General features: G+C 39.2%; 22 protein-coding genes, 2 long non-coding RNA genes, 3 other non-coding genes and 1 pseudogene across 41 annotated transcripts in view; 13 read left to right on the top strand and 15 right to left on the bottom strand.

The window, feature by feature from the left end:
• The window catches only part of LOC133730021 (microtubule-associated protein 70-5), a 3,498-nt gene extending 2,855 nt beyond the window's left edge, over positions 1-643 (bottom strand). Inside the window, exon 1 of the mRNA XM_062157668.1 lies at positions 246-643. Within this exon, the coding sequence (XP_062013652.1) occupies positions 246-369 (124 nt within the window). The 5' untranslated portion in view covers positions 370-643. The remainder of the gene's footprint in view (positions 1-245) is intronic.
• A 4,076-nt stretch (positions 644-4,719) lies between these two features.
• Positions 4,720-7,435, bottom strand: LOC133730018 (two-pore potassium channel 1-like). 2 transcript variants are annotated; one of them, XM_062157664.1, is made up of 4 exons: positions 7,161-7,435; positions 5,874-6,854; positions 5,572-5,754; positions 4,720-5,131 (listed from the first exon to the last, which is right to left on the bottom strand). In XM_062157664.1, the coding sequence occupies exons 2-3, from the start codon at positions 6,764-6,766 to the stop codon at positions 5,598-5,600; spliced, it is 1,050 nt and encodes a 349-aa protein (XP_062013648.1). In that variant the 5' UTR covers positions 6,767-6,854; positions 7,161-7,435; the 3' UTR covers positions 4,720-5,131; positions 5,572-5,597. The 2 variants fall into 2 exon arrangements, with proteins under 2 accessions (XP_062013648.1, XP_062013647.1); XM_062157663.1 differs by having other exon boundaries at positions 5,874-6,859; positions 7,161-7,434.
• Positions 7,436-8,027: 592 nt separating this feature from the next.
• Positions 8,028-11,168, top strand: LOC133730020 (putative protein FAR1-RELATED SEQUENCE 10). Of its 2 annotated transcripts, none has more exons than XM_062157666.1 (4): positions 8,028-8,172; positions 8,347-9,435; positions 9,530-9,973; positions 10,055-11,168. In XM_062157666.1, exons 2-4 carry the CDS (start codon positions 8,416-8,418, stop codon positions 10,664-10,666), a joined length of 2,076 nt encoding a protein of 691 aa, XP_062013650.1. In that variant the 5' UTR covers positions 8,028-8,172; positions 8,347-8,415; the 3' UTR covers positions 10,667-11,168. The 2 variants fall into 2 exon arrangements, with proteins under 2 accessions (XP_062013650.1, XP_062013651.1); XM_062157667.1 differs by having other exon boundaries at positions 8,046-8,172; positions 8,395-9,435.
• Positions 11,169-11,698: 530 nt separating this feature from the next.
• On the bottom strand, positions 11,699-12,433 carry LOC133733662 (uncharacterized). Its single transcript, XM_062161310.1, has one exon. It carries the CDS (start codon positions 12,347-12,349, stop codon positions 12,032-12,034), a length of 318 nt encoding a protein of 105 aa, XP_062017294.1. The 5' UTR covers positions 12,350-12,433; the 3' UTR covers positions 11,699-12,031.
• Positions 12,434-16,640: 4,207 nt separating this feature from the next.
• On the top strand, positions 16,641-22,755 carry LOC133733660 (TPD1 protein homolog 1A-like). The gene is made up of 4 exons (XM_062161308.1): positions 16,641-16,782; positions 16,940-17,078; positions 17,458-17,613; positions 22,132-22,755. The coding sequence occupies exons 2-4, from the start codon at positions 16,958-16,960 to the stop codon at positions 22,569-22,571; spliced, it is 717 nt and encodes a 238-aa protein (XP_062017292.1). The 5' UTR covers positions 16,641-16,782; positions 16,940-16,957; the 3' UTR covers positions 22,572-22,755.
• Positions 22,756-22,885: 130 nt separating this feature from the next.
• On the bottom strand, positions 22,886-23,793 carry LOC133733661 (uncharacterized). The gene has a single exon (XM_062161309.1). The coding sequence runs from the start codon at positions 23,667-23,669 to the stop codon at positions 23,073-23,075; it is 597 nt and encodes a 198-aa protein (XP_062017293.1). The 5' UTR covers positions 23,670-23,793; the 3' UTR covers positions 22,886-23,072.
• A 2,566-nt stretch (positions 23,794-26,359) lies between these two features.
• LOC133730016 (uncharacterized) lies at positions 26,360-32,236 on the top strand. 2 transcript variants are annotated; one of them, XM_062157661.1, is made up of 7 exons: positions 26,360-26,835; positions 26,996-27,341; positions 29,493-29,539; positions 29,621-29,737; positions 29,905-30,726; positions 31,078-31,291; positions 31,438-32,236. In XM_062157661.1, the coding sequence occupies exons 2-7, from the start codon at positions 27,047-27,049 to the stop codon at positions 31,878-31,880; spliced, it is 1,938 nt and encodes a 645-aa protein (XP_062013645.1). In that variant the 5' UTR covers positions 26,360-26,835; positions 26,996-27,046; the 3' UTR covers positions 31,881-32,236. The 2 variants fall into 2 exon arrangements, with proteins under 2 accessions (XP_062013645.1, XP_062013644.1); XM_062157660.1 differs by having other exon boundaries at positions 26,361-26,835; positions 29,469-29,539.
• Positions 32,237-32,419: 183 nt separating this feature from the next.
• Positions 32,420-37,620, bottom strand: LOC133730017 (transcriptional adapter ADA2b). The gene is made up of 13 exons (XM_062157662.1): positions 37,185-37,620; positions 36,815-36,870; positions 36,547-36,722; positions 36,018-36,083; positions 35,752-35,877; positions 35,591-35,666; positions 35,170-35,233; positions 35,020-35,078; positions 34,807-34,920; positions 34,284-34,500; positions 33,636-33,846; positions 33,006-33,209; positions 32,420-32,751 (listed from the first exon to the last, which is right to left on the bottom strand). The coding sequence occupies exons 1-13, from the start codon at positions 37,232-37,234 to the stop codon at positions 32,560-32,562; spliced, it is 1,611 nt and encodes a 536-aa protein (XP_062013646.1). The 5' UTR covers positions 37,235-37,620; the 3' UTR covers positions 32,420-32,559.
• Positions 37,621-39,177: 1,557 nt separating this feature from the next.
• LOC133733658 (uncharacterized) lies at positions 39,178-41,260 on the top strand. Its single transcript, XM_062161306.1, has 5 exons — positions 39,178-39,739; positions 39,930-40,148; positions 40,373-40,471; positions 40,621-40,725; positions 40,877-41,260. The coding sequence occupies exons 1-5, from the start codon at positions 39,236-39,238 to the stop codon at positions 41,093-41,095; spliced, it is 1,146 nt and encodes a 381-aa protein (XP_062017290.1). The 5' UTR covers positions 39,178-39,235; the 3' UTR covers positions 41,096-41,260.
• Positions 41,261-41,411: 151 nt separating this feature from the next.
• LOC133733659 (uncharacterized) lies at positions 41,412-42,255 on the bottom strand. Its single transcript, XM_062161307.1, has one exon. The coding sequence runs from the start codon at positions 42,039-42,041 to the stop codon at positions 41,508-41,510; it is 534 nt and encodes a 177-aa protein (XP_062017291.1). The 5' UTR covers positions 42,042-42,255; the 3' UTR covers positions 41,412-41,507.
• Positions 42,256-42,692: 437 nt separating this feature from the next.
• Positions 42,693-43,832, top strand: LOC133734315 (PLASMODESMATA CALLOSE-BINDING PROTEIN 5-like). The gene is made up of 3 exons (XM_062161945.1): positions 42,693-42,836; positions 42,931-43,182; positions 43,272-43,832. Exons 1-3 carry the CDS (start codon positions 42,770-42,772, stop codon positions 43,304-43,306), a joined length of 354 nt encoding a protein of 117 aa, XP_062017929.1. The 5' UTR covers positions 42,693-42,769; the 3' UTR covers positions 43,307-43,832.
• Positions 43,517-43,588, bottom strand: TRNAM-CAU (transfer RNA methionine (anticodon CAU)). Its single transcript has one exon. It is a non-coding gene; the product is annotated as a tRNA-Met (tRNA).
• Positions 43,833-44,697: 865 nt separating the features above from the next.
• Positions 44,698-46,290, top strand: LOC133733655 (CASP-like protein 2B1). The gene is made up of 3 exons (XM_062161303.1): positions 44,698-45,333; positions 45,414-45,546; positions 45,750-46,290. Exons 1-3 carry the CDS (start codon positions 45,101-45,103, stop codon positions 45,999-46,001), a joined length of 618 nt encoding a protein of 205 aa, XP_062017287.1. The 5' UTR covers positions 44,698-45,100; the 3' UTR covers positions 46,002-46,290.
• Positions 46,291-52,197: 5,907 nt separating this feature from the next.
• On the top strand, positions 52,198-57,047 carry LOC133730014 (protein NAR1). Of its 3 annotated transcripts, none has more exons than XM_062157658.1 (11): positions 52,198-52,504; positions 52,614-52,684; positions 52,972-53,125; positions 53,418-53,598; positions 53,790-53,916; positions 54,482-54,656; positions 54,757-54,806; positions 54,878-55,046; positions 55,507-55,633; positions 55,755-55,846; positions 55,943-56,505. In XM_062157658.1, exons 1-11 carry the CDS (start codon positions 52,385-52,387, stop codon positions 56,003-56,005), a joined length of 1,329 nt encoding a protein of 442 aa, XP_062013642.1. In that variant the 5' UTR covers positions 52,198-52,384; the 3' UTR covers positions 56,006-56,505. The 3 variants fall into 3 exon arrangements, with proteins under 3 accessions (XP_062013642.1, XP_062013641.1, XP_062013643.1); XM_062157657.1 differs by lacking the exon at positions 55,943-56,505 and adding an exon at positions 56,541-57,047 and having other exon boundaries at positions 52,202-52,504; XM_062157659.1 differs by lacking the exons at positions 52,614-52,684; positions 55,943-56,505 and adding an exon at positions 56,541-57,047 and having other exon boundaries at positions 52,368-52,504.
• A 5,931-nt stretch (positions 57,048-62,978) lies between these two features.
• On the top strand, positions 62,979-67,694 carry LOC133731481 (probable pectate lyase 8; annotated as a pseudogene).
• A 381-nt stretch (positions 67,695-68,075) lies between these two features.
• On the top strand, positions 68,076-75,451 carry LOC133730013 (uncharacterized). 4 transcript variants are annotated; one of them, XR_009856574.1, is made up of 4 exons: positions 68,076-68,215; positions 68,655-68,816; positions 71,969-72,077; positions 72,195-72,330. It is a non-coding gene; the product is annotated as an uncharacterized LOC133730013 (long non-coding RNA). The 4 variants fall into 4 exon arrangements; XR_009856575.1 differs by lacking the exons at positions 71,969-72,077; positions 72,195-72,330 and adding an exon at positions 75,316-75,451; XR_009856573.1 differs by lacking the exons at positions 71,969-72,077; positions 72,195-72,330 and adding an exon at positions 71,100-71,609.
• On the bottom strand, positions 69,046-75,975 carry LOC133730012 (putative calcium-transporting ATPase 13, plasma membrane-type). Of its 2 annotated transcripts, XM_062157656.1 has the most exons (3): positions 75,732-75,975; positions 75,422-75,653; positions 69,046-73,173 (listed from the first exon to the last, which is right to left on the bottom strand). In XM_062157656.1, the coding sequence occupies exons 2-3, from the start codon at positions 75,617-75,619 to the stop codon at positions 71,770-71,772; spliced, it is 1,602 nt and encodes a 533-aa protein (XP_062013640.1). In that variant the 5' UTR covers positions 75,620-75,653; positions 75,732-75,975; the 3' UTR covers positions 69,046-71,769. The 2 variants fall into 2 exon arrangements, with proteins under 2 accessions (XP_062013640.1, XP_062013639.1); XM_062157655.1 differs by having other exon boundaries at positions 75,422-75,975.
• A 2,773-nt stretch (positions 75,976-78,748) lies between these two features.
• Positions 78,749-81,730, bottom strand: LOC133733653 (uncharacterized). Of its 3 annotated transcripts, XR_009857819.1 has the most exons (5): positions 81,015-81,730; positions 80,820-80,867; positions 80,392-80,426; positions 79,215-79,427; positions 78,749-79,122 (listed from the first exon to the last, which is right to left on the bottom strand). It is a non-coding gene; the product is annotated as an uncharacterized LOC133733653 (long non-coding RNA). The 3 variants fall into 3 exon arrangements; XR_009857818.1 differs by lacking the exon at positions 79,215-79,427 and having other exon boundaries at positions 81,015-81,693; XR_009857820.1 differs by lacking the exon at positions 79,215-79,427 and having other exon boundaries at positions 78,749-79,112; positions 81,015-81,691.
• A 3,688-nt stretch (positions 81,731-85,418) lies between these two features.
• On the bottom strand, positions 85,419-89,408 carry LOC133733652 (calcium-transporting ATPase 12, plasma membrane-type-like). Its single transcript, XM_062161300.1, has 3 exons — positions 89,279-89,408; positions 88,852-89,169; positions 85,419-88,410 (listed from the first exon to the last, which is right to left on the bottom strand). The coding sequence occupies exons 2-3, from the start codon at positions 89,098-89,100 to the stop codon at positions 85,447-85,449; spliced, it is 3,213 nt and encodes a 1,070-aa protein (XP_062017284.1). The 5' UTR covers positions 89,101-89,169; positions 89,279-89,408; the 3' UTR covers positions 85,419-85,446.
• Positions 89,409-90,569: 1,161 nt separating this feature from the next.
• Positions 90,570-91,232, top strand: LOC133733651 (NADH-ubiquinone oxidoreductase 20.9 kDa subunit). The gene is made up of 2 exons (XM_062161299.1): positions 90,570-90,796; positions 90,886-91,232. Exons 1-2 carry the CDS (start codon positions 90,643-90,645, stop codon positions 91,032-91,034), a joined length of 303 nt encoding a protein of 100 aa, XP_062017283.1. The 5' UTR covers positions 90,570-90,642; the 3' UTR covers positions 91,035-91,232.
• Positions 91,233-110,713: 19,481 nt separating this feature from the next.
• Positions 110,714-114,377, top strand: LOC133730009 (scarecrow-like protein 13). Of its 2 annotated transcripts, none has more exons than XM_062157650.1 (2): positions 110,714-110,871; positions 112,304-114,377. In XM_062157650.1, exon 2 carries the CDS (start codon positions 112,522-112,524, stop codon positions 114,151-114,153), a length of 1,632 nt encoding a protein of 543 aa, XP_062013634.1. In that variant the 5' UTR covers positions 110,714-110,871; positions 112,304-112,521; the 3' UTR covers positions 114,154-114,377. The 2 variants fall into 2 exon arrangements, with proteins under 2 accessions (XP_062013634.1, XP_062013635.1); XM_062157651.1 differs by having other exon boundaries at positions 110,739-110,944.
• Positions 114,378-115,223: 846 nt separating this feature from the next.
• On the top strand, positions 115,224-118,001 carry LOC133734248 (uncharacterized). The gene is made up of 7 exons (XM_062161886.1): positions 115,224-115,378; positions 115,552-115,919; positions 116,005-116,172; positions 116,258-116,395; positions 116,498-116,604; positions 116,725-116,825; positions 117,669-118,001. The coding sequence occupies exons 2-6, from the start codon at positions 115,613-115,615 to the stop codon at positions 116,758-116,760; spliced, it is 756 nt and encodes a 251-aa protein (XP_062017870.1). The 5' UTR covers positions 115,224-115,378; positions 115,552-115,612; the 3' UTR covers positions 116,761-116,825; positions 117,669-118,001.
• Positions 118,002-118,288: 287 nt separating this feature from the next.
• LOC133734270 (pumilio homolog 12-like) lies at positions 118,289-120,613 on the top strand. The gene is made up of 5 exons (XM_062161896.1): positions 118,289-118,755; positions 118,878-119,343; positions 119,436-119,598; positions 119,693-119,856; positions 119,953-120,613. Exons 1-5 carry the CDS (start codon positions 118,449-118,451, stop codon positions 120,329-120,331), a joined length of 1,479 nt encoding a protein of 492 aa, XP_062017880.1. The 5' UTR covers positions 118,289-118,448; the 3' UTR covers positions 120,332-120,613.
• Positions 120,614-121,438: 825 nt separating this feature from the next.
• On the bottom strand, positions 121,439-121,529 carry LOC133734999 (small nucleolar RNA SNORD96 family). The gene has a single exon (XR_009858739.1). It is a non-coding gene; the product is annotated as a small nucleolar RNA SNORD96 family (small nucleolar RNA).
• A 26-nt stretch (positions 121,530-121,555) lies between these two features.
• LOC133735000 (small nucleolar RNA SNORD96 family) lies at positions 121,556-121,645 on the bottom strand. The gene has a single exon (XR_009858740.1). It is a non-coding gene; the product is annotated as a small nucleolar RNA SNORD96 family (small nucleolar RNA).
• Positions 121,646-122,875: 1,230 nt separating this feature from the next.
• LOC133730008 (thymidine kinase a-like) lies at positions 122,876-127,145 on the bottom strand. Of its 2 annotated transcripts, XM_062157649.1 has the most exons (4): positions 126,692-127,124; positions 123,904-124,048; positions 123,512-123,633; positions 122,876-123,399 (listed from the first exon to the last, which is right to left on the bottom strand). In XM_062157649.1, exons 1-4 carry the CDS (start codon positions 127,018-127,020, stop codon positions 123,147-123,149), a joined length of 849 nt encoding a protein of 282 aa, XP_062013633.1. In that variant the 5' UTR covers positions 127,021-127,124; the 3' UTR covers positions 122,876-123,146. The 2 variants fall into 2 exon arrangements, 1 of the variants encoding a protein (XP_062013633.1); XR_009856570.1 differs by lacking the exons at positions 122,876-123,399; positions 123,512-123,633 and adding an exon at positions 124,297-126,127 and having other exon boundaries at positions 123,911-124,048; positions 126,692-127,145.
• Positions 127,146-127,763: 618 nt separating this feature from the next.
• Positions 127,764-129,582, bottom strand: LOC133733648 (putative yippee-like protein Os10g0369500). The gene is made up of 3 exons (XM_062161295.1): positions 129,279-129,582; positions 128,986-129,094; positions 127,764-128,167 (listed from the first exon to the last, which is right to left on the bottom strand). Exons 1-3 carry the CDS (start codon positions 129,419-129,421, stop codon positions 128,084-128,086), a joined length of 336 nt encoding a protein of 111 aa, XP_062017279.1. The 5' UTR covers positions 129,422-129,582; the 3' UTR covers positions 127,764-128,083.
• A 690-nt stretch (positions 129,583-130,272) lies between these two features.
• On the bottom strand, positions 130,273-132,812 carry LOC133730007 (ras-related protein RABA5a). Of its 2 annotated transcripts, none has more exons than XM_062157647.1 (5): positions 132,714-132,812; positions 132,461-132,506; positions 132,241-132,320; positions 131,464-132,137; positions 130,273-130,895 (listed from the first exon to the last, which is right to left on the bottom strand). In XM_062157647.1, the coding sequence occupies exons 4-5, from the start codon at positions 131,801-131,803 to the stop codon at positions 130,555-130,557; spliced, it is 681 nt and encodes a 226-aa protein (XP_062013631.1). In that variant the 5' UTR covers positions 131,804-132,137; positions 132,241-132,320; positions 132,461-132,506; positions 132,714-132,812; the 3' UTR covers positions 130,273-130,554. The 2 variants fall into 2 exon arrangements, with proteins under 2 accessions (XP_062013631.1, XP_062013632.1); XM_062157648.1 differs by lacking the exon at positions 132,714-132,812 and having other exon boundaries at positions 131,464-131,935; positions 132,052-132,137; positions 132,461-132,632.
• Positions 132,813-136,124: the final 3,312 nt, after the last annotated feature.

The raw sequence follows: 136,124 nt of genomic DNA, 5'->3' as shown, positions 1-136,124 counted from the left end.
GACATGCATTCTATTCGTTAGTGTATAGGAGAAAGAAACAATCATATCACCTGCTTCACCATCACCTTCTTTTTAATGACTATATACGTAAAACCCTTTTAGGTAACTGCGGAATTCTATTTATGAGGTGTTCATGTTCATAGTCCTAGATATTCTATTGAACAAAAAAAAAACCATTTCATGACAGAGACAACTATGCATGCTTCAAAGTTCAAACTAACAGAGAGAGAGAAAGAGAGAGAGACCTTTGAGTAGGTTCTGCATACGATTGAGCTCTAAGACAACAGGGTCTGCGGAGACAAGAGAGAGGTCCTCTCCTCCTCCTCCTCCTGCTGCATGTTGTAGGTGTTGTTCATGACCCGCCACCATATCTCCCTAATTTGGTTTTACTTTAGAATGCAGAGAATATTAACAAGTATAAACTCTCTATCTAGGATTTAAGTGAGTATGTAATGCCAATTCGCAAGGGTTTTAATGAGGATTTCGATGATGGTATTGGTATGAGTGTGAGTTTTAAGGAATTGACCGTAAAGAGAGGGATATGGACTGTGCCTTATTTTGCTGTGAAGCAAAATTTGACAAGCACAAGTTTCTTATCATATCATAGAGACGCCGGCCATTCCGGCTTCTTTGTAGCTCTGTGTATCTTTTCTCTCTTCCCTCCTTTATTGACAGTAACGGTTACTTTCAAAAATTTCAACCATATCTTTTTATATTTATGGCACTTTAATTATCGATTTTAAACCTTATTATTTGGTAAAGATTACGATAATAACAAACAATATTATCTTTAAAAATCCCTAACAAAAATTTAAAGTGTCATGTTCTGGTTTCTCTGATTGATGATGGTGACTCTTTCCAGTGCTGCAGTGAAGGAGAAAGTTATATAGTATTATTTCTAATTGTTTTCTAATCCGACTGTTGCATTTAATTGTTTCTACTACCTAATCTATGATTATTTCGTTTGGACCATTCTAGGATTGACAATTTGACTCGCATATTATTGGGCAGAATGGTTTATTTGTTGGTGCCATTTGTTGAAACCTTATTATCTGCAGATTATATATACCGAAAAAGCGCCAAATGTTGCTTTTCCGTTGTTATAATTCCTTTGAAAGATGGAAGTCACTGACCAATAGAGACAGAGTATTCTATTATATCCAACAAATTTATTGGAATTGTTGTCATGCTCCTGGTGACAGATGGGCATCAGGTTCTATGAGATTCTTCTACCTTAAACTTGAATAATGATAACTATGTATGCAAAGGAAAATAGTTTCTCCTTAATTATAATCAAAAGAAGAAATTAAAGAAAAGAGGCACTTGGGTTTTCTTACTTCAAAATGATCAGTAATAAGAAGGATAAGGTTAGGGCTTGTCATGATCTGTATATGTTGAGGAAAGCTCTTGTTTTGGAGTAATTTGTTTGCTTAAGCGCTAAACCTTGCTTAAATCTTGCCAATTCTGTTTACTTAGGGGTAATCAATTACTCAAAGAAAAACGTTGAACTTAGGGCAAGAAAATGAGGTTGTCATGACTCATGACATTGTGCTGAAAGGGACTAATTAATCAAACCAAACTAGCTTGGAAAAACAAAATAACAAATGCACATTCTGGCTTGTACGTACTTATGTACAAAGAACAGATCGAGCGAGTATGATCCTCATAATCACATCTTTGCTTTGAAGTATGATCGTATTTCAGATTTTATATCAGAAAACATGTATACGAATTAAGCTCCAGCTATAGCTGTTTGCCTTCTTTAGACACTCAGCCATTTGGCAACACTTGGAAATGTACCAAAGCTTGGCGCTAGAATAATAGTAAGTATTTTTTGGGTGAGGCGACAAAGGGAAGACTCTACGTACCTATCCTCCTCAACAACCGAAAGAAACCCCTTTCAAAAAATACAGAAGCACCATGAGTCATGACCAAACCCTGATGTATACTGCTGAAACAGTCAACTGGCCGGGTGATCAGTATAACCTTAATTCTATTGGGGGGTTTAACTTTTAATTATGTCAAATCATTTTTCAATTGAATTCTAACCGATCGTATATTTTTTGTTTTTTGAAAGTGATATCATGAAGTGGGATCAAGCTAAGCATTGGGGTCTTCTGTTTGTCCTGTGCTCCTTATTGGTTGGATGGAAGAGTTGGTAGATTAATATATCTATGATCTATCTATGAACTACTGCTGCTAATTATTTTCACACACTAAAAAGCATTCGTTCTGATTAATGATGTCCAGCATTAGGAACAGAAAAGAGGGCAGTACCTGATCAATATAGAATAGAATTGGTCATATCCGGGATATGATATCTCAAACAATAAGAAAACTATGATTGCAGTTTTAGCCTTATTAGCCTGGTCACTTCCTGCCTGCCTTCAAAAATTCAAATACCGAGTCCTGCAGGCAGCAGCAACTTATTCTTTTCTGATCATCCCGGCCTTGTTCATTTGCTTGCAACTTGGAACAAAAGTTTAAAATCCAAGGTTGTTCCAGCTTTAGTGTTATTTGTGTTCAGTGACAAAATTATCCATAAAAATAGTGAAATCTATGTGTTTTTAATTTTCAAACACCGTAAACTTATATTTACAACTTTGTAGTAATAGGTTGTGTCATTTCGTGTTTTGTGTCAAACGCAAATAAACTGTGATTCCTTTGACTCGATAATCTTCAAAAACTCCTCTACATTCATAAGCATGTCATATTTAGATTTAGGGTTTTTGTCCATTTACCCCATTTTTAGAGATTTTTTTCCCACTTACCCCATTAAGTTTTTTTAATTTCCTCTTACCCAAAACACTCTAAGGAGGTTTTCCCTAATATCCCATTAAGATTTTTTTTTTGTTTTTTAATTTTTTTTAATACCATTTTACCCCCACCCCTTTGTTACTTAGAGAGAGAGAGAGAGAGAAAATGGAAGAGAGAGAAACCATAGGAGACTTTACCGGAGCCCGGTCACCGGCCAACTTTCGTCTGATTCCTGTCATCGGTCACCGCCCATCGGAATTTGCTAAAAATCTCACCGGAAATGTTTTTTTTGCTCCCAATAGACCTTTATTGCCTCCTATTGCCCCCCAATAGACATCTATTGCCCCCTAATAGAGGGGCAATAGACCTTTATTGCCCCCTATTTCCCCCCAATAGACATCTATTGCCTAAACCCTAATCTCACCGGAAATGTTTTTTTGCTCCCAATAGACATCTATTGCCCCCTAATAGAGGGGCAATAGAGGGGCAATAGACCTTTATTGCCCCCCAATAGACGTCTATTGCCCTCAAATAGAACTTTTGGTAGCCAGAATGGGAATTAATCTTCCTAAAATTAGACAAATAAAACTTTGATTAAAGAAAAAAACGAAGAGATTATATCAGTTTGAAAACGTCTATTGCCCTCCAATAGACGTCTATCACCCCCCAATAGACATTCAAAACTTTTTTTCCTTTCCTTCTGTCCCGTTACTTAAAAAAAAAATATAAAAAAAATAAATCTGATATGGGCACCCAATCTTCTTCTTCCCCTATTGACCAAAACCCTCTCTTCCTGCTGCACCAAATCCCCTAGCCTATCAGAAACCATACTCTTCATTTCGACCTCACCTTCTAAAGCACCGGACGGCGTCGTTTCGTGAATCGAATTCGACTCTGGCCAGTCACTGAAACAAATCCAAACTCGCCGGAGCCCAAGGCTGAAATGACGGCGGCTGGTGGTTCTGCAAAACGGAGTTGAGGCCCTCGCCGGATCGGGTCTTCGGGTCGAGCGGTGGAGATCGATCTCATCGAAGCCGGTGATGACCTCCTCGACAACGTCGCGAGTCTGGCAGATCCCTGCCGCCGTTCTGCAAATCGTCCGATTTGGATCGGACGACGTCGAAATAGTGTAGAGCCATGGGTCTTCTATGTCGCCTCAGCGGTTAAATAAGTCGTCGTCCGGGAAGAATACTCCATGTCGCTGTGAAAATTTCTCCGGTGAAGGTGGCCGGTGATCTGTACCGGATTATGGAGAGAGAGAGGATATTCTCTTATCGTGTTGTGCTGGAGAGAGAGAGATATGAGAGAATGACATAAAATGAAGTTGTTTAATTAGATTGAGGGTATATTTGTCATTGTACTCTGAATTGGGTTAGTGAGAATAAAAATCTGTTGTTGGGGTAAGTGAGAAAAGTTTGGCTCATTTTGGTGCTTTTGGGCAAGGACCCGAGGATTTATTGTGCAACCCTAGAGGCCCCAATACAGATTTCATCCTAATTTTGTTTATATATCAAGTAATTTCAAAATGCTGTCCAAACCAAGAAATATTTTTCTTTTCTTTTCATTTCATCAATTTTTGTATAATGCAAAAGATGGAGGAATCAACTTAGCCAACACAAACCATCTTTGTTTATTTATTACCTCACCATCTCTTTCCTGAAACCTATAACCACGAAGGAGAACAACTAGAGATGCCATTCTTTTCCTAAGCACTAATCTTCATCCCATTTGAAAAGTGGCAAAAGTAACCGACCAATCAAAGAAATGGACAAAGGCATCTCTCTCAATCTATCCATGTCAAAAATAATGCTTCTGCCTAATGACAAATGGACCCTTCCACCAGGTTTTCATTTCCCAGTTTTCCTTATGCAGATAATCTCCAAAATTTGGTTGAACAAGGATATTTTGGGGAAAGAATGCCATACTAAGAAAATAAGTGACAGAAGGACCAAGCAAACAAACTCCATGAAAGAGAGATATAACCATATTCTGCAAATCACAAGCGCCTAAAGAAATTAAACAGATATAACCACAATCTCTCTCTATTTCTGTCTCTCTTTCTCTAGAGAGACTACAGTTTGATTCTATATATTTCATGAGGCAGGGAAAGGCCATGGATATCCCACCACAGCTTTTGCAGTACAGATATCACTTTGGCATTGCAATCTTCGTTTCATTAGTCTTTTCCTTGCTGTTATATGCAGCCCCTCGGATTCTAACCATTCTGAGTTACTTTTGGCCTCTCCTGGCCTCCACAACTCTGTTTTTGGTGGCGATAATCGCCCTTGGTGGTGTTTCGAAGCTGTCAACCGAAGTTCATGGTGAAACGCAAGGTCAAGGAATCATTGATTATGTTGCTGGCCGCCCAGACTACCTAGATGATTAGTTAATTTCAACTCAGTACAAGACTCTTCCAGTATCGTACCAATGCATAGAATGTGAATGCCAAATGCAATTAGAAATGTAAATTCAGAAAATAATAATTGCAAGGCAGTATGGTTCACTAGTATGACTTTTATTTCTTCTGTACTTTGTGCAAGTATATATGTGATAGGATTCATCTTATCTTTCCAGCTATATTCTGGCAATGAGACCTATAATGAAATAAATTTAAATAAAAATGGAAAGGCCATTGTTTTGATTACCATATTGAGCATGCAGGAATAAGAATGGAACGACTGTGCAACCTTGCTCTATTGATCGAATCAATGGAAACTACATGCACTAGCTAAAATTGTGTTTCATCCCTAAGTGTGTTAATAAATTCATATAGCAATTGTCAAGAGCAGTAAGTAATGGTGCTAAGTTGTGTACCACTCATCGGTTTGATGCTGTCAAAGCTAAGCTTGACGGGGTGTTGGCGGTAATAGATCAGATGCTGTCAAAGTTCCTGAGTGATCAATGTCAAGCTTCTTGAAAGTTTCCATGACAAGTGTAACATCCTCCTGGCTGATCTTCCCCATTTCCTTCAACTTATATATCACAAACTCGGAAGCACTGATATAAAATTACATGATATTAAAAAAAAGAATGCAATTAGAGGACATGATAATGCTCATGCATATTATTATAGAAAAAAGAGGGACTATGTTTATATGAGAATAACTAGTCTATACCTGACGACTTTATCATGATCAAGATCTGCGTCTTCAAGATCGGAGGGCGTCAATCTTCGAGTAAGCACCCACCTGACGAGTGATCTCTGCCTTCTTTCAGTGTAGAGTTCAGCAAGGTAGAGATAGAATTGTGCTAAGCAAACTGTACTTGAAATTATCCACAACACAGCAAAACTTCGACCAGCTGCAGTTGAGAAGCTCTTATCCCCGTAACCGAGAGTAGTAATGGTGGAACAAACGCAATAGATAGCATCCAAAACTTCCAGTTCCTCAACCACACACAAGAACACAGTTCCAATTACAAAAAGTAACACAAGAAGGATTCCTGCAGTAATACATTTGAACTTGACTTTGTCTAATTCAACCTCCTTAAGAAGCTCGGCAGGGCCAACTTTTTCGTGGAAGTGTATGGCCCTAACCAAAAGCACCTCCTGCTTCTCTACAATGTAATCTGCTGCCTTGCCAAGAATCAAACCAACAAGAGCCATTCCAGAGAACACAAAAATACACGCAAGTAGCTTTGCCATTGGGCTATTGGGAACAAGGTCTCCATATCCTACAGTGCTCATTGTGACTACACACAAGTACATGGAATCAAGAATTGGATTTGTTTTTTCGCCTTTAATCTGATTCCTGACCAGGAAAAAACAGAAGGTGCCTCCACCTATGTATGAAATCAACATCAAGACCACTTGCTTTAAACTAAACTGTGGTTTCACATACATTGGCTCACAATCTGCAGGAGTCTGTATTACTACTTCATTTTGGTTGAGGTGGTTTTTATCTTGGCGGTTTTTTCTTCTCTTGACGACTACATTCTTTTCGTTACTAAGTTGAGAACGATCGTTCTTCTCAGAAAGCAAGGCTTGTTTAACATCATGATCACTAGCCATCAGGGCATTCAATAAAGGTTCATCTGCTCACCAAGTCAGCAACAGTTTCCAATTCTCAGCATTTGAAATTGACGTCAAAGCCATTGAGCTGCCCTGCATATTTATGTATGAACATCAAAATGACAATGCATCCTAGACTAGAAATGCCATGATTTCTCCAGAGCTTTTAACAAATCAAAGTCAGTTGAAATAGACATCAATGTTGCCTAAACATCCATCTTAATTGAATTCTGATATATATGGTATGAACTCTAATTCGTAAAATCATAACCTCCTACTGTACATGCTTTGATCAAATGAATGACGATGGAAAACTTTTGTATTCAGAAGTGTAAATTTAAATAATCATGTGATGGCAAACAAAATAAAACAGAACATAAAAGATTAGATTTGCCTTAGGCCAGTGAGGAAGCTGTTTCTCTCAGTCCAGAGCTTCATAGATCAAATGAGTGACATTGATGGCATAAATTCCCTGCAGGCAAAGACAGAAAGAGGAGCAGGAATAAATATTAAATGCATGTTGTGCGTATCTTGTTCTGCATTATTGAGTCATTCATACGATTAGGAAAAGCACTGGTTTAACTACAAAGAAAGGCATGAACAGGTAAAAAAAAAGAAAGAAAGAAAGGGCAAGCAAGAATCGCTCTTGTAGTTCCAACTGGACAGGTTTTCACCGCTAGCTTTTCAAATCAAACGCACTTGGACGCGTCGCATGCTTAATGCTTGACCTTCTCTTTCTTTTTTTGATGACAGCTTGACCCTCTCTTTCTCATATGTCAAAATATGCCATTTCTTTCATATGTGCTTGTCATAAAAACAAGGTTAGATAGAAATCTTGGACATCTTTGTTTTATATTAATCGTTGCTAATCCCAATTATGATGCAGTTGAACCCTACATTTATCATATATCCTCCAATCCCACCACACTATTCGTTAATAGTGATAAAGTAATCTGGTGTTCACATTCAAAACTAATTGGCAATGGATGAAGTGGCTCAAACAGTTATAAACCTATAGACAAAGTCTCAGTTTTCTTATGTGGGATCTATAATCTCAACAAATAGCAGGTTAGAGTAAACCCTTGTATTTTTGGTAGCGGGGAATCGCATGCATGTGTCACTGTGTTGTTACCAAAACAAAAACAAACTTGAGTGAAAATTTGAGAAGGGCTCAGCTAGAGTAAAGCCCATAAGATATAATGGACTATGACTAATGCCACTGGTCTTGGTTGTCAAAAGGCCCAAAAGATAAACATGCCCGACCATGCAATCTTTCTGCTTCACCATTTGTGAAACTTGGACAGTAGAGGGAAAAGAACAAAGAACAAAACCGGGGCACTCACTCAGAGTCAGCTGTGGAGGAAGACGAACAAGGAACAAGGGTTTAAGCTCACTTGCTTCCACTGGTACGTATTTCCCATACAATATCGATTCCACTGACCATGATTTCATAAAAAAAGCTGTCTTTTTAGTTTCTGGTACCTGATTTTCAGCTTTGTGAAATCCATTAGAAACCTAGAACCACACTGTGTTTCATATAGTTCTAGTTTACCCATGTATTATTTTCCTTTTAATTGAAGGGTTTATGCTGCCAGTGGTGGGGAACTGAAAAGGTTGAAACTTTATAGGTAAAAATCAAAGTGTAATAGATGAATTGTATGCCATCGAAAAACATATGGATTCGGCGGCAACAATGCCCATGTGGGGATTGGAAATGTTATGTTACATATGAGGGAGACTCTGAAGAGACCTCCCTTGCAGCCCAATTGGTAAAGAATGATACTTCAACCTCAGAAGCTATGGTTTCACCTTATGTTGGAATGGTGTTTAAGAGTGATGATGATGCATTTGAGTATTATGGCAATTTCGCTAGAAAAAATGGGTTTTCTATTAGGAAAGAGAGGTCCAGACTTAGCCCACAGTTGGGTATTTATAAGCGTGACTTTGTTTGCTATCGGTCTGGGTTTGCTCCGGCCAAGAAGAAGCCAACAGGGGAACACCATAGGGATAGGAAGTCGGTTCGGTGTGGATGTGATGCAAAAATGTACTTGTCAAAGGAGGTTGTTGATGGGGTTTCTCAATGGTTTGTTGTCCAATTTAGTAATGTGCATAATCATGAGCTTTTGGAAGATGATCAAGTACGCCTCCTTCCTGCTTATCGTAAAATTCAAGAGGCGGATCAACAGCGGATACTGTTACTTTCTAAAGCTGGGTTCCCTATACATCGGATAGTGAAGGTGTTGGAGTTGGAAAAGGGGATTCAAGGCGGACAGTTGCCCTTTTTAGAGAGGGATGTCAGAAACTTTGTCCAAAATCGTAAGAAGGTTGTTCAAGAAAATGATGCCTTGATCACTGAAAAAAGGGAAAATGATACACTAGAACTTCTTGAGGCATGCAAGGTAACAAAGGAGGCTGATGAAGACTTTGTTTATGATTTTACAGTTGATGAGAATGACAAGGTTGAACACATTGCATGGTCTTATGGTGATTCAGTCCATGCGTATACTATGTTTGGTGATGCAGTTTATTTTGACACTATGTATCAATCAATCACATATGGCATGCTTTTTGGAGCATGGCTTGGCATCGACAACCATGGAAGAACCATTTTCTTTGGTTGTGTTCTACTGCAAGATGAAACACCTCGTTCCTTCTCATGGGCTTTACAGGTTACCATCCAACATTATCTGGACTGATTTTGGGTTAGTTGTGTCTTGATATCTAATTCTTAAATTGCAATGATTTTTTTTCTTTTGCATACAGACTTTTGTTCGTTTCATGAGAGGAAGATGGCCACAAACAATTATAACTGATCTTGATACCGGGCTTAGAGATGCAATAACAAGTGAACTGCCTAACACTAAGCATGTCATTTCTCTGTGGAATATTCTTCCAAAGGTATCCAGCTGGTTCTCTGTATCACTTGGATCTCGATATGCAGAGTTGAAATCTGAGCTTGATGTTTTATATCGGGTGGAGAGTACAGAGGATTTTGAACTCCAATGGAATCAAATGAATTTAATATATGGCTTATCTACAGATAAGCACATTGCTTTACTTCATTCATTTCGGGCATCTTGGGCTCTGTGCTATATGACGGGTTGCTTTGTCGCTAGAATGGCAACAACAGATTATTCAAAGTCTATAGAAGCATTCTTAAAAGGTGTTTTCAGCACACAAACATGTCTGCGCAGCTTTTTCGAGCAGGTACGTTGGGTAAAAACTTATCACATTTGATACATGCCAGTAGTTCAGTTGGTATTGGCTCTTATGCTCAAACACTTGCAGGTTGGTATTTCTGCCAATTTTCAAAATCAGGCACGTCGAGAGATGCAGTATATGCATACAAAAACATGCATTCCCATTGAAGAGCACGCGAGGAGTATTTTGACGCCTTTTGCCTTCAATGCTTTGCAGCATGAGCTTGTGCTTGCCATGCAGTATGCAGTATCTGAAATGCCCAATGGATCATGTATTGTTCGCCATTTCAAGGAGATAGATGGAGAACGTCTCGTGATTTGGATACCAGAAGATGAACAGATTCACTGTTCCTGTAAAGAGTTTGAATCTTCAGGACTACTGTGCAGACATTTGTTGCGGGTATTTATAGTAAAGAACTACTTTCAGCTTCCTGACAAGTACTATTTGAACAGATGGCGGAGAGAAAGCTCTCTTGATTTTTATGATCCCCACATTACTCAAAATAGTGATGATCAATGGTATCAAGATTATCAGTGTCTGGCTGAAACGCTGTTTACAGAATCTTCAGTCACAAAGGAGCGTTCTGAGTATGTTCAAAGGGAAGTGACAACACATCTCACAAGGATTCTTAATGAGGTTAGAAACATGCCAGAATCTGAAGGAGTCGCTATGGATCTGACATTTTCCCCTGCTGGTTAATTTCAAGCACTTGGTGCTGTGTACAGTGTTTGTAGCGAATGCAACTACAACAAGCTGTGCATTCTTATATGATCAAATGGCGATGAGAGGACAATAGGACGTCTTTGTGTTGTTATTCTCCAATATTTTAGGGAAGAAGTTCACAAAAACAGGTGGAAGATGGAGAACCGTTCTTTTTTAGTTGCAAATCGCCATGGTAGCTTGCGGATGTATAATAGCACAAGGCAGCAGAGGATGCGGAGATAGCAACTTAGGTGATCGATGACCCTGTATTTCATTGGTAAAATTGAATAAACTGTGGAGTAACTTTTAACATTTAGTAACAACTTTAGTTTGTGTTTTTCAACTGATAGCAATTTGATTAAAGCATGGTGAAATCCCCACCAATATTTTGTTTAGTTGTAAAACCAGGCTGAAAATGGGGGGAAATTGTACCAAATTACAGTGCTAGATCTACTTACAATTCGATATGCAACATATAACCTCATAAGGCATTTGACCATTTTCCGGAAAAATCTATCAATTAACTAGGGTCGTGATCGACCATGTTTTCTGGAGAAATCTATCCATCTAATTGGTATGAAAATGATGCATCTTACAAGTTGCGACACTTGGCAAGCCAATAGATCAATAAATTAATTTGCTGATGGGGAAGGCGAACTAATTTTTGAAGAGGGATAGCTCACTTTCTCAAGTTTTTTTTTTTTTTTTTCAAGTGTTACGAAGATCAGTGGTTCTCATTTATTTGATCGTGTACAAAGGTATGATCAAAGCTTCTGGCATTTTTGATCTCCTTCGTTACCAAAAATTAGAAGAAAACTGCAATCTAGAAGGATCAGCACCTGGAACTAACACAAGCAAAGTTCATAGAACAGCAGATTAATTATGGTTTCGAATGTTTCGATAATACCGTGATACGTACGTCAGTACGTGGATTTGTCCAGACAAAGTAATTAACGAAAAGAATTCCCCAAGAAGAAAAGAAAAAAATTAATCAAGGAAATAAACAGTAAGATAGTGAATACATGTAACTACTACTAAATAATTAATTGACATTCATTGAGATTTATCAAGTCAGGTACAGGAAGCCATGCCCATATATTTTACATCCGCAACTTACTATCAATAACCATTATTCTGGATTTCTGGCTTTAACTTTCTCCTTGTTTGCAAACGACATGCAGCTGCATCGATCAGGTACTAGCTAGCTAGCTGGAATGCAACTACGTACGCATACGACACAAATTACAGACCAAAATCGAATAATCAGACATTACAAACCAGGCTAGCTCTATACACACACATATGAGATATGTATGCGATTTATATAGCTAGAGGAATTATTTATATAGGGTAGTACGTCTCTTAATACTGATCAGGCCACAAGAAAGCTCCGATTGCATAAGCCCTCTTCTCCTCGAGAGTTCCATTGCTGACAGCAGTTAGGCCATATTGCTTGAGAAGCAGATCCAACCTCCACTCCTCCATCTTCTCGTAGTCGGCCTTCGTGTACCGAGGATAGTGAAGAGGCATTTGGAATCCTGCAGCAGTTGAACTATAGGCCGAGGACAATCCCCCAACCCCAATCTTGGAGACCTTGACATGCTCACCATCTTGAGTTTTAGGGTTTGAGTCCTTTTTCGGGTATAGAAAGACAGTAAGCCAACTCAAGGCGGCCGCCATATCTCTCTCAAGCCAAAGAAGGGGGAGAGCTCGAGAGAGAGAAGTCAAGGAAGAGCTAGGTTTTTTCTGCAGAAGGTTTATATCGTCCCGCCCATATATATAGGGATTCATATAGCAGTATGTGTGAATGCGGACAAAACTTCCTTACGTCGCATTCACGTTACTTGGGCTTGAAGTAGTCCATACGATATTTTCAATTTAATAAATGCGTGAAAAATAGCTGGAGATGGATCGATTGGAATTTAATTACTTTGGTGGATCCTTAATAATTCGGGTGTTGAGAGGGATCGAGTGCTCATCTTGTATTTGCATTATATGGTTATTTAGTGTGCCAACGTTGGCAACTCCACCAATCCTGAGTGGTTATTAGTCGCTTTTCTTAATGAATATACCAAACACAATCATTGAGTTCCGTATTGAGATTTGACACACACCATGCCCTCTAGCTTAATTCACACCAAGTTTCCAATAATTTCAAGTGCCTTCGTACCTAAGATTATGAATTTCAGGGCCCCTATATATATGGCAAAATGGATTTATAAGATAATTGGCTGAACAAAACTAGAAAGACTCATGAATAATTAAAATACGTGCATATATGTAATGATTGAGAAAATTTTCCCAGGTTTGGTTATGTCGTATACTAATCAAATACCACTTACTGCATTGCTACTCTATTTCAAGACCCCACACATGCATACACGTTTCCACAGCGCGCCCCAGTAATACGAATCCGAGGATGTTAATTAAGCAACGCACAAAATAGATTCATAATGAGATCGAATATGCGAACCCTCGTGATTAAAATTGTTAACACATAGATGCTGATATGAAGAAACGTGATTTTAATTAATTCATATGCATTGAATAGGGTTGAGGTTATTTCAAAGACGAACGTGAGCTTGAGTTTACTTCGGTACACCAGATTGCTTGTGTCTGAATCCGCCAAGTATGTATTGCAATGACTTTTAGTCAGTTTAGACAAGTTTCTTCCTTAAAATCGGGATGGCGTGACACGCCACTACATATAACTTGAGATGGAAATCATCATTGTTCCACGGTACCTCCAATATATAGTTAACATAATTAGTGATTTAGGGAACATATGATGCCTATACCAATGATTAACATTATAAAAATTAGAGCTGGATTACTAAAAAGATTCGACAAAGAACCATCTAGAATCAATGACGAACCTGCAGAGCAATCGGTGAGGGGAAGAACGGCTACATGTCGAAGTCAATACCAATTTCAAAGTCAGATCCATCACTAGTTCCAGATCAAGATCGATCAAATTTATAATACAATCACCGTATGGTCAAGATCACATTCTCAACATGCCTTATTCGCGAATTCTCAAAACATACACATGGACAAATTCAATTTAGTGAAGTAGAGCACTTAGTGATCACTTAGGTATCAAAGTAGGTTAGCTCACGTATATGATTTGAGAAATCATGATTTCTCAAATCATATACGTGAACTAACCTACTTTGATACCTAAGTGATCACTTACTTTGATACCATAATAAAAAATGATACGCTTTTCACACATTAAAACTAATTGACTATATAGTTGGAGATTGCCAAATCCGGCTTAACAATATTTAAAATGTTAACCTCAGAGATATCTCTGAACCACATGTCTACATAATAATGACAGATTAGATAACTTTTATCTTTTCTTGCTACTTAATGTGACAAGTAAACGCGCCCCAAGTAAGTGCAGTAGTTGCACGGTATTACGTGATCGGTTAATGGCCGTTCGAGTAACTTGGAATGGATCAATATATGGCTTCATTAATAAAGCCATACATGCTCCTTTTGGCGGCTGTATCATCCTTCGTTTCTTGTATCTTCATTTTTACCATCTCATCAATCTCATATCTCAAATCCTGGCCTAGCCTAGCTAGCTAATTAGCCTTTTCAAGAAAACATTTTTGAATCTCTTAATTTCTGTACCTTAGACATACTCTGACGCAGTCGAAAGATCACCTAGGTTTACAAGCAATAAACCTAAAACAAAATTTCTGGAGTCCACCAGAGATAAAAGAGAATAATCTCAATTGTGATTGAAAATATGATAAAAGATAGTTCTGCAGCCGTTTAAGGTTGCTTATATATGGGAAAGTGATGCAGAACGGATGGCAGCCCAATTCGAAGAACAGTTGGATCGTGCTAAAGGAGGAAAACGAAAATTGACTAGTAGACACGAAACAGCTCGGTGTCCGATTGAGACATGCCTTAGCTTTCCGGAAAGGGAATCGCGCCAGAAACAAGACTCATTGTTATGCTATGAGCTGTGGCATTTTTCGGCCTTTCAGGCTCGTTTAGGGCCTCAAAACTGCATTTTTCTATTTTTCGGACTTGGTTTTCCTAGTTATTTTTGGGTTGTTTTCGTTTTACCCATGGGCTTTAGGGTTTCATTGTTAGTCGCCCTAGGGTTACTTTTCTCTTATTTATGCAGCCGCAAGCGGCTGCAGAACCTATCTTTCATCTTTTATCAATAAAAATAGAGAATTTTTTCTTTTATCTCTGGTGGACTCCAGAACCCTTTTGTAGGTTTATTGCTGGTATACCTAGTTATCAATCCGACTGCGTCAGAAAGAAACCCTAGGGCGACTAACAATGAAACCCTATAGCCCATGGGTAAAAACGAAAACAATCCAAAATAAACTAGAAAACCCAAATTATGGAAAAATAGAAAAACTGCGTTTTGAGGCCCTAAACGACCCCGAAACCCCGAAAAAGGCCACACGTCGTGGCCGCCAGGTTTCATTCTTTGGTGGGATCCACAAATGTAGTGGCTGGTGAACCGCTTCTTCTTCTTCCACGAAGATTCAGAAAAAGGCGATCTTGGATGGAACTGAACAAGATTTGGCGAAGGAATAGAAAGGTAAAGGGCTTTATTCTTCAGAGAAGTCAAAGGAGGTTTTTTAGTCCACGAGTTTGATTCCTGAGGCAATTCCCTTTCCGGAAAGCTATGGCACGCCCCAATCGGACTCCGAGCTATTTCGTGACTACTAGTACCTTTTCGTTTACTTCCTTTTGCACCATCAAGTTGCTCTTCGAACTGGACTGCCATCCGTTCTGCATCATACTCGATCGTATTAAATCTAGATTTTTTCTTTTTCTTTTGCTAAGGGTTGTCATTGGCTTTGCACATGCATGTTCCCTTTCTGCATGTAATATACACAAAATAAAAGCTTAATTAGTGCAGCAAACTGTAACTAGTAGCTAGGTTGCAGGGGCTGGGCTTTTAGTTTTCTTAACTATATAGCTAGTGAGTTCCCTCTCTTAATTAAAATCTTAATTACCATACATGCAAATTAATGATCGACGAATTAAACTTGCTTGCTCAGTTGCTCAGCTGCTGGCCTGCTGGGTGCTGCCTTATCCATCAGCTGCAAACTTTCTTGGGAAAACGTACAACTACTAAAGCTGACTGATGCAAGTGTGAGAACTGAGAAGCATTCAATTAATGTTGCTGCATTTTCGCTCACACATACAGTAAATGCCCAACTACTGCTTTGCTTGCTTAAAGTTTCCAGGATCAGTTAGTACTTAGTAGTAGTAGTAGACTACTAGTAGTAATTACTAAGGAGGGACCTGGACTGCCAGGAGGTCAAGATTAATTAGGAACTTTGGTGCGACTCGATCGGAATATAGTGCGTAAAAAAGGGACGAAGAGAAAAGAAAAGTTGGATGAAATGTTTATACATAGCCGCATGCACGTACGATTCTGCGCGCAGGCAAAGCACCATGATCCGGTCAGCTGCATTTGTTGGCTAGACACTTAGACCTAATTAGCTAGGAAACTTTCCTAAAGCTATCTTTATTGGACTTCATTGCAACTTTGTCATCAATTTCATGTAGCTCTACATCAATCTCAATAATGAGTACCCTAAGCCTATACTTGTTATATATATATATATATATATAGCTTCTCTTAATTACGTATACAGATTTACTCCTAAAAATAAGAGGTAACGAAAGAAAACAATATAATATCATAATTTGATGTTGTTCATAATTGATACACATGTAATCATAATAAGCTTAAGCTTAATTTTGTATTCTAATCACCTTTTCTTACTTTTATTTTCAAATCCAGCCGCGTGTGGACAATTGGAAAGGGGCAGTCAACTAGTCAAAAACTTTGCATGCAGACTCTCAAAAGCTTGCAGTGGTAACTTTCGTAATAAATCGCATATAAATGGCTCATTGGGAATGAATCTAACATCGAGCACTCCAATTCCCATTATAAAGACTTGATCATTCACTTTAGCAGTTCAGCTTCAGCTTGCTCGATCTCCCTTTAGCCGCGATCAGAGTCAGATCGTCTGTTAGATTCACGTCCATTTAGCAATTTTCCTACACAGTGGCTCTAGCTAGTTAGTAAGATACTGTTTTTTTGTTTGAAGTACCATAAGGTTAATTTATCTAACTCGATCTGTTTCTTCTTTATTTTCCTTCATGCGCGCATAGCTCTTTATGCATATCAGTTGGCTGGGTTTTTGTTTAGCTTAATTTCTGACGATAGATACTTAAATATTTGCTGATGTGCGTGTATGTATATGTTTGAAGCAGATCGATCGGATAGAGGAGATGGCATCTGGGATCATCATGAGTTCAGGAGGAGTACTGAGAAGTGTGAATGGCAGATGGAGATCAGTTTGCATAGCTTCTTTGGCTCTCTGTTTCGTTTTTATGCTTCCTTTGCTCTTCGGTACACACATACATTCCTTCAGCAATTCCTCGATAGATCTGCTTTCTTTAATTCTCCGCTTGCTTTGCTAGTACATATATATGGGAAGAAATCTGCTGTCCCTAATACCCTGTGCCAAACCTGTCCCCATGCATTCATTGGTCCATAAAGATTAAGAAAATATTTTCTTAATCTTTTGTTCCATATTTTATTGTACGCATGTAATATTTTCTTAATCTTTCGCATGTAATAAGTACTAAAGTAGTTAAAATAAGGTCTTTAATTAGAATTTAAGCTCCTCCACGATCATGATTGACAAATTGATATTCTGTTGGCTTTATCTATTGTACGTACATTTTTCTGTGTTAATCAAAGGAAGATTTTAAAATTTATATGGCAGTAGTGGAGGACTTGTCTCACATGGGAGGAACTCAGGGTACTGAAGCAGCTGGGGAAATAGATGACATTAAGAGACTAGTGGTCTTTACCAAGAAAAACACCAACACTGCCGCCCTATTTGGACCTCGACCTGGTCGGAAGCTGTTGCAGTCATCTGGTAATGTAATAAATTAACTGATTTGAATTTGGTTTATCGATCGCATTCCTCCTCGATCCCTTCCCTAGCCTAGTCAGTCATAATTCTAAGTCATTATTTCACGTACCCCTCACCGGCCTCTATCTTACTGACTAAGCTAGACAGCTAGCTAACTACTGCACGGTAGTCTGGCCTCAATATATGTTGCTTTAATAAATTTTCCCCCCTGGATCAGTCTTTTATCTATTTCCAGCTGCATGCAAATTAAATATATGTACGTGGTTCATTAATCATGCATTAGTACTCAAGCTATAGCTGCATGCCTGCATATATAGTACATATATAGGAGTACATAGTGGAAGACTGGAGGTTCAGACAAGATTGGGCCTTGTGTCCCGAGATTAATTTGTCAACTAGTTATTGACCTTCGATCTGGGCTAGCTTTGATGCAATGCAATCCAATATTGATCATTTGGTTGGACCTTCCAGTAACCAACATATGATAAGATGTGGTTGACTTGATACAAATTTATGCAAGCGCATGTATCATTGTCAAGATAGGGAAATATTATGCCCAAAGTTATCGTACCACGGGGATTAGTGGCTAACCCACAATTCTTGGGTAATCAGAAATAAAGACACTTAGCAAACAAAGAAAAAGAAAAAGAAAATAAATAAAAATGTTACTCTAAGACACCAAGCCTTAGAGCAACTCCAACAGCTTCCCCATATTTTAGTTTTTCTCTATTTTAGGGAAAAATGAGCCTCTTTTGCTCCAACAGTTTCCCTATAACTTTCTCCATTTTAGGGAAAGTGAGGAGAGAGAAAACAAAATTCCCTAAACTTACAGCAATCTCTAAAATTTTAAGGAAGAATTTGGAGATTTTAGAGATTGCTGTAAACTAGGGAATCTGTTAGAGTTGAAGAAGAAAAATTGCTTAAAGCTTTGACTTTTGCTTCCCTATAATACAAAAATTATAGAGAAGCTGTTGGAGTTGCTCTTAGCAATGCTCGGCTTTGGTCTGCACCAAAGCCTAATCAAAACTAAGACCTAGTGATGACTATTTACAATGAGATAGAAATTGTCTTTCAAAAGTGTGATTTTAATTTTCTAAATGACTAAGTCAAAAACTACATGAACAACAACAATTAAAAATGAAGAAAAATAAAAGAGAGATAGATTTTGGGTGCTAGGAATCACTCTCTAGCAATTTCAATGCAACGAACACATTTCAAGCAAACAAACATGTTTTCATGAGAACCAAATCCCGTACTTAATGCCGGTCAAGGCCACTAAGCCGAATTTCTTTAACGGTATTCACATTTTCGGTTAGGACAAATATGAACTCTCTAACTCATGAAATATTAGTACCTTACCAAGGCTACCAAAATATGAGCTAAAGGCGTAGAGCTCTAGAAATTAGGGATTAAGCATGCAATAGTTACAACCTAAAATGTTATGATTACGTAGTTCTCTACCTAATGCCGGTTAAGGCCACTAAGTCAATTTCTCTTATTTGGTATCCATTCTTCCGGTTAAGGCAAGAATGAACTCTCTAACCCTAATCATTATGCCTTGCTAGGGCCACAACATCTAGGATTAAAGGTGAAGGGCACAAGAAAATAGGAACGTAGGCAATCCTTAATTCTTGATTAAGCAACTACTTGACACACCACAATAATTACATGAAGTTAGTGAACAAAAGAACCACCAATTGTATCACACAACGCAAATCTCAACACATAACAAAGAGAATGGTCAATTCCCTAAAGAGTTTTTTGCACCAACAGTGTCTGGAGACTTGGGTGACTGACAATATGATACCCGAACTTTAAAAGTTATCAAAGTGATACCCAGACTCAATTTTTCGTATCAACGTCGTACCTGCGGTCATTTTCCGTCACGTTCCCGTCAATTTGACCACGTGCGTCGCACGTGGCTCAGTAAGTGAGGTGAAAAAGACTTATTTGCCCTCAATTCTGCTCTTTCCTTTTTCTTTTTTTTTTTGAGAATACTCAATGCGTTAACCATCAATTTTCCCTCTCTTATTCATCATCCTCTTCCTTGAAACATATTAAATCCAAAACCAGTTACCGATCAATGTTCTTCGCTGAGCACATTTTGATTTCATGTTCCATCAAATTCAACCTCCTACAATTTCCTTTCCCATTCAAATCCACCATCAGTCCCACCCAGCAATTCTTCATGTTCATCTTCTTAAACCCAGCAAAGTGCAAAAGAGAAGGGAAAAAAAAAAAAAGCTGAGAAATCCCAGCAATGTTCTTGAACCCATTCATATTCATGTTCATCATCTTAAACCCAGCAAACCGATTTGAGCTTTCGAGAGAATAGAGATTGGTGATGGGATTGAGCTTCAATTTGGAAGAAACCCATTCCAGCCATGACAATATGATACCCGGTGGCCACACACGGTGGCCGAACCTGCAAAAAATCCCAATTTCTCCAAATCTCAACCAAATTGAAATTCAAGTGCAGAAGCATGTAGAGCTCAACAAGTAGACCAATTTTGATATCTGAGTTGAAATCGAAGGTCGCCGGAAAAGGAAGAAAACCCACCGTGAAATCCCTACACCATCTCTCCTTCGATTCTCACTCATGCTTCGTTGTTGGGACAATCCGACACCACAAGGACGTCCACAACGTCAAGAGGAAGCTACGGCCACCAGTTGAAGGTCTCAAAACGGCCGGAATCTGGAAAGCTCGCCGAAAATCCATGAACCTTCTCCCCTTCAATTCTCCTTCCTCACTTCTCGACTTGACAAACGAAGAACACCAGGTCAGTAGCCGCCTCACCATTCCCTAAAAGACCCGAAGCTGGCATCATGGGTTCAAAAAAGATAACCTCTTTCCCCTCCTCGCCACAGTTCAACTTCGACTGGCTGGAAATCAGGTTCGTCCCTGGCCCAGTTCCCGTCTTCTCAGCCCCAGTTTTGGGCGTCTGAGACCAGCCCGACCACCGCTGCAGCTCTCTCCCCAAATTCAGAGATCCCAATTTCTGAATTTCATAACGATCCACACTCGCAGTCAGCGAGTCGACAAAGAAAACGCAAAAAAGTGAAAAACCTCCCCCCCCCCCTCATTGGGATCTTTGGTTAATAAACAAGGAAAAAAAATTTCAGTTTTTATTTTTAATTTTAAATTTATTCATTTAGGATTTAATAGAGGGGAAAAGACTTGTTTGCCCTCATTATGCGACTCACGTGTCTCGCATGTGGTCAAAATTAACGGTGACGTGACCGAAAATGACCGCAGGTACGACGTTGATACGAAAAATTGAGTCTGGGTATCACTTTGATAACTTTTAAAGTTCGGGTATCATATTGTCAGTCACCCAAGTCTTCAGACACTGTTGGTGCAAAAAACCCTTCCCTAAAATTCATGCATCAAGAATCAATTGACATAGTAATTAGCTAGAGTGCACCCATATGAAAATACATTATTTATCACTTGAAAATATGTCAATTACATCAAAATTGAGCTAGAGTTAGAAACCCTAACTCCCAAAAATAACTATTCACAACCCCTATTCATGAACATCAAAATTACAAAATTCAAATAGTAAAGAGTAGAGAAGTGTAGGAGAAAACAAGGATAGTCACAAATAGCTATGAAGCTAGCATGACTAGCCTTGAATTACAACCCCATAAAATATCCAAATCTTGAATCTTATAGAGATTGAGCTCTTTGATAGATCCTTGAAGCTTTGTGTGAGTAGTTATTCAAATCTCAAAAGAAATTATAAAAAAAAAAAAAGGAAAAATGGAGGGGAAGGAGGGAGAGGGCTGCTCCCTCCCCTTTGGAAATTTGGAGAGCGGCGCTGTTCTCTAGGGTGAGGTGAAAGGAGAATGGGTCGTGGCCTGTATATATCCCAAGAGAGGAGAGAATGGGTTGATTAGAAATCGACGGTCTTGATTGCAAGAGAGGACAACAATGAGTGGGAAGGGTGACACGTGGTTGGCTTGAGAGAGAATATAAGTCTGATGCCATGCACAACCCACGTGCTTGCCTGGGCATAGAGAAAAAGACAAAAAAAAAGTTTGAGATTAATTATAGCTTTATAATTAAAGCTACAGCCATGCCGTTGTAATCAACCCAATCTGATTTAATTAATATGTAATCAAACTATTCTTCAATTAAGCCCATGCTTAATTAATTTAATTAAATCTGCTCTCATTTCTTAGAGGGAACTTGCATTGATCATAGTTAACCTGCAGCCAATTTCATCTCTTTGTCGATAATTCCAATTAGCTTCATTTTTTGCACAACTTTTTCTGAAATTCACAGCTCCGCTAATTTACTACAAAATAAATAAAAAATATATTAATTACATATTTATTGACTTGAAGGTTAGTCTAATTCTCGTGTTTTAGATACAATTACATGCATCAAAATGCGTATAATCAGTGGTCCAAAACGTACTGCACATGGACTTGTCTCCAATCTAAATTGCTCTCTAGTCTCTAGGCCTTTTGAGTGTATAAGTGTTCAATTCTGTTGTGCTTTTTCATTAATTGCAGATGGAGATGGAGATGGAGATGGATCAGATGAAAATGGGGATGGAGAAGGATCAGATGGAGATGGAGATGGTGATGGATCAGATGGAAATGGAAATGGAGATGGATCAGATGGGGGTGACATGAATCGAGTTGGGAAAGCATGCTCAAAGGACGACATAACAATCTTCCAAGGGGAAACGGCTCCACTCCCAAGTGGAATTCCGGCTTACACAGTTCAGATCCTCAACACGTGCGTCTCAGGTTGCAGCATCTCTGACATTCACATCAACTGTGGATGGTTTAGCTCCGCCCGCCTTGTCAATCCTAGAGTCTTCAGGCGCATGGACTACAACGACTGCCTAGTCAATGATGGTCAGCCTCTTGGCCCTGGACAAACCCTCTCTTTCCAATATGCCAATAGCTTTCGTTACCCTCTTTCTGTTTCATCTGTAGCTTGTTAGCCACTGAATTAACTAGTGCTTGCTACCGGATATATAATACCAGCTGTTAAGTAATGGTTATTGGTTCCTAGTTCCTACTAGTTCCTTATTATGAGCATATGTAATGCTAGTTAAGCAGTCGAGTACGTACCTATGCACAAATGAAGAACATGCTTTGTGATTTGTCAAAGCAGAGAATTTGTTAATCCCTAGCTAGCTACCTTTAATTTGTTTTCAAATCTTACATATATCTCTAGTACTGATACATGCCAATTGTCATGTGCTACAATATAAATCATGTATGCAGAAAACCATATCGAAACTTGGATAAGATATGAGAGATAAGCTCTGATTCCTCTGAATTATTAAATAAGATAAGCAAGAAACTTGTACTCCTCTTAATTTTGCTTCTATACAACTTCAATTGTAATATATAGAAGTAAACTTCATATCTATCTATAACTAGATGGATTCAAAAAGTACCTATTCTTCATCATCAGATTAAACTCATGGACATCAATATTAATATTGGTATTGATAATCAAAGTCTGTGGCACCAATCATGGCTGAAACGACTTGGGTAAGAATGAAGAAACTTCCCCCTAAAATGACCAAAACGAGAACTGCAGAGATGGGATTCTTCAACAACTCGTATATAGGGAGGAAGACAGTGTAGAGAGCACCTGTACTCACTGTGAGAGCATACAGTGCATATCTCCTTACATTGTCCCAAAACTCTTCCATCAGTGGACCTTCTGGTCCCAAAGCCATTGCCTTTTGCTGATCATCAATCCCCATCAGCAGCATCGCAACTCCCACAGAAACAGCTCCCATTATCAAAAACCTTGATGATTGTAAGTTCCCATTATCAACTCCTGTAGAAATTTTGGATGACTTTTCAAGGCATTTGGGACTACTGGCTTTTCCAATGTTGCATTTTCTAGCAGGTAAAGATGCCGATGATATAGTTGGATATGAAGGAGGGTGTTTTTGTTGTGATGATGAGATGGGATTGAGAAACCGATATGAAGGATTTGATGAGGAGGTTGATTTTGCTAGAGTGGTAGCGGTGCATTTCAAGAGGTGTAATTGGGAGCTGCTCAGTGTGGACATTTTCATATTGTTCGTTCCAATATGATCCCCCAATTCCAGAGCTCAAAGCCTCGGAATGGTTTAGCAGGAGTGCTAGCTACTATTTCTGTGTGTTCATTATTATCCTCTTGGGTTACAAATATGTGGACATGGTTGCATACTTGCATATCCATATCTTTTCTGTAGTCTATATATACAAGATAAGATGAGTTCTGATTCAGTGTGAATGTTGTGTACCATCTATAATGCAACTGCAACCAATCTTTTGGCACTTTTTTAGTGTGATAATTTTGGCACTCTATTTCACCAATTCTTCTTTGTACTCAATTCCTTATATACAGTTAAAAATTGAGTGCGCGCAAGTGGTAAAATAGAGTGCTAACATAATTTTTTGAGAAAAATTCAGCCACCGTCCCCAAACTATTTTGCCAAGGCCAATTTGATACCTGAACTCTCAAAAGTATCAATGTGATACCCATAGACCTAAATTGGTATCAACGTGATACTTCCGTCAAAATTTTCTGACGGTGCCGTCTGTTTGCTGACGTGGCAAGAACGTGGGTCCAAAAAAAAGTGAAATGACCAATTTACCTTTTTTTTTTATTTAGAAAAATTCATCTATCGTCCCCAAACTATTTTGCCAAGACCAATTTGATGCTCAAACTCTCAAAGTATCAATGTGATACCCAAAGACCTAAATTGGTATCAACGTGATACCTCCGTCCAAAATTTCTGACAGCGCCGTATGTTTGCTGACGTGGCAAGCACGTAGGTCCCAAAAAAAGTGAAATGACCAATTTACCTTTTTTTTTTTGTTAATTCATTTTTTTCCTTTTCTTTTTCTTCCTTCTTCATCTAGGATTTTCTTCTTCTTCTTCTTCTTCTTCTTAGTGTTTCGCGGCGCCAAGCAGCTTGGGGCTGAAGCTTCCAATCGAACCCGATACCGGTCGAAGAACCTGCTGGTGCTGAGATGATCAACGACCCGTCGGCGTAAATTGGGGCCGCCGAGTTGTTGAGCGAGACGAGGCGTTCAGCCTGAAGGTACCGTGAGAGAGTGGCCGTCGAGGCTGAGTATGTACGGTCTCCGAATGGAAGGCGGTCCAGTTCTAGGGATGCCATTTTAGCTATTCTTCTTCTTCTTCTCTCTCCTCTCCTTCTCCTCCGCCCAAACCATCACTAACGCCGCTGAGATCCTCTCCAATTCCTGCTACAAATCCATCTCAGTGGCGTTAGTGATGGTTTGGGCGAAGGAGAAGGAGAGGAGAGAGAGAGAGAGAGAGAGAGAGGAGGAGGAGAGAAAATAAGAAGAAGAATAGCTAAAATGGCATCCCTAGAACTGGACCGCCTTCCATTCGGAGACCGTACATACTCCGCCTCGACAGTCACTCTCTCATGGTACCTTCCGGCTGAACGCCTCGTCTCGCTCAATAGCTCGACGACCCCAATTTACGCCGACGGGTCGTTGATCATCTCAGCACCAGCAGGTTCTTCGACCGGTATCAGGTTCGATTGGAAGCTTCAGCCCCAAGCTGCTTGGCGCCGCGAAACCCTAAGAAGAAGAAGAAGATCCCAGAAGAAGAAGAAGGAATCACGTTGATACCAATTTAGGTCTTTGGGTATCACATTGATACTTTTGAGAGTTCGGGTATCAAATTGGCCTTGGCAAAATAGTTTGGGGACGTTAGATGAATTTTTCTATAAAAAAAAAGGGTAAATTTGTCATTTCACTTTTTTTTGGGGACCCACGTGCTTGCCACGTCAGCAAACAGACGGCGCAGTTAGAAAATTTTGACGGAAGTATCACGTTGATACCAATTTAGGTCTTTGGGTATCACATTGATACTTTTGAGAGTTCGGGTATCAAATTGGCCTTGGCAGCATAGTTTAGGGACGGTACCTGAATTTTTCTCTAATTTTTTTGGTGTGTGTGAAATTTACTTGTTTTTCAATTTTGAAAATTTATAAGAAAAAACCGAATTGAGATTTTTTGAGTTCCGTCAATTTAAAGAGTGTTTAAATATTATAATTCAAGAGTGAGAAGATCTCAAATATTAAGCATACGTGATTTTTTCTATAATTCACAATTTTGAGTGAGAAATCAAATATTTGAATAATCTTTTTAAAAAAAATGATACGAGTTGATTTCTGCAAAGTTAGACATATTAAGGGTGATACAACCGTCCTTAAAAAAAAAAAGGGTGATACGACCGCATGGTTGGACCTTTGTAGCCTTGCTCGCTTATGTTTGGGCTAATCTTTTGCCACATTTTTTGTTTTTAATGAATTTTCTTATTTCAGACTTTGAAAAATTGTAAAAAAAAAAACATTAAGTTATATTTTTTTAGTTCTGTCAGTTTGAGAAAGTGCTCAAATATCATGATTTGAAAGTATAAATAAGAAAATATGATTTTCACCAAAAATCCGTGTGCTATAATCCATGATTTTGGTAAAAAAATTTAAAACTCTGAACAATTTTTTTTTTTTTTTTTTGTTTTGAAAAAAAAAAAATGTAGAGGTAAGTTCGTATAGAATTAGCAATTAGGACATCGTTTGGGAGTGTGGCTCCGCGTGTCCGCCTCGCTCTCTAGTTCACAAATGATAAACGACGACGTAGAGTGTAATAAGTAGTGAGCACACGTGTCCAAAGAATCCCACTTAGTCAATGGGTCAAAGGAGTAGTACCTGACCTGACTCAAATCTACCATATTCCCTATTCTACCCTCGCCCTCCTTCTTCTTCTTCTTCCTCTCTTTCACCGAATGTCATTGGCCGCTGCTCTGCCTTGGTCCCCAAGCTCTGTACTCCCGCCGCCTTCTCTCTTCCTCTCATTAGCTCATTCTTCTCCCTCCTAACTTTCATAAACCCCAAAACCCACTTCCCTCTCTTAAACCCAAAACCTCACTCTTTGTTTCCACCGCTAGCTGAAACACCATCTCTGCTTTTCGTTTTCGCTTTCTGGGTTTTGTTTGCTTTACCTTCCTCAGTGAAATAACCGCGTTCTTGCCTTGTCAATCACGCCGTCACCGTGAATGCCGTTTCAGCCTTCCGTTTGTTGAACCCAGCTGGGTGATAGACCCGGTTCGTTTCTGCGAATTGGGTCTAGAGCTCACTACTCTAGCTCTCTCTTCGCTTTCACCTTTTCACTGTTTATTTTTACTCAGTAGTCAGTACCCACTTTTTGCTTCGCCTCAAGGTTGGTTTTTTTTCATTTGAATGAGTATTATTAGATTGGTTTATGCTTTATTTTTACTTGAATTGGATTGATCTCTTGTTAGAAGCCAAAGTTGTAACAATGGTGTTATAATCAGTTGTGTTGTTAGTTTCGGAAAGCTTTAACATTTGTGAATTTGCAGGTAATGTGATAAAGGGAGCTTCTTGTGTGGTCTTAGGGATCTTCAAGTAATATGATGCTGGCGAAAACACAAAGGTTTGTGGCGTGGGAGGAGCACATTTTGTGTCATGAGCGTGGTAACCGTGTGGTGCACTATTACTTGAAGAAGGCATCAGGGGAATCAGTCCTTGCTGTTATAGGGACTGAGAAGAGTATAAGGCACATGTTGTATGTTGTTTCAGACGAGTTCCTCGACACTTGCGGCTCCGAGGGATTCATCAATGCGTGTACCAGATGGCGAGCAAGAAGAGAAGTTGTACACTGGCTTGGATCCTTGCTCTCCAAGCGTCGCTGGTCGGAGGTTTCAAGTATGTTTAAGCTATATATGACCAATTTTTTATTGGCTTCATATCATGGTATATATATATATATTTAAATGAGTATGATGGAATAGTATATTCTTTGTTGTGATTTGTGGTTGAATTTAAACTCACCAATAAAGCTTATGATAAGCATTGTTTAGATGTACTGTTTAGCTTTAAATAGCAACATGGCAGAAGAGTAGCACTTGATCTACCAAGTTTAGGATACAAATTGCTTGCACAGTTGTACATTGCTAAGGGAAGCAATTTCCTGTGCATAGTGAATAATGGAGGCATTTTGACATTGCGTTAGTGATTTTTGTTGCATTGGTGTTATTTCCTCTGTTTAGGACAAGCATTAGTGGGTCCTGGAACACTGCAGGTTTTATGTGATTGAATTCAATATTTTGTAAATCGAGTAGCAGAGTCCTTTAGCTAAAAGGGGATTGCAACTTGTTCTAAAAAGTTTTAAATTTACATAAAGTGTTTTTTTTTTTTCAAATAATATACAATTGTTTGTATTATAACATGTCACCTGGTTTACCTTTCCAAATTGAAGTACTGGTTTGGCCTTAATTTTTTTCTTTTTGGATTCAGAATCAGTAAAAAGGCAATAACTTAATTCTATATCTTTGTGATGTATCATTAAAGGAGAATGGTTTTATTATGTAGATGTTCTTTGATGAGCAGAAAAACAACCTTTTTTGAAGATATGTATAAACCCAATTATATTGCAGCATCTTTTCAAAATAGAGAGGCTGGCTATTACGTGTCTCTACTCTCTATATTGTCATTCTTTTACGAGCACTTTCTTGGACAGCTTGCTCTCCTCTCACATTAAACATCCTTGCCTTTACTTCTTCTTGTATCACAAATACACTGCACCCACTAAAGGGAAGTGGAGAGAGAGGGGGAGGGAGAGAGGGAGGGAGGGAGGGAGGGAGGGAGGGAGGGAGGGAGAGGGCTAGTATGAGTTTGTTGACAGAATTTTCAAGCTCAAATGAAAGAATTGGTACCATGTCATACCTTAAATCTCACACATATCGATCACTTTTGCTGCTTCTTCACACTATTATTTGTGTATATTGCGTGCATTGTTTTCTATTTGAAATTGAACTTGTTGTAAACCCTAATCTGTGACCTTTGGCAAACCCATCGAGTCATTGAAATTTAAGATTTTAGTACATGTCAATTGTGTATTTGTTTGCACCCCCTACCAGTTCAAAATCTGGCTATGGATTCCTTGCTTTTGTTTTGTTGGACGTATCTACATCATGTCAGTATGCAGGGTAGCTGTAGTTAGTTAAGTTGAAAATTATTTGTCTATTGACTGACATGAAATTGCTGATTTGGAGGAATATCTTTTTCTTCATTGATTCTGTAGCTTCCCTATTTGGTTTCAGAAATTAATTTGTCGACCTCTGGGCATTCACCAGAGTTTCCATATGAGGTTGTAACCTTAATTGGAAGCATTAACTTATTTGGTCATTACTTGGGCTGAATAAAACGTGTCACCTATAGAATTGATACATCTGTTTTCTAAGTTTAATCTATTAGAGAAACAATGTTGTGAAAAACTGGTGCTTGAGTATGAGTACCTTTCATTGGCATGTATCCTATATCAGGAAGTCATGTTTATCTTTGGTTCTAGCAAAACACATTGTCTGAAGTTTCTTATCACATTGATCATGAAGACTTTAAACCTCTTTGTAGTTCAGTTTACTGTTTGGCAATCGTATATGAGCCAAATGTTACCATAAACAATAATGAGTCTCCTATGTCTGCCTTCTTGCCCATACAGTTGCAAAAAGATAGGGGGGAAATGGGATTTTGGATAGCTGTTTGACAATCAGAGTGAATTGTTGGTTTGGATGATTATGTCCATTGTCGTCTAGAAAGTACACTAAGATTGGCATGTTGTTCAGCAAACTCCTCATTGATTGAAACTTATTGCTACCTTGTTACTTGTTGATGTGCTTGCTCTTTCAGTTTTGAAGTTTCAAGGCCTTAGAACAGTCATTATTTTAAATTCTGTTTTTTGTCTGATTTAATTCATTTGTGATCTTTTTATCATATTCTTTGCTATTTGAGCTTGAAGTTTAATTTAAGATGAGCTTACTCATCCTCTAACAGATTCACCGTCAAATGAAACAACAGAAGCTTTATCTCTTCATGGAGTCAGTGCTCGTCAAACTGATCAGATGGTATCCACTAATTGTCTTTTGCTAAGTCTGGGTTTTGGTTTTTCAAATTCTTTTAGCAAGTAATTTCCATTTCTGATTCAGGTTCCAAGGAAACTGAAAGGTCAAAATTCACATATTGAATGGTCTGGTGTTGCCTGGATTTGCGGCAAGCAGCTGAAGCACTACCCAGCATTTTGCAGGAATGGAACTACCGTTTCTGTAAGCAAACAACTGATTTTCTATTGCTTTTGCTTTACAAATTTTTTTTTTTTAATTAAAGAATTTTTATTGTATACTTTACCAATTCAACATGTAGTTGTGCTCTTTTTATTATTATTTTTTTCCAGTCTGTAATTTTTTTTTTTTTTACTGGCCTTGATTTTCAGGTCCATTCCTTTGTCTTCATTATGGCTTTAGAAAAACATTACTACCTTGGTTATGTGGAAGACATGTATGAAGACAGGAAAGGGAAGAAAAAAGTTAAAGTGCGATGGTTTCACCACAGTAAGGAAGTGGAGGATGTAATCCCTGATCTGAACCCACACCCGAGAGAAGTTTTTATCACACCTCATGTACAGGTGATTAGTGCTGAGTGTATTGACGGTCCTGCAACAGTTTTAACTCCTAAGCATTATGAGAAATGTTTGGCTAGTGTTGCTCACAGTTCTTCATCTGGAGTCCATATGTGCTTTAGACAGCTTAAGAACCATGAGGTTAGGCCCTTCAGTCTTGCTAAGTTGCGGGGGTATTCTAATCAAGCAATCCTTTCTTCCTTACATTTTCCCCAAGTCTCCAAGAAAATAGTCAAGTGCGATATGTTATATGATAAAGATGAGGAAGAGCCAATACCTGGTGATCCCCTGAGGGTGAATTGTAAGAGAAATAGAAGCTATGAGGAGCATCAGGGACTTGCACCCGGTTATTCTAGTATCAGAAACTTGCATACCCAGAGTCAGCTAAAAAACTGCGTTCCAACATACCCAAAGTTGAAAATAAAATTATCAAGGAAAGCAATTGGAGTTGAGACTGTTGAATCTGCTCCCCAATGTCCAGTGTCTTTTAAGGTTGATGAGAAGATAGAACTGCTCTGTCAAGATAGTGGCATTCGAGGATGCTGGTTTAGGTGTAAGGTTTTGCAGACATCTCAGAAGCTTCTCAAAGTTCAATATGATGATGTGCAAGATGTAGATGGATCTGGTAATTTGGAGGTATGTCTATCTTTATTTTGAATTCTCTTCTGGCTTCACGATGGAAGAGGGGAGCTTGGGCAGACATTGGGTGTATATACCTTTGTAATGGCATTGCTTCATATATAGATCTGAAAGCGATCGTTTCTCCAAGTACATAAAAATTACATAGCTTCATTGCTTGTCTCATATGATGAGTTTTTGAGTGCATGGTGTGCATATAGATTCACTATAATTCTATCAATATTGTGTTGTAGTATGTGTACATCCCAAGAAACAATATTGTGTTCTAGCATGCGTAATTCTCAAGAAATGTGTATCTATACTAATCACAGAAGAAATTTAGATCTTCACATTTTTGTTAATCTGTAGGAATGGGTCCCTGCTTTTAGAGTTGCTGCTCCTGATAAACTGGGCATGAGATGCTCAGGCCGCCTGACAATTCGGCCCTGCCACCCCAGTGATTCTGCCATGTCTTCTTTTGAGGTTGGAGTACCAGTTGATGCATGGTGGAGTGATGGCTGGTGGGAAGGTGTTGTTGCTGGAGTTGACGTCTCTGGAACTGCTATACAAGTCTACTTCCCTGGTATGCTCTGAGATGGAAACCATTTTTTACCGTGTTTCTCACCTTTCACAATAGTGCACGACTAAGTTGACTTGAACTTGTTAGTAAAGTATGTTATCTTGTTTGCCAGACAGTTATCATTATTAGTTCTTTGAATGTGATCCTAGGTGAGGAGAAGCTTCTGACTTTCCAGAGACAGGATATTAGGGCTTCGAGAGAGTGGGTTGACAACAAATGGGTTCATGTAAAGGCAAAGCCTGATATACTGTTACATATATCTGAAAATGTCAGTTGTAGCATTAAAATCACGACTCCCTGTGCTAGTGCTATGGCAGAGTGGTGTTGCTCCAAAGTTCATACATCTTCTAAACTTGAAGTTTTTGAAGAAAAACCAGAATTACGAAATTTAGTTCCAATGGGTGATGAGTTGGAAAATGAGAAGAGAGTCAATTTGAGGAAGCAGCCATGTACCAGTAATGAAGATGAAAATGACAGTTCTAGTGATGGCGGTACTTGCAACAAGGATGATTCTATTTGGGAGGAAGAAGTTGATCCTGCCTATGAGAAATGTGAAACACCAGAAGCCATGGAAGTGGCTGCTCAGGACTGATATGGAGTTTCTTACCTTGATGACCGTGTCCTGGTTCTTGTAGATAAAAGGAAGTATCGAGATAGGAATATGAAAAGAATGATAAACTAGTTTCTAGCACCATGAAAATTGGCAGGTGTACAGCTATATATATCTGATAGATTTAAGTTTCTTTGGGATCAAGCGCAGAAGTGCATGTAAGCTGATGGCAGTAGTGCAATTCAGTCTTAAGAGTTCATTAGTTTATGCTCTTGCAGCCATACCTGGTGTGTAGCGACTTCTAAACATTGCGCTCTGTATCCTTCGTATGTTTTAACCTATAGTTTCAAGATTTCAGATCTAATGGTAAAGCTTATAAGATTAGTTTCAGTCTTCAATGCTTTAAAAGCGTATTTGGGGTCTTCATGGAAGTTTGCTGTTAACTTTGGATTTAGTAAAAGGGCACTCAAGAGAGGCATGCCAATGCCTAGCATGGGACATGTGATTTTAAATCACCTAGGGGATACTTTAATGTCGTTGTTAATGAATGTTCATATGGTCTTAACGTGGTGATTAAGCAATGCAAGCACAAAATACTGATTTACTTTTGAATTGAAAAGGATAAATACAGCATTTGCATTTTGGTTATTTCTTTGGAAAAAAAAAATTGATACAAAATGAAATAATTTACAACATAAAGAACAAGAAGCCAGGCATCACATCAAGACTGTGCAATCCCCTTTTTCACAAGCATGTCGTAGACCCTGTCGATTTTACTAGGTTCAATCTTGAACAGGTGATGGGCATCTGATCTTTTGGTGACATTGCCGCTGAAGATTTCAATTGAGATGACTTCTTCCATCTTAAGGTAAAAGGGTGGGGGTAACCCCATTTCGCTGCAGAGACGTTTCTCCTGCCATAGGACAAAAGTAGACTGTTTCAGTGAAGTCTTGGTACAACAACAATAGACACTTCGAGTTAATATTAGGTACATGAAAAAGCATGATCAATCTTCTCCAATCCTACAACAGAATTTCTGATAGTATGATGAGTTAAAAGAAATAACCTATTAACATGAAGGACCACCGGCGAACCTTAAATAACAAAGAAAACAACCAGAATTGTGTCATTGTGACAAAAACTAAGAAGTTGGTAATGTATACTTACAGCTTCAGACAGTAAATCTGATCCATAAACACCCAATATATCCATTTCACTGGCGGAGCTTAAATTTGGATTTCCCTGACAACTTGGGCCAACCTCGCCACTTTCCTTTGCTCTGCGAGCATTTTCTTCAGCTTCTCTTTTCCTTTTCTGTTCAAGGTATCTATCTGCCTCGGACGATGTACGGCAACCAGCATTTCGGGCTTCCTGTATGAATATATTACATGAATTAGGAGAGAATCAATAAAGCATACTCATGTCTGTGTGGGTTCTTATGTCTGAGATTATATGATGACTGCTTACAAAAGAAAGAGCACAATGTGCTAAGGATGAATGGCAACCAATTATAGGACAAATTATTGATCTTATGCATTCCAATTTTAACACTAGACATACATGTTAGAGTTTGGAAGGTAAGCCATAATTAAATTACTTTGGTTAGGAGTGATTTGACATTTGACACAACCAAAATCAGCTGTAGTAGCATACAAAGTTCAGCCAGATCACGCAACATGCTTGCGTACAATATATTCCCATTAGTAACTGAAAGTGGATTCCAAAAGCATTTTGTTCTCAAATAAGGTAAATTGAATCAAATACATATAGAAGTCCAAAGTCAGCCAAGAGTCATACCTTAAGTTCTTGGATCCTTTTCAGAGTTCGATGCTCTCCAATAACAGTTTGAAGTAATTCTGTATGCTCTTCCTTGGAGTGGAAGCACATGAAGACGTCATAACGTCGACATATCGCCTTTTCTTCCGGAGATAAGTCCTTTTCAAAAGGATTTGGATATAATAAATTTCTTTCTAGTATGAAATCCTTTCTACGCTTCCTCTCATCAAGTCTGCCAACAAGTTTATTTTAAAGAGCAATAAAGGGAGTATAGGAACTTTATATATGCTCAAAAAGGTACTCAATAGGTTTAACTGTTCAAGGCAACAAGTGTCCATAGCTTGGAGTTTTTCAAGTTATTGTGTTTTTTTTTTTTTTTTAGAGAAGATTTTTCCATGTCATAACTATAATATGTGAAGAAAAAACTTCTATGTATATCCAAAGCATCAAAATAATTTTCTTAACCGCAGAGAGAGAGAGAAAGAAATGTAAAAGGGAAAGGAAAAATATATCTCAGACAAACCCTCCTCATTGCACCAGTAACTTAAAACCTTATTTAGCTACACCATTCACTTGTCACCATGCATGTTAAGCTAACACTTGGCTACATCACAAGTTAGAAGGTCTAGATGGATTTAACATACTATTCAACTTATAGTGACCAAGTACCTCTTTGCATAGATTCGCAGCACTCTTAACTTCAGCTCACGTTCATCCTCAGTGTCATTATCCTTAAATTCCATATCAGCCAATAACTGTTCAGAATCGTTATCGTATTCAGGATCAAACTCCTGCCTTTTGGGGTTATAACCACTCATCTCAACTAAAGAAGGACCCTCATTCACCAAAGAACTTGGTTTCTTGCCTTTCCTGCCAACTTGAGGTTCTGCTAAGAACAATAAAGAAAGAAGAGTTAATAACTTTATCTCGACCATATTAAGACATTAAGTTATGGATCTCGGACCAATTCATTTAACTTGTTAATAACTATAAAGTGAATGAATAAGAGTAGGATGAAAACAGACACAAACACTCGCCCAGTCCGGCACACATGCACAAACAAGACAACAACCATAGCTAAGCTCTAGTGTTTAAACTTGTGTCAATTTTGTTAGAGCTTAAAACCAATAAAAGTGAAATTTTATAAAGCAGAGGTGTCATTTGCAATCTGTAGGTGAAGATTATGTACAACCTTCCACTTTAAAGACACCAGGACCATCTTTAACCTGTATCATGTTGGATGGCTTCTTGTGACCAGCTGTTGCTGCCACACTTGCACCACTAGAGCGAACTCCGGATTCTGCATCTGAAGTGTGAGAAAAGGAAGAAGTCTGAGAACCAAATCTGAAAGGCAGATCCAATTGATAAATCATAAAGAGGTACTCAAGAATAGATCTTATCTGACCAGTGTTGATGCTAGACAGTAAACGGCTAGAGGGGCCACCTTTGTGTGAATCTTCCAATCTGAGTAAATCAAGAAAATTTCAATGAAATGGTACATCATATGTGTACTGAAAGTGTAACATAAACGTGCACATTGGAATAATGAACATACTTGATTCTTGAAGGAGAAAATGGAGATTCCTCCTTCACATTGTGATCCCCGAGCATAGGAAATCCTATAGCAGACAGAAAAAAATTGTTATTAAGAAAAAGTAACACCAAGAAGAATAAAAGGAGAAAGAATAGGACCCTTTAAAGTATATAACTCCTAATATGCCATACTTTACTGTTCTCATTCTAGTAGAAGAGGAACCTACAGAAGCTCAATGCACGAAACTCATCTAGTCTGTGTGAGAACTATCATTATATTATGAGCCTATGAGGAGATATTTTATATAGCGTGGGTGACAAGGACTTGGGCAGAGCAGTAGCCCATCCTACTTGTCTGTCTAGAAGTCAAGTGATATGTACGACTATGCAAGGAAACTAAAAACATAAAAACAAAACTTGGAGAGGAAGTAGTTGTTGCTGACCTTTTTTGTCCTCACCATGCCCTTTAGCCATAGCAAGAAGCTCCTTTCTATTTTTTCCAACAACGTGAGACATGTCCTTGAACAGATACATGCCAAAACTTGATTATTGATGTGAAAGATTAAGATAGAAAGAAAATCAACTTGTTCAAAATGCATCATACCGGAAGAGGAAAGTATGGTGAGTTCAAATAGACATTCGTATAGTGTTCTATACATTGTTCTTTACTCTTTGTCCCAACATGCTCAGCAACTTCAGCCCAGTTCCCCAGTCCATACATTTCAGTTGCCTACACGAAGGAATTTTTAGAACAAAGACTGATATTAGATATAAGTCAAATATTACCCCCAGAGTCCAAATACTTTGATGAACAGATCAACAACAACCCAGTAGCAAATCATTTGACGGATGAAATATGAAATAAAATACCTCCAGAAGCAGTATTTCATCATCTGCATTCCAGTCTGGGCAGATAAGTGGGAAAGACAAATTGTCCTGTTGAAATGAAGATATAAAAAAAGCCAAGAAAACGCAATGAGGGATACTTTCATTTGTCCAGAATCACTCATATCAAGCGTTGCATCATATCTGGATGAAAACTAGACTGAGCACCTTGTTGAATGAAAACGGAAAGTAAAATATAAAATCAGGTTGTCTTATGTCTGCATATACGTTTTACACTTAGAAAGTTTTTATTTATTTATTTTTCTTTTTACTGGACCAGGTTTCTGTATATATATGATGAATATTGTTGAGAGGGTAAGTCCAAACAGTATTAAATGATAGTATGAGGAGGTCTGATTATCCAATTGTTAGAGAACCGCTTAAACAGGAATAAAGTCACTTCTATACAACAAGACACTTGATGCACAACTTGTGTTAAGCAAATAACCTAGAACCATAGCCAAATCTGAATAACATGATTATAAGAAAAAGAGACTGATTTCTTAATACTAACCAAAACTTGGTACGGGTGATAGCTTTTATGAGATGTCAGCTCTGCTCCTACAGAGAAACACTCTATACATAGGTCAAAATCAGGGCAAGAATTGCACTTGATTCGGATCTTCCCCGTAATGTCTTTGTTGCAATAATTGCAGTGATAAGCCCTTTTTCCTTCACTCTTCCCCTGACCTGCGTCCAAAAGTACAGAGAATTAGAAAGAAAACAACAAACGGGGTCGCATTATCTCACAGCTATACAATTACATAACAGTGGTAAAGTACCTGCAGCTGAAGATTCTAAATTCTCTCCACTGGATGCATTCTTCTTTCTCCTTGATCTGCACGATCAAAAAGTCGAAATTCAGAGTAAACCCAATTCTGTCATGAATGATCAAGAGCCACAATATGAAGGACTACCTCTTCCATTTCACTACACACACACACACTTCTACTACTGTATAACACTAAAAATCTATCCATGCTTTCAAACTGCAAGAAACTCAAAGCAATCATTACACAATAACAGCTCCACTAAATGCCCCAATTTTGCAACAAAAGCAATCAAAATCCCTAACCACAGCAGCTCAATTGCAACTTGGACCAATAATCTAATCGAAAAAGCACGAAACTTTAATCGAAAACGAACTGAAACCTCTGAGTGGGGTCCTCATCGGAGTGAAAGTTTCCACGAGAACGACCCATTGTTGAATTTGTGAGCTCACGAGCACGGGCAGCAGCACCACTCTGTGTCTCTTCAAACAACGACTTGGTATCTAATCTATATACCACAGGGACTTGAAACCCAGAAAGGATTTCAACCAGTGAAAATTGGGTGTCAAATTTCTCTGCTGCTGCTGCTGCTGAATTGGTGAGGATTTAGGAATTGGGATTTTTCAGACCAAACTAGGTATTGGGATTTAGTGTCGTAAATGCTCAAGGTCTCTGGGGTGTAATGCAATGTGACTTGAATTTTGGTGTAAGCTAAAATTGACTATCACTGTGTATCTATGTACTGCACTAATTTACAGGCACTGAAATTCTTTGTTTGGGAGCTTAAAAAAAGTAATGGTTTTTGTTGGTCTGAAAGAAGAAATTTGATTCAACAATAAAAACTACTTCTTGGAGAATGGAGATGACTTGATTTGGGCCGAGCTGTGTTATGACTTAACTGGGTTGATGTTTTTGGCTAATTGGGTTCGTGAGCCACATTTTTTTTTTTCTTTGTCAACATTCTGATTTAAAACCTCTTTTTGAACGATAAAGCAACACCATAATTCTCAAGCGATTAAAAATAACATACTAAATCAACAATTGCGCCATAAGGTTTCCAATGTCAATAACCATAACACTTTAAGCTGAAAAACATGAAGGCATCTTAATTGCGTATAAGCAATTTGACAATTTGGTACGAAGAGCTATTCAAAATAAACTATGACTCCGTTGTTAAAATGAAAAGCTCAATTGCTAAAACAAAAATATCACAAGCATGCATATATATAATGCTGCTTAGATTCTCATGTATTCTTGTTGTCTTACTCTACATTTAGATTAATTTAATGCTTGTTACAATCAAGATAGAAAAAAAACAATGTCACAATATGTAAGTTATGTTGAAATATTGAATACTTGTTATATGTTGCATATGAGGATCAAGTTTGCAAACCATATTTTTTCAATATGAAATTAGACTAAAGAAGATTGTGGTTGGAGTCCTATCCATTAAAATTGGTAATATTACCATTTTTGTTTTTTTGTTACAATAAAAAATCTTGGGGTGTGCAGGAGAGGCAAGGACAACAAGTAACTGCACACACCTGTATCATATGGGCAGCACCACCTTCAACAGGATATTGATGTTTCTTTGATTAACCACACGAGAGAAACATCAAGAAAAGACCCCCATTGTCTTTTTTCTAGACCAAAAGAGAAGGGTTTAGGGTTCTACATACGCACGTCATTTCCCTGCCCCACACCTCAGGGTGGTAATGTTACAATTGAGAATGTACAACAATTAATTTATGAGTTGAACTTAAGTTCTAATATCATTATACCAAATAGTAATACGACTAGACTAGAACATGTAAGTTGATTGGGGAGAAAAACAAGAAAAAGATACGAAGACCTTTCGAGACTAAAAACAAGATTTTGAGAAATGTTGTGATCTGTCATAATATGAAGAGGTGAAAGAACAAATTGGCTATCGAGGTGCCTACAACCTCTTCCACTTGAGGAAAATGCAAGACTACATCCGAGTTTTACATTTTGATTCACCTAAAAAAGTTTCTCTATATTTTCTGTTTCGGGGGTAAATTAGCTTTATTCAAATTTGTTTTAAAAAAAAAAACATGTGTACTTTTTTTTAGAAGAAAAAAAAAAATAAAAAAGTGTAGTCTACTAGGCTGAGTCGTTACGTGGACTTCTTATTAAAAAAGTATGCCAATCACGTGGACGGAATGGCATCCTATGAATGTTTCAGTGTGGTATTTCCGTAATATAGAAGATAACCGAGGGCGACAAAAATCGAAGCCGATAGGCGCGGAGGGCGCAAAAATTTGAATTCAGACAGCGCCACAATACACACGAGACAGAGCTGATCTCTATGCCACGTGTCCTTCACCTCCTTCCCATTTATTCAAACTTGAAATCCACCTCACTCACTTCATCCTCAGAAACCCTAGCATAGCAGAGCAGAGCTCTCTTCCGATGAAGCCCTCGTCGCGCTACAGCTCCTACGATGCACGCTCCTCCACCGCCTCCCACCACTCCTACCCGTCCTCCTCCGCCGAATTCAAGCCCAAGCACCCCGCCACGTCCTCCTCACGCGCCGTCGTCAAATCCAAGCCCTCCCCGGATCCCAACCTCACCACCATGGTGAAAAAGTTCATGGAAAAGCGCTCCTCCTCCTCGTCCAAGCCCAAGCCGATTAGCGGCACCGCCTTGGTGATTCCGCCCGATGTGATCGCCGACGGCCTGAAAAAGACGGCAAAAAATGGCTCCAACTTCGCGGCGCTGCACAGGAAGCTCTTTGGGAAAGCCACGGGATCGGCGGACAAGAAGAAGGAGGTCAAGGCGTTGACCGAGGTCAAAGGGAACACCAGGACGTTGGCCATGGTGTTGAGAAGTGAGAGAGAGCTTCTCAGTCTGAATAAGGACCAAGAATCGGAGATCGCCGAGCTCAAGTTGATGCTCCAAGAGAAGAACAAAGAAGTGAGCATTTGAATTTTGAATTTTTCCAACTTCTTTATGTTACATTTATGTAGTTGATAATTAATGTCCAAATGTTCGAAAAGATTTCGCAGTAAATTCCATATCTTGATACATTTAACTTGAACTGGAGACTAGAGTAGTGTAATTTGAATGCAATTTTTGTAATGTGGGGCTTGTTTGGAAATTTCAGGTGGACAAATTGAAGGACTTGTGTCTGAAGCAAAGGGAGGAAATCAAATCGTTGAAGAGCACGATTTTGTTCCCGGATGTTATGAATTCTCAGCTTCAAGAGTTGCTAGAGAAGCAAGGGTCAGAGCTGAAGCAAGCCAAACAAGTAATCCCAAATCTTCAGAGGCAGGTCACTTCTCTCACTGGCCAGCTCCAATGCCTTGCAGTGGATCTTGCTGAGGTATTGATTGCTACTCAACTTTCTGTACTTATTTTCGGAAAGTTTAATTCCGACTAAATTACATAGATACGGTCATGTCCTCTGTTAAGTTTGGACTATAATGTTTATGTGTGGATTGTGGTGAACTGAATGTGAAGGGAGCCAATTGCTGGTGTGTAGATTTTGTTTAATATGTGTATCTTTTGCTTTAGGTTGTACTGACAAATGTTATATTGGTTGAGTAGGTGAAAGCAGACAAACATTCGGTTAGGGCATGTTTTCAAAGTGATGACAGTATTCCCAGAACTCCAACGTATCATCAGAAAGAATCGTTGAATTCTCTGGTAAGCAAACCGCTATTAGCAACTTTTTTTACTTTGGTTGGCGAGTTTGAGTGTTAAGTCTATAGAAATCGGCAGCAGATATGTGGCTTTCAAGTCAATTTACAAAGAACTTCTTTCTTTTTTACTGATTATCTCTTGCATTCAAACAGGAGTTCAGCTCTTGTGATCCAACCAGCCCTGGTAGTCCAGATGACATGTTCCTAAAGGATTTAAATCCATGCTTAACACCTTTCTGTGCTAAATCAAAGTCCAAGGTCAAATTTTATTTTGTTTTATGTACTATGTATTGATTGTATTCCTTGAGGGTTCTGATATCATCTTAGATGACTCCCAAATCTCTCATCCCGTTGCAAATTGATTGCATTCATAAATGTTTAAACTGGAGGTTGATTTTTTTCATTGCAGGAATTTGATGAGATGGGTTACTACTCTCCACATGGCTATGATGAAAGCTTATCTAAAAACAACGTGGAGTTTGGATTTAACTCTTGTGTGAGGAAGTTGACCCGAAGTTCTGACTGTTGCCAAAATTCCGAAACAGAAAGTAGAACAGCTCATGCAAATCGGAGATCTGGTGATGCCCAACGAACATATGGCAATCGAACTCACCGTAATTATTTTTAGATCAGTTGTCATATGCTGCTTCATATTAGTCACCGTCTTTTCTTTTCACCGTAAGCACAAGCACAACATTTACTGATAAAATGCTGAAAGTCCATCATTTACAGTGGAAGAGTTTGTACGTTTAGGGAGTCGAAGTTACTGCTAAGTGCTTGTACATGGTGCACTTGAAGAACATGAATAATGAAAGTTATTTTGTTACTTAATGTTTTACTTCTAGTAAAAGACTACCTATTCAATTTGAGTACATGTTTCATTGAGTTAAAGGAATCATCTTAACTTACTTTTAGCTGTTTTCGTGAACAAATACAACATACTAATTGGAATACATTCATTTGGGAGGAGATATAACAGTGGACAAAGTAAGTCTTCTATAAGCAGTTACACCAGCAGGATATTAGGTCCATATCAATCTTTATGTAGCTGTAACATTGCCAAACTGAATCACTGCATCAATTCCATGGCACCTGAAGGAAGTGCCATTGCAAATGTTTGGTGTGACAATGTGTGCATTGCTAACATAGAAACTAGTTCTTCCCCGGTTGTTGATTCTGATCATCTTGTTATCAACACCAGTTGGGACAAGGCTCCCAGTTGGAAAATGTAAAAGGTCATTGAACGAGAGAGGCATTGGGATTGCATGGCTTGTCATGAACTCTTCAAGGTGTTGTACCGAGATTGGGGATTCAGATAATTGTGAGTCAGCTGGCATGAAGAAGGTCAAGGGCCGGTTTTGTTGTGCCGATCCATTCACCATCTGCAAAAGGATTGCAAATCCATAGTAAGACTTTGCTCTCATATCATTTACTGCATCCTGCAAATCACTGGAGATGAAACCGCGAGCGATGAGCTCTGGTTCTCCATCTAGTTGTGATTCTGATATTGGGAAGAGAGCAACAAGAAGGACGAACAAAAACAATAGAGGATCCATTTTAGGGTGGAGAAACATCGAAATTGCTTTGAGATCTGAGAATGGAGGGTAGTGTTGGAGCTGAAGGCACTTATATGTGTTAAATCCACACAGAAACAAATAGGAAAGGGCCTTTTAACTTGCAAGCAGGAATACTACACATGCATGTGTGCTTCATGAAATTGTACTTTATTAGAGGCAAGTTTTAGGTAGGTAATGCACGAGGAAGCAATTCTCATGGAAATTTGACCAGCAAAACATGAATTGCAGGCAAAAGCTTGGTAGAAACATTCTTCTTGTTGTTGCAAAAATAGGTTTATTAGTTTGGTGAACTTAAACTTTTTAATTTTCAATTATTTTCAGTTTGCTTAAGCTGGATCATGTAATAGGATGCTTCGGTAGAGAACCAAAAATGACCATATAATCTTTATCGACCACTAAACAAACTTTCATAAAGATGTTGCAATCATGTTTCAACTTACTGGTAAATGACGGGGGGTTCTACTTCACTTTGGTGCTAAAGAATGAGGGTGTTTTAGGCAAAACTTAGAAAAAGGTACTCTAAACTGATTCTCTTATTTCGTAGCATTGAAGGAACGCATATAGAGCATGTGAATTGTTTCAACTTTGTTTAAAGCTGAGAATATTTCATGAAAAAGTTTGTCCATAAATATACTGCTTATCGTCGGTCGAGATCTTTGAATTCCCAGTTCCAAGTGTATATTATAGTACTCAACTAAAGCTCTTGCAACAAGTTCTTCTAAACAATGCCATCAAGATTTCTATGGCTTCTGCTAGCTCTGCTGTGTTTAGCCCTTACACCACGAAGATCTGGTAAAACTAACTCGTCGCGTACAATTCATTAAGCTGATCTCTTTCTTAGTTGCCAAGAACTTAACTGTATATTTTGTTTGTGTAATAAAATTAGGTGGACAGTTAGAGGAATGGTGCATAGCTGATGAGCAGACGCCGGCGGACGAGCTAAAGATGGCACTTGATTGGGCTTGTGAGAAGGGAGGTGCAGACTGCAGTAAGATACAAGAGAACCAAGCTTGCTACTTGCCTAATACACTGGAGCACCATGCCTCTTATGCTTTCAACAATTACTATCAAAAGTTCAAGCAGGAAGGTGCAACATGTTACTTCAATGCTGCTGCAATTGTCACTGCCCTTGATCCAAGTAACATAATTCTGAAGATACTCTACTGAATTAGTCATTTGAGTTTGTGTGTTATTGAATTGACCTCCCTATTTTGGCTTTGGTGACAGGTCATAACTCTTGCAAGTTTGAGTATCTTCCTTGATGAAAGGCCTAGAGGATTTGCAGTGAGCCAGTGAGGTTTGAAGGTGGGAAGCACATCTAAGATTTCAGTTTTGTGAAAGCATTCTTGTATCACTTTAAAATCAAATGAAGTTACTTTTTTTTTTTTTTTTAATGAAGTTATCAATGAGATGCACTAGGAAGCCTCGAAAATCAAAAGAATTGAGGAAAAAAAAAATTCGGAAGCCACTCTTATCAGAGCCAGGTTTCGATCCTGGGACCTGTGGGTTATGGGCCCACCACGCTTCCGCTGCGCCACTCTGATTGTTGAATGCTATGTCGTTGAGTTCCATATATAAACCAATGGTTTTGTTGTTCGTTGCTATATTCTAGTTTTCTTGGGCCATGTAGCTAGTTGATTAGGCCGAACCAATGCATACCGATCTGCAGAGTTCTTTACTGCTTCTGTGCTAGGTGTGGTGGCCAAGTCTGAACATCTATCTATGGATGACCATAATTAATGTAGCTCAGAATTGTAAGGAGTGGGATTCCTTGATCTCCGGGCCTGCAATGGATAGTTATGAAGATTGCAAAGCCACATCTCCATCATATATGATTGTATTTGAACATTTAAACCAGATGTACCATATCATCTTCCCCTCGATCTCTAGGCCTTGAAAAGAAGAAAGAAGAAGAAGAAAAAGCACTAATAAGAAGGTCGATAAGGTAGGACACTAGGACGTTCTGCGCCTGCGCGCGTATATGTAGTATCACTTTCAATTATGGCTAGCTACAGCCGTGACGAGGATCGATACTTAGCTCCATCTCTTTTTATATCTCCAGGCTAGCTAGTGATCTCGATCAAGCCTTAAAGTCATTAACTAACATGATCATGATCATGATCATTCCTACAAATTAATAAGCTATATGCATGTTAGGGTTACATTAATTAGGTGTTCTTACCAAAGAAAGCCGCGTAGTTTTGCTTCCAAGTTGGTCTAGCTAGCTAATTGCTTGATCCCATTTTCACTTTTCTATCATATACAGTAGTCATAGGTGATGAAGGGAATACAGAGTCAAAAGACAAAACCTAACCTACCATCGATGACATATATATATATATATATATATACAGTCATATATATATGGACCTACAGCAATGTAATCATAGCTTAGCTTATTCTTTCCCAGTGAACTTATGATTTTGGTTGAAATATAATTTATTTTGTTTCTAGGAAGAGGCAATAGTTGGTCCCAAGAAAGGGAAGTAAATGGGTAGAGAGAGGAGAGGGAGATAAGGTGAGGGACTTGAATTCTACCACTGAATGAGTGAATGATGTCTTCCAAGCCGCACCTTCAATTTATGATCACCTTCCTTTCTTTTCACACCATGATTTAATTATTCAAGTAATATATAAAACTGACAACTTCCTAGTCACAGAGAGAAAAAGGTCCTTAATTGCAAAGCAGAGGTGAGCTAGGTGTTCTTGAGATGAGTTTCTAGAGAAAACCTCCGTCTTTCATCAATTGGCTGGGAGTAAAGGTAGGGGTTAATTGGCAAATACCAAACAAATGAAAAGGCTTTAAATTGTGAGCCTCTGTGGCTCTCTCTCTCTCTCTCTCTATATATAGAGTAGTTAGTGGGAAGTGAATGGTGGCATTGAAGGTAGGTGAGTGATCATGATGATGATATTCCAAGTGCATATTGTTGGGTGGGATTGATTCAAGTTGGTTCTTTCTTGGTAGCTCTTCTTTACTCTCTTCAGTACTTAATTTGAGCTAGCTACCACTGCACTGCTCTTAATTTTGGGCAAAGGAAAACAAAAGAAAATTAAGAATGAGCTACTTGGGTGTGGGTGTTAGTCCTGGGAATGTCCCAGTGTCTCACAGCAGCAGCACCACAAATCTAAAAGTGATCGATCGGAGAGTGAGGGTGGCAGAGTTGGTCTTGAGGTTTCTCATCTGTGGTCTCGGACTTGCCGCTGCTCTTCTTGTGGCCACTGATACTCAGGTCAAAGAGATCTTCATGATCAAGAAGAAGGCCAAGTTCACGGACATGAAGGCCCTTGTGTAAATCCTCAACTCTTCAATCTCTCCCGTTAGTTATCTTTTACTGAAAAATTTCATTGCTTAAATATATATTTGTGTAGGTTTTTGGTGATAGCCAATGGAATAGCTGCTGCTTACTCTTTGCTGCAAGCACTGCGCTGTGTTATGAGCATGGTTAGAGGAAATGTTCTCTTCAGCAAGCCCTTAGCTTGGATTATATTCTCAGCTGATCAGGTATGATCGATTAATTTACAGATGCATCTTGATAATCATCATTTCTAGCTCCCTTTACTAATGACTGTAATTAGATTTGCTAGCTGGTTTTGTGATTTTGCATATGTAACTTCAATTGAAGAAGAAACTCATCCTTATCCAAATCAAGTAGCTGGTCTTGATTGTGTGATGAAATAATTAACTTGTTGATTCTGTGAATTAAGGTGATGGCATATGTGGCTGTGGCTGCAATAGGAGCTGCGGCACAGTCTGCGGCCTTGGCCAAGTTGGGGCAGTCGGAGCTACAATGGATGAAGATCTGCAACATGTATGACAAGTTCTGCAACCAAGTTGGGGAGGGAATTGCGAGCGCGGTGATAGTTGGCCTCAGCACAATCCTCATCTCTTGCATTTCTGCTTTCAATCTCTTCCGATTGTATGGTGGCAACAAGAACAAGAGCAGCTCCAGGTGGTAGTAGGTCGGAGGGATCATCACTTTTGTCTATTATACATAGCAACTACCAACCACCAACTACTTGTGTAACTAGAAGCTTTACTGCTCTACCTACTTGATCGTTTACTCACCCTTCAAATCCATTGGTATATTGACCATTGCCCTTCTTATGTGTGATGAGCTTATACTGATGAATGATGATCATGTAAGTTTAGGCTTTTGGCTACCTTTAAATTTCATAATAATGTGAGCTCAAGTTTTTTGTGTAGAGTGAGTTTGTTCCATGTATTTACTTTTCCAGTTAATAATTCCATGCAGTTGAACCCACAAGAGGGATATGAGTTTGGGGGACCATGTATTTGAGTTGTGCCTACTGTTAGCCAACCGCAGTTTAACATAAAAATGATTATATACATGGAAACTCATGCTTAGTTTTGGAACTGTATTCTCTCAAATTAGTGAATGGAATGGATTAAGCTGTCTACAAGCTTCAAGTTTGAGGCAAGAGATCGGTAGGGGACTTCTCAAATCCCAGCTACCAAGTAAATGAGATTAACTACTTCTTTTGGCCTAATATGCTCTGATCATGAAGTTGAAATTTTTACAAAAACAATAGGCTCAGGAATGCTAGTAACTTTCTGCAAGAGGAGAGGGAGAGTAGCCCTAATTGGGCTCCATGTTTCCAACATGTGCATAGGGATACCATTTTACTATTCTCTTCTGTTGAGGGAAAAGTCATAGAACCGTATACGAGTTTTATGCATTCAATTGCGGAACTGTAGATACATTTTATTTTTTGTAATGACTGAACTGATAAGCTAAGTTGGTATGTGTTTTTCTTGCTGAATCAATGATAAATTGACGAGAGAGGAGGACTTTTAGAATGAAACTCCAATGAAGTTCACATCAACGGTTGAATGAATAGGGGAGTGCAAATTTGGTATGTGTTTTTCTTGCTGAATCAATAATAAATTGATGAGAGATGAGACTTTTAGAATGAAACTCCAATGAAGTTCACATCAACGGTTGAATAAATAGGGGAGTGAAATTTGCACTCTCCTTTTTGTAAACCACACTCCCATTTTTATTTTAATATATTTATTTCCACAATTACCTTTTTGACTACTCTCCTCTCTCTCTCTCTCTCTCTCTCTCTCTCCTCTCTTATTTGCATCTGGTTATTCCTTTTTCTCGCCGCTAGTTGTGAGCTGTGGGTCTAATACTCTAATCAAAGCCGCCAAAGATGGCTTCACCAATTCATTTTCCATCCTCCGATGCTCACCAACGAGTTATTCATCGCCGGCCTTCGGTAGCTGAGCCTAATAGTCAAATGGTACGACGACGGCGTTTGGCTGCTCGAGTTCAATTGGCTAGCGCCGCCAATTGAAAATTGAGTTGTCGGGCAAGGGGTGGCACGTGAAGAATTATGAAGAAGTGGTGGAGAAACTGGATGAGGTCGGCAACACGAAACCATAAGTCGATAAGGGTAGGAGCAGACGAGATCTGTAGCAGGGCTCCAAGACCTTTTTTTTCTTTCGACAGTGTTGAAGAAACCACCGCCATTGTCGGAGAGACGAGAGAGAAATAAGCATATCAATTCCTTTCTTATACTTTCTTGTTCAGACCCCTAACCCTTGCTATAGGTTCCTCCTCTCCAAACCTTCCCAACCCAACCTATTGACTTGGCCATTGGCTACGTACAAAGAAGTTGGATGTAGAGAGTTTGAATAAGAAAGCTCTCTATTGGGAATTGATCGATTTCAAGTGGGTTTAGTTCTGGAAACTAATTTTAGTTGCCTAGCATGGAATGAGCACTGACTAGTAAGAACTGAATTGAATTCTTGAAAGATTAGTCTTAGAAGATGGAGAGATAAGACATTTTTTTCAGAGAAGATTGAAGGGGAAGAGGTTCAGGTCGTTCAGCAGTAGTGAGAAAGTCAGATAGGAAGAAGACAAAAAGAAGATGATAGAATATAGATTTTTTTTGATGAAAAGAGGTCAGCCAATTATATAGATTCAGCAAGCAGTATAAAAACGAAACACCCCTAAGGGGTCGACAGAAAGAATCGTTCCTTAGAGCACCCTAAAACCCTACTCAACACAAAATAGGAACCCATCATACCCCTAGTACACCCACCTTTTAGAAATTTCACGCACTTTTATTCTAACAAAAACTTAGTACTCCGAAGCTTGAATAAAATGTCCCTCAGAGTTACTAAATTTTTGCGATCTCTTCTCTCAAAAAAAGAAAACATAAAGCCCATCATCTTTTCGTGAGAAAAGATGCGAGCTCAAACTTATCTTGAAAAATAGAGAACTAACAGTTCTATGAAACCAATCAGGCCAGGCCCACACTACCAAGGCCCAAAATCGAGGAACCCTAGCACACCAGGCCCAAACCCAACTGAGTCCAGCCCTAACAAGAGCTCTAGTTCGCCCTAGGAGCACCATCTCTGTCGCCGCCAAAGACCCACCGCCGACTCCACCTGCACTGCCTCTATCATCGTCAGAGGTGCCGCCGATGGCCATGCCACCTTTACCGCCACCAAAGCAAAAGCAACCAACGACCCTGGGCAGAAGTTGCGTCGCTGAAGCCATCCACAAGCAACGTTGCTCCGCTGGCGTCACCGAACCCAATATCCCACTTCTACCAAAACTGGCTGTGCTGGACGAGAGAGTAATCATCCCAACACGATAGCTTCCAATCTCAGGCCAAACCACCCCTAAATCAATCCCGGGATCTCCATCACATCCATCAAATCCCCAGACGACGGCTGAATGCCAAACCAGTCGTCTTTGCTACCAAACTAGCCACCACTGCAGGGCGAGACGACCCCTGTCCTCATTCCAAAGCACCTCCGATCCCAGATCCGATCGGCCACACACCTATCACTGCCATCACATCCAACAACTATAGCAATGAGAAAAAGGCCAAAGCCTACGTTTAGGGGATACCGACGAAGAAGCCCGCCGCCACCACCGCAAATTAGACGAGAGAGAGGAGAAAGGACCCCCTTCCCTGTCAGAGGAACAGAGCTGCCACTAGTCGAAACCAACCGCCGCGGAGAAGCCTCTCTTGCGAGAGTCAGAGAAGAGAGCATTTTTTGGGATTAAACTCTAATAGATGATAGAATATAGATAATGTAAAGGGTAAATTGAGAATTTCTTTAGATAAGAAGTGTGGTTTACAAAAGGGGGAGTGCAAATTTCACTCTCCAAATAGGGGAGTGAAATTTAATTGAGACGAAAATATATAAGTAATTATATCTTCTTCTTTTTTCTAAGAAGTGAACTTAAATTTTAGGGAAAACTACTGTTTAGTCCCTGAAGTATGCCTTCGTCCTCGTTTCAGTCCCTGCCTTTCTAATTTAATCCCAAAAGTCCCTGAACTCACAATTTTCAATCCAACCGGTCCATTCCCTCCATTTCCTCCGGTTGCTCGATGACGTGTCAGTTATGTACTTGCCAACTCAGTGCCACGTAAGACACCGATTGTGTAACGTGACAAAAATGCCCATGGTTTAATTTTGACTACTGTTAATGCTCAAAATCTGGCGGTAGCCAAACCTCCGTTTAACGCAGGTCCGGCGGGCGGACCGCTACTCTCAATGTTAATGCTCAAAGTCTGGCGGTAGCCAAACCTCCGTTTAACGCGGGTCCGGCGGGCGGACCGCTACTCTGTATACTTGGTAATTCCTGCTAGCTGCCAAGTGAAAGACAGGGCGTCAGAGGGAGACCGCGTTGGGCGGTCTTCACTTCTCCGATGCCTAAGTCAGTTGATATATAGGCGGCATAGTAATAAATGAGAGTTAATGCGTAATAATGAAGAGAGAAGAGAGGACCTTTTTATAGGTGAGGAGAGGTCTGATCTTCTCTTTGTTTTCGATGTGGGACTGATATGCTTCAGTTCCCAGTTTCAGTAGCTTCTGATGCCGTCTTGGCAGAGTGCGTGGCGGCGCGTCAGCGGTGATCCTGGGGAACGTTTGTGCTCAGGCCGTGGCCCGCCTGGCTGCCTATCTGTGGGTTACTCCTTTGACGATAGTTGGTACCTCTGGCGGTACGATGAGGGTGTCTGATTATAGCTAATTATGCTTTGCAACGTACATGTAGGTACAAGTCCCCCAAGTCCCCAGTCAAGGAGGGCAATCTTGGTTGGGGAGTTGATCGGCGGTGTGAAGCGTTTTCTTCCGCTAGACTTTTGCAGAAGCATAATTAGCGTCAGTGCGTTGTCAACCATGGATATTACTGAGCAAACGCTTTATACCCTTTCGGGTGGGCCCCTGCTAGGCCCCCCAGGGAGTCCCCCACTCCCCGGCTAAGATGGACCTCCGGATGGTCGCGAAATTTGTTTGGTGAGGGGGAGCTGCTACAAACACTCAAAGCAAATCAAACCTGAGAGGGATTTCCTCAATTCAAACGAGACCAGGCAAATCAAACCCAACCAACACAAAAAACCAAAAAAAAAAAAAAACAAGAAGAAGAAAACCAGAGGAGCTGTGAAAGCTTATGATGGGAGTGTCCTTGCTGAGGTGAGGCAGAGGGTCGGAGATGCTAATGTGGAGGGGGGCGAGCGGAGCTCTCATGACTCGAAGCAAGAGTCTAGAAGAGCTAGGCCCAAAATTGAAGATGTTTCTTGATTGGAATTGAAAATTTGAAGATTAGAATCCTAAACCACACCATTTCCACAAACCAACTCAGCAAAACCCATAAACTCATACTCATATCCCACACCATTGTCCCGCAGTAATTTGCTTCCCAACAAAACCAGACAAGAAAATCCAGTTCCTTTAATCACAAGCACTTACCTTGTGCTTTAGATCCAAACCAAAGACTCCACATCCCATGAAAACAAGAGAGATACATAGCACTTCAACATTCAAGAATGGCAGCCTAGATGGGTTCCTTCAAGCACAGTTCCAAGAGAAAAGAGAGAGGCTTCTCTCCACCAACTGAAGAAGAACTCCACCTCCAACACACGATTCCGAATTCGGCTTCTTCATAATCGCCTTCACCTCCATTAGCTGGTGAGAATTCTTCTACAGATAGTCATTGGGGTTTGATTTCATCCTCACAAAGCTCCCCACGACTTTGTCCCCAAACAATTGAGCTCTCCTCTTCTGCTTCTTCCTTTACAGCCGCCGCCTATCTTCTTCGTCCTCGTCCAAAACGTCGTCGTTGGACTCATCGGACGAATCATCGAAAATTTCGATTCGAAATCATCCTCGAGATTATCAGCTAAATGCGGCTGGAGCAAATCATAGATCTTGATTGGAGCAATGGTTTTCCTCTCGAACACAGAATGGAGCCCTTAGTCGCAGATGATCCTCTTCCTCTTGGTCGGATGGAGAAGCTTGCGGTGGTTGACATGGTCAGTGATAATCGCAGCAACGTCGTATTGGGAGATCTGCTTAGTCGTGTCCTTCCCAACTGACTTGAGAAATTCAATCAGCGGAATTCTGAAGACTGAGATCAGTGGTGGTGATGGGGTTGGACATGAACTTGGACAGATTTTCATTCAATGGTGAGATCAGTGGGTTTGTGATCGGAAGATTGAGATCAGTGGTGGTGATGGGGTTGAGCTCCGGCCTAGATAGAAGATCTATGCAGAAAGAAGAAACAGAAGAATTAAAAAAAAAAAATTAAAGAGGGAGGATTTCGTCACTTTACACAATCGGTGTCTTACGTGGCGCTGAGCTAGCAAGTACATAACTGACACATCATCGAGCAACCGGAGGAAATGGAGGGAATGGACCGGTTGGATTGAAAATTGTGAGTTCAGGGACTTTTAGGACTAAACAGTAGTTAGCCCTAAATTTTATAAATGAACAACCATTCTAACAACTTATGATTTGTTCCGCTGAATTTTACAAATTAACTATCTTAGATTAAGTTCTGCTCATGTAGTGTTCACGGTACACCTTAACGATTGTGATCATCATTTATGATTTCATTCAAAAAAGTTACCTAACCATATGATTAAAAAAATTCCTCACGAGAAAGTACAATTTTTCTCTATATAAAAAAAAAATGTACAAAAACAAAAAGGAGCTGTTCTCGTGGTCGGCACGTGTCTCAGACGCTGACGAGGCGGAAGCATACAAGTACCGGGAATCCAGTGGACAACGAAACCAGTAAAAGAAACCAAAATATCTTATTGACTTTCCTTTTCCACAAACTCCCACAATACCATTGGTCGCTGGACGAAACAGTATCGTCATCAAACCACAGACGATCATACAAGCGGGCTAATAGCCACACCTCTCCTCTCTTCTCTTCTTCCCGCAGCTTCCTTCTGGAAAATTTCACCGCCTCTGTGCTTTTGATTTATCTGTTCGTCTTCCACCTCCGCAAAACCCTAATTTTCAGAGAAACTCTCTCGACCTTTCGATTTGGATCGTCAGAGTGATGTCAGAGAAGTTCTCCGCCACGCTTCGAATCGGAGACCTTAACGACTACATAGCTCCCTCTCAGGCTTGCATAGTTTCTCTCAAATCCACCCCTACAAAGCCCTCTGATAAGTCTCAGGTCAATTTCTGGTGCTCTCATTTCCCTAGTGGTTTCACTAAGTTTCGGTTTGATCTATGAATTTATAGTTACTGGAGTGGATTAGTAAAATTAAGCTTACTTTGTGAAGGTTGCAACTTCCAGCAAGCAATTGAAAACAGAACCGGTTAAAATTTCACTCAAAGATTGCTTAGCATGCAGGTAATTCGTCAATTCCATATAATTTTGAAGAAATGAGATGATTTGAAATTAGAGTTTATCTTTTTTTCGTTGGTGAAGTTCGAATTTTGTGTTTTTATTTTTTATGTAGTAAAGAATGAACATTTAGAACTCATATAGTTGAGGAACTACTGAGAGATTGAGAAATATGCACATAATTGTGAAGAGTAGGTACTGTTTACGAAGTAATTGGATGCACTATGATTAGGACTCTCTGTTGAAAGTTTCGTTCTTATGGATAATGTCTTTGATTTGGTGTGACTGTGCAGTGGGTGCATAACATCGGCCGAGACGGTTATGCTGGAGAAGCAAAGTTTGGATGAGTTTCTTTTGAATGTTGATAAAGGAAAAGCTGTCATTGTCTCCCTATCTCCCCAATCAAGAGCTTCACTTGCAGTTCATTTTGGGATTTCGCAACTTCAGGTAATATTGTAACTTGTATTTAGTTTGTCTTCCCTCCCTCCTATGAGTTTAAACTTGACTTTTATGAGGGAAAAGCTAATCATATTATGCATATATCATGATCTATGCCTCCAATGCACATTTGTAAGTATTTAGAATTATAGGATATAAGTATATACATATATATATATGTGTGTATATATTTTGAACCTGTACTAATACCTGTTCATATTGACTTTTAGATATAGGCAGTAAGTTAGTTTTAGATGTTGACTTTGAAATTTTAACATCACAGTTTGTTCCCATTTTTCAGGTCTTTAGGAAATTGACAACTCTTTTTAAGTCCCTGGGCGTAAAGGCTATATTTGACACAAGTTGCAGTAGAGATCTAAGTCTTATTGAATCTTGTAATGAATTCATGACAAGGTACAACCAGTCAACTGATGATGAAAGCCGTAAATCTTTGTTGCCCATGATTTCATCAGCATGTCCAGGTATATGTCTGAACCTATCAGCAGTTTGATAATTGCATCACATCCTCTTTTTCCTTTCCCCCTCCTCAGCACACAGTAGAGGGACATAAACTGAAATGGGGAATTTCATTTTATCAGACAGTAGTTCAATACGGCATTGAAATCTCGTTTTTGTTGGTAAAGAAATTTGACAAAGTTATCTATTATTGCAGGCTGGATATGTTATGCTGAAAAAACACTTGGATCCTATGTACTGCCTTATATTTCTTCAGTGAAGAGTCCCCAGCAAACAATTGGAGTTATTGTTAAAAAGCATATATGCCAAAAAATGGGTCTTAGGTAATTTTTTTCTTGCCAAACCCCTACTCTGCAGTCTGCACACAGTTCATCTAAACTGTGATCGAAATCGTGATTTGAATCATTTCTGCTCTGCAAAGTAGTTCCTAAGAACTATAATATTAGATGTTGATAATATTCACATCCCATTTACTCAAATTTTTGCTGTTGCCATACTCTGCTAAGTGGGAGTAATACATATAAGTCATGAAATTATTGACCTATAGTTAGGTTCTAAACATGGGATTATCTTTGTGTTCCTCCCCATTCTTTTTCTTGGTTTATTCTGTACCATTACACTGGAAATTAACAAATTTCTGTAAGACCTAGTATATTAGCATCAAATTTTTTTTTTTCTATTAATTTCATGAGAAATTACCTTTTATTTGTAGGCAGACTATTAATACTTTAGTCCACATCTGATAGTAGGCTAACTTGGCCTTAGTGTATGAATTTTAAAGTATTTAGTGTTCTCTGGGTGTAACAGGAAGTATATAACTGAACTATGTCTGTTTTTCATTGTATATTTGTATATGCCTGATTTAATCAGAAAACATTTATTTGACAGGCCAGATGATGTTTACCATGTAACAGTGATGCCTTGTTATGATAAGAAGCTTGAGGCGTCACGCGATGACTTCGTATTTGAAGTTGATGGAGCCAAGAGTAATGAGGATGGAAGTCTTAGCGTTTCAGAGGTAGATTCAGTGTTGACAACTGGGGAAGTTTTAGATCTGATACAGGTGAGGCCCCAAATGGTCATATTTACTCCCATATCCACTTTTGTGGTCTCTGAATGATTCTGACATCTATCAACTTAATCTCTTTTGGGGGTGCTTGCAGTTAAAAGGAGTTGATTTTGAGGGCTTAGAAGAGTCTCCACTAGATAGCATGTAAGACCTGCAAATGTTTCTAACTTGCCTTCTTCATGTGCTGTGGAGTTTTTAACATGTTGTTCTGCCAGGTTGACAAACTTTAGTGACGGACATCTTTACGGAGTCCGCGGAAGCTCAGGGGGTTATGCAGAAACAATTTTCCGATATGCTGCTAAAGTAATCTTTGGAAGAGAAATTGAAGGCCCTGTGGACTTCAGAACTATTAAAAATTCAGACTTCCAGGAAGTGACTTTAGAGGTAAGTGAAGTTCTTAAGGATTTGAGTTTGACCACATATTTGCTAGGGTTATAGTGTAGTCCTTGTTACAACTTGAGCTTTGTTGATCTTTGGCCTATCCGTATTTCTGCATAATAAATAGGGGAAGGTCACCAAATTTTTTTTGGCCCACTGGGTGTCTTGTCTGTATCCTTAGAATGAGCCTAGAAATGATTCTGTTTGCTGATCTGTTTGGCCATGTTTTCTGGCTTTTATCTATTCAGAACTTGTTGTATTAATGGTATGATAATTTTCCTTGTCATTATTCCTGGTATATCTAGGTATTGATATGCATCTTTGAAGTATTTTTTACAAGTGTGTGCATCCCTAAAGGCTAAAGTTGTTTTAGTGTGTAGATTTTTAAATAACTTGTGTCTAATTTCATGTATAAGCATTCGCTGCTCATTGTTGTGTAAGGCATTGATGTGTGCTTTTCATTTAGGTGGAAGGAAAGACTGTATTGAAATTTGCACTATGTTATGGATTTCGGAACCTGCAAAACGTTGTCAGGAAAATCAAGATTGGGAAATGTGATTATCATTTTCTAGAGATCATGGCATGCCCTTCTGGTATGTTTCTTGTAAATTCTTATTTGCTATTCACAACTTGTGACTCTGTGGGTTTATATGTTCACTTATTCTTTCTGTGAAACTGGAATTTGTGAATTTATACTAACATGAATTTTCACAGGCTGCTTGAATGGTGGAGGACAGATAAAGCCAAAACCTGGGCAATCTGCAAAGCAGTTGATTCCATTATTACAAGCAGCTTATGCGGAAAATGTGAGTATCTGATGAACTTAATTTCAGTGATTTTGTGAACTCTACTTCCATTATGAGACTCATACTTTTATATTTCTTGGCCTTTTTATGTGGTAGATATTTGAAAGATATTTCTCTAGTCCTAGCACATTAGTTGGACTATTGGGACATTATACCTGACAGAAATGTCCAACAATTATTCTTTGAGATAACCATGTTGATCCTTGGGCTCTGAAGTTCAAATATTTCTTACCAAGGCAGGTATTGCCTGAGAAGCCTATAATGGATAACCTGCTCATATTGTCTTCAACTGGATCATTTGTTATTTGTTATTTGTTATTTTTATTTATTTTTTCTTGGGGAAGGATGGGGGTTCAAACTTAGGACGTCATCCAACACTGTTAATGTAAAACGCCCAATGTTTTCACCAGATGATTAGAACGCAAATACTTGCATAGTTCCACCCTTGTTCTGTCTCAAGAGAGGCAATCTCCTTGATTCGGAAATACAATAAAGATATGTTTGTCCAATGTGTCTAAGAAAGAGCGAATGCATGTTTACATAGTTCCCACTAGACCCTGGTTTTCCATGCGGGATCTTTTTACTGTCAATCTTTGCATATATTTATTTAGCTTTCTCTGGTGGTATTGGAACCTTTTTGGCCTTTGAATGGTTGTGTTTAGACATATATTGACGATCCTTGAATACTTTACAGGTTTTGGTATCTGATCCTTTTGCAAATCCAATAGTGCAAAGCTTATACAATGAGTGGCTCGAGAAACCTGGTTCAGAGAAGGCCAGGCAACTCATGCACACAGAGTACCACCCTATCGTGAAAAGCATAACTTCTCAGTTACACAATTGGTGATTGACTTCCGTGCTTGGACCTCCAGTTTTCTCAACAAGATGCGAACATCCCTAGACAGCCCCGTTTGTGTAGCAAGGCTCGTGATCTGGGATTCGTCAAATTTTGATATAGAGAACCAATATTTCTTTTGACATTTTTTTTCTTTCCCAACTAATGTCGTGTATATAGAGAACTTAATGAATAGAAGAAAAGAATCAATTGCATTATTTCATTATAGCAAATATATCTTCGGAGTGTCCGATACGTAAACCGGGCTTTCCAGTTATCTGGATTTCTACATTGGTATCATGTAATCAATTACACAAAGATCATTCTATAGTCTATAGTGGGAAATAGCGAAGCTTATTTGGTTTATCTGAGTTTGGATTCAATAAATGTAGCTCCCAAAAATCAACAATCATCTATTCATTATTCTTGTTGTCCTTGTTATGTAAAATCGCCAACATCCTTAACAGTAATCCCATAAGATATGGCATGCCACCTAGATACAAAACATATATAGTCGCCACAAGTATGGTTCGGTTTACAGATGGAGAGAAGTATCTACATCATCAGAGTCACAATCAGTATCCCAATCTTCAAATTTGTTCGAACTAGTACTGTTTGATGAAGGGCTGCTTGTGACTGTTGGCCATAAGTTGATCAACAGCTGGGTTTCGGTTCCCGTATGTATATAATCCTCCTCCTCATACTTGGTCTGCAATGTTGGCCATAAAGAAAGAGAGAGAGAAACTTGGGACAACGGTGACCCAAAGCCATGGCCATGAGCAAGGACTAACTGGTCAGGCTGAGGGTGTAAAAACAAACTTGCTGGCTCCTTGTAATGCATACTGGGATCCATGCTCTTCGTGGTGAAGTGGTTTGGTGCTGAGAGGGGAAGCGCTCTCAGTACCTCTCTCTCTGCTCTCATCGCCTTCACTCTCTGCAGCTGTTTGAATCTTTCTTGCAACAGAGCAATGGAGGAATGAATGACAGCAGTGTCATTATGGCTTTCCCTATCCATTTATTTGATCAGCAACTAGTTGAAGAATCTTTGGCTTTCAGAACTGGGGTGGTGAGTACTGAGTACTGGTGGGAGCTAGCTTAGAGATATGAAGAGGAACTAGCTAGCATTAAATAGCTTTCATGCATATATATGGAAGAGTGACATGTATATATCTATAGCGCGTTGTATCTGCTTCAATTAGTTTAAGGAGTAGGTTTAGTCGTTCGATGAAATTCGAAGTGGTAAGTAACTGGTAAAGAAATAAGGAATGAGAATCGGCGGAGAAGCTGCAAGGTCCAAAAAGAAAAGGGTCGTGTGGCCAAATCTAAGGGATGTACTTAATTTGTTTGTTTGGTGTATGTAGGGGGAGAGGCAAAGTGCTAAACAGCCAAAGGCATTACTGCTAAAGAAGAAAATGGTTTGGAGAAGAGTCCAAAGAGAAAGAGAAGAGAATGTTAGAAGTTGGAACAAGCACATGCATGGAAGGAAGTGTTTGTTGGAATAATAGGTTGGATGATACTCTATCAATTAACTAGCTGCCGCTATTCCCAAGTAACAACTAGCTGCCTCTTTAGCTTTTGAAGATGATGGAGCTAACTAACTAGCTTTTTTTCTTTTTTTAGTGGGGCGCTGTATTGGATTTCATTTTCTATATCTTTTCAAACTCCTTTTCCTCTATCATTTCACTCAAGTAACAAAGTGGGGCGGCACGAACAATAATGTATGGCAAAGACAAAAATACCAACATTCTTTCTCAATATATGTGTGTGTGTGTTTTGTCTTCGAGTCTTTGGAATAGAATGGCATGCAGAAAAGAAAGCTGCGCATAGTAGACGAGTAGGATTGGATGCTTCTTTTATGGAGCATGAAATGAAAAGAACCCGATCTTTTTGAATAGTTAACTTTCTTCAGATTCCGAAGCTCGAAATATTGATAATAGAGATGAACTTTTATCTAGACAAAGCGTGCAATTAAAGTTCCTACTCTAGTTATCCATTCGCATTGTGTTGGGGTAAATGCACATGCGTACAAGTGGGAAATTCAGCCGGCCAGCCATGTCTCATGTATATATGTTTCTAAGACATTGATAGTTTGAGTTCAAAACCTTCATCATCTTTTTGGTGTGACATATTCATATTTTTAGCTAGTTTGGCAAGCACTTTGTAATAAGCTCAATGAAGAAAGTTTCAACATATATGGGCTTGGAATTAACCTATTTTGCATATAAGCGAGGCTAAGGATGCTCATGTCCACGCTCATACAAGAGATACTAACAATGCGCATGTAAGTGAGGATTATCAACCAAAAGATATCGCATGTTTTTCCAATGTGCAGAAACCATCATAATTGTTTCCACAAAAAAAAAAAAAAATGTCTGAGACCATGACTTTTGATCTAAAATTGTGGATTATAGCACTTTTTTTTTTTTTGCTGAAATCGCATGTTTTTTTTTATAATTTTTTTCACAAAAATTTCTCACCCATGAATCATAATTTTTAAGCAATTCTAGAACTAACTCAAAAATATCAATCCGATCTTTTTCTGCAATTTTCCAAAGTCAGTAAACCGAAATCATTGAAGAAAAATCAAATAGATAGTTTTACGGTTGGAGAAGCTCCTAAAAATCATGTTTTACCATCAATGTTTGAGTAGTTTGACATGTTTTCACATGCCACGTATGATTGTTTAAATGTATAAATGTTTTTTTCCTAAAGTTAGAGACCGGGAGTGATTTTCCCATCCCAATATTAGACTTCCAGGGATAGGGCATCTTCAAATTCTTCAAATGCATTTCGCAAAGAATTAGTCGAACAAAAATATGTTTCGGCAATAATATAAAATGGGGACCCTTACATGTAACATTACTATAATGCGTATATATATATTTTTTTTGTGCACGGTATGGAGTAATACTAATACTCATAGTGAGTTTTGTGTAATGTTTTTTTTTTAGAAGAAATAAAATCCATTAATAACCGAAAAGATTACAACGCATTGGAATGACCGGTTGTGGTACTACACCACGACACACATTCCTACAAAGATCCATAGTTATGGGTCCGTCGCTAATAGCAACATCCATGAGCCAAATGAGCCCAACCCCTAACCAAATTTTACGCCCGAAACCACGAGCTACTTCCCGAGAGTACCGATACAACCTCGCCACCAACATTAGACAGAGCCAATTTACCCTCTTCAACACCGTGTCCAAGTACCGCCAGACCACGTGCAAAGGCAATCCACCCTCATGTTGACAACCAGAAAGCACCGAAATTAAAACCCATAATTCCTCGGAGTAACGCCACAATAATGGCACGCCAAACCTAAAACGACTCCCAAACCCTAGCTCGAAGGAGTAGGGACTTATTGAACCTAACCAAAAAACTACCAAAGTAAAGAAAAACCTAAAACGAACCAAAAAAGTGCTGCAATACTCAACATACTTGTCCCAAACAACTGCCACGGGATAGTTGATAAACCTCATCGCCGAACAGATGACGGCACCATCTTCCCCTCCAAAAGATTTGGACCACCTGTTGGACACCAAACAAACCTGCATATTCCACCGCCATAGCAACCCATCCCGGAGCATGCTTCCTTGCCCATCTGCAAAACCAATCCCAGGTATGCCGCAAGACACCATCTTTGATGAATCAAGCCCTTCGCCGTCAAACCGCCCCCAAGAACCCATAAGCACAGCCGCATACCTCCACCCACAACCGTCAACGTCCAGATCCGATGAAGGAGGCCGCCGATCCCGTTTTCCTGTCAGGCATGAAATCGTAGAACTGTCATCGCCGCCATCGAGAACAAGTAGCCATATTGCACCAGCGTCGCGCCTCAACCACCATAGAACCTCCCAAAACTCGTCCAGCAGCAAACCCCCCACACCGGTGGAGCCAAAGGCCCACGCCGACGCTAGGGCGCCGCCGGACGAGAGCCACCACGTAAAACTGAAGAAAACCAACTCTCTGTTTTGCAACCCTAGAGCTCCGAGAAAAGTGGAGTAGTTGAGTTTTGTGTAATGTTTATACTTTTAGTCTTTAATTATTGATTTTTACAGACTTACGGTGCAAGTCATTATTATTAGTACATTCTATGTGTATGGTGCATGCAGGAGAGCTATAATATGGTCCCGGACCATGGTATACTTGATGGTCCGGATTGATGTCATTAGTCCATATGATTTGTACTTATTTCTGATTGGTCTCTTAATTTTTTCACTCCTTGCAAGGTCTCTACCAAATTCGAGTGATATTATTAGTTTGGACCACCACATGACAATGCCACATAAGAGCAAGTTCACCCTTTGGGTCACTGGGTCAAACAAGTTTTTATGTTTGTTTCCACCCGTTGGGTCTGGATCACTGGGTCAGTTTTCAAACTGACTTGGATCACTTTCTAGGTCGTCAGTTTCCTCTACAAGCTGACCTAGATTGACCGATGTCAATTTGGAAACAGACTCATACCCAATGGGTGGAAACAAACATAAAAAAGTATTGAACAGTGTCTAACCCAGTTATTTGAGACCAAAAGTATTTTGGCTGGAGACTTAAGAATATTCAGTTCACTAGGTCGACACGTGCGGCCCAAAATAGACCTACAGTTGGTATTGGGGTTATAGCTTTACCCAATTCAAGGTTGATAAGTAAAACGAGCCCTTATGCAACTCATGTAGGCGACATCAATTAAGAATTTATCATTCAATAATCCTTCTATTGCAAGGAATCTGCCAAAACCTGTAAATATATATACGAGGGTTCTAGGGAAAAAAAGGATAAAACTTATCATATATTCATATCAAAGCCTCCCTCGGAGCAAACCTCAATTTTCGTTGAACCTAGAGATAGTCAAGGACCGCCTTAGCAGCCTTTGTGATTTTCCAACTTCCCAGTGAAAGTTTTTGTTTCAAAAAAAAAAAATCCCAGTGATTGCTCTCTGCTCAGTCTACAACACTGAATATTGATTCTGTGACGCTAGAGATCACACCAGAAGTCTTTATCTGTAAGGCATAGAGAAGAACCTTGGGACAAGGTTGGTGCTCTCCTCATCCACAAGCTTGAGCAAGAAGTCAGGTCAGGGACACCAGACGATTCACACCCCACGGTGTTGGCACGCCGCGCACCAGCAAAAAGAAAGTCTTTGCTAGCCTCCTTGGTCGAGCCAAACACCAGTAACATAGTGACCTAGTGACTTGACCCAGTAACTCAACGAGTGAACTTACTCTAATAATTTGAGATATTAAAATAATTACTCGGTGCATGCATGGCCGCTTCTAAAAGGATATATCTAATTATCTTGAAGGCTAGCGTTTGACTATATATATATATGTGGACTCATTTAAAGAAAATTTTCTAATACAAAACTTGAAAACTAGCTAGCTAGCTGGCCAAAAACACAACTTGATGATAATTAAGATATTATAGCAGCCGGCCTTGAGAGTTTTATTAATTACTACACTCCATAATAAAGTATCAAAAGAAGTATGATCGGGCTAGTTGTTTTACAGTTAAAGATGCAGAGAAGTATCTACATCATCAGAGTCACACTCAGAAGTTTCCAACTTGTTCGATGTACAAGTTTCTACTGAAGTTGATGAAGATGAAGAGGTGTCTGTGACCGTTGGCCACAAGTTGATCACCGGGATCTCATTAATGATCTTCCTCCTCCTCCAATGTGTATAGTACTCCTCCTCACACTTTCTCTTCTGCAACTGCAATGTTGGCCACAGGGACAGTGAAGATGATGACGGAGACCCATGACCATGAGCAAGCTGGACATGATGATCATGAGCATTAGGATGGAAAAGCAACCTTGCCGCTTCCGGCTCGTAGTTCATGGAGTGGTTTGGCTCAGAGAGAGCAAGCCTTCTCAAAACCTCTCTCTGTTCTCTCATTACCTTCACTCTCTGCAACTCTCTGAATCTCTCCTGTAATAGAGCAATGGAGGAACGAACGACTACTGTGCCGTCGTTGCTAATATCCCTGTCCATTTGACAACAAACTCAATATTTTTTAGACTGGTATAATAAGAAGTGACCTATGAGGAGGAGCCTTAAATAGGTTTCATGCATATATAGGAGATCGGGGATATACATTGACACGTATCTACAAGATTGTCTGCTTCCGTTAGTTTAATAAGTGAGAGTTGAGTCATTCGATGAAATTCTAAGTGATATAAGAAGAAAGAAAGAGAATCGGCAGAGAAGCTGCAAAGTCCAAACAGAAAGGGTTGTGTGGCCAAATCTAAAGGCAGTTTGTATGTGGGGGGAGAGACAGAGACATAGGCAATAGTTGCCAATGGCCAAACGAGAAACAGGGTTTGGAGAAAAGTCCAAGGAGAGTGTATAGAAACAGAGACTAGTACTATGGAACGGTGTGTTTGGAATTGGATATATGATGCTGTTTCTCCCAAAAAAGCCTACTTTTTAGTTTTTACCCTCCTTAATTTTGTGGAGATAATGAACTCCTTTTCTCTTTTTCTCTTGGGTGGGTTTTCAAACTCCTTTTACACTACACTTTTCACTTAATTTGTGCGAAAGAAAACAAGGGGAAAATGTGGGGGCGGTGTGAACAATTATGTATAACAATAAGACAAACATACCAACATTCTCTCGAAGAGCGCTCTATATATCAATGATTCAATATATGCATGTTTGTTTTGGAGTCTTTGGAATGGAATGGCATGCAGAAAGGAAAGCTGCTGAGACTACATGATGGAGTGGACTGGATTCTAGCTAGCTTCTTCTTTTCAGCACAACAGTCCCCCTTTTCCTCTATTATTATTCGTTTTCAAATTCCCAAGCTCCAAAGATAATTTCTGGTCATGCTTGCATCATAAAGTTATACTTGCACCTGATTCCTTATTTTCAAAATTTAAATCTTGTAACTAGTTTCATTTAGAGTCCAAATCACTTGTCAATTGATTTTGAAGACAAAAGTCATGCATGGTTATAAGGTGAAAGAGAAACTAAACATACGTGCTCGCACATTTTATTGAGATTTGACCGGTTGTTGGTATAAGATGATTTGGCTAAATTACAAGTAAATAAGTTTTCATGAAATATATATTTCATTTTCCAATTTGTTGAGTTTTTGGCATGATCGAGTGCCAAGTGATGAAGATATATATACCCCTGCATATAGAAAACAATCTCATATTCTCATGGTACAATTGCTGTAATCTCTCAAACCCTAGTCTCTCTCTTCGCTCCTAGCGCCGCGAGAGAACCTCTACCGTCACTAAATCCTTCCCTGTCCGGCGGCGGCCATGGTTAGCGTCGGCATCGCCACGTTACCACTGTGCTGGCTGCCGGACGGGTACTTCGACGCCCTGGGATGGAGGTCCGGAGGAAGTTGGTTGGCTGGGGGTTTGGCAAGCTGGGTGACGGCAGATTTGGATGGTTTTTTCTGGGCGTTTGCGGTGGCTTTCCGTGCAGGGATAACGCGTTCCAGATCCAGCGGCGGTGTGGCTTGGTGCGGTCTGAGCGAGGGTGTGGGCACGTGGGGCTCGGGGCTAGGCGCTGCATCGGCGGAGGCTCATGGGCCTCGGGGTTTTGCTGGCTCATGGCGGAGCTCAACGGCGCAGGCCATGGCGGGGCTGGTGGAGTGACTGGTTCGTGGGCGGCAATACACGGGCGGCTGCAGGCGTGGTGGAGCTGTTGTCTGGGCTTGGTGTCACCCTTGTCTTGTTGGGCCCTTCAGTGAACCTCTTCTCTTTGGACTGCCCTATTGGGCTTTAAAATTGGGGCGGGGGTTTCAGCCCTAAGCCTTTTCTAGTGGTCTTAGTGGCTTCGGCCTCTCTCTAGTTTTCTCTATGCTTCCTGTTTTTCAGAACCTAGCATTTGATTCCAATCTATTGCTATTTAAATTTCGTTTCTCTGATTGTACACCAAATGAGGTCTTTAGGCAATTAGGGTTACTCTAGCAAGGGTTTAGATGGTTGTTGGATTTGTCTCCTTATGGCTAGGTCTAAATTTGTGCTCAAGTTGTTCCCAATGAGGGTTACCTGTTATGTGCTTAATAGCTTAGACCATCTAGGTTTTATTTGGTGTAAGACAGCATATGATGTACGTGTCTTCTGGCAATGGATAAGCAATGAAATTATGTACTTCTCAAAAAAAAAAATGGTACAATTGCTGTAAATCGAGCAAAAAACTATTGCATCTATGCAAAGAATTCAGCTAAGCAGACACTCACTATATATATATATATATATATATATATATATATATATATATATATATATATATATATATATTAAAGACAGAGAGATTTTATTACTAGATAGGATTATAATCGTACATGAGGGCATCCGGTACAAACTCTGGAGCATTAACAAACTATTCAAGATGGACGTTTGAATCAAAACATACTATATATAGCTAATAGCTAAACGATGGGCAACCATGTTGCTTGCCTAGGCGCAAAGCTAATTGTAACCTCCCCCACTGCAGCCACAGGGCCTTTGATATCAGATATAAGAGCACCCAAATCCGACAAGTCTCCAGGAAAAGAGTTGATGGCCTGAACTGCCACTAAGCGGACACTCACTGTATGATCTCCTTATCAATTGTAAATCTCGGAATTTTGCACATAGCTAAAACACCTCAATTGTTCTTTTTTTTTTTTTTTGGAAGAGAAACGCCCGGTTATTCCGTAGAAAGGATATACATGGCCCTTTTTTCAAATTGATTTGGGCTAGTTATATCACCTTTTTCTGGTTGAACCGCTACTAGAATGATCAAACACAATCTTAGTTCCTATATGCTCGATCGTCACTATATAAGACATTGAGAACTCCCAATAATAAAACGGAAACCCTATATATTTTACTCGACCAAATGATTTAGGGTGTCAAAACTGAGTTTTAACCCACAACGCTGAATAGGGGATCAACGAAGATGGAAAAAGGAGAGAATTAATATTATGGAATTCAATACAATTAAGATAAATCAATTTTTATGGTTGTACTTCACATAGAATGCCAATCTTATGGCTTAATTAGGGCCAGAATCACTATTCTCTACTCACTTTCCATCTTTATTACACAAGGGATCAATGAAGATGGAAAGTACGTGGCGGATATTATGGCTTAAATTTTCCGCTATTACATGCATATGCCTATTGCTCCCCTTAATTAGATTGTCAACAATAACTATGAGATTAATGTAATTAAGACTGATAGTTATCAATTAATGCAGTGTTCTACGGTTAACACATATATTGTAGCTTCCATGTGAAAACGAAATCAACAAAAACCTTGTGCAATAGTGAAAACACATAGATCGACACATAAGAGACTGAAAGAGAAAATGGTGGTGTCCGAGAGTAATAGATATTGCCTTTATGCATGCATGCCGTTGCTTCTAGTACGTGTTTGGCTTCGTTGCAAATTGCTCGAGTTCTGCCGTTGATGACCCAGAGCAAATTGGTTCCATGGTGGATATGAGTATCCGCAACAACGGCACTGAAAGAGAAACCATGAGGAAGCAGCAAGCCTCGTGTAGAACCGGCAATCCCATCGATGACTGTTGGCGTTGTGATCCCAACTGGTTCAACAACCGAAAGCGTCTCGCGGACTGCGCTATTGGTTTTGGCAAAAATGCCAAGGGCGGCGGCCGCGATGGACGCTTTTACGTTGTCTCTGACTCGAGCGACAACGACGCTGTAAACCCTAGACCAGGCACTCTCCGCCACGCTGTCATCCAGATCGAGCCTCTGTGGATCGTCTTCGCCAGGGACATGTTGATCACACTGAAGCAGGAGCTGATCATGAATAGCTTCAAGACCATTGACGGCCGCGGAGTCAACGTTCAAATTGCTTACGGAGCAGGCATAACAATCCAATATGTCACAAACATTATAACCCATGGTGTGTATATCCACCACTGCAAGCCCACTGGCAATGCAATGGTGCGAAGCTTCCCATCTCATTTTGGATGGAGAGGAATGGCTGATGGCGATGCCATCTCCATCTTTGGATCTAGAAACATATGGATCGATCATAATTCGCTCTCCAACTGTTACGATGGCCTTGTAGATGTCGTTGAGGCCTCAACTGCTGTCACCGTCTCTAACAATCTGTTTACGGACCACGACAAGGTGATGCTGTTAGGGCACGATGATGCTTATACTCAAGACAAGGTGATGCAAGTGACCGTTGCTTACAACCGTTTCGGACAGGGACTCGGGCAGAGAAAGCCGCATTGTAGGCACGGTAGTTTCCACGTCCTGAACAATGACTACCCTAACGGGTGGGGGGTATATGCCATTGGTGGAGCTGCAAACCCTACCATCAACAGCCAAGGTAACAGATTCTATGCTGACGCAGTTAAGCATCCCTATACGAATAGGTTACCAAGAGAATTTCGGGAAGCGAGTCAGAGTGGAAGAGATGGAATTGGAGGTGGTCGGGAGATGTTTTCTTGAAGGAAAAAATATAATTTGAGTCATTCAACTTTCGCTTGATTGACACTTTGGTCACTCATGTTTATAAAATCTCACTTTAGTCACTCAAATTTAACTCCGACTATCACTTTAGTCCACCGGTGAATTTTTCCAATAAAAAAAGTCACATGATGCCTCTCATGCCATTTTTCAAGGGTTATTTTAAGATGTTGAAAAGATGTGAGACATTTGGTTTGAATATAGGTTGAAATTTTCTGAAATTATAGAACGAAAATAACCTTTAAAAAATGGCATGTTAGGTGTCATGTGACTTTTTTTATCGAAAAAATTCACTAGCGGACTAAAGTGATAGTCGGAGTTAAACTTGGGTGACTAAAGTGAGATTTTATAAACATGAGTGACCAAAGTGTCAATCAAGCGAAAGTTGAGTGACTAAAACGATATTTTTTTCCTTTCTTGAATGGTGCTTACTTCGTTCCGTCTGGAGATGCTAGTCGGGCAGCCTATGTCAAGGCCTCGAGCACCTTACCCAAGCCAGCTTCCATGGTTGAAGCCATAACGGCTGATGCCGGTGTACTTTCTTGCCGCAGATACCATGTGTGCTAAGTGTACGTATCAGATTAATTAGGGCCTAGATTGGCTCGTATTGTTACAATACATATTTGGATCACACTATCTTTGTGACATTCATTTAGAAATCTAATTTGAAATGAAAAATGAAAACTATAATGGCTGTTGATTGAGTCTCTTTAATATCCGATTTCTCTCTCTCTATCTTTTATTCTTCAAAAACCACATATGATAAAAATCCTATTCGCAGACGTTTTGCATGCATACGGATCTTTAATTGATTGTTCACGCCCTTATATTCTTTGGGAAAAAAAAATATTTTAAGCCAAGGAGAAATCAGAGACTATACAAATGCAAATTGAACTGAAGAAGAGGAAGGGAAAAAAAAAATGGATTGAGATTGAAATTGAACGACGTCGTTTTGAGGATTTGATTTGAAAATTACATTCCGTGGACTTGCGAGGTCAACCATTTGTTAACTACCTCTGCATTCTGTTCATTCTCCACAACCATATCGCACCAGTGGCTACCCAGAGACCTTGACTTCACTATCTAAGGTCAGTCGCAGATTTTGTTTGTTTACGGATTAAATTGAATTTCTTTTTTATTAGGATCAATAATTGTTGAATTTCTTTCTTGTTGGTCAACGATTGTTCAATTCCATGAGTTGCATTTTACTATTCGTATATGTTCATATCTCCACATTCTAGTTTCCTAAAAATTGATTCGGAGCAAATATAATGCATGCAGTAATCTAGCTCTGAAACACTCTGTTAGCTTTGAAGTTAGCATTCGTGGTGATCATGTTGAAATTACATTCCAAGCAAAAGAAACAGAACCCACTGTGCTCAATTCAACTATGGAATCACTAAAAGATGCCAATCTCATATATATAATTAAATCTTGATTGAGTATGTTGCTGCACATTTCCTTGCTTGCTAATATTGATACATACAGTTTGTCCGACTGAGTGACTAGTGGCTTTTCTATAATCAGTTGCTGATATTTTGGCGGTTTCATCATTACAACTTGTCCACCTACAAAGGACTACCATGTTTGCTCAGAAGAGCTGAACTGAACTGCTCTTATTGTGCTGAGAGTCGTGAAGGCATTGTCAGCGTGGATATTATTAGCGGCCATGCTTTTCTTATTGCACTGGTAGGTACTTTTTTGAGTTTTCCCTTGCAGCTTAGTGTCATAATTTGTTAGAAGTCCCGTTTATAGTATTTACTTCAGCATTTTGTTTACTCTTGCGGTCTTGCATTCAATATAAATGTTTGTGGTGGTGTCATGATATATACAACTTTCTCAATTTCACAGTATCGTTTTCTTCTTGGTAATTGGTAAAACAATATCTGTGAAATGGTAAGGAAAAAAACCAACCAAACAAACAAAAGTACAAGTATACATAGAACATCTGCCTAGTGATGGTGCTTTTGCAGAGCCTTCACTCGGATGCCAATAACTTCCTAGCTAGCTTAGGTGGTAGCAGCTTAAGATTTGAAGTATAGAAAACAGCCTTACACTGACAGTAGATAGAGGCATAACCTAGTATAGCTAGTTGATCTAAACAGCTTAAGATTGGAAGTATAGATAAGAGAGAACGTGATCTGATCAGTTAATATTTGAATGTGCACCCCATTATTCACTCGACGAAAGAAGACAAGTAATCATATATGCCCTTTGCAGCTATATCCATCCCTAGCGAAACAATCCCAATAAGAAGGCAGAAACCCCAGTGCACCAAGCTCAGCCTTGCATCGCCAGCAACCACATGTGAAATCTCAATAAAACTCAGCTGTAGCACTAGGATTGCAGCCAAAGCCACCCAAAACCATTGGTTCTTGTGGATCGCCTTAAACACATTTTTCTTTACCAGCTCTCTCGCACTGAACTTGTTAAAAATCTGGCAGATGACAAAACTATTGAAGATGATAGTCTTGCGAACCTTTTCATCAACACCCAAGATTGCTTGTCCCTTGAAATGGAAGGTGACTATAGTAACAGCTTGATATGAAGCTTGGATTATTATATTTCTGCACATGGCCATGGTAATAATTGCTTTGGTTTGTCCAGATTGTGATTTCTCCATTAACTTCTTTCTTGGGAGCTCTGTCAATAGAGCCAGGCCGCCCAGCATTGGCACTACCAAATTTACCCAGAACAATTGGATACTTGTTATGGGCATATTTCCTGTAGATGCTGCTATGATAAATGTTACTAAAAGCCCTGCGGCGACTATAGTAAGCTCAAGTTGAATGTACTTTTGAATGTTGTAATAAGCACATCTTCCATGCCTGAGGATACTTACCAGGCAACTGATATCTGCAACCCTTACGATGATGTCTGAACTCGCTTTAGCCATTTTGGTGGCCCATATTCCCATTGTAAGTCCAACATCAGCTTCTTTCAGTGCAGGAGCCTCATTCGTTTTAACTCCAATGACTGCTACTGTTTCCCCTTTTTGCTTCAAACACTTAACCAGAAGAAGCTTGTCGGAGGGGAGTGAGTTTCCCATCACTGAAATTTCACTTACCATCTTCATCCTGTCTTCATCACTGCAATTCCTGAACTTTTCACCTGTGGTCACCATTTCATTTGAAATCGGCACCCCCTGAATTCTGAAATGCTCAGCTATGCTCACTAGTGTCTGCACATCATCTCCGGAAACCAGTATGATATTGACTCCAGCGTTTCTTATGGCTCTGATTGATTCCCTCATCTTTTCCAAACATGACTTCAGACCAACCAGTCCCAGCAATATCAGATCTCTTTCTTCCATTGTTGGGACATCAATTTCCTTGTACGCAAATGCCATGGTTTTAAGATGCTTGGACTGCATATCCTCGACATTTCTATGAAAAGTCACCCTGTTTCGTTCTTCGATGACGTTGATCATCCCTTCACAGTCATGGTAGTGTGAACAAATGGGCAAAATACTTGTAGCAGGTCCTCTGCAATGCAAGTACATTCTTTCTCTTTCACTGTCTCTGTTCTTCCGCATCATTGCTCCTCTTCCTTCCTGATCAGTGGTCAATTCTTTATCCTCGACAACGGTATTACTCTGCCTCACAATTTCCAATTCCATGCCCAACTTCAGTGCCGCCCAGGAAATGACAGGGTCTTCTGTTAGTATTAACATATTGGCAAGGAGAGGCAATATCCCATTGAGATAGATCCAGGTGAGAAAGAAAATCTTGGAGAGGTAATATCCCCTTGAGATGGATCCGGGTGAGGAAGAAAATCTTGGAGAGGTAATTAATATCCCCTTGAGATGGATCCGAGTGAAGAAGAAAATGTTAGTATTAAAGTATTGGCATTCATCACTAAACACAAATCTCTCCCAAGTCCCATGTGCAACCATATACCAACTTGTTTATTTCTATGGCATTGGAATAATCTAACAAAGCATGAAATATGCTTAAACTGTAAGTGTGTCAGGTCCTCTTCAAGCATGCTGAAGGATATCGCAGGATGGGCTCTCTCTCTTGCTTGTACTTTCTTATCTTCCTATTATGGAATCTTTGCTATCCACTCAGTGTAATATCATGAAGACCTTGCTGTCTAAGAAGGAAGTGGGAAGTCAGTGCCTCTGCATCTCGTGGCCACACTTCAACCAAACTGAAGGAATCTTGGTGATTTCTTCCCCCTATATATATAGGAGTTCTGTGGTTCTTCTCGAGATTGAAAATAGTTGTTCTTTTCAATCCCTTTATTGTAAAGGAGTCGTTCTCTATGTATTTCTGTTTTGTCAAACTGGTTTGTTCCAGGATTGAAAACAGTTTGAAAAACATCTAGTGAGTCTGATTGCCGCGGTCAGTGCAATCCCAGAGTTGTAAACAAGTCAGTCCAAGAATGATTGTCGCGGTCAGTACAATCCTTGTGTTGTGACTTGTAATCTGTTTTTCACTAGTGATTTGGTTTGGTCTTTCAAGAGTTAAAGGCCACGCAGATGTTTTCCCTCGATAGGGTGTTTACTGCGTTAACAAAAATCTATGTTCTTTATTGCTTTAGTTGGTTTGTTTGATTGTTCAATACATTCTATTCAATATCTACTCTCTGGATTGATCACCTAGTTGCAATCCCAGAGAAAATCTATTTGTGAGCCTATTCACCCCCTTCTAGGATCTTCATCTTCTATTGAGGTATAAGGAGGGGGCTGCGAGAGAAGGAGCATGCTGATTCCATCACGAAAAGCTTCGAGGACATTTGAGGCTATAACAGAATTTTCAGCCATAACTTGTTCGCCAATCCAGCACATGTCAACTTCCATTGAATCCAATGTTAGCCCACCGTTTTTGTCTGTGCAGATAGATGTAACAGAAGCCATGGTGACACAGGCCAACAGGTGTTGAAGAGAGGCCATCCCATTCAAAGCCTTCCTGTTCCAGTAAATGATGGCAAGGTTGATACAGAAAGGTAACCCTTCTACTATCCCAACCAGCATCACCGTAAGAGAAGTTGTCAAGATACTAATCTTTCCGCTTGGTTTCATGACAATTTTCTTGATGGCATCCATAAACATGTTCATTTTAGTTGGCTCTCCCCTTAGATCCATGGATCCTCCGGTGTGCAGTTCTTTTTTGAGTTCAAAACGCAAGAACAACACCACAAGGATTAGGATAGAGATTAGGAGACCAATGATCTGCATACAAGTGTTCACCCTGTCAAGTTGTGCCTCTAATGGTGTCTTCTTCAAATGGTTTATGCTGCTCATCATGTCACCCCACACTGTGTTTACACCCACAGATGTCACAAGCATGAGACCATTGCCATCTATCACTTTCGCTCCATAGAAGAGAAAAGGGTTATCGGCATCGACTACTGCCCCTAATTGATCATCCAAGACTACGAAACCACCTGATATGAATAAACCATCAGCAGGAACCTGATGTCCTCTCTTCAAGCACACGATGTCACCAAACAAAATATCTGATGAGGAGATATTCTCCTCATTTCCGCCTCTTAAGACCTCAACCTCCACTTCATCTGTGTTCTCCAACAGTTTTTGCCTCCCGGACAACCCTTTAGACTCCCGCCAATAATCACGTATGGAAGGAAGAACCACGAGCATGATAATGGCATAAAGTATGATGGCCCCTTCAAACCAACCAGTCGTCGGGCCTTCCTCCACGATTCCAAAGCAAAGTGAGAGCACAGCAGCCACGAAAAGCAAGAGAATCATGTAACTGTTGCAATATATTTTGGCTAGCTGAATGAAGCCTCTTGCAGCAGCCTGTTCAGGAGTAGTGGAATTTGTGGTGGATTTGAGCCGACAACAAGTAGCTTCATCGTTGGTGGGGATCCCAGTCTCCAAATCACTACCGAGAGCCTCTGCAAATGCTTGGGCACCTCCATAGTCACGTAAGGATGTTAAATCCTTTGTCTTTATGATGTTGGAAATGGTGGCAAACTGGAGCTGATATTCACTGTCATTGGGGTTGTCGGAATATACATTGGCGGTAACCCCTTCAGGTGGTGTAGGATGAGGGGTACTTATAGTTACTTCCAAGTCCTGCAAGACATCAAACAGTAAATACTCTATGATCTAAACCTTCGGTCAATTTATTGGCTAAAGGAAAACAATCAATTTCGACTACAAAGTAAAATAAAACAAGAAGAGTGCGACCATGCGAGAGTTAAATTCGTTCAGGAGGCTTGTAGTTGTGTAAAGCAGTGAGATAAAATAGAAAATAGTCTTTTCTTTCTTAATCAGAAAATAAATATTCATTGAATATAGTCTTGTTGCTTATAGTACCTGCAATTGGCTTCCTATAAGACAGCACCTGTTTAGGATTGTTCTGAAGGGCTTCATTGCTTTTCAAATTTCGCCAAAATGTTTTTGAACGAAACACCACTTTTCAAGTGTTTTTTAAAATTATTTTTAAGTGCTTCTAAAACTCACTCAGACAAATTGAAATTTATTTCAATTTTTTTATTAATTCAAAAAACGCTGTTGGATCTCCGAAGTAATCACAGTCCAGAGTCATTTTTTTTTTTTTTTTGGCAAAGGCAGTCCAGAGTCATTAGAAGCTCATTTTTTCCTTATCTTCAGAAAAAAAAAAAGATAATAAATATGGCTTCTCTAAAATTGATTTTTACACTTTTAGAGCATTTTTAGCAGATTCTCTATTTTGACTCCTTCGCTATTTTGGAGAGCATGTTTAGCTTTTTATCTATTTTAGCAGCCACACCAAACTCCTAAGTAGCTCTCTATTATAACTTTTAGCTATGTTGCTCCTAAATATAGAGAGCGAGATGAGACTCTCTATAATTTAAAACATTCATTTTAAGTTATTTTATGTAATTTATAAATACATTTAAACTATTTAATCTTCATTTAAAAAATAATATAAATTCGAAATTAGCTAAAATAGAGAGCACTGGTGTAGACATATTGTTAAGGTTGCTAGCTAAAATGACTTTTTAGCTACGTTGGCTAAAATTTGACTCAAAAATGGCTAGCATTGCTAAAGATGCTCTTATAGATAGTTAACCTCTGTGACGAGGCATCTTGTTAGTCATTTTATCATGTTCTCCATTCCAAATCTACCTTTTATCCTTTTACCTGATCTTGTAATTGGGTTGTCTCTAACGGGGGTTCTCTTCCTTAGTTCTTAATAGGAGATGAGGTTTCTCTCACTTAATCCTCTATATTCAAAAGTCAAAAGGTAAATTTGATATTATATAACCATAAAACATAAAAATGATTAGAAAAATAAGAAATTTTTTATATCTGGTCATACAGAATAAAAGTTGACAAAACTCCTATTCCTTTAGATCGATACCATTTGATGATGAAGATTTTATTGGCCAAAAACAAGATAGTGTAAGATTTTTTTGATAATTCTTAAATAAATTACGGTTGATCGCGATGCCTTATATGTTGTCGAAATCGTCTATTAGAAGGGAATGACTAAAACCATTTTCTAAAGTGATTTTTTTTTTTTTTGAGATGATCTGCCGTGAGAATTGGAGTAGTTTTTTTTTATTAGATAAAAAACTCAAATGCTACAATTAGTCTTTCGTGAGTCGAACTCACAACTTCTCACTTACGAATGGGAGACTATGCCACTAGACCAAATGGTACTGGGCGAATTGGAGTAGTTCTAATAATTGGTGTTCTTTTTTTGTAAATTCTCGTGGTGAGATGGAATTGATATCTGACCGTTGGTTACTATATTATATCATATGTCTATGTCAGTATGACATGACTATATGTGAGTATATGACCACGTCCGTACTCCGTACGCGGTATCAGTGTTTGGAGAGTTCGGCTCCGATGAATTGAGAAGAATATTGGAATGAAAGCCATGTTTCAATTGAGATGGATGGAATGATCGAGATGATCTGCATCCATTCTGAATCAGAAATGAATCCGACAGATTCATCTCTTAAATTAGGAATTTTGCATCCAAATTTCTAATTTGTTAAGCTAATTAAGTAGCAGTTGCAGGAGCACATAACCGGCCAGCAACCAAAGTGCAGCAGTACTTACAGGGTAAGACAAGATTAAATAAATTAATAACTAACAAAACAACAAACCGAAGTAACGAAATATATCTATGTGAAGATTGAAAGGTCCAAATATAGATAATTAGTGTTTCAACGTACTTTCCACCTAATTCTATTGAATTAAGACAAAATAAAAATGCAGTGATTGGGAATAAAGTTAAAGAGTACGCGGATCGAATTCAAAACGAAAAGATCGAAGGTACATAAGATGGGTCAGTTTGGAAAATATTGCAAGAGAATGTACTTACTCCTGTAAGAGATCCAAGTTCAGGATTTTTAGCAGCTGCTAAGGTGATGAAAATATGGCGTGCCTGAAGGATCAGCACAATCGTACGCCAGCGGCGGTTAGGATCAATGGGCACCAGTTCAAGCTCTTTTGACACTGTTTGCTGAGATTCAAGGTCCTTATGATCGACTCCACCTGGATTGTCCTTTGACATGTCCATCAATCGGTTGTTATCGTGAACCGTTCCCCTGCAACTGCAATCTCAGACGGCTCAAGGAAAAACGATAAGAGAGTTGGGAAATCATGTATTCAAAATAAATTAGTCTACGTACCTTGTGATCTTATAAGCCTACAAGTAAAGTAGTGTCTGTCTTTGAGTTTGAGCTGATGTAATTCGTGTTTGGAGCTATCAATCAAAAGCAGCCGGTGACAAGTACTGTGAGATTTGATGGAATTAGCTAGCTAGAGGTGTGTTTATATATATAGCGCCCGCGTTGCATCACTTGCATGGCAACCTCTCAGAAACTTCTACTATGTGTATGCACATATAATTCGATATCTTTCTTTATGAAGACCATTTAATGACGACTTTTCAAAGAATATCCGCCCCGGGGGGGGGGGGGGGGGGGGGGATGGTATAGAATATATAAAATAAAAAAATAAAAAAAAAGATATTTATCTATTCCAAATCGAACTTGTCATTCATACGCATCTCATAATTATGTTTTGTTTTTATTTCAAGTAATAATGAAAACAGTGTAAGCTGGACTTTAAATAAATTTTGAGGCGTTAAGGAAGTTCATTGTCTTTCTTAACCCTCTATTCAGCTAAAAAAAAAAAAAAAAGTAAGCTGGACTTTTCTTTCTAATAAAATAATTAAGAACCAGATTTTCATTAAGAAAAATAGTTAACAGGCAACAAGATACATACCAAAGAAGGAAATTAATAATTTTACACTAATACGTGCCATCAATTTATTAGGGGAGGGCAAACCTTTCCAAAAATATAGCTTATCACTTCTAATATTCCACCAACACCTATTAACAACACAAGTTAATTAACAGGTCTTCAAAAAAGTGTGTCCCATGGCACCTTTTGTGTAAAGGGAAGCTCCGGCCGCCTTCCCGTCTATGAAATTGAGAGGCTTAGGATGTAGCAACATAGACTGCCCAAAATTGGTAATGTATTAAGTAGCAGCTTGATGACTAGCTAGTGTCGTAAACAACCTGATAGTAAGAAGTCGCTGCCATTGGTGTCCTAACTTACTAAAGAAGGAAAGCCAACCCTTAGATTATGATAAAACCTATAGTTCGAGGAAGCATCCAGGAAGATATGTTTAACTACTTCGATCTCTCTCTTTAACGTTGTATGCCAATTTTTGTCTGGTTTTTCTTTCACGCGGTGGTGGTTGTTCCGTTTGACTGGTCAATTTTTTTAATTTTTTGCAAATCACGTACGTTCGAGATTTTGTTTTTGTATGTAAAGGAATTACGGATGAAAGTTTTTTTTTTTTTTTGACTTGTAGTACACTCAAATACATGTAGTATGTAAGATTAACGAATAACGAATGGTGATATATATATTTTATGAGGTTGGACTATATGTATGTGGAGATAATGGCAGCGGCCGTGCCACGTACACGACTCATTTGTGAGTTTTACTTTTCGGACGCGGTTGCCACTTCCGAGTACTCTTTGTTCTCTTGCCTCTTTTCCATTTTGTTTTTCCGGCCAAATTGCTCTACGTACGCGTGCCTTCGAACATTATCTTCTCCAATTCTGACGTAGATATTCGGTTGAGAAGAAAAGTAGAGTCCATGTATCACTTTGATCACTTTAAAAGTACATGTATCATTTTAAAAGTCCTCGAATAGTTCAAGTACTGTTGAAGTAAAAAACTCTAGAAACTAATATAGAGAAAATTTTGAAGAACTCTTTCAGACAACTGATTTAGTTCGACCAACCGAGATAGCATGTACACATCAATTAAAAAGTCATATGCAAAACGTTCTAGTAGATAATCTCAACAAATGTTCAATCAAACCAATACGATGATTCGAGCTGCACTATAACATTAATTTTCTTGTTACACTGAGTCAATCATTGCATGGTTATTAATTAATATATAAGTCAATGAGCCGTGCGTCATCTGTTGGTTGACATTGTGGAGTTAGATTCGTTAATGAGATTTATCTGGGAGCAATAGTGTGCGGGGGATACAACAAGATTAGGGAAATTTTATTCATACATTGTTAAATACTAGATACACATCTCTTACTTAATACACCTCTTATTAACTTTTTCATATTAACATTTTATTAGAAACACAATCTCAAACTTCCTAAACTATCATCATTCACAATACAGCGTACTTTTTCACTAAATACACATCATTTTTTCTATACATATACTATCTGACTTGAAAAAAAATTCTCGATAAGAACAAATAGATTAGCCCTAAACCCTAATAGCAGAATCTCTAGTAAAATGTATCCTTTTTTGTTGCAACTTAATGTTGGAATTTATTTTCTAAAGGAAAAAAAAAAAGTTTTTAGAGATAGAGAGGGATTATTAGGCTATGTTTGGTATGGCTGGGCTTTTCAGAAAAGCTGGTTTCTGCTTATTTCTGAGAATAAGTGGCTGAAAAGCAAAACAGCTGAGTGTTTGGTAAACTGGCTTTTTATAAGAGCTGTCAGTGGCAAAAGCAGTGGCAAAGTGTTTGGTAAACTCAAACTGGCTTGTGCTTTTTGTTTGTGGAATGACCAAATTGGACATGAGAGATTATTTTGCCTTGATTGTTTTACCAAACAATGTTGTTCAAATGCTCTTGTTAATATTTTTAATCTTTATTATGTCCTTATTAAGTTTTGTTAACTTTCAATTTTTATAAATCATGATAACCATATGATTAATATTGGATAATTTTAAAAACAGCTTGTACAAATATATTAGTAACATTAATAACAATTGGTTACTAAAAAACATTTTATGGAATAAGTGGTCTCGTGAACATTAAGAAATGATATTCAAGCTTGGGGACAACGAGCGTGATTAAGAACTGTTCCTCCCAAAACCCTTCTCGCAAGATCCAATAAGCTGAATCATAGACTTTGCACTGAGAGTATATCCAGAATTCATCTCTTTGAATGTTTCATCTTAAGCTGTCTTCTGAGAGTAAAATTCTGTCTAATGCCAAGTTTAACAAAATTAATCCAATCAAATTTCAATAGTGGCTGCCTCAAAGCTTTCTTCTTAATCACCTGTGGATGACTAGATTGTGATCTGACCCATTGTTAGAAATCTAGCTTAACGAAACCTTAATGTCAGGGTTGATATATGAAAGATTGAGATTGTGCAAAAGAATGTTAACAATATTATTAATAGTTTCCGTAACAATGTTACAACAAAATTTCCTGGAGAAAAAGAACTTATCAACAGATTTTCTGGCAATAATTTACAAATTCATCTAGGCGTTCCATGTGAAACAGATTACAACAGAAGCATCAAACACTGCTTACAGGACATACTTGGTCTTTTGGTCAATAGTTTTACATGCTCAGTTTTGTCACCAGTGAACTTATCTAACAAAAGCTCCTACTTCTCGTAGCATCTCGGTCTTCAAGGCCTCTCAAGAATGATCTAGTTGCAAGGTGCTCCGACGCATATGTCATGAAAGATGCCAAGATTAGGCCTCCCACAACCATTAGACCTAACCTGTCAAAGACTATAAATCTGTCAGTTCTTGCTCCTTAAAGTGTATATGAGCCACAAAACAAGTAACTGGATAATGCACTAACTCATATACACACATTATACTTATCATATGAAGCATACGCTAAAAATAACCAACTCATGTATATATTGTTATATTAAACATAAACTTCAAGAGCATCGTGCTTATTAAATTTTCGCCAATGCAGTCCCAAATCATTGAAATTCTGAACAGAGTGCATAATTCCCAATCCATTCGCAGCCTCAATGCTTGCCACCATCTTCACTATTCAAGTAAATCACCAAGACCGGCAAGAGCTATATACCAACAGAAGGAATAGAATTCCAAAGTTCTATAGTTAATTGTGAAGAGCTATGACACCAAACTCACGCATGATGAAACCCAAAAACAGCATAAATTCTCTTAGTAAATAGTATTATGATGAATTTGAATTCATATTCCATGAAACATAAACAGGGGAACTAGAGGGATTTGCTGCAGCTGAAGATTCTCAGAAGATACACTCGAGAATCTTCTTTATCAACACCGAATTCATATTCCATCAAAAATCACTTCTTTATCAACACCAAATCTTATTTTGATACACTCGATTCTCATCCATAATTCTAACTAACAATAATTTCAGTTGCACCAACATAAGAACTAGACCAGAAGGGAGTGTTGTGGAATGTGGACTAGTTAAGGGATAGGATTGATTCCCTTCAGGTGCAGTGATCATAAAGCTCCTCCAACTGGAACCTAATTGTTAATTAATTCATGGATACAGCTTTGTCTCCAAAATGATTCAAGAAGATATCATCCTCTTTGAGTTTTAGTGTCGTTTTTCATGGTCTTTAAGCAAACATTCATCACCTTATCATGGTAGCATATTTGATTAAAACCTCTCTGAACAAAATTAGAGTATTTCCAATCAGTCATAACTCATGTCATTAATCTGTGATTTTATAAAGAGGCTAGGGTACTTTTCCCAAATAACCTCATCACACTCAAACTACAAACAATATATCTAAGGACTTCTTTCTATTTCTTTAGTCCTTGACACCGAGACTAGCAACACTTCTCGATCTGCAATGTTATATTAATTTTATTTTTCAGAATCAAGCCTCATACTTTTGAGTTTAAACAATTATACAAATAACAAAGATGTTTTTGAGTTTCAAAAACCAAAAGACACACACATCAGTACCATTGGACTGGCAACAAATTATGATCACAGCAGCAAGAGAAGGATCAACAAGAGAGGCATCAAAGAACCCATACCTGCACACCTTTTACTTGCATCTGCTAAATAAGCCCTGAAATGCAAAGCACAACCTTGAGTTTCAAACATCTTTCCCTCTTAACCACTACTCAAATCTTTCCACTCTCACTCTACATTCCAAAGCTAATGCTTCTCCTCAAAATTTCAACTCTTCATGCTAAAAAACTCTGTTCCATACTAGCCATAACATCAAAAATTCGGTGGCCTTCCAATATTGATTTAATAGCTATTATACCTAGACTTCAAAACTCAGGTAGTTCAATAACTGTTTCCTCTTTTCGGTTGTCATTGCAATCCAAACTTAAGCATATATTCAAGGTAAAATCTCACCCAATCATACTGTCCCAAATCAAATTTTACACAAATATTCAAAGCACACAATAACTGTGCAAAACGAAAAATTTGATGAATTCCTGAAGAATTTTACCTGGGTCGGACTCAATCGTGCACCAAGACATGATCAAAAACACTCAACCTGAAACGAAATTAAACAATTCCACAGCTTTAGATGAAAGAACTAAAATCAATGGCAATAGATTAAAGCAGTAGAATCCCCAAACTCAACATTCTATTAGGTCAAGAACGGCGCCGTTTGCATGGCTCCGGTGCGAACTGAACTCACCAGAAAATCAAAATGACGTCAGTCCATCGCGTCTCTCTCTTCCAGTCTTCCTTCTCAGATTCTGAACCACTACTAATCCTTTTTCTCGGGTTTTGCTTCCTTCTCTACTTACTCCGACAACCATCCTCGGGTTTTGATCGACATCTATGAAGGAGAGCGGCAGAGATGAGGAAGAAGACGCGAATGGAAGAGCAGCGTTATTGGGCCGTAATAACTCTTAATCCATGAGGGTACCCATTGGTATTTCAAAAGATTCATTAACTCAGCGCTACACTTGTAAACTGGCTTCTGCTTCTTCGGCTTTTAAAAGCAGGGGTGAGGCGCAGTGGCTTCTGGAAAAAGCAGACAAGAAGCTGGGTTACCGAACACAATTGGGTCTTGTGCTTATAAGCAGGGGAGCTAAAAAGCCCCCCGAAACGCAGCCTTAAGCTTCTAGGACATGGTGAATGGTGTTATGAGTATGTAGAGCAAAGGTAGTGAATTGTGATTTGTGATTTGCAATGGCAAAGCCTAGGGAAAACAAAAAAGTGAACAGATCATAGATGGTGTTAGGTGACAGAGTGACAGAGAAAATGAAGATGAAATAAACAGAATCAGAGGAGAAACAATCATATATAGAGGTAAAAATCAAAGATTGATGAAGATAATACAAGGGATTTTCAAAATTGAAAGTAAGAGTTGGAAAATTTTTAGTCAAAAAAACGATGCATGTCCAAATCTAAGTGGTTGGTATACTGATGAAACTGCAAGCCCTGCATAGTGAATCTTAGTATGGTTTTTCGATCAGTGTTATTAATTGTTTATGACTAGGGTTTTAGCCTTTTAGGTTTGCATCTTCATTCAAGTAAAGAAGAAGATAATTCTAAAGCGGGAACTATGCTTCTCTTTTTTTGATATAAAATGTCTCGGTTGGTAATTTCACATACCCATAAAATGTAATGTTGGGTGTATGAAAAAAAGAATATGTATTTTTTTGAAGGGGGGAAAAAAGAATATGTATTTAGTATCTAGATGTGTGTGAATAAAATTTCTCACAAGATTAACGTACATAAAAAAATAAAAAAATAAATAAAAAAAGTTCTGCATTTGGGCTGAAAGACTTTCTGTAGTAAAAGACTTTCTCAGTGCTATGCCACATAAAGCTCATATAGTCATATATTAAATGTGGAATATTATCTTTTTTTTTTTTAGAAGAAAACATAGTCCTTTATTCAACACCAAACAAACAGACTACAAAGCACGGGTGTGACAAGCTGCAACTCCACCCTCATTCACAGGTCGAATGATCGATGAGTCGCGCATAACCCCAGAAACATCATAGGTTACAAGTAGGTCATTTGAAATAACCTTCATGAGCCAAGGAGGCCCAACTTCGAACCATTGAAAACGCCCAACCTCGCGGGCTACAAAATGAGCAATGGAATGAGCAACTTGATTTGCTTCTCTAGGAACAAACTCTATCCTAGGAGCAGGAATCATGAGCAAAAGACTCCTAACTTCTTCCACCAAAACACCGACCTCAGCCAAACACTCTCCAGGCTCAACCACAAGTCTCACAGCCTCCAAGCAGTCGGTCTCCACCATCAAAGAACAAGGCCTACGAAGCATGGCTTCTTGTAGACCAACTTTAAGAGCTATCAATTCAGCAGCCAGCGGAGAAAGATGGTCTTGCACCCTGAGACCCAGAGCCCAAATCATCTTCCCATCACCATCACGTAGCACAGCGCCAACCCCCACACCCTTCCCATTTTGAATCACAGAAGCATCACAGTTCAATTTCAAAATGTGATCATGTGGAGCCTGCCACCCAATATGTCTTTCTATCCTTTGATTCAGAAGAACACTGCCTTCCCTTCTGCAGTCAGCCCTTGATTGGGAAGCAATGAGGTCAGACCAAAAATTGAAAGCCTCATTAAAAATGATCTCAGACTGCCTAATGGCACCACCATGAAGAACCTCATTTCGCTCCTTCCAATTGATCCATAAGATGACAATTAAGAACATCAATTCATTCACCGATAGCCTTTCCATTGCTACCTGAAGAAACTGGATGAAATTCACAAAATGAACCAAAGCTAACCTGGAGTAGAAATTCGCCTTCTCCAACACCGCAGTTGCGAACCCACACTCCCAACATGCGTGCAAAGGCGACTCCGTAGCTTGCCAACACCTAAAACATCCAGCTTCCGATGTAATTCTCCTCCGGAACAGCGCCTCCTTACAAGGCATAAAACCATTTGAACACCGCCATAAGAAATGAACCATCTTTGGAGGTACTTTGAGCTTCCACAAATGTTTCCAGTATTTAATTAGATCAGCATGATCAGCACCATCAAAAAAATCGTGGTTACGATCCTGTGACAGCACCCAATACCCGCTTTTAACAGAGTACTTACCATGCTTATTGAAATGCCAAATGTCAACATCTGTAGCTAAAGTTTGGGTAACAGGAATACCCAAAATAGCCTCTTGCTCTCTTAAAGTGAACAGCTGTCTCAACTTCTCTTCATCCCATTCCCCGGAAATAGTAAGCAGATTATCCACCGTCATTGTTAAGTCCACATCACTGGTGGGGTGAATACGAAAGTCTTCCACCCCAGGGACCCAAGCATCCAAGTACACTTTAGTATGACGGCCACTCCCAATTCTACGACGCAAACCTTTGTGTAATGCCTCTCTTCCCCACACTATAGACCGCCACAAATATGAAGCGGAAGAACCAACTGTAGCATCCAGGAAATTTGACTTTGGGTAATACTTAGCTTTCAACATTCGGGCCACTAAAGAATCAGGCTTCTTTAACAGTCTCCAGCCTTGCTTGGCTAGCAGAGCTTGGTTGAAACTAACCAACTCCCTAAAACCCAGCCCTCCTTCACTCTTTGGGACACAAAGATTCTCCCACCTCTGCCAGTGAATTCCTTTCCCGGTTTGCTTTCCCCACCAAAATCTTGCCAAATGCCTGTTAATATCATCACATGTTCCCACAGGCAATTGAAAAACACTCATCGTATAATTTGGTAGAGACTGTGCAACTGCTTTTATTAAGATCTCCTTGCTTGCCTTTGATAATAACTTTCCTTCCCACCCTTGAACTTTATTCCAGACCTTATCAGCCAAACCCCGAAAGAGATTCCTCTTATCCCGCCCTATCGCCGTAGGCAAACCAAGATATCTTTCATGACAAGGCACTATTGCCATCTCCAGAACATTGCTGCACTCCTCTTTAATTCTTCTTTGAGTACAACGACTGAAACAAACAGCAGACTTATCCTTATTTATTTGTTGGCCTGAAGCTTCCTCGTACAGCTTAAACACCCTTTTCAAGTTTGTGCAGTCTGATACAGTGGCATCACAGAAAAGGAGACTATCATCTGCGAAAAATAGATTAGTAATTGAGGGCGCCCCTCTTGCAATGGTGACCCCATGTAACAATTGATTCTTCGCAGCACCCCGAATTAAGGAAGAAAAGCCTTCAGCCACCAAAATGAACAGGTAAGGGGAAATAGGATCACCTTGTCTCAAACCCCTGGTGGGTTTTATTTTCCCAAAAGGGGCTCCATGGATAAGCAGGGAATAGTTAACAGACTCCACACAATTCATAATCAAATGAATAAAACGATCAGGAAAATTGAACACCTCCAACATCCTCCGCAGAAAAGCCCACTCCACCCTATCATAAGCTTTAGCCATATCAAGTTTGACCGCTGCTTTCTGTCTACTTTTCCTCCCTCTGCGCTTAAGACAGTGAATTGTTTCAAATGCAGCAATCACATTATCATGAATTAATCTCTCCGGCACAAAAGCACTTTGATTCTCTGAAACAACCTTAGTCAACACCCTTTTCAGACGATTAGCAAGCACTTTTGAAACCAATTTGTAAATCACATTACACAAGCTTATTATCTTAGAAGTTGTTCTTTTTGGAAATAAAATTATTTTAAGCCAAGGAGAAATTAAGGCCGGTATACAAAGGCAGATTGGACTGGATTGAGGTTGAACGACGTCGTACGCAGGGTTTGATTTGAAATATGCATGTACTCCATCTTTGATCCGTGGACTTAAGAGGTCAACCATCTTGTTAACTCCCTATCTCTGCATTCGATTCCATCTCCACACCCATAGTCGTGCCAGCGGCTACCCAGAGACCTTGACTTCACTCTCTCAGGTCCGTAAATTGCATTTTTACTTTGTTTACGGATCGTGTGTATTGCTGAATTTCTTTTTTGTTAGTCAATATATATTTGTTGAACTCCATGAGTTGCTTTCTAATTCATACGTATGTTCTTGTCCATATTGAATTTTCGTAAAAATTGCTTGGGAAGCAAAAAAAAAAATGCAGTAATCTACTTGTATAGTGCAGCACTCGAAAATATACTTTTCCTTAGAAAATATGATTATTAATATACAAGCTGTTCTTACATTATCAGCAAAGTTAATACAGCCTACGATGGGATTCATGTGGAATTTCACTAATGAGTGGGAGCTCTAGATTAGCAGCGGATTCTGAAACATTAGAGGGTGTCATAGGCATACTAATGGATCCTGAGCTAAGTATGAAACTGGTTGCAGACTTAACAATCAAATCAATTGCCCATGAAACCATCCCAATTAGAAGACATATACCCCACTCTGCCCAATTCAACCTTGCATTGCCAGCCAGAATGTGTGCAATCTCAACAAAACTCACCTGCAAGGTAAGAATGGCACCCACAGCCACCCAAAACCATAGATTGTGAAATATGCCCCTAAATACGTTTTTCTTCTCGAGTTCCCTTGAATTCACTTGGTTGAATACCTGACAGAGAACAAAACTGTTGAAAACAATGGACTCACTGACCTTCTTGCTGATGCCTGGGATAGCTGGTCCTTTGAATTGAAAGGCGACCAAGATGGTAGTCTGATATAAAGCTTGACTGACTATGTTTCTCCACATTGCCTTGCTAATGAGAGATTCATTTCGCTTGACCGGTGCGTTTTTCATTAGTTCCTCTGTTGGAGGTTCCATCAATAGAGCAAGCCCACCTAGAAGAGTCACAATCATGTTTGCCCAGACCAATTGTATGGCTGCAATTGCACTTTGTCCTAAACACATTGTGGTAGCGGATGTTATCAACAGCCATGATATATTCATGGTGAGCTCAAGTTGAATGTACTTCTGAATGTTATAGTATATGCTTCTTCCACACCCAATAATGGTGACCAAGAAACTAACATTTCCGTCCCAGATGATGATGTCAGAACTCTCTCTTGCCACTCCACTACTCCAAGTCCCCATTGCAATGCCCACATCAGCTTCTTTCAGAGTTGGAGCATCATTTGTTCCGACTCCAACCATTGCTACGACATGGCCTCTTTCTTTCAGACATTGCACCAAAAGGAGCCTGTCAGAAGGAATGGAGTTTCCCATCACACATATTTTATTTGCCATGTCGTCCATCCTGTTTTCTTGGGCACTATTTCGAAAACTTTCACCTTCAACTCCCAATCTATTTGGGTTCAGAAATATTCCACACTCACGAGCAATGACTTTCAGATCTGAAACATTATCTTCTGAGACCAATACGATGTTGACTCCAGCTTTTTTACAAGCTTCCACCATATCACTGCAGTATGAATACCTCACACCTAGCAGTGCTATTAAGATTAAGCTGTTTTCTTCTAGCATTGAAACCTCAGTCTGTTTGTAAGCAAATGCAATGGTCTTGAGATATTTGGACTGCATGCCCTCTATAATTTCGTTAAAAACCAATATACTTTGTTCATCCATGACCTTTGTTTCCCCTTTGTTGTCATTGTAGTGCGAACACATGGCTAATATTGTTGTTGCAGGTCCTTTCCAATGCAAGCGCATATCTCCTTCGTTGTCAGCACTGCTTCTTCTCATCAGTACTCCACTGCCTTCATCGTTGGTGCTCAATCCTTTAATCTCCAGGATGGTGCAATTTTGCCTCAAAATCTCATATTGCATTCCCAAATTGAGGTAAGCCCAGGAAAGAAGCGGGTCCTCTCTCGAGCTACAATGAGGGTTTGATGGCATCAGAAGGGGTGTGCTGATTCCATTGCACAAAGCTTCACGAACATGTGTGTCTATTCTAGTGACATAGTCGGTTTCTATGACTTCATCCCCGATGTAGCACTTGTCTACTGACAATTTCAGCACGCCAGTTTTGTCAGTGCAAATAGTTGTGATAGAGCCCACGGTGACACTCGCCAAAGTCCCTCGAGCAGTGGCCTTTCCAGATAAAGTCTTCTTATTCCAATACCTTATGGCAAGTGTAACAAAAAGAGGTATTCCTTCCACTACTCCTACGAGGAATATAGCCAGAGATGTCGTTAGGATACTGATCCGACCACTTGGTTTCATCACAATTTTCTCAATTAAATTCATTATCTCCTTGCTTGCAGTTGGCTTCCCCTTAAGGTCTGGGAGGCCAGAGTGATTGTCTTCCCTTTCAACCATGAAACGGAAGAACAACACTACCAGGATGAGAATAGAGATTGAGATCCCTATAATCTGCGTGCCTGTGCTGACCTTATCAAGTTGAACCGGTAAATGAGCCCGGTTAGGAGTATTGGCTACTTTCTTCATCAGCTCACCCCATGCTGTGTCCATGCCCACAGACGTTACAAGCATGCGACCACTTCCAGCAACCACCTTTGAACCATAGAACAAGAATGGTTTCTTGTCATAAATGGTTGCCACTGTACCATCATCCAATACAAACAACTCACCAGAAACAAACAAACCATCACCGGGAACTGTAGATCCCTGTTTCAAGCACACTATGTCACCTGAAACAACATCACATGTGGGTATTTCACATGGGGATCCCCCTCTGATGACCTCAACCACCATTTTAATGGCCCCTGCAGTCTGTTTCATTGCATGGTTCTGTGGATTTTGAAGCCAAAAATCGCGTATGGAAGGCGCAACAACGAGTATGATGATGACAAACACTATGATGGCCCCTTCATACCAACCGGTGCTTGGGCCTTCCTCCTTCATACCAAAGCCAATCGACAGCACTGCAGCCACCAAGAGAAGGAAAATTATGTGGTTGTTGCTGGACTGTAGGAGCAGTTTGAAGAAGCCTTGAACAGGAGCCTGTGTGGTTAAGAGGGCACTGACTGGGCGGCGAGAACTCACATCTTCTTCATTGCATGGGATTCCATTCTGTAAATCGCTATTGAGTGCCTCTGCAATTCCTTGGACGCATCCAAACTCCTGTAAGGACTCAAAGTCTTTCTCCGTGACTATCTTGGAAATATTTGTACGCTGGAGTTTTGCATCAGTAGCAGCAGTACTACCATCATCCTCCCCGATCCGATGGACATCTCCAGAAAATTGAGGCGAGGCAGGTAAGATTTCTGTAGTCCCTGATGTCAGTTGCAAGTCCTGCAGAAGTCATAATTGCAATTTAGAACTTGAACAAATAAAATTCTTTGTACGTACGTACTATCTCGGCATGGTAAAAGGCAATAAGATTCAAAGCATATATATATAAAGCCTGTTAACGATTCTAATACTCTTTTCTTGATACTTGATAGCTAGCTATAAACAATTAGTTGTGGCGTGTAAATTTTAGGAAAAACAGAAAAAGAATACATGAATGAATGGTGTTTTGCTATAGATATATAGAAATAGTCAAAATACTGCTCAGAAAAAGGAAACTAAAGAGATCACATTAAACCCATTAGTAGTATTCATCATTAACCTGTTATTCCCTCAAAAACTTGCATCAGGACAGATGACTCTGAGCAGGAATATATACTTATCAACTGTACGTACAGCTGAAATAACGAATTACTTATAACAGACATAAAACAGAAAACTCACTGCATCACCAGTAGTAGTGCTGGTGCTGATAATAGCATAAGGGATTGTAGCTGATGAGAGGTGGTGAGGTGGTTGAGACCCGTTTGTAGGTTTCTTGGCTCTGGATGAGATGAGGAGTTTGCGCACTTGGAGAATCACATAAATCCAGCGCCAGTGGTCTATTGGTGGATTAGTACTACTGGTTTTCAGCAACACTGTATGCTGAGACTCGAGGTCGAACTGGTGCACAGGGCTTGCGATGTCTGTCATAGATGCTGTTGTAACTTTGGGGTAAATCCAACGTACCTTGACCCGAAGCGCGTATATATATGGTCTAATCTAGAAAATCATGTAATTAAATTGCCCGATTATTCCATGAACTAAGGAAGATAATTCGATATAAAGAATTTATGAACATTCGTATATATATGTCAGATTGGAATATTACCTTTAATTTACTGATACTTGATTCTGAGATAGGTCTTAAACTGGCAGGTGATTTGACTTGATCATCTTGAACTCTTTTGCGAAATGAAAAGATGAAAAATGAAACTCCTGCGGCAGAACTGAGAAGGAAAAGGAGCTTAGCTAGCTTAGCAGAATGTTTGGAGAGTGAAACTCAATAATGCATGCAAAAGAAATGCAGGTTGGTTAGAGATTAGTATTCTGGTTTTTAAAGGGGTTGAAATCTGTGTAAGCGTTAAAGCGTGTGATGGGAAATTCTAGTTCAATTTACACAAAATGATGAATTTTGGGGACGATATAGAATAGCTTTCTTGTTCTACTTGTTTAGCTGTGTCGGAATCTAATGAGACGTAGTGCACTTTCTGGCCGACCCGTCTTTTTCACCTTCTGTTTTACAACAGAAACCGATTTTTGGAATTAAAAATTCCCTCTATCTAACTTGTAATACATACACGTGTTGAATCAGCAATGGTTTCATTCTTTCGTGTCTTGCAAGATTTTGGTGATTTATTGGTTGCTGGGAGGTGAGCATAGTATCTACGATGGGAACGAGAGCACAGACTCACCCTTCCCCTGCGGACGCGGCTTTCGTTTACTCTTCAAACTAGTTGGAAATTTTGATATTATCTATAATCAGTATAATGTATATGGTGACGACAAGCAACTCGCGTTAACGCGGTCTTACTTCTCGACTCCTCGTGTCAATTGTGGACGCAGCATTTTATTTTCTACTTTAATCAACTAATATTCGTCTCTTTTTCATTTTATTTTTGGTGCTAAAGTTTTATCTCTTGATAAAGACTGTGGGGATTTTCAGCTCAAAGTTAAGTAGGAATTGTGAAATTGATATTGTTGAGTTAGAGAAACAAATGAGAGTATGGAAACACCACGATTCTAAGTCTTTCGCCTAAGTGGTTAGTGCAATTCAAAATGAGTTAGGACTAATGGTATGATTACTTGCTCAGAATGAAAAAAGTCATGAATTGCATGCAGACAATTTGATGTATAATAATTGTACACATGTTATAATCTAATTAAAGCGTCAAACCACGTGTAAGTGCTGACGTCATTCCAGATAAGCAAACGTGTCATAAATTTTATCATGAATTTGATTCCCCATGTAACGTTTCTAATATGGTCCTCGACATTTTCTTCTCTAAAGGTTAACATCCAAGACAATTACTCGCCATTTTCCTATACAAAATCTAGCCCATTGTTTAGAGAAGCCCAAAAATCAAAGAAAGCCCAATACAATAGTCATAGAAGTCCGGTGAGCTAGTTCGAGCCAGCCATCGCAGAGACCTGAGCTAAGAGAGTGAGTGAGTGACGGAGTCGTCTAAGAAGAAGATGAACACAGACATCACAGCGTCGACGAAGCCCGAGTACCCGGTGTTAGATCGGAACCCTCCCTTCACCAGAGTCGTCGGCAATTTCAGCACCCTCGACTATTTCCGATTCGCCACCATCACCGGCGTCTCCGTCACCGTCGGCTACCTCTCCGGTACCCCTCTCTCTCAAACCACATCTTCTTCTTCTTCTTTCTCCTGATCTCAAATTGATTATAATTTCTGTAATTTGCTGCAATTTTAGGGATTAAGCCGGGAATTCGAGGGCCGTCTATGGTGACCGGAGGTCTGATTGGAGTGATGGGCGGATTCATGTACGCTTACCAGAACTCGGCGGGTCGCATCATGGGCTTTTTCCCCAACGACCGTGAGGTAGCCCATTACAAGAAATGAAATATTGTATGCACATTTTCTATTTAGGGTTTGTAATAATCAGATTGTTCCTTTTTTGGCTGAAATTTGAGTTCATGTGCTCGTCTATTCATACAATGCTGTGTTTTGAGCGGTTGAAATGTCATTGAAGAACTCCGAATAAGATGGTGTTATGCAATTCATCTGATATTTTGTGTTTTAAGCAAAATTCAGTTCTTATCTTACTGCTTTCTCGAGCTTCTCCCTGTTAGTTCTAATGTTCTCTTTTCAGTTTTCATCATCGCTTATCTTAGCAGCTAGCGCTTTTATTAACTCAGAACTTAGAGAAACTAAGAAATTTTAGTTTAGTGGTTAAGTTTAGTTTCCAGATTCCTGGCTCTCTTTTGTGTGGTTTTTGCTTTACAAATACTCTGGCTTGTGATTTTCTTTAAGCGCTGTATGCATATTACATCTCTCAGGGATTTGAAGTTTGAACCCCTTGCACTTCTTTCCTCCCACTTTTTCATATTAGTCAACAGAATGCATGCATTTTTCAGTACCTGATCGTGCACATTTTTTGTTGTCTAATCATGATTGTGAGCCTTGCATTAAGAAAGAAATCATAGTTCACTCTAGCTTTGTTCTTTAGTGATAGGGTTTGAATTAAATCTTTAAACTTAGGAGCCTTGTAGTAAGAAAGAAAGTGTGGTTCATAATAGCTTTGTTCTTTCCTGCCAACTTTAAATTGAATCTTTAAATGTAGGAGCACTGTAGTAAAACTTCTGGTTCTTGTTTGTGATTGGGACTTGAGGACATAATTTCCATCTGGGAAAAATCGCTTTGAGTGTAGATCAATGAGGGCTCGACATAGCAAGTGATGATCAGTAGTTGTACAGGTTAATTCGTGAAATTTGTGAGCCTATGTACTCTTCCTAGATGAGACTAAAAAAGGTGGATGAGGGAGTACATGACACTGAGTACTGAAGAATATGGAGCATGGAGTAAGGCAAAGATAGGTAAAGCAGGGAGTGTGACAAGTTAATTGTTCCCTGTATAGGAATGCTGACCGAATTAATCCTGTTTCTTTAAGAGGGACTTGGTTTAAAGAATGAAGAATTTGCTTTTGTATGCAGCTTGTGGATCATTCTACATGATTATGGCAGTTTGCTTCAGAGGCTGCGATTTTAACAACTATTACGTGAATTTTTGACGTTTATGACCATAAATTTGGTTGTGAGCAAAGAACAGTAGTCATCATATGTGAAAATGGGAGCACCCACTACCTATGTACGAAGAAGAACTTAAGGAAGAAGAAGAACTTACAGAGAGAATTTCAGACAAAATCTGAGAGAGTATTTCAATTAATGGAACTCAATGTAATTATTACAACAGTAGCTCTATTTATAGTAGTCCAAAAAACAAAGGAAAGAAAACCCTAGCTATTACAGCCTGTAAATCCACATCAGCAGCTTGACAGTAAGTCACCACTACATGCCCTACAGCTGGACAGCTCCTTATTCATGCTTGATCACCTTGACCTTTTACGTTGACTTGTTAACACCTCCCCTCAATCTCAGTGGGGGATAACACACTGAGATTGACACAGTGCTGCTTGAATACCGGACTATGAAGACCCTTAGTGAAGACATCAGCAGTTTGATTTTCTGTAGGCACATACTGCAACAGGAGATCTTGCCTTTGAACTCTCTCTCGAACAAAATGGAAATCATTATCAAGGTGCTTGATCCTGGAATGAAAGACAGGGTTTGAACATAATGCAAGAGCAGAAAGATTATCACACTTCATCAAGGGTGGTGCTGGAATCCGAATATGTAGATCACAGAGGATATGTCTCATCCATGAAATTTCAGCAGCTGTGTTGGCAAGAGCACGATATTCAGCTTCAGTAGAACTCCTAGACACTGAACCTTGTTTCTTTGATTGCCAAGACACAGGGCAATGTCCAAGATACACAATGAATCCTGTAGTTGATCTTCTTTGATTGACATCACCAGCCCAATCAGCATCACAGAATGCATTGATATATGCAACACTACTACCATATTTATAGAATAATCCTTTTGTCAAAGTACCTTGCAGATATCTTAGAATTCTCTTCACTGAGGCATAATGCACATCAGTAGGAGTTGACATAAACTGGCACACTGTGTTTACAGCATAAGCAATGTCTGGCCTAGTGAAAGTCAAGTATTGCAATGCACCAACAATGCTTCTGTAGAGAGTAGGGTTTAACAAAGGTGTACCTTCATTCTTGAGGAGCTGATTATGAGGTAGACAAGGAGTATTACAATCTCTGCAGGTATCCAATCCAGCTTTGGCAATCAGTTCCTTGGCATATTTTTCTTGTGACAAAAACAATCCTGTATCTTTATATTGCACATTTATTCCCAGGAAATAAGATAGAGGACCAAGATCTTTCATATCAAAAACATCACTGAGCTCGGATATGACAGATGCAATACCATTTTTACATGATCCAGTAATCACTATATCATCAACATAGAGTAATAATGCCACTATCCCTTCATTTGTCACTTTAACAAACAAACTCGGGTCAGAATGAGAAAACTGAAACCCCAAGGCAGGGAGAAAATTAGTAAATTTTTCATTCCAAGCTCTAGGTGCCTGTTTAAGACCATAGAGAGACTTTTTGAGTAAACACACATGATTGGGATTAACAGTATCAACAAACCCATGAGGTTGATGCATATAGACTTCTTCTTTCAGATCACCATGAAGAAAAGCATTTTTCACATCAAGTTGTCTCAATTCCCAGTTATACATGGCTGCAAGAGAGATAATGATCCTTACTGTGCTATGTCTCACAACAGGACTGAAAGTTTCTTCATAGTCTAGACCTTTTTCTTGACTATATCCCTGAGCAACTAACCTTGCTTTAAACCTAGAAACACTTCCATCAGGATTTTTCTTAACTTTGTACACCCATTTGCTTCCAACAATATTTTTACCTTCTGGACAGGGAACCAACTCCCATGTGCCTTGCTTCTTCAATGCATCTATCTCTTCATTCATAGCAATATCCCATTCTGGTATACCAACAGCAGCCTTAAAACTTCTTGGTTCTACAGGATCATGTATATCAATGACAGCACTAAGGCCGCTAAAGAAAGATAGCTCATCAAGCAAATTATGTTGCACAATACAAGAGTAGGCACAAAACTCATCAAAGGACTTTTTCTTTACTATGCCATTCTTAGCTCTAGTCAACATGGAGTGATTATTGTAAGCAATAGTAGGATCATCAATAAACTGTAGCTCATGTGATAATACTGGACCAGTATTTTCATCACTCACATCATGATTATCAACATCCATACCAGAGGGACTACTTGTATCACCATCTTCAGTTCCTGCGGAAACACTAGAATCACCAGAAGAACCACCTTCAATCCCCCCCTCAGCCAAGGCAGGCTCACCAACAGTAGGCTGAGAGGAATTAGGGAAGGGAAGAATCACTTGTAACTGATCAGAAGAGAGCACAGGCATAAGTGGGGAATCATGGATGATGGGAACAGGACACTTCCTTGAGGAAGAAGAAACAGATGATGAAGGTGGAGAAGATGGGGAATGGTGAGCAGGAGAGTGAAAAGGGAAGATAGACTCATCATGAATAACATGTCGACACAGCCATAGTTTATTCCTCCCAATGCTATAGCAGAAAACACCCTTGTAACCTAAGGCATATCCCAAAAAGACACATTGAACAGTTCTTGGTTCAAGTTTATCAGTACAGTAGGGACGAAGGAGAGGATAACATGCAGAACCAAAAACCCTGAGATGACTAAGACTAGGTGCAGAACCAAAGAATTGAATGTATGGAGAGGACATGTTCAAAGATTTGCAAGGCATCCGATTGATGAGATAGGCTGAATGAGCCATGGCATGAAACCAAAAGGGTTTAGGTAACTGAGCAGTGGACAAGAGAGTAATGCAGGTCTCAACAAGATGTCTATTCTTCCTTTCTGCAACCCCATTCTGTTGGGGAGTATGAGGACATGTGATGAAATGCAGTATACCATGCTGATCAAGAAAACTTCTAAAGGCCTTGCTATTGTATTCACCACCACCATCAGTTTGAAGAGAAAGAATATTGTGGCTAAACTGTGTAGAAACAAAATAGGCCAGACATTGATAACAAAATAGGCCAGACATTGCAGCAATGGCTGTATCCAAGCTTAGATGCGGAAGCGAGAAGGGGAGGTGTTAACATCTACTTAGTATGAAATCACATATAGAATCAAGAGCCAAAGCTCTGATACCATGATAACATGATCGTCATTGATGTAAAAGCTTAAGGAAGAAGAAGAACTTACAGAGAGAATTTCAGACAAAATCTGAGAGAGTATTTCAATTAATGGAACTCAATGTAATTATTACAACAGTAGCTCTATTTATAGTAGTCCAAAAAACAAAGGAAAGAAAACCCTAGCTATTACAGCCTGTAAATCCACATCAGCAGCTTGACAGTAAGTCACCACTACATGCCCTACAGCTGGACAGCTCCTTATTCATGCTTGATCACCTTGACCTTTTACGTTGACTTGTTAACACCTCCCCTCAATCTCAGTGGGGGATAACACACTGAGATTGACACAGTGCTGCTTGAATACCGGACTATGAAGACCCTTAGTGAAGACATCAGCAGTTTGATTTTCTGTAGGCACATACTGCAACAGGAGATCTTGCCTTTGAACTCTCTCTCGAACAAAATGGAAATCATTATCAAGGTGCTTGATCCTGGAATGAAAGACAGGGTTTGAACATAATGCAAGAGCAGAAAGATTATCACACTTCATCAAGGGTGGTGCTGGAATCCGAATATGTAGATCACAGAGGATATGTCTCATCCATGAAATTTCAGCAGCTGTGTTGGCAAGAGCACGATATTCAGCTTCAGTAGAACTCCTAGACACTGAACCTTGTTTCTTTGATTGCCAAGACACAGGGCAATGTCCAAGATACACAATGAATCCTGTAGTTGATCTTCTTTGATTGACATCACCAGCCCAATCAGCATCACAGAATGCATTGATATATGCAACACTACTACCATATTTATAGAATAATCCTTTTGTCAAAGTACCTTGCAGATATCTTAGAATTCTCTTCACTGAGGCATAATGCACATCAGTAGGAGTTGACATAAACTGGCACACTGTGTTTACAGCATAAGCAATGTCTGGCCTAGTGAAAGTCAAGTATTGCAATGCACCAACAATGCTTCTGTAGAGAGTAGGGTTTAACAAAGGTGTACCTTCATTCTTGAGGAGCTGATTATGAGGTAGACAAGGAGTATTACAATCTCTGCAGGTATCCAATCCAGCTTTGGCAATCAGTTCCTTGGCATATTTTTCTTGTGACAAAAACAATCCTGTATCTTTATATTGCACATTTATTCCCAGGAAATAAGATAGAGGACCAAGATCTTTCATATCAAAAACATCACTGAGCTCGGATATGACAGATGCAATACCATTTTTACATGATCCAGTAATCACTATATCATCAACATAGAGTAATAATGCCACTATCCCTTCATTTGTCACTTTAACAAACAAACTCGGGTCAGAATGAGAAAACTGAAACCCCAAGGCAGGGAGAAAATTAGTAAATTTTTCATTCCAAGCTCTAGGTGCCTGTTTAAGACCATAGAGAGACTTTTTGAGTAAACACACATGATTGGGATTAACAGTATCAACAAACCCATGAGGTTGATGCATATAGACTTCTTCTTTCAGATCACCATGAAGAAAAGCATTTTTCACATCAAGTTGTCTCAATTCCCAGTTATACATGGCTGCAAGAGAGATAATGATCCTTACTGTGCTATGTCTCACAACAGGACTGAAAGTTTCTTCATAGTCTAGACCTTTTTCTTGACTATATCCCTGAGCAACTAACCTTGCTTTAAACCTAGAAACACTTCCATCAGGATTTTTCTTAACTTTGTACACCCATTTGCTTCCAACAATATTTTTACCTTCTGGACAGGGAACCAACTCCCATGTGCCTTGCTTCTTCAATGCATCTATCTCTTCATTCATAGCAATATCCCATTCTGGTATACCAACAGCAGCCTTAAAACTTCTTGGTTCTACAGGATCATGTATATCAATGACAGCACTAAGGCCGCTAAAGAAAGATAGCTCATCAAGCAAATTATGTTGCACAATACAAGAGTAGGCACAAAACTCATCAAAGGACTTTTTCTTTACTATGCCATTCTTAGCTCTAGTCAACATGGAGTGATTATTGTAAGCAATAGTAGGATCATCAATAAACTGTAGCTCATGTGATAATACTGGACCAGTATTTTCATCACTCACATCATGATTATCAACATCCATACCAGAGGGACTACTTGTATCACCATCTTCAGTTCCTGCGGAAACACTAGAATCACCAGAAGAACCACCTTCAATCCCCCCCTCAGCCAAGGCAGGCTCACCAACAGTAGGCTGAGAGGAATTAGGGAAGGGAAGAATCACTTGTAACTGATCAGAAGAGAGCACAGGCATAAGTGGGGAATCATGGATGATGGGAACAGGACACTTCCTTGAGGAAGAAGAAACAGATGATGAAGGTGGAGAAGATGGGGAATGGTGAGCAGGAGAGTGAAAAGGGAAGATAGACTCATCATGAATAACATGTCGACACAGCCATAGTTTATTCCTCCCAATGCTATAGCAGAAAACACCCTTGTAACCTAAGGCATATCCCAAAAAGACACATTGAACAGTTCTTGGTTCAAGTTTATCAGTACAGTAGGGACGAAGGAGAGGATAACATGCAGAACCAAAAACCCTGAGATGACTAAGACTAGGTGCAGAACCAAAGAATTGAATGTATGGAGAGGACATGTTCAAAGATTTGCAAGGCATCCGATTGATGAGATAGGCTGAATGAGCCATGGCATGAAACCAAAAGGGTTTAGGTAACTGAGCAGTGGACAAGAGAGTAATGCAGGTCTCAACAAGATGTCTATTCTTCCTTTCTGCAACCCCATTCTGTTGGGGAGTATGAGGACATGTGATGAAATGCAGTATACCATGCTGATCAAGAAAACTTCTAAAGGCCTTGCTATTGTATTCACCACCACCATCAGTTTGAAGAGAAAGAATATTGTGGCTAAACTGTGTAGAAACAAAATAGGCCAGACATTGATAACAAAATAGGCCAGACATTGCAGCAATGGCTGTATCCAAGCTTAGATGCGGAAGCGAGAAGGGGAGGTGTTAACATCTACTTAGTATGAAATCACATATAGAATCAAGAGCCAAAGCTCTGATACCATGATAACATGATCGTCATTGATGTAAAAGCTTAAGGAAGAAGAAGAACTTACAGAGAGAATTTCAGACAAAATCTGAGAGAGTATTTCAATTAATGGAACTCAATGTAATTATTACAACAGTAGCTCTATTTATAGTAGTCCAAAAAACAAAGGAAAGAAAACCCTAGCTATTACAGCCTGTAAATCCACATCAGCAGCTTGACAGTAAGTCACCACTACATGCCCTACAGCTGGACAGCTCCTTATTCATGCTTGATCACCTTGACCTTTTACGTTGACTTGTTAACACCTCCCCTCAATCTCAGTGGGGGATAACACACTGAGATTGACACAGTGCTGCTTGAATACCGGACTATGAAGACCCTTAGTGAAGACATCAGCAGTTTGATTTTCTGTAGGCACATACTGCAACAGGAGATCTTGCCTTTGAACTCTCTCTCGAACAAAATGGAAATCATTATCAAGGTGCTTGATCCTGGAATGAAAGACAGGGTTTGAACATAATGCAAGAGCAGAAAGATTATCACACTTCATCAAGGGTGGTGCTGGAATCCGAATATGTAGATCACAGAGGATATGTCTCATCCATGAAATTTCAGCAGCTGTGTTGGCAAGAGCACGATATTCAGCTTCAGTAGAACTCCTAGACACTGAACCTTGTTTCTTTGATTGCCAAGACACAGGGCAATGTCCAAGATACACAATGAATCCTGTAGTTGATCTTCTTTGATTGACATCACCAGCCCAATCAGCATCACAGAATGCATTGATATATGCAACACTACTACCATATTTATAGAATAATCCTTTTGTCAAAGTACCTTGCAGATATCTTAGAATTCTCTTCACTGAGGCATAATGCACATCAGTAGGAGTTGACATAAACTGGCACACTGTGTTTACAGCATAAGCAATGTCTGGCCTAGTGAAAGTCAAGTATTGCAATGCACCAACAATGCTTCTGTAGAGAGTAGGGTTTAACAAAGGTGTACCTTCATTCTTGAGGAGCTGATTATGAGGTAGACAAGGAGTATTACAATCTCTGCAGGTATCCAATCCAGCTTTGGCAATCAGTTCCTTGGCATATTTTTCTTGTGACAAAAACAATCCTGTATCTTTATATTGCACATTTATTCCCAGGAAATAAGATAGAGGACCAAGATCTTTCATATCAAAAACATCACTGAGCTCGGATATGACAGATGCAATACCATTTTTACATGATCCAGTAATCACTATATCATCAACATAGAGTAATAATGCCACTATCCCTTCATTTGTCACTTTAACAAACAAACTCGGGTCAGAATGAGAAAACTGAAACCCCAAGGCAGGGAGAAAATTAGTAAATTTTTCATTCCAAGCTCTAGGTGCCTGTTTAAGACCATAGAGAGACTTTTTGAGTAAACACACATGATTGGGATTAACAGTATCAACAAACCCATGAGGTTGATGCATATAGACTTCTTCTTTCAGATCACCATGAAGAAAAGCATTTTTCACATCAAGTTGTCTCAATTCCCAGTTATACATGGCTGCAAGAGAGATAATGATCCTTACTGTGCTATGTCTCACAACAGGACTGAAAGTTTCTTCATAGTCTAGACCTTTTTCTTGACTATATCCCTGAGCAACTAACCTTGCTTTAAACCTAGAAACACTTCCATCAGGATTTTTCTTAACTTTGTACACCCATTTGCTTCCAACAATATTTTTACCTTCTGGACAGGGAACCAACTCCCATGTGCCTTGCTTCTTCAATGCATCTATCTCTTCATTCATAGCAATATCCCATTCTGGTATACCAACAGCAGCCTTAAAACTTCTTGGTTCTACAGGATCATGTATATCAATGACAGCACTAAGGCCGCTAAAGAAAGATAGCTCATCAAGCAAATTATGTTGCACAATACAAGAGTAGGCACAAAACTCATCAAAGGACTTTTTCTTTACTATGCCATTCTTAGCTCTAGTCAACATGGAGTGATTATTGTAAGCAATAGTAGGATCATCAATAAACTGTAGCTCATGTGATAATACTGGACCAGTATTTTCATCACTCACATCATGATTATCAACATCCATACCAGAGGGACTACTTGTATCACCATCTTCAGTTCCTGCGGAAACACTAGAATCACCAGAAGAACCACCTTCAATCCCCCCCTCAGCCAAGGCAGGCTCACCAACAGTAGGCTGAGAGGAATTAGGGAAGGGAAGAATCACTTGTAACTGATCAGAAGAGAGCACAGGCATAAGTGGGGAATCATGGATGATGGGAACAGGACACTTCCTTGAGGAAGAAGAAACAGATGATGAAGGTGGAGAAGATGGGGAATGGTGAGCAGGAGAGTGAAAAGGGAAGATAGACTCATCATGAATAACATGTCGACACAGCCATAGTTTATTCCTCCCAATGCTATAGCAGAAAACACCCTTGTAACCTAAGGCATATCCCAAAAAGACACATTGAACAGTTCTTGGTTCAAGTTTATCAGTACAGTAGGGACGAAGGAGAGGATAACATGCAGAACCAAAAACCCTGAGATGACTAAGACTAGGTGCAGAACCAAAGAATTGAATGTATGGAGAGGACATGTTCAAAGATTTGCAAGGCATCCGATTGATGAGATAGGCTGAATGAGCCATGGCATGAAACCAAAAGGGTTTAGGTAACTGAGCAGTGGACAAGAGAGTAATGCAGGTCTCAACAAGATGTCTATTCTTCCTTTCTGCAACCCCATTCTGTTGGGGAGTATGAGGACATGTGATGAAATGCAGTATACCATGCTGATCAAGAAAACTTCTAAAGGCCTTGCTATTGTATTCACCACCACCATCAGTTTGAAGAGAAAGAATATTGTGGCTAAACTGTGTAGAAACAAAATAGGCCAGACATTGATAACAAAATAGGCCAGACATTGCAGCAATGGCTGTATCCAAGCTTAGATGCGGAAGCGAGAAGGGGAGGTGTTAACATCTACTTAGTATGAAATCACATATAGAATCAAGAGCCAAAGCTCTGATACCATGATAACATGATCGTCATTGATGTAAAAGCTTAAGGAAGAAGAAGAACTTACAGAGAGAATTTCAGACAAAATCTGAGAGAGTATTTCAATTAATGGAACTCAATGTAATTATTACAACAGTAGCTCTATTTATAGTAGTCCAAAAAACAAAGGAAAGAAAACCCTAGCTATTACAGCCTGTAAATCCACATCAGCAGCTTGACAGTAAGTCACCACTACATGCCCTACAGCTGGACAGCTCCTTATTCATGCTTGATCACCTTGACCTTTTACGTTGACTTGTTAACACCTCCCCTCAATCTCAGTGGGGGATAACACACTGAGATTGACACAGTGCTGCTTGAATACCGGACTATGAAGACCCTTAGTGAAGACATCAGCAGTTTGATTTTCTGTAGGCACATACTGCAACAGGAGATCTTGCCTTTGAACTCTCTCTCGAACAAAATGGAAATCATTATCAAGGTGCTTGATCCTGGAATGAAAGACAGGGTTTGAACATAATGCAAGAGCAGAAAGATTATCACACTTCATCAAGGGTGGTGCTGGAATCCGAATATGTAGATCACAGAGGATATGTCTCATCCATGAAATTTCAGCAGCTGTGTTGGCAAGAGCACGATATTCAGCTTCAGTAGAACTCCTAGACACTGAACCTTGTTTCTTTGATTGCCAAGACACAGGGCAATGTCCAAGATACACAATGAATCCTGTAGTTGATCTTCTTTGATTGACATCACCAGCCCAATCAGCATCACAGAATGCATTGATATATGCAACACTACTACCATATTTATAGAATAATCCTTTTGTCAAAGTACCTTGCAGATATCTTAGAATTCTCTTCACTGAGGCATAATGCACATCAGTAGGAGTTGACATAAACTGGCACACTGTGTTTACAGCATAAGCAATGTCTGGCCTAGTGAAAGTCAAGTATTGCAATGCACCAACAATGCTTCTGTAGAGAGTAGGGTTTAACAAAGGTGTACCTTCATTCTTGAGGAGCTGATTATGAGGTAGACAAGGAGTATTACAATCTCTGCAGGTATCCAATCCAGCTTTGGCAATCAGTTCCTTGGCATATTTTTCTTGTGACAAAAACAATCCTGTATCTTTATATTGCACATTTATTCCCAGGAAATAAGATAGAGGACCAAGATCTTTCATATCAAAAACATCACTGAGCTCGGATATGACAGATGCAATACCATTTTTACATGATCCAGTAATCACTATATCATCAACATAGAGTAATAATGCCACTATCCCTTCATTTGTCACTTTAACAAACAAACTCGGGTCAGAATGAGAAAACTGAAACCCCAAGGCAGGGAGAAAATTAGTAAATTTTTCATTCCAAGCTCTAGGTGCCTGTTTAAGACCATAGAGAGACTTTTTGAGTAAACACACATGATTGGGATTAACAGTATCAACAAACCCATGAGGTTGATGCATATAGACTTCTTCTTTCAGATCACCATGAAGAAAAGCATTTTTCACATCAAGTTGTCTCAATTCCCAGTTATACATGGCTGCAAGAGAGATAATGATCCTTACTGTGCTATGTCTCACAACAGGACTGAAAGTTTCTTCATAGTCTAGACCTTTTTCTTGACTATATCCCTGAGCAACTAACCTTGCTTTAAACCTAGAAACACTTCCATCAGGATTTTTCTTAACTTTGTACACCCATTTGCTTCCAACAATATTTTTACCTTCTGGACAGGGAACCAACTCCCATGTGCCTTGCTTCTTCAATGCATCTATCTCTTCATTCATAGCAATATCCCATTCTGGTATACCAACAGCAGCCTTAAAACTTCTTGGTTCTACAGGATCATGTATATCAATGACAGCACTAAGGCCGCTAAAGAAAGATAGCTCATCAAGCAAATTATGTTGCACAATACAAGAGTAGGCACAAAACTCATCAAAGGACTTTTTCTTTACTATGCCATTCTTAGCTCTAGTCAACATGGAGTGATTATTGTAAGCAATAGTAGGATCATCAATAAACTGTAGCTCATGTGATAATACTGGACCAGTATTTTCATCACTCACATCATGATTATCAACATCCATACCAGAGGGACTACTTGTATCACCATCTTCAGTTCCTGCGGAAACACTAGAATCACCAGAAGAACCACCTTCAATCCCCCCCTCAGCCAAGGCAGGCTCACCAACAGTAGGCTGAGAGGAATTAGGGAAGGGAAGAATCACTTGTAACTGATCAGAAGAGAGCACAGGCATAAGTGGGGAATCATGGATGATGGGAACAGGACACTTCCTTGAGGAAGAAGAAACAGATGATGAAGGTGGAGAAGATGGGGAATGGTGAGCAGGAGAGTGAAAAGGGAAGATAGACTCATCATGAATAACATGTCGACACAGCCATAGTTTATTCCTCCCAATGCTATAGCAGAAAACACCCTTGTAACCTAAGGCATATCCCAAAAAGACACATTGAACAGTTCTTGGTTCAAGTTTATCAGTACAGTAGGGACGAAGGAGAGGATAACATGCAGAACCAAAAACCCTGAGATGACTAAGACTAGGTGCAGAACCAAAGAATTGAATGTATGGAGAGGACATGTTCAAAGATTTGCAAGGCATCCGATTGATGAGATAGGCTGAATGAGCCATGGCATGAAACCAAAAGGGTTTAGGTAACTGAGCAGTGGACAAGAGAGTAATGCAGGTCTCAACAAGATGTCTATTCTTCCTTTCTGCAACCCCATTCTGTTGGGGAGTATGAGGACATGTGATGAAATGCAGTATACCATGCTGATCAAGAAAACTTCTAAAGGCCTTGCTATTGTATTCACCACCACCATCAGTTTGAAGAGAAAGAATATTGTGGCTAAACTGTGTAGAAACAAAATAGGCCAGACATTGATAACAAAATAGGCCAGACATTGCAGCAATGGCTGTATCCAAGCTTAGATGCGGAAGCGAGAAGGGGAGGTGTTAACATCTACTTAGTATGAAATCACATATAGAATCAAGAGCCAAAGCTCTGATACCATGATAACATGATCGTCATTGATGTAAAAGCTTAAGGAAGAAGAAGAACTTACAGAGAGAATTTCAGACAAAATCTGAGAGAGTATTTCAATTAATGGAACTCAATGTAATTATTACAACAGTAGCTCTATTTATAGTAGTCCAAAAAACAAAGGAAAGAAAACCCTAGCTATTACAGCCTGTAAATCCACATCAGCAGCTTGACAGTAAGTCACCACTACATGCCCTACAGCTGGACAGCTCCTTATTCATGCTTGATCACCTTGACCTTTATGTATTTATTTATAAACTCAAGAAGGCCTTCAAGTGCTCGTAGCTTCTAGGGCCAGTAAAATAAATAACCGAAAGATTGGGCCTCCCTTCTTTTGCATATCTTGAAGCGCGCGCACAAGCCCATTGAGACACAAATTACACTGGATGGAGATATGGGTAGGATAGTGGGGTGCATTTGAGAAGGGAACAACAGATTTGGGAATGTGAATGGTATTACATTGTGTGTATTTTTGTATTTATGACGTATTATTAGTTGTGTATGATTGATAATTTGATATGCATCATTGACTTCTGTATAAGAAGACATCCAGATGTGATAACATATTATAATATATTTTGAGCCTCTTCTAAACTGAATCAAATGCCGCTAGGTTTTCGCATGTGTTTGCAGATGAATGAATTGTTCGTGTAAACCAAAACAAGTTGAGATTACAATAGTCTTATCCAGTAGTAAAAGCAAATATAGAAAGCAATATGAAGTCAGGCTTGGTGTCAAGGAAGGAAGGATGAATAACTGTGGTCAAAATTGTTGATTGGTAAAATGGCTTATTACTCTTGGAAATATACAGGGCCATAGGGACGCATTGTTTAGAGAAGCCTGGTAACCTTTTCTGAAATGAGAAAGTACTGGAAAGGAGGCAATAATCTCAATCTCAATCTCAAACGTCTTTCTGAAAAACAAATACAGTACTGTATTATATTCTCTTTGCTCTAGATTTGTTTCTTGCTGAGTTGTTGAGTTGCTTGAGCCTTTTAAAAGTAAATGGATGATTGTTAATTTGAAACATGTCATTGTACGTCTTATTTTCTTGGTATAAGAAGTAAAGCAAAGGAAGCTGATCTCATCCCACCATGACCAAAGCATGGGTTGGTTGTTGTGCTTGTTGTTTACTAAGCTTTTGGACTTTGTGTTTTGGCAGAAAGTAAAAAGAAAATTCCACCCACTTAATTAACTTGCTTACGAAAGGGTAACAAAGGATCAAAGATTTGCGTTTTGTAGCTTTATTTGGAACGTTCCTCCTCGTCCTCCATTATTTGTTCACTATCGCTTGAGATGAGTACAAATCGTAGTTGATTTGATGGAGATAATAGCTTTCTTCTTCCACAACAGACAATGGCAGGGAGAAGGTCTTGAGTGAAGCGGCCCGCGATTGACATGACCATCCAATAAGAAATCGCCTGGTATACAAATGGAGGGTGTGTTTTTCTTTTCTTTCTATACCAAATAAGCAACAACAAATCTAGCGACGGTGTGGCTGAATTGAATTAATCGTCCCCTCCCCCTGGAGCTTAGGGCTGGCTTGTATTTGTATGACGTAGTAGATGACTTTTGCATCCACCATCTATGTGACGTTTGATCAAATGTCAATTGCGTTTTATAACAAGATGCCTTAATGTGGTGGTTGGTTTTGTTTTGACAAAGAACGACCCACATCACATGAAAAATTAAGTTGCATTCTTGTGCTACTATTTTCAGTCTTTTTATACATACATAATTCTCTCTCCATCTCTCTTTTTGATTTTGTCAAGGGGAACGCAAAGGCTTCTTAGGTCCAAGATAAACTCCTTCGGCGCATGTGAAATGCTCCAACTGTGCATTGCAGCACAGTGTCTCGCCATTGTTTATTGTGAAGATACTAGATTTAGGTAGTGTTGTATGTAATGCAACACAAGGAGCTTCTTGGAAGCACCCAAAACAGGAAACGGCGCCTTGTATTATGTGACCATTTTATATATATATCATATTACACAGATGATAATGATGATTTATGATTATCTTGGCGGGGATAATCAAATATTAGTAGTAATATTCTGTTGGACCGACTAGGATCGAGTTGTCCTAGAGAATTTTACTGGTAACTTTATTTTCCATATCAAAAATAAAATAAAAAATAAAAACAAAAAACCTTGGCGGAGATAATCAGGATGGTACCAGATAATGAAACTTAGCTTTTGACTATACTTTATGTATGGAAATGAAATGCTGATGTGTTGAAGATAAGGAAAGTAGGACCCTACTCACAATAAGAAGCTGCCCTCATCTTTGTCCTTCTCTTTATTTACTTTACAGGGAAGGAAAGCACCAGGCAACAAGATTCTCCTTTTCTTAATTAGGCTCCATCGATCTCTCTCTCTTTTTGATATGAACCCCTTGATTATCAATCATCAATCATTATCAGATCTCAGTTCCCAAAACATTTACTCTTAGCTCTGTGGGTGCCCAAATTCCATTCCCTTTGAAAACAGGAATAAATAAAGCTCCAGGTGATCGATTGATCGTGTTCATCCCTAGCTCGATCCTTTAACCGGCCGCTTTATAGGCTTTATGAAAGATCGATCACTAGCTACTTCATTACCAGTATTATTAGCAGGGATAGTGAAAAACGCGTGAGAACTGAGACAAGTATTCGAGTTTTGGTCGTCGTGTGCTTGCACCTCACAGAGACGGAAACAGTGGCTCTCAGACTAGCTAGCTAGGGCACAAAAATGGAAAGGAAAAACGCGTTGCACGCGTGCACATCACATCACATGGTTTAGGCTAAAGTAAAGGAGAGAAGGGCCACCCATGCATGGACCAATATTGCAATGACTACAAACATAAATTACCACTAGCTACAGTTTTTTTTCCTAAATTACCATCAGCAGGCCTGTTTTTTTTAATTTCCATGAGCTAGTGTGTAGGGCCCATGTGCAAGGTATTATACCTTGCTGTCAGATTCCTTTCCTTTTTAAATTATTTCAATTGGCAAGTAAATTACGAATCTGTCATTGTGAGTTTGATAATGTGAATTAACACTGCTGAATGTCAGTACCATTATGAAAAATATTTATTCCGTCTTTGTTTTTCTTAGAAATAACACATTTATTTAATAATTCCAAAAACTATTTATACATATTACAATATGAAACTTGAACACTATATCATTTATCTCTGGCTTTGCTGCTTTCACATACAAGTTGCTTTGAATTTCACCTCTTCTCATGGTGAAGAAGTTTCTCCAGCAGGATTTCTTGGAGTACTGACCCTCAGTAGTATACTGACCCCCAGTAGTATATATACTAGCCCCAGTAGTATACTAACCCTCAGTAGTGTACTGATCCCCAGTAGTATACTGACCCCCAGTAGTATACTAGCCTGGTCTTCTTGCATTTGCTCACTTCAGCATTGCTTTCATAGTTTCATTAGCTCCATCCTGTAAGTCAACCGACAACACAGAGCATCAGGGATAACAAAGTGTGCCCAAAACTGCTTTGGCAATTACAACTCTAATCCTTTCTCTTCAAAAATCATAGCATTCAAACACATAAGAACTGTCACTAAACTTGGAGCCTAATCTCTAATAATCTCTATAGAATTCTGAACAAACAGGAATAATAGTACCAGCAACAACACAATTCTAAAACTATGATTCCACAGCAAGACTACAGACACAGATCACATTCACTTATAACCATCCAACACAATGGTTTCCATACACAGAGCCCAACAACTAACCCCATGTCAAAACCTCACTACCCTGAACCCCTTTATCAAAACATAACATGTATTCACAAAACAAAATTCAACACTAAACCATCAAATGCAGCATAGAATTTAGTTCTCCAATCAAAAACTTCTATAAAGGAACAATCTTTACCTCTTAGAAAAGCAGGGATCGAATTGGAAGTGATGGACTGATGGCATCTCTACAAGCCCGCATTGCTGCGGACGTAACATCTTGCCTGTTTCACCACACAATTCATCAAACTCAGCATTACAAAACTACCATCTTTAACACAAAGTACCAATCTTTGATCATCAAAACTTAAAACTACACAAAACTCTCCAATGGGTAATCATCAAATATGTTCTAGCATAAAGTCCATATCTTTTTATGATCAAAACTTAAAACTACACAAAGATTCTCATCTGGGCAATCATCAAGTGTGTGAAACAAACCGAGAACAGAGTCAACTGGGAAAAATGAAGCTCACCCATGTTGGTCGTAGCCCACACCCATCTCCACGAACAAGAGCTTCATAGGTTGAGCTGAGCCGCTGGTCTCACTTTTCTGGGCTTCCATGGCAGTCGATGCGGCCTCGCCACTCGCTTCGACTCCTCGCTTCGCCGCCTCGCCGCCTCGCCGCCTCACTTCGCCGATCGCCTCGCCGCCTTGCTTTGCCGCCTCGCCTCACCGACTACTTCGCCATCGGAGCCTTGATTTGCTACTCTGATTTGCTACTCTGATTTGTTGCTTAGCTGCAGAAATGGAAGAGAGGTTTTGATTTTGGGGAGAAATGGATCTGAAAGAGATATGAGAGAGAGCGAGAGCTGTATCGTGATAGATATAGAATGAGTGGCAATTTTTGTAATTTCACTGTCCTTTTTGTCCTTAATATATTGAATCGTTACTGTAGCTAGGTTTAATTTGACCGCACGGGAACCGTGTTTGTGGCCCTTGCGCATGGGAAAGAAATGAAAGAATTTGTAGCTAGTGGTCATTAACTCTAAATTCATTTAGAATGTTGACGTGCGATCTAATAATTACAAACTAAATGGACATTTTGTTGCATTGCATTTAGTGTTCTAAAAATCGCTAAGGTCTTAGCGTGTTTTGATGGATAGGTTTTAAGTCATCGTGTATATATATAAACCTTAATATTTTTGGAATTGGAGTTAATGGAAAACGTTTTTTTTTTTTTTTTTTTTTTGAGAATGAATGGAAAACGTTGTTTAATAATATTTTTATAAAATATTATAATCTCAGAAAAAAAAAATATTATTATTAATCTCATGAGACGAGTAAGCTCCACCTACATCGCAGGTTCGCAGAACGTGACGGTGACGCGAGGCGTAGCAACCTTCCAGGCAAGCGCGCGCTTTGTAAAGACAGCCCTTCTTTTCCTCATAATCACGATAATGCCATTTGACCCCTGTACTCCAAATCTGGGTAAACTAACCCATGCCGTAAAAACGCCCCTGGTTTTGTTTTGTATTAAATCTCAGTGTAGCAACCAACTCTCTCTCTCTGTTGCTCAAAGCAGCTATTTGCCTATTTATATATGTAACTGTTTAAAACTGCCCTGTCGATAGTCATTAGAGTTCTATACAAGTATATAGGAAACAAATGAAGCAAAAATTAATTGCTATAAATGAGAGTTTTGCAGGCCATGAACTCTATTTTAGGCTATTAGCATCCATCATTCTTAAAGAAAAAGATTGAATACTCAAATAATGGTCCAACCATTTAATAGCATTTCGCTACTTGTGTAATAAATATAAGAAACATAAAATGAAAATATGAGTGTTTTTTGTTATTTTATCATGATACTTTTATTGGTTGGGCGGACCTGCTCACATGGCAAAGTTGTCAAAACAAAAACATCTCATGTGTAAATGATGTAATAATTAAATTTTTCTGGAGCATAGTATTTGATAAAGTTGTAACCATGTAGAACGTTAGTGTAATTGGTTGTATAAGCAGAGTTTCATACTCATTAAATTGTGTTCGTCTAAATATTTTAATGAGGAATTTCAAAAAATATATTTTAATGAGGTCGTTATCAAATACGCACCTAAAATTCTCAGATTAGTAAAGTTTATCCATGCACAATAAATAAAATAACTTAAGAATCTCATATAATTAAGACCTTCGATCGACAACTTATACTTTATAACCAAAAAATAAGTGTACTGAAACTTGACGACACATGCATGATTACATGATCTGTAAATGCAATTTGGCCGCGTTAACATGATCATGGCGACCAAAGAAGGACGTTCAATTCTATAGAACCGCGGAGCTGACAAATAATAGAGAGCAATTTAAGAAGAGGAATACTTCTCCGTCATTCACATCGGTTTGACTCTCCCCCACAGTCCACAAAGTACCACTTAGTCCATGATATACTCCTTTGCACCACTTGGGAAATTGCACTGACCACACGTTATGACGTCGTCACACCCAGAAATTCTATTCAAAGGATATTTGTTGTAATTAAAACTAAAACCGAGGGCACTTGCAGCGGTTGGTTTTCAGGTAGGAGTTTATAACTAGAAAATTCCGCACAAGGAGCCCAGAAACATAAATTGTTCTGGACTTCTGAGAGAGAGAGAGAGAGAACACAACGGTTGCGGCTTCTGAAGAGGAAAGTGAGGAGTTCTCAATCTGAAGTAGACAACCGCCGGAATTTGAGCTGAGCACAGACATACTTGTCTCTGATTAAGGTATGTCAGAGCTCAGCTTTCAGCCAAGTTTTCGAAAGCCTTTGGTTTCTAAAATGGGTTTGGATGAATTAAGGTTTCTCTATTGGTATTATTATTTTATGTGTTGCATGTGTTGTATGACTTGAGTGATTACTGTGTTAATGAATTGAAGATATGGATTCAACTTTGATCTGGGAACATGGGTTTCTCTTAGAATTTGTGAAAGATGGACCTTTTTTCTTTCTCTGATTTTGAATTCTAACTTGGCTGTCTCTTGTCGTGTTAGGTGTGGTGGTTATTGTTTTTGTGACCTAACTCTTCCGTTGATCAATTCATCCCTTTTTCTTGAAAATTTAACATCTAAGAAATGAAAAGATATAGGAAATTGATAAGTCAGGTTAGACCTTTTTAAGTTAGATACCTCTTGTTTTCATTTTCAATATCTGATTTGATTTTCCTCGTTTTCATTTTACTTGATGCCTTTTCTGAAAAAGACACGAAAACGAGTCTGTCCACCGCCCACAAATTACACTTTTTAGCTGTTTATAGATATGCATGTGGTGGGTTTTGTTGTTGGAGAAATGAAGAGGTGTAGTTGGGTTTCAATTAATGGTTTTGTAAGTCGGAAATTTGTTGGTTTTAAGCATCAAGCTTTGCTTGTGATCAATATTGTATTTTCTTGCTCCTCTTATCTTCCAAGTTATGGCACCGACCTATGATTGGTCGTCTGGCTCCTCATGTAGCTTTGGAGTGCTTCTAGAAGTATTGTGTTTGGTATTGACTTTAGTTGTAAGAACAGAGTAGATTGTAGATCTCAACTTCCCTATGGCTTGAATAGGTTTCTTATTTATATAGTACCGGCAGAGTAGTACAAAATCTTCTTTGCTTAAATTTTTTGTTTAATACTGTGTATCAGATTCAAATTCCTCTGCATAGCCTTCTAAAACTTGTTACTTCTTCATCTGCAGCCAATATAGTTAATGCCATGAACTAATCCCACTTGAGTGAGCAAGCTTTGTTTGGAGGTTATCCTGTTTTGTCATGTCAGTTGACCAGTTGAATTGGCATGTATTTATCCCGAGCCCTGTGACTCTCGATTAAGTTCCTGTCTAGAATGATTATGTTAACAAACTTAAGCTGGAACATGTTAACAGCAACCATTTATCACAAATGTAAACCAAAAGCATATGCTATTCGTCTGTTGACAACCTGTGCCCATACATCTCCAAATCATGTATTCATTTTAGCATTCATTTTAGCCCATACTCCAAATCCAGGATTCTTTTTTCTACCAGAGTACATGTTTAACCTAGTTTAGTTCTGCTTCTATGAGTATTACATTTGGCATCTACTGTTCCCATGAATTTGTATGAACCATTTTTTTTTTCTCCCTAGGTTTATATTTCACTTAAATTGGTTATGTTTATTAATATAGACTTTTTCCTGTCTGCAGATTAAGGTGGTTCTCCAGGGATTTCCAGAGAGAACTCTTGGTGACCAATGATGATTTCGACAGACATATTACATAGCTGCTCACCGAGCATGGAGTGTACCTAACTGCTTACTGAGGTTTGGCTCAAGTTTTGACAGACTGGGCGATTTGATCAAGCTTTCAGAACATATATTTTGGGGAGTCTGCTTTCAGTTGGATCAATCATTTTGTATTTTTCAATGCGAACATCTCAACAACACCGAAGTACAGCTATCCACATGCTGCATCACCAACCTATGCAAGAGATTGATCCGTATTCTTCACCGCATTTCCAAATTTTAGAGAATAGTGTGTGCCCAGATACTGGCAGCCAAGGCAAAAATGTTTCTTTTCGGACGAACAAGGAAGAGTACTTTACCCTGGAATCAACCCCCGTCAATGATGGTTTTATAGCCTGTGATTCCCCTTCAGCTGTTAGTGGCTTGTCTAACCGGAGTCCTTTTTCACCACAAGGGTCTCACTCATACTCGTCTGATCATCATCATTTTTCTGACACCACGTCTGGATCACCGGTAAGTGGATGTTCCGGAGTCGATGATGGCAATGATTTGAAGTACAAGCTCAGGGAACTTGAAGTTTCACTGCTAGGGCCAGAATCAGATATTGTTGACAGCGGCTTTTGTTGTTACAAGAGTGACATGACGAGGTGGAACGAGAAACAAATTGCTGAAATGATACCCAAGCTGAACGTTAAGGATGTTCTCATTCTCTGTGCATATGCAATATCAGAGGAGGATATGTACACAGCAGCAAATTGGATGGAAGTTTTGGGGCATAAGGTGTCGGTCTCTGGGGATCCAATGCAAAGATTGGGTGCTTACATGTTGGAAGGTCTTAGAGCAAGGTTGGAAAGATCTGGTAGTATGATCTACAAAACCCTCAAATGCGAAGTACCTACAAGCGAGGAACTTATGACATATATGTCTATCCTATATAAGATCTGCCCATACTGGAAGCTTGCTTACTTGTCTTCAAATGTTATCATTAGGGAAGCCTTGCTAAATGAACCAAGAGTCCACATCATCGATTTTCAGATTGCGCAGGGCACTCAATGGGTGCCTCTCATCCAGGATCTAGCATGTCAGCCTGGTGGGCCCCCGCTTATCCGAATCACAGGTGTTGATGATACCCAATCAAACCATGCCCGTGGTGGGGGACTTCATATCGTAGGGAAAAGGCTCTCAGATGTGGCTGCAAAATACAATGTGCCATTCGAGTTCAATGCTGCTGCCATGTCCGGGTGTGAGGTTGAACTAGCAAATCTCAGGATTCAACCTGGAGAAGCCATAGCTGTTACTTTTCCGTTCGTGTTGCACCACATGCCAGATGAGAGTGTGAGTACTGAAAATCACAGAGACCGTTTGCTACGGCTGGTTAGGAGTTTATCACCAAAAGTCATGACACTCATTGAACAAGAATCGAACACCAATACTTCCTCCTTCTACTCAAGGTTTGTTGAGTCTGTAGATTATTATACAGCAATGTTTGAGTCGATTGATGCCGGTTGTCCAAGAGATGACAAACAGCGGATCAGTGCTGAGATGCACTGTGTGGCTAGAGACATAGTGAACATGATTGCTTGCGAGGATGCTGAGAGGGTGGAGCGGCATGAACTTCTTGGGAAGTGGAGGTCAAGGTTGATGATGGCCGGGTTTACTCCGTGGCCGTTTGGTCCGTCTGGGATCGGGGAGGTCAGGAATATGTTGAAGGACTACAATGAGAATTACCGAGTTGAACAGTATGACGGTGCTCTCTACCTTGGTTGGAAGAAAAGAGCTATGGCAACCTCGTCCGCATGGAGGTGTGCTTAATGATGACTGCAAAATCTCTGTAACATTTCTATTTTCCTTTTCTGATACGACTCTGAGAGCATGAGAGACAGTGATGTGTGTAGTTTTTGTAGGATTCCAGATTTTTAGCTTTCATGCAATAGTTCCTACTTCCTAGTTGTAGGCGTAGGCGCAAACCTGGATCTCGTAATTTTGATGTAAATGTATGCTTGAAAAGAAAGAGATTAGCTCTCAGCTATACTTTAGTTTACCTTGGTTCTTCCTGTGGTGGTGTTTATATTGCTTATATTGGCTTTTAGTTTTAGCAAATTCAAAGTATCATGCGACTCTTATCTAACTATTTGAACTTTGGAGGGTGCAAAGTAAGTATCTGTAGCTATATTAGTGAGCATTAGAACTATATGCATCTCCAGTGATTTTGGTAACTTTGATCCTGGGTCGTTGCCGACATTTCCTTTCTGTTTTCAACATAACCAAAATGCTAGGTTTAGTTTGCACTTTGCACAAGGGAAAGATGTCCAAAGTCTATGGAAACTTTTTTTTAAGATCACGACTTTTGACCCAAAATCGTGCGCAGTAACACACGTTTTGTTCTGTGAAAATTGTATGTTAATTTTGTCACCAAGCTCTTTCCGTTTCTTAATCATGATTGACGGAACTCAAAAATTATGTTTAGATTTTTTTTACAATTTTTTTTTAAATTGAAAACGAAAAAATTCATAAAAATAATTATGCTAATATTTTGAGATCATTCACTTGAAATAGCTCATAAAAATCATTGTTTATCAAGGGTGAGATTGTTCAAATAAGACTTTTAAATGAAAAATATGTCAACCAAATTTGACATGTTTCAATATATCACGAATTATAACAAAGTTTGCATAATCAGACACAAAACCACCAAAATATGAAGTTACTTCTTTTCGTCATAAGAGAGGAAATTCGAACTCAAAACCTAGGACCTAACAAAATGGCGGAGACAAATTATGGAGTTTTGATCCAAAGCGAAGCGTCTTGCTTGGCAAGTTTCTACTAGAAAAGAAACAGATGGACACATAATTAGTTTCTGATTACGCGGTAAAAGCGACCACTCACTTGGTAACTTTCCTGAAAATACGGTTACTGATCCCGTGAAAAACGAAAACAAAATTAAAAATCCAAGCAAAAAAATTACCCACCGAATCGAAAATTCCATAATCAAAATGCACGAATTCCTTGCTTCTCAAATCTCATCATGAAATTCCAGGTATGTTCATATTCATATTCATTCAATTCAAACATCCTGTTCCACCATATTCATAAATTTCATGCCTTTATCTTCAATTTTGGTTTCCAATTTCTAATTTTGTGCTTATATGATTCTATTTGTGCTTCAATTCATTGATGATTAATCAAAATCAAAAATTTATGAAATTGAAGGACGAGAAATAAATTTTGGTTGACGAATTGGAGTGGTCCGTTGGATTTTTTTGACCAACGGATGCGAACAACAACAATGAAGGAGTCGTTAGATAGATCAGAGTTGCGGAGAATGCAAAGAGAGCAAGAGCGCGAACGACGTCGTATCAGGGACAGGCAGAGAAGGCAGTCCATGACGGTGGAACAGAGAGAACGACATCTGGCTCGGCGTCGTAGGAACTATCAGCTCAGAAGACTGAGAGCTGAAAATGCCAAGGTGGATTTCCAATCTAATCAAATCAGCAATGAACAACATGAAGCAGTGAGTGATGTTCAAGAAGTTACTCAGGGTGAAAACTTGAGCATGCAGCCTTTGCAGTACTCCGAGTGTAAGTGTTTACGTACTGCTTACTTTTACTTGCTGGCAGCATTTTATTTACCGTACATTTTTTTTTTTTTTTTGGTTTTTACCAGGTTTGGATGGTGTGGCTTGTAAAGGTTCTAATTTGAACGTCCAACGGTTGCGGTTGAGTCATGTAAGGCGGCTTGCACGATCGGGGAGTCGTTTAGGGTGTGAGGTTATTGCTGATCACCAAATTGGAGGAGAGGTGGTAGTAAAGGGTGATGCCAATAATACGTCTTGTAAGTTTTGACAGTGTTGTAGTGTCATGGTGGATGTGTTTAAGTGGGAACTTTTTGTAAATTTGATTCCTTTTTTACTACATAGGTTTCCAAATTGGAGATTTTGATTCTGGTAGATTGCCAAATGGACTACGTTTGAATCGTGTTAAGCGGCTTGCACGGGCAATAAATACTGCTTCGAATGAGGCTTCTGTTAATGGTCAAGTAATAGGAAAAAACATGAGTAAGTTGGTTGTTTTTGTGTTTGCCTGGATTTGTATTAACATGCTCATTTATCACTCATTAACTAAACCTTGCTTTTGTTCGTGTTGCACCTCTGATTCAGTGGATCAGAATCATTCCCAGGGAGAAAGTCAAGGGATTAGTAATGACAGCTCTAATTTGGACAAACTATCGCTTGCAGAGGTGAAGTTGAAGGACCTAACATGGACGGTAATTAAAAAAGCTACTTGTTATGTGCAATTAAAGGAATGGTTGATGTTTGTGTGCATGATCAGTTGATATACTACCAACTCGTAGATTTGCTCACTGAGATTTGGTGTCACATTTCAGGATAAACACCCAGCATGGGCTAATGTTGAGAGTTAACCTTGGCTGCAAATGGCAAATGGATGTCTTGTAGCTCTTCTTTACAGGTTTTTGATTACAGACTTGTAAGTCTGAAACCATTCATCATCTTTTGCTTCCATACATGTCTTTATCGTCCTTGAGATTAACTTCATTTAGTACTTGCATGTCCAAGTGCATAGGTGTATCCATCTAGTGTTTCTTTATTGTTGGTGCACATCATGGATGTCATATATTGTTTTTTTTTTTTCTGTAAGAAAAGAAAAGGGATTGACACTGTCTATTAAGGTGTGAAGACAGTGACATTAAGATTGCTTACAGTTGCCTCCATGAAGATGCAAAGTTTATAACCTTGTCCTATCTATAATCTATATAGTTATGGGAGGGGCCATCAAGAATGATGGCTGCTGACATTGATCATCAGCACATGGTAGATAATGGATTTGGTAAAGATTTAACCTTGATTGTGGCTTGTGCAGCCAACTTTAAGGTCAACAAGGGGGTGTTATCTTCACCTCAAGATTCATGATCATTGATATGGCTGGTTGTCAAGTGCCAAACAACTTAATTCATGTTTTCACCCTAAAAATCTGCCTATCTATCCCTCTTCACTTCTTTACATTACCACCTGAACCAAGGCCAGGAGGTATTAATGGATAGAGTTATTTTAGGAGGCATTATGTGTTGTGAGGCGACAAACTTGTGAGAACTTGGAGGATTCCGTGTATGGAGAATCATAAGTAGGAGCTATTGTCTCCATCAAGTTACATTCCTTTTACACATGTAACAAGAGATGCTTCTTTGCTTGTGTTTCTTTTATTTTGGTTTTGTTTCATATAGCATACGTTAATATGTTTAAGTCTTACTGTTAAGGAAAAAAAATATGCCAGGAAACTTCTCTTAATGTATTGTTTGTTTAACTTCTCTAGTATATTTGAAGATTGCAAAGCGGAGAAAGCTTACAGAATGAGGAGAGCTTCCCAGAAAAATTGCTGATCTGACCACTCTTTTCGAGTTGCATGTAGTTGGCAAAGCCGTGAACTAGAGCTATCGTTCAGTGCTCCACTGCAGGCAGATTTTGGACTAGGAGAAAGGAAAATATTTATAAGGGCCTTGAACAGGACTATACATGTAGACAGATTCTGAAGGAACTCATTATACAAATTTAATTGCAAGCAAATTTTTTTGAGGTTTTTGTTTTGGATTGCTGATTTCTTTTTGTAGATTATTTCCAAATGTTCCGTGGCCCGTTTTCGGATCAGTTCTTACTTGTTTATCAAGTTACACACGACATTTCGACATTCTTTTCAATACTCGTTGAGAACTAGCATTAACATTCATGAAAAACTAGCAAATCCCAACTCTGGAAATATACTACAAATGATACATGTGACAAAATATACTACAAATGATACATGTGACTAGGGGCCGGGTCGGGTAGCGCCCTTGAAGGGTGGGAAATATCGAGAAAATAAGGCACCGCCTTTATTTGTTCCCATATTAAAACGGTGTAATTTCCTAATGGAAATAGCCTTTGGTTTTTTCGTCTTCTCCATCTGTTTGTAGATGTACAATACAAATCCTAGTCGAATTATTATCTCTGATTGGAATCCTATAAAACAGGGTACCACCGAAGAAACAGAGACTCAAAAAGAAGCACTTTGTGCATAGCAAATCCATCCTCAACCTTCGATTGTTTTTGTTCTGTGATGTCGGTTTCAGGTGGCGCTAGTCCTTGTGGACCTCTCAACCCAAAAAAAACGTGGGTGGATACCTCGTTTCAAGAAGAAGACCTTTGCCTTTATTTCGGTAAGTTTCGGGTAAACATGGACAACTCTAAAGACACCAACTCTTCTTCTCCAGTTTCGTCTTCTGATGTCCCTCCAACCAAACCCCAACAACAATCAGAGGCTTGTTGTTATCCCAAACATGAAATCGGGTTCGAAAAGTCTAACTCTGTTCCAATTCCATTATATTCACAAGATATTTGGAGAGGTCAAAGTGACAACCCTGCGGGTAAATCCTTCATCTTCACACTTCAGGCACTTAGGGTTCATGTGTAAGGATTATACGTTTTTATGTACATACACGTATTTGTGACTGTTTGAGTAATTTATATTGCATGGTTGATTTTGTAGGACAACTTTTGGGTTCAAACAACCTGAATGGGCAATTTTTGACAAGGAATGGGAACCCTAGACGAGATGCATATGCTGGTTTTCAATCTCATGAAGTGGCTGAGAAGAGTGGAATGTATTCAAATAATACTTGGTATCGAAGTTCAGGAATATTGAATGACATGGGGAACCAATCAAGCTTTGGCAATGACTCGATGCTGGGAAGTAGCTATGTAGCTCAAACGGCTATGACTCAATATGGCTCACAGTACTTGCTAGATAGCTTGTTGACTAAGGACCCCGTAGTTACAAATTTTATATTTGAAGGTGTTTTCGATTTCCTATTCGAGGTGATGAATGATTCAAATGGACATCATCTTTTTGGGAAGCTAGTTCAGTCATGCAGCGATAATCAGTTAGGCCTCATTGTAGCAAAGATAACTTTGAATGTCCAATTGCTTATCAACATATCAGTCGGCAGATATGGGTATCTAATCTATCTCCCTTGACTAAATATCTTTCATTCATGCTTATAGTTCTACTGGACGGATTGATGAATCTTTTGACTTCTTTGTGCAGCTCAAAATCGGTTCAGAGGCTGATCAAGGTGCTTGAGAAATCACCCTTGATAGACATTGTGATAGCAGCCCTATCCAGTGGATTTGAAGAACTGATGACCAATCGCTCAGGATCCTTTGTTATATTGAAGTGCTTAAACCTCCTCGATACTGAGAAAAATCAGGTAATTCGTCTAGGTTTCTCTTTTTGATCCATGCATGTGAATAGCATTACAGTTGACTCTTTCTAATTACATAGCTAATTTGGTTTCATTGCAGAAACTATATGAAGCTGCTCTAAATCTTTGCATCCCATTGGCTCAGAATGAAAAGGGATGTATATACTTGAATGAGTTCATCACCAACAGTAAAGCTCCATATAGAGAGACACTCATGGGTGAGATCTCAAGCAAATCAAAATTCCTTTCTCAGGATCCTTCAGGGTATAGTTTTCGATCTTGAACCTGTTCAACTGTGGCTTTCCATTATTGTACATTGACTTGTTCAGTTCGCTAACAAGCACTGTTTTATTCATTCAGGAACTTTGTTGTTCAGCACATCCTCGGACTCCACAATCCCATTTACGGTGAGCGCATATGTTTGGAGCTGAGAGAACTTTACATACAGCTCTCGCAACAAAAAGGTGGCAGTCACGTTGTGGAGAAGTGCTTAAACTCATCCGGGATGGTTCATGTGGTAAGTGTTCTTCTAAAGTATGAAAAACTTTGGCAAGTTGCGAGGGATCAATATGGAAACTACGTGATCCAAACAGCATTGAAGAGCACAAAACGCGCGAATAGTCCCCTTCATCAAATGCTTATATCGAAGCTCGTACAGAATCGGAATGAACTTGTGATTGGATTTGGAAGGAAAGTGCTTGGTTTGATTGACAATGGGATCCCACTAGACCAAGAGTGAATAGATCTTAGAATGTGCTCGATCAAAGGACGATATTCTGCATTAGATTTGTATGCGTCTGTTTTCGTATGACTGTAGGAACCACTCTGAACGTCAGAGTGGTGGTAGGCTGGTAGCTGTAGGTGTCTCTGTCTCTTGTGATACTCTATTGTATCGTTCATGTTATTCTCTTGTGATGCAAATGCGACACAGGTATATTAATTTTCATAGGCAAAAAGTGTATTTTAATTCTGAGACAACTGCCGATCAAATTTGGTCTGGTCGGCATAAAGTGTAATTTATTTTGGGACAAATATATTTTAAGATCATTGCCAACAGAATTTCGTTCAAAATTTTACTTTTGATAAAACTACCAAAGGAAATTTAAGATTATTGCAATTTCTAAGCAATTACCAGATAACTTTCAGTTCAATCATTTTTTTCCAATTGTCTAATTGCAATTGTTTTTTATTTTCAGGACAACGATAACATGTTCATTGGCAAATGTACTCTTTTATTTTTAAGTTTAGAGAACCTTGCTGACAAATAATTCATCACCAAAAGAGTTTATTAAAAAATGACATTTGTGAGGTTCATGTAAGATATTTGAAACATGTGTCGAGCAATTCCCCATTACTTTACTGGGCTACCCATCACAGTTTCATATTCCTAATCGCATAACCTTTCAAGAAAACCAAACCCCAATCTCACATGAAGCATCTATATATCAGTCATTCATTCCCCTCTGATTCATTGGAACCGGGTGCCTTCAACAATTGATTTGGTTTTTGGTATTACTTTTCTGGTCAAATATTTATTTATGGAACCATTTGTGATTTATTACATCCTTCTTTTTCTGCATACTAAAATTGATAGTTCAATCACTCCACAGGGAACCTCAGTTTGCTCATTCTTACATTTAACACAAAATTGACCGACTGAATAGCTCATTGAGATATCTAATGTGGATATCCAACTGTGTATGTAAAAAGCAATGATTCTAAACTCAGCAAAACCATTAACCATCAATTCAAACAAAAACAAAAATTCTGAAGAGTTTTGCAGTGAATTCCAATCGGCAAAGAGATACAGACAACAGCAGAGATAACAAGTAAGAAAGATACAGCAGAACCTCAGAATTGCAGATATTGTCAACAAGGCATTAAGCCATTCAGTCCCGAAAGATGGTGTGTTTGTTATCTGATTTCATCACGGGTTCAAATCAATAAATATAAAGTTAAAACAATGCCTCAGAATTGCGGAAATGTCAACAAGGCTTAAAAAGCCAATCAGTCCCGAAAGATGGTATTTGTTAACCGATTTCATCAGAGGCAAAAAAAAAAAAAACTCAAATTCACACAAGGTTTGAAAATGTCTGTCTCATGGCAAGTCCCAAATGGTAAATGCAGCAACGCTGCTCCACAAGGCAATGGAATATGAGACCACCCGTCGTCGACGGAGGAACTCCCGAGGGAGAACCATCAACATCAACAACAAGCATCAGTCTGCAACGTTAACTTTGGAATGTACAAACATCAATAGTTTGCCCCATTAAGTAAGGGACTGATCAAGGTCCCCCGCCACACAAAATCAACAAGATTTGGAAATGTCTGTCTCATGGCCAGTCCCAAATGGTAAAGGCAGCAACGCCGCTCCACAAGGCAATGGAATATGAGACTGCTCGCCGACGGAGGAACTCCCGAAGGAGGACCATCAACATCAACAAGCGTTTATATTCGACGTTAACTTTGGAACGTGCAAACATCAATAGTTTGCTCCATTAAGTAAGGGAATGAATCAATTTCCCCCGTCACAAAATCATACCAATTACAAGCAACAGAGATATGCATCAACACAGAATACAAGAGCTCCTACAGAGAGAGAGAGAGAGAGAGAGAGAGAGAGATCAATCAAAGTAGCAAAACAGAGTAAAGTTACAGCTGAGCTACTTCAAAGGAAGGTTGGGTTTCTGGTGACTGATAGAGCAACACCTGCAATTGGATAGAGAAACACACAATTCCTAAAGAAAAGAAGATGAAAGAGGCGCAGACCTAAAACCCTTGAGAATGTGAGATTTGCATACACAGGGTAGGGTATATATAGTGCAAGGGTTTACAGATTTGCACCGTTTGATGTGTATCGAGTGACTGAGAGACATTAGGGTTTTTCTATAACACTCAGGCCCACGAAGTGAGCATCTTGGGGATTGGCCCAAACAAATACCCGAAAACTTGAGACCCAATGGGGCATTAAGGCCCAAATTAACACTGTATTTAGATGGGCATTATGCAATGATAGACTACTTCCATAAAATAGTAAATTGGCGTACCACCGTATGAAAGTGGCATACATTGATGTATTGACGAGAAGCCGAAGAAAATCTCATTTAAACCGAGTGCTCAAGCTTTCAACATGATACCTTCTAACATTAGAGATATAGATGATGTATAATACATGTTTCATCATTAACTACGATATCATGTTTGCTACAGATTCTTTGCTTTTTTTTTTCTTTTTTTTTTCTTTTAAAAAGAATATCAAAGGATTTCACTCCTGCCCCCATAGTGACTCGAACCCATGACTTCATATATAGGTAGTGAGTGCTCTAACCACTGAGCTAACACCACTTAGTCATTAACTACGATATCATGTTTGCTACAGATTCTTTGCTTGGTGAGAGGAATATATACATTTTTGATAGACAGTAAATGAATATTCACTAACAAGTACCAACATGCTTGCAGACCACGCAGCAAACATGTAAACTTTCGAAAAATACATGTAAGGAGGGGTTCTGAAATACAGATGACAGCCTACTGACTAGCAAAAGTTGCTGCTACGCACAAGACCTACACTCAACTTGAGATTCCAGGACAACTCGTGCTGCTTGAATGGCTACTTGTCCACTAACATAGTGCTTTCGACATACAGGCATGTACACATCAGCGCCGCCAATCACTTCCGTCTGCATCTCCTCCGTCTTTCGTAATGTAAAGAAAGCCGGTTTCCCACAAAGTTCGCATCGAGAAGTTAACTTGGTTACAGAATCAGCAAGGGGAATTATATCAAGCACAGATCCAAAGCTCCTCCTGCAAACAGTATTTGAGTTGATCATCAAAAAGGGAAGCAATATATTCTGAGAACAAAAGTAATGGAATGGGCAGTAGACCTATATCTGCAGTTAGTTTGTTAGACTAATACCTCAAATAGTCCCCATCTAGTCCAGCAACTATTACTTTTTTGCCATCATGATCAGCAGTTTCACGGCAGAAATCATAAAGATCTTCAAAGAACTGAGCTTCATCAATACCGATCACATCTAGCTGTCATCGCATACCGGTTGTTAGTAGATTAACATAATTGTATACAGTAATACAATTTTTCAGTTATACAAACTAACACATAAACAGTTTCTTTTCTTTTTTTGTCTTTTTTTTTGCAACAATGGGGGAGTATACATAAATTGTTATTCCTCAACAATCTAACATACAAAGTTCTTTTTGAAAAATTCAAAAAAGTAAAAGCACTAATCATGTCTTTAATTAAAGCAACTATCAACAGTAAAGTATCATCAAGTATTGGCATTAGGATACCTGCTCATATGCATCAAGACCAAACTTTTGTTTGAACGATGATAGATTTGGTAATGCCCAGCAAGGCAATTTAACCCCATCATGTGTTACAATCGAATCCAATCCATATCTTGTATCCTTGTTTGATTTTATTACTGCAACATTACTGCCAAAGGAAATATTTAATGATAAGTACATCTTATTCCTCTGCATGAAAATTATGTATGCATATATTCATGTTCATGCACTTGTCAGAGATCTAGTTCGTCTATGTACATATCAGCCCTTTCAAAACAAACAAACCAGAAACCTATACACATTACAAGAATTCTAAAGTCACTTGAACTAACAGTATATAAGCATCATTCATAGAATTAGTTCCACTGACACTTTAGATTGGAAAAATATCTCTACCTCTATGTGCTGTATAGCAACATCATTAGAATCCCACCAGGAATTTTGCATGGTCCCAAGATTGCAAAGATCAACCTTAGAGAAATTTAATAATTCCCCATACTTCTTACTTCACCACTTATAAGTTATCACGTTCAAGCATCTAGTCATCCAGCTCAAGATAAAGGAAGCTAGTTACTAAACACTTGACATATACATTCTGAGTGCTACCAATCAGGTTTCCAACGTTTTCTTCTGCTAACTAAGAACTAAGAACCAGACAGCTAGCAAGCTTCACTGTTCACTGCCATATGAACCAAAATACAATGTTCTTTCTCTAACATAATACCTTCTCTAAGTTGTCACCTTAAGAAAGAATGCAACTCCCATCACAAAAATACCGCAAGTTAGGTGAGCCTCTGTGAGTAAAACATCACAGCATGTTTAATTGGTCTTCAGACAACACCAAAGTACGAAGCTCTAATATGTCAAGTTCATTATAGGAAAAGCAAAATGAGAGAGGTTCTAGGGAATTAGCTCTATCTCATATGAATTAGCTATTTAGCTCAAACTAAAATAAGGAACATAGCCTGAATCCTTTAGAGAGTAGTCAATCAATTCAACCATCTCGTAAATTTCCTTGGATTGTTTGTGATACTTATCACCCTTAAGAAAGAAGTGGGTCACCCTTTGAACCTCTAGTTTGCTGTAGGCAGGCTCCTTTATCATCCCTGAATCACTCATCTTAGCCCTAAGCTTAGCAACATTGTCCCACAACCCAAAGGTGGCATAAGCATTAGACAAGACAACATACTTTCCAGCATTCTCTGGCTCCAGTTTAAAGTACTGCTTTGCTGCAAGGTTCAACAATTCTCTGCTTCCATGAATTCTACAAGCCCAAAGAAAAGCACCCCACATCACCGAGTGCTCCTTACAAGGAGAGTTCATAACAAATTCATAGGCTTCTTCTAACCTCCCAGCACGTCCTAAAAGGTCAACCAAGGCTGCATAATGCTGTCCTCTTGGCTGAATTCCATAATCTCTTGTCATGGAAGAAAAATACTCCCAAGCCTCGTTAGCCAAACCTCCATGACTACATGCAGAAAGAACTGCAATAAAAGTAACATAGTTTGGCCTGATACCTTCAGCTTTCATCCTATGGAAGAAATCTAAGACCTCTTGAACTCTTCCATGTTGACCGTACCCAGATATCAGAGCAGTCCAGGTAATGGCATTCCTATTTGGAGATGTATCAAATACCCTATGCCCATCAGATAAATCACTACATTTAAAGTACATATCCATGAGGGCACTATTGACTACAACATTCTCTATAATGTGGCATTTGACCATGACACCGTGGGTTTGCTTCCCATCCTCCAGAGTTGCCAGAGTGGCACATGCCCTGAAGACTGAAGCAAAGGTATATTGGTCTGGTGTAAAACCACTCTGTCTCATCTTGTGATAAAGATTCAACCCCACATCTTCATGCCCATTTTGAACGTACCCTGCAATTATTGCATTCCATGAAACCAAGCTTTTCTCAAGCAACTTATCAAAAAAATAGTGAGCAGTTCCTAAATCCCCTGATTTTGCATACAAGATCAACAATTTGGTCTTCAGATATTCATTTTCAACAAATCCTACAACTATCATTTGGGCATGAATTCTTTTTCCTTTCATATACTCTTTCCAAATAATGCATTCTTGCAATAGAAGAGCATACGTATCTGGGTCTGCCTTTACTCCTGTACGACACAATAGCCCAACAGCTTCTGCCAATCTTCCTGAATAACAGAGTCCCTTCAATGTTTTATCAAGTTGGATATGCTTTTGGGGCCTGACCTGAAAGCTGGAATATCTTATTGGTGATATATGCACGGAATCAATGGATCCAAGACATTGGTAAACACTGAAAGTCCCCCTAACGAAAACTGATGACACAGAAACTACAAATTCACCCTAATCACATATCCATGCATAAACTCAAACACATTATTCCGTACAACCTCCATATTAGCTCCCTAATTTTCAATTCCAGAAAATGATTCAAACAAAATTTAGACAAAGCCCCAAGAACCATAAACTTCATCAGTCAGTGTAACCAAGTTTATCACTAGTTGGTAATATATAAATACAACTACATACAAGATACACATGCGCATGCAGGTTCATTCAAACATCAAAAAAGCAAAAACCTAATGCCACATTAAACCCAATGATTCTGCCTTAACTCTAGCATTATATAATTAACTCACATGAAGCTTAGTATTGAAAAGCCTTAAACTTTGGACCTATAATACAAATCCCATTACAAAATAGCCACTCCAATATCCAACCAAATGATTCATATTCTCAATAAACACAGTAACACCAAAACGAAAACCCACATGAAATTTCAGAAGGCGGGTCAAACCTGCCATCGCCTTTCTCGGATTGAATTCTGCGAAGAAGCGTGGTGGTCTTTCCGGCAAACATTGGGCCAACGATGACGTGAATCTCACCGGAACGTTGCCGGCGAGAAGCCGCATCCATTTCAACAGCTCCGCTGGGAGCTATTTCGGAAGAAAGAGAGGCATAGGGCACAAAAGTATTGGGTTTTAGGCGGACAAGATTTGGGGTTCTGAATTGGGTTGGCGGGTAGGATCGAATGGATTTAGAGGCTGAAGAAAAGAGAGATAAAGGTGTGGTCTTGGAGATGCAGTGGGTTAAGATGAGGGCCTTCATCCTTGAAATAGCTAACATGTATGTTAATGTTGGTCCAGAGGGGGAGGAGCAAGGGTTTAAGGGTTTTGCTTATTTGGGGAAGAGAGACAGCTCTGTCATATTTTGCTACTGCTAGGTTATTATTTGGAGGGAACCTAATTCAACAGATGCTAGAGCTTTGGGGTGACTATTGTTTTTTACCTTTATGACGTGCAAAATTAATAATTTTCCAATCAAAACACTTCATTATTTAGGTCTCTTCAAAAATATTCTATATCGGAAATGATTTAGTTATACTATGCTGGTTAGTTATATTCGTGAAAATATCGGAGATGTTCACTTGATTGCTGTGACTAAAAATTTTATGATTTAGAGAAACTAAATAGTTTTTCATCTGACCCGATTATTGAACATCAAAGATGAGGGTGAGGAGAGGTTAACAGCAATTGTAACCATTGAACCCATTCATATTAGGTTTGGGACTGATGTCTTGCTTTATTTCTGATCCAACCAGTTGCATGGGTTATCTTGAACTAGATTCCACTTGTTTACAATGGGACTCACAATTACAAGTTGTAGCCTTCATTTGGTTAGGCTCGCGTCAATCAATGGACAACAACATTTGACGATCTTGTACTCTAAAACTCACGAAAACAGCAAATGAAGAGTACTGATTTGGGATGATCATAACCATACCGTACAATAAGATTTGCAGCATTGCAACTTTCATTCCATCTCATGATCGACCATCCGAAACTATTTGCTTATGTTCTCAACAAAGATCATAGAATAGAATATATGATAGCCCGTAGGTAAAATGTCGGCAACTTGGTGCCTGAGTTGAGCTGTATCATTAAACTACAAAATGTGACAAACCATGGCATAGTTCCCATAGTTTTCTGGAGATCCTCCTGAAAACACAAAGCATAAAATCCTCTGTATAGAACACTATAATTGTGATTTGGTTCTCATAATCCAAAAGGTCTTATCCTAAACTCACACCAGTGCGTAAGCACTGTCTACTTACTAATCTACTTTGACTGTCTATTATTGCAAAGAGATGGACTTTGTTCTATCTTGCAAATGTCCAGTGTCCATTGCTTCACCAACCCTCCTTCATCAGTCGCTCCTTCTCCAGGATGTACATTCCTTCTTTATACTTTTGGCTTGGTTCATAAGCCTTCTCCTAGGATCATGATCAACAATAAACGGAGGTGAAATACCACAAGAAGTTAGTTTAAACCAGAACTTGCACTAGGTAAACAGCATTAGCAACTAACAGACTTCCAAACTGAAAGATTAGACCACATGATCAGAAAGTACCACATGTTCATACAAAACTAGAAAAATGAGATTCTGGTGGAAACTAAACTCTATGAACTGAGATCCGAAATTAATTACAAAAGATGTGGGGCTAGTTTAATTTAGTTCGTCATCAGATACACTGCTATTGCTGTTTTAAAGTACAAAACACACCCAATAATTTTAGCAGTAATCACAACAGAGTGAGGGAATCACCATTTATCCTCAAAAGGAGTTGTAATTCTGAGGGTTTTCAGATGATTTCTTCATAGCAGGATCCTACATTTCAAGGGTTCTAGCAGTAATCACAACAGAGTGAAGGAATCACCATTTATCCTCAAAAGGAGTTGTAATTCCGAGGGTTCTCAGATGATTTCTTCATAACAGGATCCTACATTTCTAACTGACAACACCTTTAAAGATCATGCTTTAACCATCGACGGGAGCACTTAATCACACAGGAGGTCCAAGTATAACATCATTACAACCCAAGATGCTAACTCAGTAAGAGTAAACTACATTGGAAAATCCTATTAATCCCTAAATGCTACATTGCAGGACTCATAGGAAGACACTAAATGTGAGAGGGTTCAACTAAACAGCATTGACAAATTACAAGTAAATGGGTGCCAAGTTCACTCAGAAAATGATATAAATCATGCATGACACTAAACAAAAGATCAACAACAGTTTAGAACTTACATATTTCCAACCCAGAATTTGTTGGCAAGAGCTGCAGTAAATATCATTCACAATATGCAATCCACTAGTCAAATGCCGCTCTTCAATAGGCCCAAGAGATATATTCACCCTGAAAAAACAATCGGTATAAAAACTAAAACCTTTGCCTCTTTTACATCACAAAACTCAATAAGCAACAAACCCAATATCATTTTACAGCACATAAGATCTTAAAGTCTCAACCTTTGATGGAAAAAACAAAAATTTGAAACAAAAACAGAGAACCCAGAAGTGATTGAAATTAGGGTTCTTACACATTCCTGAAGAGATAAGCTCTGCCGTAACGGCCCTGAAAATCCTTGGAAACGATCTCGCTGTGGGAGGCAGTGTCCACCTTGCAACATCTGCATTTGAAGATCTTTGGGCCACTCAGCGTTTCTATGAATAGCCTTCCCATGATTTTAGATTTGTTGCCCTAATTTTAATTTTGGATTAGAGTGTGAGCCCTAATTCCCAAATTGATTCCCACGGTTTTGATGCTTCGATCCGTCTTTGTCCAAGTAAATGCGTAAAATGTTTGTTGCGTGCAACTTTGATTGTCCCAATAAACAGGACTAGGAAGCAATGAGAACCCGAAACGTCATGAATTGAGGGGTATTTCTGTCATCGAATATCCGAAAATTCATTGTATATGGACATGTAATTTTTGAAAGTTTACCACTGCATAGCAGTCAATTTTTGAAGAAGAAGAAGAAGAAGAAGACTCATCCGTGGATTTTTCTTGTCCACAATACAGTGTTTGAGCAGTTAACTTTGTTTGTAGAACTTCTTTAGAATATCATTGTCTGAAGAAGAAGACCAATTTTGTATGGCAGTCATTGTCTGAAGAAGAAGACTCATCTGTCGGTTTTTCTTGTCCGCAATACAATGTTTGAGTTTGTTTCTAGTGTCTGTATTTTGGAAGTTCTTTTGTATATCGGTATATCAAACGTAGACCAATTTTGTAGAGCGGTGGACCAACTTCTCAAGGTCGTAGCCTATATTATCTCGAGATCAGACTAAGCTAGTCTACCAGCCAATGTAAGTCTGCATATGTATCAAATTGATCTACTTGACGTATTAATACATTAATATACAGTACATGAATCCTTGTATTTTACTTGTGGAACTCAACTTGTGTAACTTTTATACAATTAAAAGTGAATAAAATTGACCAGAGTAAAAGCATGACATTTTAGGTAAATCTGGATAGGGTAAAATACTAAAATGCAGCATTATCAACAGATGAAAGAGGGAAATGGTCAGAAATACAGTGCATAAATATCTGAACTTTGATAATTGTATTTTGGCCAAAAGAAAGAAACAGAACATTGTATAAGCTTTGTAATCCTCCTTCAGATCATTTACATCTACTTCAATTTTCTTTTCTTCCACCCAGATCGAGTGAAAACATGTTCCTTGAATTGACATTTAAACAAATTCAAAAAATTAGATCACATGGAGAAGGGATGCAAGGAACTTGAGTGGAAAAAAAGAGGGCATGTAAGACCCGCCAAAAAATTCCATCCAGACCTCATTTGTTGTGTAGCTCTAAGATGAACAGCACCCACCTTTTTTTGGCTCTGTACTTGCTGCTTCTTCGTTCCCATCTCCCTGTAAAAGCACCGTCTTGCCACTCCCCACCCAGCTAGGGTCCTGTTTCTTGAGCTCCTGGGACATCATTACTTTTCGACTTAGTATACTGTAGATCTCCTTCACTACCGTCTGAAAGGCGGCAGCAACATTGGATGAGTCGAGAGCAGATGTTTCCATAAAAAACAAACCCTGTGCTTCTGCCAAGGCTTTGCCTTCAGACGTGGGTACCTCCCTGGCATCCTTAAGATCTGACTTGTTACCGACAAGTATCGTCACAACATTCATGTCGGAGTGAGCTGTTCAACAGTAGATCCACCTGATCAATCTCAGTCCATCGCATCAATTAAAGGTAAATGCTAGTAAAAAAATTTGAGGCCACTGGGTACAGCAGGATAGATTGACGGGATAGCTAACTAAACATCAACAAAATCAAAGCAGTAATAGCAATATCCAATGTGAACTATAGAGCATGTGATAAGACATAAACCCAAACCATTTCATATCCAATGTAAACTACTGTAAAGTGATATTGTTGTGGTGTTCTGCATTTTATTGACAAACAGCAAAAGGAGAACAAAGCCTTTATCCTCAATGCTATTGGAAGATATATATTTGCAACTTCTCTAACCAATGCCTGCAGCATTAAACATCACCAGCATCTTCCTCAATGTTTCAATGTCTAGAAGCTAATGATTCATACAAATTACACAATGTGTGATTTATTACTTCATGTTACCTAGGAGGCAAATTAGGATTGAAGATTATGTTGGAGGAAAAGAAAATCCCACTTTGCCAAACAAACAGTGTAGAAAGAAATATGTACCAGAAAAAAATAAAATCAAGGAACAGTGACAAAGCACTTACTGTGGAGCTCATTAAGCCATCTGCCGATACTATCAAATGTCTGATGCCTACTGATATCATAAACCAAAAGAGCACCAACAGCACCTCTGTAATATGCAGATGTAACAGCCCTGAACCGCTCTTGACCAGCCGTGTCCCATATCTGTGCTTTGACTTCTTTACCATCGATAACGATCTTTTGGGTTTGGAACTCTACTCCTATAGTTGACTTTGAATTAGGGAAGAACTCATTTCTAGCAAATCTTGCCAGCAAATTAGATTTTCCAACGGCCGAGTCACCAATTAAAACAATCTTGAAAAGATAATCCTCAGTCTTTTCTTCCTCGGACTGAAAAGCCATTTTCCAACTCCACAGATTTGACAATCTATAAGACCATAATAATGATAACGGGTACCATCGATGGCTCCTTATGGCCCTACTAAACTATTAAACATCCAACTTTCCCCTACTGAAAATGAGGAAACGAATGGTCTGTACAACAAGAATACCGTTTGACAGAGGAAGAGTGGATGGCAGGGAAGGAATATAAAAAGGCAAAAACTTTTCTGCAATTACTTGGACACAGCATAGACGGAATCTGAAGCTACCTGCATTACAAGGCTAAGGCAGGAGCAAATATAGTAGCTTCCTCTCGGCTCAACTACTAGATTCTTTCTAACCTATCCGAATAGTCCTGCAGCATCAAGAAAGCATAAATCAAATGTTAAAAGGGAAGTTAGTTACTCTTCTGTAAAGATCAGTATCTTGGCCTCAGATGGGCTATTAATAATTAATACCTCAAACCCTTATTTGACCTAAACTTTGGCCCCCTCCCCACTCCAGATTTCCCTCCCAATCAGGGCTTCAATGTTGAAACCTGAAAATTAACCACAATGGGTTACCTTAGTTTTGCAAAAACTGAACACGAAATTCGACATTACATTTGCATTAACTTGAATGATCAACACCAGATTGATTGATTTGATATAAATATATGCATCAAATAGAGAAATTTACCAGATTGAATATGGATAACGGATCAATAACTTGGACGCGTCCAGACCTGCCACAACCCGATCCATTAAACCATTTTCTCCTCACAAATTCAAAGCCACATAACAGACCAAATCACATTGATGACAAATGAGAATCAAAATTTTCAGAAAAAATAAATTGACATTGGGAGATTGAAAAGAGCCATGAGGGAATGCAAATCTAAAAGAGTAGCGACATTTTGGTAAAATATAGAGGGAGAGGGAGAGAGAGTGACCGTGGAGGGCTGTGATCGACGGACGGGAGTCAACGACGGAGATCGGCGGAGAAGGGTGATAGGAGGCCAGCGGAGAGAGGTGGGAGGATAAAGGCAGAGAGGGTCGTCAGAAGCACACATCGGACAAATGGAGAGGTGGGGGGGGGAGAATGAGGACAAAGACTGATAAGGCAATTTCGGAATTGTCTCAAAGACTTGAGGGGTTTTCCGTCTTATTAATATCTTCACTTTCAACGTGAAAACCGTAACAGTAAAAAGCATGTGTTTTTTTATCATTTATTGACCAAAATTTAAAAATTGGACTGCTCAAAATTATAGCATTAAAGCGTTTGAAATATCACATGAAATGAATTGAAAAACGCAGAGATTTGGATCGAATTTATTCAAGTTAAAATTTTGACACAAATATGTTTCGTTTGGATGAAATAATTTCTATTTTGAGTAAATTGTTAGTCTTTAGGATTAACTCAAGTAGCGAGAAAAAGGGGGTTTGAAAGGATGGGTGCCGAAGTAGCGAGAAAAAGGAGGTTTGAAAGGATGGGTGCCGAAGTGGAGATGTGATGGCAGATGGTAATAGAGGTCATTTTAGTGGCAAGGATGATGGCGGCCAGTGTTGTGCTAATCGGATAGTGGTGGCGGCATCCAATTAGACTTCCCCGCTTCATTTTGCTTTGACAATGGCAATGTTGATAAGGTGTTCATATATACTAGAACGGATAAATGTGATAGTGAAGGTGACAGTGAGTGCAATGGTGGTGATTTCAATGACCACAACAATTTTGTTGTTTATGGTGACTGTTGCGACGATGGGAGTGAAATGGTAAGTGTTAAGGTGGCAATAATATCAATAGAGATAACGGTTGAGATGATGGAAATTGAGACAAATAAAAACGGTGAAAGTTGTAGTTTTTATAGATAGCTCACGTGAATTTGCCACCTCTAACATCACTTTGTTCAAAGACTAAACCAAATTATAGTTGACATAATTAAATTCAAGGTATGACTTCTAAAATTCACAAATTTTCATATAGAATTTTACCAAAACACAAAACTACTAAAGAAACAAACTTTTTTTTTTTTTTTTTTTTTTTGAGAAGAACTAGAATCCATTAATAACCAAAAAAATTACAAAGCATTGGAATAACCGGTTGTGGTATCAACACCACGACACATATTCCTACCAAGATCCATAGTTATGGGTCCGTCACTAATAGTAACATCCATGAACCGAAAAGGTCCAACCCCTAACCAGTTTTTACGCCTATCACCCCAGGCTACAAAGGACGATAACCAATCCCGAGTGTCACGATACGACCTCGTCACCAACATCCAGACGAACCACTCCACCCTCTTCCGCACCGTGTCCATAAACCGCCAGATCACGTGCAAGGGAAATCCACCTTTCCGTTGATAACCAAACAGCATCGAAATTATAACATATTGTTCCCGGGAATAACGCCAACCAAATGGCACAACTACACAACCACCATGACTCCCAAACCCTAGCTCAGTTGAGTAGGGACTTATTGATACTAACCAAAAAACTAAACCAAAAAAGAAAACCCTAAAGTAAGCCAAACGAAGACTACTGAGACCCAGAACCATGTCCCAAAGAGCCGCCACGGTATCCCTGCTAGCACACATTCTCAGATCGATACACACATCTGAGATGTCTCCCACATCAAGACTAATCTGCGTGAGGCCAGTCAAGCCACCACGAGAACTCCACCCCCAACCCAACGCATCCGTAAGCCTCCACCGCTGCCAAAATTCACGCCTGGACTCCAGAACTGCCCAGAGCCTCCAACCCCAATAGCACAGCCGACCACCGTCGATCCACCAACCAAAACCCATCTGCACAATCATCACATGCCAACCACCAAACCCATCACAAACCAGAACCAATGTGGGAGACCACCAATCCCCTTTTCCCCGTCGATCTGAAACACTCTGATCAAGGCCCGACGGAGCAACCCAGCCGAACGATCGCCGCGACAAGATTGCCATCGACTTCTTAACCAGATCGGAACAACCAACAGTGATACCGCCGCCACTCCCCAAGGCAACAATCCATAGGTAACCATCGCTGCATCTCCTCAACCCCCCGTCCGGCAGCACCCACCACACACCGGCGAAGCCATAGGCTCGCACCGCCGTTGGGGCGCCGCCGGACGAGAACCACCAACCACGAACGAGATAACCCAAACTGTGAGAGAACCCTAGAGCTCCGAGAGAAACGGCCGTATTAGTTTTACTATGAATAATACTAATCCTAAAGAAACAAACTTGATATTGCATAAAGTCAGAATTAGTGGAAATTATAGTCGGGATGTATATGTTTTGGATCATACATGGTTCATCAGATTAAGTTTCACGATATGAGAGAAAACACTGATATAGGTAGGATTGGTTACAAGTTTTATCAAAACAGTTGGATTGTTGGAATATTCATTGTTTTTTACTATTTAAATATCTAATATAAATACAACGACAGTTTATGTACAAATGAGTACCAATTAATTACCCACCAGATTATGATTTTGATGGTTGATGTTCATATATCAGATAATGACTAAATCATTTCAACAACCATATTAATATCTAATTAATTACATGAAGATTCGGGTCAAATGGATTAGCCATAGTGCCTGCACCATCATAGGATACAATCTGATTTATGAGAGTTGTTGAGCACTTTCCCTTGCAGATATGCAAATAAATAAGGATCCAAACGCATTGATGACCATTTATGTGTTTAAGTTGCGTCTTTCAGTGTGCTCACAAACTCCTACCATATTAAGGTTAAGTAATACATTGTGTTGTCCCCTTTTCTACCTCTCTTTTGGCATTCGGTTCTTCTTCTTCTTCATTCTGAGTTTTTTTTTTTTTTTTTTCTTCAATTATTTTTATTTTATTTATTTAATCAAGAGTGAGGTAGCAAGTCACCTTAATTACGTTAACAACATTCAGTCAGTATTTGAACCGAGGTTCACGAGCGCATAGCAGACATTACTCCGCCGTAAGCGCATGAACTTGAAAGTCCCTCTATCCCTCAAACCTGTCCACAAAAGGTATTCTATTTGTTTTGGTAAAATGTTTATGTTGGGTTTTGTTTACGTCGAGTACGATTTTATTCACAAACTAATATTTCCTCCCTAATTAGTTGGGAATGCATAATGGCATATGTCTCCTTTTCAATCATTATATGCTTTATCCCAAAAATCCAAACCCACTTTGATCACCCGTAATTATCCAAGAAAAAAAGTTCCCACTCAAACTTCCAAGGGACCATTTTATGGGACAGAGAAAGTGAAGTATAATGCCATAAAATTACTCTAAAAAAGAACGTGTATTAAGGTAATTTGAATAAGAATATGTTTTCAAGTAAAAAGCTGACTAACTTTGTGGATT

The sequence above is a fragment of the Rosa rugosa genome, chromosome 2 (assembly GCF_958449725.1).
Source record: "Rosa rugosa chromosome 2, drRosRugo1.1, whole genome shotgun sequence".
Lineage (NCBI taxonomy): Eukaryota > Viridiplantae > Streptophyta > Magnoliopsida > Rosales > Rosaceae > Rosa > Rosa rugosa.
This window is presented reverse-complemented; position numbering and strand designations above follow the sequence as displayed.

Coding starts and splice junctions, on each gene's coding strand:
- LOC133730018 (XM_062157664.1), bottom strand. CDS start 6,766: ATGGCTAGTGATCATGATGTTAAACAAGCCTTGCTTTCTGAGAAGAAC. Junction 5,755..5,873: donor GATCATGATAAAGTCGTCAG/GTATAGACTAGT, acceptor ATTTTATATCAG/TGCTTCCGAGTTTGTGATAT.
- LOC133730020 (XM_062157666.1), top strand. CDS start 8,416: ATGAATTGTATGCCATCGAAAAACATATGGATTCGGCGGCAACAATGC. Junction 9,436..9,529: donor CCTTCTCATGGGCTTTACAG/GTTACCATCCAA, acceptor TTTTGCATACAG/ACTTTTGTTCGTTTCATGAG. Junction 9,974..10,054: donor TGCGCAGCTTTTTCGAGCAG/GTACGTTGGGTA, acceptor AAACACTTGCAG/GTTGGTATTTCTGCCAATTT.
- LOC133733662 (XM_062161310.1), bottom strand. CDS start 12,349: ATGGCGGCCGCCTTGAGTTGGCTTACTGTCTTTCTATACCCGAAAAAG.
- LOC133733660 (XM_062161308.1), top strand. CDS start 16,958: ATGGCATCTGGGATCATCATGAGTTCAGGAGGAGTACTGAGAAGTGTG. Junction 17,079..17,457: donor TATGCTTCCTTTGCTCTTCG/GTACACACATAC, acceptor TTTATATGGCAG/TAGTGGAGGACTTGTCTCAC. Junction 17,614..22,131: donor GAAGCTGTTGCAGTCATCTG/GTAATGTAATAA, acceptor CATTAATTGCAG/ATGGAGATGGAGATGGAGAT.
- LOC133733661 (XM_062161309.1), bottom strand. CDS start 23,669: ATGAAAATGTCCACACTGAGCAGCTCCCAATTACACCTCTTGAAATGC.
- LOC133730016 (XM_062157660.1), top strand. CDS start 27,047: ATGATGCTGGCGAAAACACAAAGGTTTGTGGCGTGGGAGGAGCACATT. Junction 29,540..29,620: donor CTCGTCAAACTGATCAGATG/GTATCCACTAAT, acceptor TTTCTGATTCAG/GTTCCAAGGAAACTGAAAGG. Junction 29,738..29,904: donor GGAATGGAACTACCGTTTCT/GTAAGCAAACAA, acceptor CTTGATTTTCAG/GTCCATTCCTTTGTCTTCAT.
- LOC133730017 (XM_062157662.1), bottom strand. CDS start 37,234: ATGGGTCGTTCTCGTGGAAACTTTCACTCCGATGAGGACCCCACTCAG. Junction 35,878..36,017: donor ATGAAATACTGCTTCTGGAG/GTATTTTATTTC, acceptor TCCTTCGTGTAG/GCAACTGAAATGTATGGACT. Junction 35,079..35,169: donor TTTTCTCCTTCAAGAATCAA/GTATGTTCATTA, acceptor TGATTTACTCAG/ATTGGAAGATTCACACAAAG.
- LOC133733658 (XM_062161306.1), top strand. CDS start 39,236: ATGAAGCCCTCGTCGCGCTACAGCTCCTACGATGCACGCTCCTCCACC. Junction 39,740..39,929: donor TCCAAGAGAAGAACAAAGAA/GTGAGCATTTGA, acceptor TGGAAATTTCAG/GTGGACAAATTGAAGGACTT. Junction 40,149..40,372: donor TTGCAGTGGATCTTGCTGAG/GTATTGATTGCT, acceptor TTGGTTGAGTAG/GTGAAAGCAGACAAACATTC.
- LOC133733659 (XM_062161307.1), bottom strand. CDS start 42,041: ATGTTTCTCCACCCTAAAATGGATCCTCTATTGTTTTTGTTCGTCCTT.
- LOC133734315 (XM_062161945.1), top strand. CDS start 42,770: ATGCCATCAAGATTTCTATGGCTTCTGCTAGCTCTGCTGTGTTTAGCC. Junction 42,837..42,930: donor CCTTACACCACGAAGATCTG/GTAAAACTAACT, acceptor TAATAAAATTAG/GTGGACAGTTAGAGGAATGG. Junction 43,183..43,271: donor TGTCACTGCCCTTGATCCAA/GTAACATAATTC, acceptor CTTTGGTGACAG/GTCATAACTCTTGCAAGTTT.
- LOC133733655 (XM_062161303.1), top strand. CDS start 45,101: ATGAGCTACTTGGGTGTGGGTGTTAGTCCTGGGAATGTCCCAGTGTCT. Junction 45,334..45,413: donor ACGGACATGAAGGCCCTTGT/GTAAATCCTCAA, acceptor ATATTTGTGTAG/GTTTTTGGTGATAGCCAATG. Junction 45,547..45,749: donor TTATATTCTCAGCTGATCAG/GTATGATCGATT, acceptor CTGTGAATTAAG/GTGATGGCATATGTGGCTGT.
- LOC133730014 (XM_062157657.1), top strand. CDS start 52,385: ATGTCAGAGAAGTTCTCCGCCACGCTTCGAATCGGAGACCTTAACGAC. Junction 54,807..54,877: donor GAGTCTCCACTAGATAGCAT/GTAAGACCTGCA, acceptor TTGTTCTGCCAG/GTTGACAAACTTTAGTGACG. Junction 55,634..55,754: donor GATCATGGCATGCCCTTCTG/GTATGTTTCTTG, acceptor GAATTTTCACAG/GCTGCTTGAATGGTGGAGGA.
- LOC133730012 (XM_062157655.1), bottom strand. CDS start 75,619: ATGGACATGTCAAAGGACAATCCAGGTGGAGTCGATCATAAGGACCTT. Junction 73,174..75,421: donor AACTTGGATCTCTTACAGGA/GTAAGTACATTC, acceptor GATGTCTTGCAG/GACTTGGAAGTAACTATAAG.
- LOC133733652 (XM_062161300.1), bottom strand. CDS start 89,100: ATGACAGACATCGCAAGCCCTGTGCACCAGTTCGACCTCGAGTCTCAG. Junction 88,411..88,851: donor GCACTACTACTGGTGATGCA/GTGAGTTTTCTG, acceptor TGACTTCTGCAG/GACTTGCAACTGACATCAGG.
- LOC133733651 (XM_062161299.1), top strand. CDS start 90,643: ATGAACACAGACATCACAGCGTCGACGAAGCCCGAGTACCCGGTGTTA. Junction 90,797..90,885: donor CACCGTCGGCTACCTCTCCG/GTACCCCTCTCT, acceptor CTGCAATTTTAG/GGATTAAGCCGGGAATTCGA.
- LOC133730009 (XM_062157650.1), top strand. CDS start 112,522: ATGCGAACATCTCAACAACACCGAAGTACAGCTATCCACATGCTGCAT.
- LOC133734248 (XM_062161886.1), top strand. CDS start 115,613: ATGCGAACAACAACAATGAAGGAGTCGTTAGATAGATCAGAGTTGCGG. Junction 116,173..116,257: donor TGATGCCAATAATACGTCTT/GTAAGTTTTGAC, acceptor TTTACTACATAG/GTTTCCAAATTGGAGATTTT. Junction 116,605..116,724: donor TGAAGGACCTAACATGGACG/GTAATTAAAAAA, acceptor GTCACATTTCAG/GATAAACACCCAGCATGGGC.
- LOC133734270 (XM_062161896.1), top strand. CDS start 118,449: ATGTCGGTTTCAGGTGGCGCTAGTCCTTGTGGACCTCTCAACCCAAAA. Junction 118,756..118,877: donor TCAAAGTGACAACCCTGCGG/GTAAATCCTTCA, acceptor TTGATTTTGTAG/GACAACTTTTGGGTTCAAAC. Junction 119,344..119,435: donor ATATCAGTCGGCAGATATGG/GTATCTAATCTA, acceptor TTCTTTGTGCAG/CTCAAAATCGGTTCAGAGGC.
- LOC133730008 (XM_062157649.1), bottom strand. CDS start 127,020: ATGTTAGCTATTTCAAGGATGAAGGCCCTCATCTTAACCCACTGCATC. Junction 124,049..126,691: donor TCCGAGAAAGGCGATGGCAG/GTTTGACCCGCC, acceptor TTCCTTTGGCAG/TAATGTTGCAGTAATAAAAT. Junction 123,400..123,511: donor CTAGATGGGGACTATTTGAG/GTATTAGTCTAA, acceptor TACTGTTTGCAG/GAGGAGCTTTGGATCTGTGC.
- LOC133733648 (XM_062161295.1), bottom strand. CDS start 129,421: ATGGGAAGGCTATTCATAGAAACGCTGAGTGGCCCAAAGATCTTCAAA. Junction 129,095..129,278: donor GCTTATCTCTTCAGGAATGT/GTAAGAACCCTA, acceptor TTGTTTTTTCAG/GGTGAATATATCTCTTGGGC. Junction 128,168..128,985: donor AAATTCTGGGTTGGAAATAT/GTAAGTTCTAAA, acceptor TCATGATCCTAG/GAGAAGGCTTATGAACCAAG.
- LOC133730007 (XM_062157647.1), bottom strand. CDS start 131,803: ATGGCTTTTCAGTCCGAGGAAGAAAAGACTGAGGATTATCTTTTCAAG. Junction 130,896..131,463: donor ATGGCTTAATGAGCTCCACA/GTAAGTGCTTTG, acceptor ACTGTTGAACAG/CTCACTCCGACATGAATGTT.